Source organism: Schistocerca nitens, chromosome 3 (assembly GCF_023898315.1).
Source record: "Schistocerca nitens isolate TAMUIC-IGC-003100 chromosome 3, iqSchNite1.1, whole genome shotgun sequence".
Taxonomy (NCBI): Eukaryota; Metazoa; Arthropoda; class Insecta; order Orthoptera; family Acrididae; genus Schistocerca; species Schistocerca nitens.
The window spans coordinates 121948025-122092203 of NC_064616.1; positions in this window are offsets into that span (position 1 = coordinate 121948025).

Below are 144179 nucleotides of genomic sequence, written 5' to 3' on the forward strand. Positions count from 1 at the left end.
TGAGTGTCATAGTAATTCCTGCTAGTTGCTCACCCAAATACACATTTTTTTGATACTTTGGCCAGTCTGCCTCAAGTGACACCCCACTAGCTGTGTATCTTATGAGAAGCTTCGTTACCTTTGCAAGCGGTTTCCTGAAGTTGGTGATGGGATTATGTTGGTGACGAGGCATTGGCTACCTTAAGAGAGTCATAGTGCTTCCTGCCAGTTGCTCACCCAAATACACATTTTTTAGATACTGTTTCCAGTGTGCCTGAAGCGATACGCCACTAGTTGTGTGTCTTAAGAGAAACATCGTTACTTTTGAAAGGGGTTTCTAGAAGTTGCTGATTTGATTCTGCTGGTGACGAAGCATTGGCTACCTCAAGAAAGTCATAGAGATTCCTGCCAGTTCTTCACCCAAATACACATTTTTTAGATACTCTTTCCAGTCTGCCTGATAGCTACGCCACTAGTTGTGTATCTTAAGAGTCATTGTAACTTTTGCCAGGGGTTTCTTGAAATTGCTGATGTGATTATGCTGGTGACGAGTCATTGGCTACCCTATGAGTGTCATAGTGATTCCTGCTAGTTGCTCACCCAAATACACATTTTTTTGTTACTTTGGCCAGTCTGCCTCAAGTTACACCCCACTAGCTGTGTATCTTATGAGAAGCTTCGTTACCTTTGCAAGCGGTTTCTTGAAGTTGGTGATGGGATTATGTTGGTGACGAGGCATTGGCTACCTTAAGAGAGTCATAGTGCTTCCTGCCAGTTGCTCACCCAAATACACATTTTGAGATACTGTGGCCAGTCTGCCTGAAGCGATACGCCACTAGTTGTGTATCTTAAGAGAAACATCGTTACTTTTGCCAGGGGTTTCTAGAAGTTGCTGATTTGATTCTGCTGGTGACGAGGCATTGGCTACCTCAAGAGAGTCATAGAGATTCCTGCCAGTTCTTCACCCAAATACACATTTTTTAGATACTCTTTCCAGTCTGCCTGATAGCTACGCCTCTAGTTGTGTATCTTAAGAGTCATTGTAACTTTTGCCAGGGGTTTCTTGAAGTTGCTGATGTGATTATGCTGGTGACGAGGCATTGGCTACCCTATGAGTGTCATAGTGATTCCTGCTAGTTGCTCACCCAAATACACATTTTTTTGATACTTTGGCCAGTCTGCCTCAAGTGACACCCCACTAGCTGTGTATCTTATGAGAAGCTTCGTTACCTTTGCAAGCGGTTTCTTGAAGTTGGTGATGGGATTATGTTGGTGACGAGGCATTGGCTACCTTAAGAGAGTCATAGTGCTTCCTGCCTGTTGCTCACCCAAATACACATTTTGAGATACTGTGGCCAGTCTGCCTGAAGCGATACGCCACTAGTTGTGTATCTTAAGAGAAACATCGTTACTCTTGCCAGCGGTTTCTTGACTTTGAAGCTGTGATTATACTGGTGACGAGATATTGGCTACCCTAAGAGAGTCACAGTGTTTCGTGCCAGTTGCTCACCCAAATACACATTTTTTAGATACTGTTTCCAGTGTGCCTGAAGCGATACGCCACTAGTTGTGTGTGTTAAGAGAAACATCGTTACTTTTGAAAGGGGTTTCTAGAAGTTGCTGATTTGATTCTGCTGGTGACGAAGCATTGGCTACCTCAAGAAAGTCATAGAGATTCCTGACAGTTCTTCACCCAAATACACATTTTTTAGATACTCTTTCCAGTTTGCCTGATAGCTACGCCACTAGTTGTGTATCTTAAGAGTCATTGTAACTTTTGCCAGGGGTTTCTTGAAGTTGCTGATGTGATTATGCTGGTGACGAGGCATTGGCTACCCTATGAGTGTCATAGTGATTCCTGCTAGTTGCTCACCCAAATACACATTTTTTTGTTACTTTGGCCAGTCTGCCTCAAGTGACACCCCACTAGCTGTGTATCTTATGAGAAGCTTCGTTACCTTTGCAAGCGGTTTCTTGAAGTTGGTGATGGGATTATGTTGGTGACGAGGCATTGGCTACCTTAAGAGAGTCATAGTGCTTCCTGCCAGTTGCTCACCCAAATACACATTTTGAGATACTGTGGCCAGTCTGCCTGTAGCGATACGCCACTAGTTGTGTATCTTAAGAGAAACATCGTTACTCTTGCCAGCGGTTTCTTGACTTTGAAGCTGTGATTATACTGGTGACGAGATATTGGCTACCTTAAGAGAGTCACAGAGTTTCGTGCCAGTTGCTCACCCAAATACACATTTTTTAGATACTGTTTCCAGTGTGCCTCAAGCGATACGCCACTAGTAGTGTATCTTAAGAGAAACATCGTAACTTTTGCCAGGGGTTTCTAGAAGTTGCTGATTTGATTCTGCTGGTGACGAGGCATTGGCTACCTCAAGAGAGTCATAGAGATTCCTGCCAGTTCTTCACCCAAATACACATATTTTAGATACTCTTTCCAGTCTGCCTGATAGCTACGCCACTAGTTGTGTATCTTAAGAGTCATTGTAACTTTTGCCAGGGGTTTCTTGAAGTTGCTGATGTGATTATGCTGGTGACGAGGCATTGGCTACCCTATGAGTGTCATAGTGATTCCTGCTAGTTGCTCACCCAAATACACATTTTTTTGATACTTTGGCCAGTCTGCCTCAAGTGACACCCCACTAGCTGTGTATCTTATGAGAAGCTTCGTTACCTTTGCAAGCGGTTTCTTGAAGTTGGTGATGGGATTATGTTGGTGACGAGGCATTGGCTACCTTAAGAGAGTCATAGTGCTTCCTGCCTGTTGCTCACCCAAATACACATTTTGAGATACTGTGGCCAGTCTGCCTGAAGCGATACGCCACTAGTTGTGTATCTTAAGAGAAACATCGTTACTCTTGCCAGCGGTTTCTTGACTTTGAAGCTGTGATTATACTGGTGACGAGATATTGGCTACCCTAAGAGAGTCACAGTGTTTCGTGCCAGTTGCTCACCCAAATACACATTTTTTAAATACTGTTTCCAGTGTGCCTGAAGCGATACGCCACTAGTTGTGTGTCTTAAGAGAAACATCGTCACTTTTGAAAGGGGTTTCTAGAAGTTGCTGATTTGATTCTGCTGGTGACGAAGCATTGGCTACCTCAAGAAAGTCATAAAGATTCCTGACAGTTCTTCACCCAAATACACATTTTTTAGATACTCTTTCCAGTTTGCCTGATAGCTACGCCACTAGTTGTGTATCTTAAGAGTCATTGTAACTTTTGCCAGGGGTTTCTTGAAGTTGCTGATGTGATTATGCTGGTGACGAGGCATTGGCTACCCTATGAGTGTCATAGTGATTCCTGCTAGTTGCTCACCCAAATACACATTTTTTTGTTACTTTGGCCAGTCTGCCTCAAGTGACACCCCACTAGCTGTGTATCTTATGAGAAGCTTCGTTACCTTTGCAAGCGGTTTCTTGAAGTTGGTGATGGGATTATGTTGGTGACGAGGCATTGGCTACCTTAAGAGAGTCATAGTGCTTCCTGCCAGTTGCTCACCCAAATACACATTTTGAGATACTGTGGCCAGTCTGCCTGTAGCGATACGCCACTAGTTGTGTATCTTAAGAGAAACATCGTTACTCTTGCCAGCGGTTTCTTGACTTTGAAGCTGTGATTATACTGTTGACGAGATATTGGCTACCCTAAGAGAGTCACAGTGTTTCGTGCCAATTGCTCACCCAAATACACATGTTTTAGATACTGTTTCCAGTGTACCTGAGGCGATACGCCACTAGTTGTGTATCTTAAGAGAAACATCGTTACTTTTGCCAGGGGTTTCTAGAAGTTGCTGATTTGATTCTGCTGGTGACGAAGCATTGGCTACCTCAAGAGAGTCATAGAGATTCCTGCCAGTTCTTCACCCAAATACACATTTTTTAGATACACTTTCCAGTCTGCCTGATAGCTACGCCACTAGTTGTGTATCTTAAGAGTCATCGTAACTTTTGCCAGGGGTTTCTTGAAGTTGCTGATGTGATTATGCTGGTGACGAGGCATTGGCTACCCTATGAGTGTCATAGTGATTCCTGCTAGTTGCTCACCCAAATACACATATTTTTGATACTTTGGCCAGTCTGCCTCAAGTGACACCCCACTAGCTGTGTATCTTATGAGAAGCTTCGTTACCTTTGCAAGCGGTTTCTTGAAGTTGGTGATGGGATTATGTTGGTGACGAGGCATTGGCTACCTTAAGAGAGTCATAGTGCTTCCTGCCAGTTGCTCACCCAAATACACATTTTGAGATACTGTGGCGTCTGCCTGAAGCGATACGCCACTAGTTGTGTATCTTAAGAGAAACATCGTTACTCTTGCTAGCGGTTTCTTGACTTTGAAGCTGTGATTATACTGGTGACGAGATATTGGCTACCCTAAGAGAGTCACAGTGTTTCGTGCCAGTTGCTCACCCAAATACACATTTTTTAGATACTGTTTCCAGTGTGCCTGAAGCGATACGCCACTAGTTGTGTATCTTAAGAGAAACATCGTTACTTTTGCCAGGGGTTTCTAGAAGTTGCTGATTTGATTCTGCTGGTGACGAGGCATTGGCTACCTCAAGAGAGTCATAGAGATTCCTGCCAGTTCTTCACCCAAATACACATTTTTTAGATACACTTTCCAGTCTGCCTGATAGCTACGCCACTAGTTGTGTATCTTAAGAGTCATTGTAACTTTTGCCAGGGGTTTCTTGAAGTTGCTGATGTGATTATGCTGGTGACGAGGCATTGGCTACCCTATGAGTGTCATAGTGATTCCTGCTAGTTGCTCACCCAAATACACATTTTTTTGTTACTTTGGCCAGTCTGCCTCAAGTGACACCCCACTAGCTGTGTATCTTATGAGAAGCTTCGTTACCTTTGCAAGCGGTTTCTTGAAGTTGGTGATGGGATTATGTTGGTGACGAGGCATTGGCTACCTTAAGAGAGTCATAGTGCTTCCTGCCAGTTGCTCACCCAAATACACATTTTGAGATACTGTGGTCAGTCTACCTGAAGCGATACGCCACTAGTTGTGTATCTTAAGAGAAACATCGTTACTCTTGCCAGCGGTTTCTTGACTTTGAAGCTGTGATTATACTGGTGACGAGATATTTGCTACCCTAAGAGAGTCACAGTGTTTCGTGCCAGTTGCTCACCCACATACACATTTTTTAGATACTGTTTCCAGTGTGCCTGAAGCGATACGCCACTAGTTGTGTATCTTAAGAGAAACATCGTTACTTTTGCCAGGGGTTTCTAGAAGTTGCTGATTTGATTCTGCTGGTGACGAGGCATTGGCTACCTCAAGAGAGTCATAGAGATTCCTGCCAGTTCTTCACCCAAATACACATTTTTTAGATACTCTTTCCAGTCTGCCTGATAGCTACGCCACTAGTTGTGTATCTTAAGAGTCATTGTAACTTTTGCCAGGGGTTTCTTGAAGTTGCTGATGTGATTATGCTGGTGACGAGGCATTGGCTACCCTATGAGTGTCATAGTGATTCCTGCTAGTTGCTCACCCAAATACACATTTTTTTGATACTTTGGCCAGTCTGCCTCAAGTGACACCCCACTAGCTGTGTATCTTATGAGAAGCTTCGTTACCTTTGCAAGCGGTTTCCTGAAGTTGGTGATGGGATTATGTTGGTGACGAGGCATTGGCTACCTTAAGAGAGTCATAGTGCTTCCTGCCAGTTGCTCACCCAAATACACATTTTGAGATACTGTGGCCAGTCTGCCTGAAGCGATACGCCACTAGTTGTGTATCTTAAGAGAAACATCGTTACTCTTGCCAGCGGTTTCTTGACTTCGAAGCTGTGATTATACTGGTGACGAGATATTAGCTACCCTAAGAGAGTCACAGCGTTTCGTGCCAGTTGCTCACCCAAATACACATTTATTAGATACTGTTTCCAGTGTGCCTGAAGCGATACGCCACTAGTGGTGTATCTTAAGAGAAACATCGTTACTTTTGCCAGGGGTTTCTAGAAGTTGCTGATTTGATTCTGCTGGTGACGAGGCATTGGCTACCTCAAGAGAGTCATAGAGATTCCTGCTAGTTCTTCACCCAAATACACATTTTTTAGATACACTTTCCAGTCTGCCTGATAGCTACGCCACTAGTTGTGTATCTTAAGAGTCATTGTAACTTTTGCCAGGGGTTTCTTGAAGTTGCTGATGTGATTATGCTGGTGACGAGGCATTGGCTACCCTATGAGTGTCATAGTGATTCCTGCTAGTTGCTCACCCAAATACACATTTTTTTGATACTTTGGCCAGTCTGCCTCAAATGACACCCCACTAGCTGTGTATCTTATGAGAAGCTTCGTTACCTTTGCAAGCGGTTTCTTGAAGTTGGTGATGGGATTATGTTGGTGACGAGGCATTGGCTACCTTAAGAGAGTCATAGTGCTTCCTGCCAGTTGCTCACCCAAATACACATTTTGAGATACTGTGGTCAGTCTACCTGAAGCGATACGCCACTAGTTGTGTATCTTAAGAGAAACATCGTTACTCTTGCCAGCGGTTTCTTGACTTTGAAGCTGTGATTATACTGGTGACGAGATATTGGCTACCCTAAGAGAGTCACAGTGTTTCGTGCCAGTTGCTCACCCAAATACACATTTTTTAGATACTGTTTCCAGTGTGCCTGAGGCGATACGCCACTAGTTGTGTGTCTTAATAGAAACATCGTTACTTTTGAAAGGGGTTTCTAGAAGTTGCTGATTTGATTCTGCTGGTGACGAAGCATTGGCTACCTCAAGAGAGTCATAGAGATTCCTGCCAGTTCTTCACCCAAATACACATTTTTTAGATACTCTTTCCAGTTTGCCTGATAGCTACGCCACAAGTTGTGAATCTTAAGAGTCATTGTAACTTTTGCCAGGGGTTTCTTGAAGTTGCTGATGTGATTATGCTGGTGACGAGGCATTGGCTACCCTATGAGTGTCATAGTGATTCCTGCTAGTTGCTCACCCAAATACACATTTTTTTGTTACTTTGGCCAGTCTGCCTCAAGTGACACCCCACTAGCTGTGTATCTTATGAGAAGCTTCGTTACCTTTGCAAGCGGTTTCTTGAAGTTGGTGATGGGATTATGTTGGTGACGAGGCATTGGCTACCTTAAGAGAGTCATAGTGCTTCCTGCCAGTTGCTCACCCAAATACACATTTTGAGATACTGTGGCCAGTCTGCCTGTAGCGATACGCCACTAGTTGTGTATCTTAAGAGAAACATCGTTACTCTTGCCAGCGGTTTCTTGACTTTGAAGCTGTGATTATACTGTTGACGAGATATTGGCTACCCTAAGAGAGTCACAGTGTTTCGTGCCAATTGCTCACCCAAATACACATGTTTTAGATACTGTTTCCAGTGTACCTGAGGCGATACGCCACTAGTTGTGTATCTTAAGAGAAACATCGTTACTTTTGCCAGGGGTTTCTAGAAGTTGCTGATTTGATTCTGCTGGTGACGAAGCATTGGCTACCTCAAGAGAGTCATAGAGATTCCTGCCAGTTCTTCACCCAAATACACATTTTTTAGATACACTTTCCAGTCTGCCTGATAGCTACGCCACTAGTTGTGTATCTTAAGAGTCATCGTAACTTTTGCCAGGGGTTTCTTGAAGTTGCTGATGTGATTATGCTGGTGACGAGGCATTGGCTACCCTATGAGTGTCATAGTGATTCCTGCTAGTTGCTCACCCAAATACACATATTTTTGATACTTTGGCCAGTCTGCCTCAAGTGACACCCCACTAGCTGTGTATCTTATGAGAAGCTTCGTTACCTTTGCAAGCGGTTTCTTGAAGTTGGTGATGGGATTATGTTGGTGACGAGGCATTGGCTACCTTAAGAGAGTCATAGTGCTTCCTGCCAGTTGCTCACCCAAATACACATTTTGAGATACTGTGGCCAGTCTGCCTGAAGCGATACGCCACTAGTTGTGTATCTTAAGAGAAACATCGTTACTCTTGCTAGCGGTTTCTTGACTTTGAAGCTGTGATTATACTGGTGACGAGATATTGGCTACCCTAAGAGAGTCACAGTGTTTCGTGCCAGTTGCTCACCCAAATACACATTTTTTAGATACTGTTTCCAGTGTGCCTGAAGCGATACGCCACTAGTTGTGTATCTTAAGAGAAACATCGTTACTTTTGCCAGGGGTTTCTAGAAGTTGCTGATTTGATTCTGCTGGTGACGAGGCATTGGCTACCTCAAGAGAGTCATAGAGATTCCTGCCAGTTCTTCACCCAAATACACATTTTTTAGATACACTTTCCAGTCTGCCTGATAGCTACGCCACTAGTTGTGTATCTTAAGAGTCATTGTAACTTTTGCCAGGGGTTTCTTGAAGTTGCTGATGTGATTATGCTGGTGACGAGGCATTGGCTACCCTATGAGTGTCATAGTGATTCCTGCTAGTTGCTCACCCAAATACACATTTTTTTGTTACTTTGGCCAGTCTGCCTCAAGTGACACCCCACTAGCTGTGTATCTTATGAGAAGCTTCGTTACCTTTGCAAGCGGTTTCTTGAAGTTGGTGATGGGATTATGTTGGTGACGAGGCATTGGCTACCTTAAGAGAGTCATAGTGCTTCCTGCCAGTTGCTCACCCAAATACACATTTTGAGATACTGTGGTCAGTCTACCTGAAGCGATACGCCACTAGTTGTGTATCTTAAGAGAAACATCGTTACTCTTGCCAGCGGTTTCTTGACTTTGAAGCTGTGATTATACTGGTGACGAGATATTTGCTACCCTAAGAGAGTCACAGTGTTTCGTGCCAGTTGCTCACCCAAATACACATTTTTTAGATACTGTTTCCAGTGTGCCTGAAGCGATACGCCACTAGTTGTGTATCTTAAGAGAAACATCGTTACTTTTGCCAGGGGTTTCTAGAAGTTGCTGATTTGATTCTGCTGGTGACGAGGCATTGGCTACCTCAAGAGAGTCATAGAGATTCCTGCCAGTTCTTCACCCAAATACACATTTTTTAGATACTCTTTCCAGTCTGCCTGATAGCTACGCCACTAGTTGTGTATCTTAAGAGTCATTGTAACTTTTGCCAGGGGTTTCTTGAAGTTGCTGATGTGATTATGCTGGTGACGAGGCATTGGCTACCCTATGAGTGTCATAGTGATTCCTGCTAGTTGCTCACCCAAATACACATTTTTTTGATACTTTGGCCAGTCTGCCTCAAGTGACACCCCACTAGCTGTGTATCTTATGAGAAGCTTCGTTACCTTTGCAAGCGGTTTCCTGAAGTTGGTGATGGGATTATGTTGGTGACGAGGCATTGGCTACCTTAAGAGAGTCATAGTGCTTCCTGCCAGTTGCTCACCCAAATACACATTTTGAGATACTGTGGCCAGTCTGCCTGAAGCGATACGCCACTAGTTGTGTATCTTAAGAGAAACATCGTTACTCTTGCCAGCGGTTTCTTGACTTCGAAGCTGTGATTATACTGGTGACGAGATATTAGCTACCCTAAGAGAGTCACAGCGTTTCGTGCCAGTTGCTCACCCAAATACACATTTATTAGATACTGTTTCCAGTGTGCCTGAAGCGATACGCCACTAGTGGTGTATCTTAAGAGAAACATCGTTACTTTTGCCAGGGGTTTCTAGAAGTTGCTGATTTGATTCTGCTGGTGACGAGGCATTGGCTACCTCAAGAGAGTCATAGAGATTCCTGCTAGTTCTTCACCCAAATACACATTTTTTAGATACACTTTCCAGTCTGCCTGATAGCTACGCCACTAGTTGTGTATCTTAAGAGTCATTGTAACTTTTGCCAGGGGTTTCTTGAAGTTGCTGATGTGATTATGCTGGTGACGAGGCATTGGCTACCCTATGAGTGTCATAGTGATTCCTGCTAGTTGCTCACCCAAATACACATTTTTTTGATACTTTGGCCAGTCTGCCTCAAATGACACCCCACTAGCTGTGTATCTTATGAGAAGCTTCGTTACCTTTGCAAGCGGTTTCTTGAAGTTGGTGATGGGATTATGTTGGTGACGAGGCATTGGCTACCTTAAGAGAGTCATAGTGCTTCCTGCCAGTTGCTCACCCAAATACACATTTTGAGATACTGTGGTCAGTCTACCTGAAGCGATACGCCACTAGTTGTGTATCTTAAGAGAAACATCGTTACTCTTGCCAGCGGTTTCTTGACTTTGAAGCTGTGATTATACTGGTGACGAGATATTGGCTACCCTAAGAGAGTCACAGTGTTTCGTGCCAGTTGCTCACCCAAATACACATTTTTTAGATACTGTTTCCATTGTGCCTGAGGCGATACGCCACTAGTTGTGTGTCTTAATAGAAACATCGTTACTTTTGAAAGGGGTTTCTAGAAGTTGCTGATTTGATTCTGCTGGTGACGAAGCATTGGCTACCTCAAGAGAGTCATAGAGATTCCTGCCAGTTCTTCACCCAAATACACATTTTTTAGATACTCTTTCCAGTTTGCCTGATAGCTACGCCACAAGTTGTGAATCTTAAGAGTCATTGTAACTTTTGCCAGGGGTTTCTTGAAGTTGCTGATGTGATTATGCTGGTGACGAGGCATTGGCTACCCTATGAGTGTCATAGTGATTCCTGCTAGTTGCTCACCCAAATACACATTTTTTTGTTACTTTGGCCAGTCTGCCTCAAGTGACACCCCACTAGCTGTGTATCTTATGAGAAGCATCGTTACCTTTGCAAGCGGTTTCTTGAAGTTGGTGATGGGATTATGTTGGTGACGAGGCATTGGCTACCTTAAGAGAGTCATAGTGCTTCCTGCCAGTTGCTCACCCAAATACACATTTTGAGATACTGTGGCGTCTGCCTGAAGCGATACGCCACTAGTTGTGTATCTTAAGAGAAACATCGTTACTCTTGCCAGCGGTTTCTTGACTTTGAAGCTGTGATTATACTGGTGACGAGATATTGGCTACCCTAAGAGAGTCACAGTGTTTCGTGCCAGTTGCTCACCCAAATACACATTTTTTAGATACTGTTTACAGTGTGCCTGAAGCTTTACGCCACTAGTTGTGTATCTTAAGAGAAACATCGTTACTTTTGCCAGGGGTTTCTAGAAGTTGCTGATTTGATTCTGCTGGTGACGAGGCATTGGCTACCTCAAGAGAGTCATAGAGATTCCTGCCAGTTCTTCACCCAAATACACATTTTTTAGATACACTTTCCAGTCTGCCTGATAGCTACGCCACTAGTTGTGTATCTTAAGAGTCATTGTAACTTTTGCCAGGGGTTTCTTGAAGTTGCTGATGTGATTATGCTGGTGACGAGGCATTGGCTACCCTATGAGTGTCATAGTGATTCCTGCTAGTTGCTCACCCAAATACACATTTTTTTGATACTTTGCCCAGTCTGCCTCAAGTGACACCCCACTAGCTGTGTATCTTATGAGAAGCTTCGTTACCTTTGCAAGCGGTTTCTTGAAGTTGGTGATGGGATTATGTTGGTGACGAGGCATTGGCTTCTTAAGAGAGTCATAGTGCTTCCTGCCAGTTGCTCACCCAAATACACATTTTGAGATACTGTGGTCAGTCTACCTGAAGCGATACGCCACTAGTTGTGTATCTTAAGAGAAACATCGTTACTCTTGCCAGCGGTTTCTTGACTTTGAAGCTGTGATTATACTGGTGACGAGATATTGGCTACCCTAAGAGAGTCACAGTGTTTCGTGCCAGTTGCTCACCCAAATACACATTTCTTAGATACTGTTTCCAGTGTGCCTGAAGCGATACGCCACTAGTTGTGTGTCTTTAGAGAAACATCGTTACTTTTGAAAGGGGTTTCTAGAAGTTGCTGATTTGATTCTGCTGGTGACGAGGCATTGGCTACCTCAAGAGAGTCATAGAGATTCCTGCCAGTTCTTCACCCAAATACACATTTTTTAGATACTCTTTCCAGTCTGCCTGATAGCTACGCCACTAGTTGTGTATCTTAAGAGTCATTGTAACTTTTGCCAGGGGTTTCTTGAAGTTGCTGATGTGATTATGCTGGTGACGAGGCATTGGCTACCCTATGAGTGTCATAGTGATTCCTGCTAGTTGCTCACCCAAATACACATTTTTTTGTTACTTTGGCCAGTCTGCCTCAAGTGACACCCCACTAGCTGTGTATCTTATGAGAAGCTTCGTTACCTTTGCAAGCGGTTTCTTGAAGTTGGTGATGGGATTATGTTGGTGACGAGGCATTGGCTTCTTAAGAGAGTCATAGTGCTTCCTGCCAGTTGCTCACCCAAATACACGTTTTGAGATACTGTGGTCAGTCTACCTGAAGCGATACGCCACTAGTTGTGTATCTTAAGAGAAACATCGTTACTCTTGCCAGCGGTTTCTTGACTTTGAAGCTGTGATTATACTGGTGACGAGATATTGGCTACCCTAAGAGAGTCACAGTGTTTCGTGCCAGTTGCTCACCCAAATACACATTTTTTAGATACTGTTTCCAGTGTGCCTGAAGCGATACGCCACTAGTTGTGTGTCTTTAGAGAAACATCGTTACTTTTGAAAGGGGTTTCTAGAAGTTGCTGATTTGATTCTGCTGGTGACGAGGCATTGGCTACCTCAAGAGAGTCATAGAGATTCCTGCCAGTTCTTCACCCAAATACACATTTTTTAGATACTCTTTCCAGTCTGCCTGATAGCTACGCCACTAGTTGTGTATCTTAAGAGTCATTGTAACTTTTGCCAGGGGTTTCTTGAAGTTGCTGATGTGATTATGCTGGTGACGAGGCATTGGCTACCCTATGAGTGTCATAGTGATTCCTGCTAGTTGCTCACCCAAATACACATTTTTTTGATACTTTGCCCAGTCTGCCTCAAGTGACACCCCACTAGCTGTGTATCTTATGAGAAGCTTCGTTACCTTTGCAAGCGGTTTCTTGAAGTTGGTGATGGGATTATGTTGGTGACGAGGCATTGGCTTCTTAAGAGAGTCATAGTGCTTCCTGCCAGTTGCTCACCCAAATACACATTTTGAGATACTGTGGTCAGTCTACCTGAAGCGATACGCCACTAGTTGTGTATCTTAAGAGAAACATCGTTACTCTTGCCAGCGGTTTCTTGACTTTGAAGCTGTGATTATACTGGTGACGAGATATTGGCTACCCTAAGAGAGTCACAGTGTTTCGTGCCAGTTGCTCACCCAAATACACATTTCTTAGATACTGTTTCCAGTGTGCCTGAAGCGATACGCCACTAGTTGTGTGTCTTTAGAGAAACATCGTTACTTTTGAAAGGGGTTTCTAGAAGTTGCTGATTTGATTCTGCTGGTGACGAGGCATTGGCTACCTCAAGAGAGTCATAGAGATTCCTGCCAGTTCTTCACCCAAATACACATTTTTTAGATACTCTTTCCAGTCTGCCTGATAGCTACGCCACTAGTTGTGTATCTTAAGAGTCATTGTAACTTTTGCCAGGGGTTTCTTGAAGTTGCTGATGTGATTATGCTGGTGACGAGGCATTGGCTACCCTATGAGTGTCATAGTGATTCCTGCTAGTTGCTCACCCAAATACACATTTTTTTGTTACTTTGGCCAGTCTGCCTCAAGTGACACCCCACTAGCTGTGTATCTTATGAGAAGCTTCGTTACCTTTGCAAGCGGTTTCTTGAAGTTGGTGATGGGATTATGTTGGTGACGAGGCATTGGCTTCTTAAGAGAGTCATAGTGCTTCCTGCCAGTTGCTCACCCAAATACACATTTTGAGATACTGTGGTCAGTCTACCTGAAGCGATACGCCACTAGTTGTGTATCTTAAGAGAAACATCGTTACTCTTGCCAGCGGTTTCTTGACTTTGAAGCTGTGATTATACTGGTGACGAGATATTGGCTACCCTAAGAGAGTCACAGTGTTTCGTGCCAGTTGCTCACCCAAATACACATTTCTTAGATACTGTTTCCAGTGTGCCTGAAGCGATACGCCACTAGTTGTGTGTCTTTAGAGAAACATCGTTACTTTTGAAAGGGGTTTCTAGAAGTTGCTGATTTGATTCTGCTGGTGACGAGGCATTGGCTACCTCAAGAGAGTCATAGAGATTCCTGCCAGTTCTTCACCCAAATACACATTTTTTAGATACTCTTTCCAGTCTGCCTGATAGCTACGCCACTAGTTGTGTATCTTAAGAGTCATTGTAACTTTTGCCAGGGGTTTCTTGAAGTTGCTGATGTGATTATGCTGGTGACGAGGCATTGGCTACCCTATGAGTGTCATAGTGATTCCTGCTAGTTGCTCACCCAAATACACATTTTTTTGTTACTTTGGCCAGTCTGCCTCAAGTGACACCCCACTAGCTGTGTATCTTATGAGAAGCTTCGTTACCTTTGCAAGCGGTTTCTTGAAGTTGGTGATGGGATTATGTTGGTGACGAGGCATTGGCTTCTTAAGAGAGTCATAGTGCTTCCTGCCAGTTGCTCACCCAAATACACATTTTGAGATACTGTGGTCAGTCTACCTGAAGCGATACGCCACTAGTTGTGTATCTTAAGAGAAACATCGTTACTCTTGCCAGCGGTTTCTTGACTTTGAAGCTGTGATTATACTGGTGACGAGATATTGGCTACCCTAAGAGAGTCACAGTGTTTCGTGCCAGTTGCTCACCCAAATACACATTTTTTAGATACTGTTTCCAGTGTGCCTGAAGCGATACGCCACTAGTTGTGTGTCTTTAGAGAAACATCGTTACTTTTGAAAGGGGTTTCTAGAAGTTGCTGATTTGATTCTGCTGGTGACGAGGCATTGGCTACCTCAAGAGAGTCATAGAGATTCCTGCCAGTTCTTCACCCAAATACACATTTTTTAGATACTCTTTCCAGTCTGCCTGATAGCTACGCCACTAGTTGTGTATCTTAAGAGTCATTGTAACTTTTGCCAGGGGTTTCTTGAAGTTGCTGATGTGATTATGCTGGTGACGAGGCATTGGCTACCCTATGAGTGTCATAGTGATTCCTGCTAGTTGCTCACCCAAATACACATTTTTTTGATACTTTGCCCAGTCTGCCTCAAGTGACACCCCACTAGCTGTGTATCTTATGAGAAGCTTCGTTACCTTTGCAAGCGGTTTCTTGAAGTTGGTGATGGGATTATGTTGGTGACGAGGCATTGGCTTCTTAAGAGAGTCATAGTGCTTCCTGCCAGTTGCTCACCCAAATACACATTTTGAGATACTGTGGTCAGTCTACCTGAAGCGATACGCCACTAGTTGTGTATCTTAAGAGAAACATCGTTACTCTTGCCAGCGGTTTCTTGACTTTGAAGCTGTGATTATACTGGTGACGAGATATTGGCTACCCTAAGAGAGTCACAGTGTTTCGTGCCAGTTGCTCACCCAAATACACATTTCTTAGATACTGTTTCCAGTGTGCCTGAAGCGATACGCCACTAGTTGTGTGTCTTTAGAGAAACATCGTTACTTTTGAAAGGGGTTTCTAGAAGTTGCTGATTTGATTCTGCTGGTGACGAGGCATTGGCTACCTCAAGAGAGTCATAGAGATTCCTGCCAGTTCTTCACCCAAATACACATTTTTTAGATACTCTTTCCAGTCTGCCTGATAGCTACGCCACTAGTTGTGTATCTTAAGAGTCATTGTAACTTTTGCCAGGGGTTTCTTGAAGTTGCTGATGTGATTATGCTGGTGACGAGGCATTGGCTACCCTATGAGTGTCATAGTGATTCCTGCTAGTTGCTCACCCAAATACACATTTTTTTGTTACTTTGGCCAGTCTGCCTCAAGTGACACCCCACTAGCTGTGTATCTTATGAGAAGCTTCGTTACCTTTGCAAGCGGTTTCTTGAAGTTGGTGATGGGATTATGTTGGTGACGAGGCATTGGCTTCTTAAGAGAGTCATAGTGCTTCCTGCCAGTTGCTCACCCAAATACACATTTTGAGATACTGTGGTCAGTCTACCTGAAGCGATACGCCACTAGTTGTGTATCTTAAGAGAAACATCGTTACTCTTGCCAGCGGTTTCTTGACTTTGAAGCTGTGATTATACTGGTGACGAGATATTGGCTACCCTAAGAGAGTCACAGTGTTTCGTGCCAGTTGCTCACCCAAATACACATTTCTTAGATACTGTTTCCAGTGTGCCTGAAGCGATACGCCACTAGTTGTGTGTCTTTAGAGAAACATCGTTACTTTTGAAAGGGGTTTCTAGAAGTTGCTGATTTGATTCTGCTGGTGACGAGGCATTGGCTACCTCAAGAGAGTCATAGAGATTCCTGCCAGTTCTTCACCCAAATACACATTTTTTAGATACTCTTTCCAGTCTGCCTGATAGCTACGCCACTAGTTGTGTATCTTAAGAGTCATTGTAACTTTTGCCAGGGGTTTCTTGAAGTTGCTGATGTGATTATGCTGGTGACGAGGCATTGGCTACCCTATGAGTGTCATAGTGATTCCTGCTAGTTGCTCACCCAAATACACATTTTTTTGTTACTTTGGCCAGTCTGCCTCAAGTGACACCCCACTAGCTGTGTATCTTATGAGAAGCTTCGTTACCTTTGCAAGCGGTTTCTTGAAGTTGGTGATGGGATTATGTTGGTGACGAGGCATTGGCTTCTTAAGAGAGTCATAGTGCTTCCTGCCAGTTGCTCACCCAAATACACATTTTGAGATACTGTGGTCAGTCTACCTGAAGCGATACGCCACTAGTTGTGTATCTTAAGAGAAACATCGTTACTCTTGCCAGCGGTTTCTTGACTTTGAAGCTGTGATTATACTGGTGACGAGATATTGGCTACCCTAAGAGAGTCACAGTGTTTCGTGCCAGTTGCTCACCCAAATACACATTTTTTAGATACTGTTTCCAGTGTGCCTGAAGCGATACGCCACTAGTTGTGTGTCTTTAGAGAAACATCGTTACTTTTGAAAGGGGTTTCTAGAAGTTGCTGATTTGATTCTGCTGGTGACGAGGCATTGGCTACCTCAAGAGAGTCATAGAGATTCCTGCCAGTTCTTCACCCAAATACACATTTTTTAGATACTCTTTCCAGTCTGCCTGATAGCTACGCCACTAGTTGTGTATCTTAAGAGTCATTGTAACTTTTGCCAGGGGTTTCTTGAAGTTGCTGATGTGATTATGCTGGTGACGAGGCATTGGCTACCCTATGAGTGTCATAGTGATTCCTGCTAGTTGCTCACCCAAATACACATTTTTTTGATACTTTGCCCAGTCTGCCTCAAGTGACACCCCACTAGCTGTGTATCTTATGAGAAGCTTCGTTACCTTTGCAAGCGGTTTCTTGAAGTTGGTGATGGGATTATGTTGGTGACGAGGCATTGGCTTCTTAAGAGAGTCATAGTGCTTCCTGCCAGTTGCTCACCCAAATACACATTTTGAGATACTGTGGTCAGTCTACCTGAAGCGATACGCCACTAGTTGTGTATCTTAAGAGAAACATCGTTACTCTTGCCAGCGGTTTCTTGACTTTGAAGCTGTGATTATACTGGTGACGAGATATTGGCTACCCTAAGAGAGTCACAGTGTTTCGTGCCAGTTGCTCACCCAAATACACATTTCTTAGATACTGTTTCCAGTGTGCCTGAAGCGATACGCCACTAGTTGTGTGTCTTTAGAGAAACATCGTTACTTTTGAAAGGGGTTTCTAGAAGTTGCTGATTTGATTCTGCTGGTGACGAGGCATTGGCTACCTCAAGAGAGTCATAGAGATTCCTGCCAGTTCTTCACCCAAATACACATTTTTTAGATACTCTTTCCAGTCTGCCTGATAGCTACGCCACTAGTTGTGTATCTTAAGAGTCATTGTAACTTTTGCCAGGGGTTTCTTGAAGTTGCTGATGTGATTATGCTGGTGACGAGGCATTGGCTACCCTATGAGTGTCATAGTGATTCCTGCTAGTTGCTCACCCAAATACACATTTTTTTGTTACTTTGGCCAGTCTGCCTCAAGTGACACCCCACTAGCTGTGTATCTTATGAGAAGCTTCGTTACCTTTGCAAGCGGTTTCTTGAAGTTGGTGATGGGATTATGTTGGTGACGAGGCATTGGCTTCTTAAGAGAGTCATAGTGCTTCCTGCCAGTTGCTCACCCAAATACACATTTTGAGATACTGTGGTCAGTCTACCTGAAGCGATACGCCACTAGTTGTGTATCTTAAGAGAAACATCGTTACTCTTGCCAGCGGTTTCTTGACTTTGAAGCTGTGATTATACTGGTGACGAGATATTGGCTACCCTAAGAGAGTCACAGTGTTTCGTGCCAGTTGCTCACCCAAATACACATTTCTTAGATACTGTTTCCAGTGTGCCTGAAGCGATACGCCACTAGTTGTGTGTCTTTAGAGAAACATCGTTACTTTTGAAAGGGGTTTCTAGAAGTTGCTGATTTGATTCTGCTGGTGACGAGGCATTGGCTACCTCAAGAGAGTCATAGAGATTCCTGCCAGTTCTTCACCCAAATACACATTTTTTAGATACTCTTTCCAGTCTGCCTGATAGCTACGCCACTAGTTGTGTATCTTAAGAGTCATTGTAACTTTTGCCAGGGGTTTCTTGAAGTTGCTGATGTGATTATGCTGGTGACGAGGCATTGGCTACCCTATGAGTGTCATAGTGATTCCTGCTAGTTGCTCACCCAAATACACATTTTTTTGTTACTTTGGCCAGTCTGCCTCAAGTGACACCCCACTAGCTGTGTATCTTATGAGAAGCTTCGTTACCTTTGCAAGCGGTTTCTTGAAGTTGGTGATGGGATTATGTTGGTGACGAGGCATTGGCTTCTTAAGAGAGTCATAGTGCTTCCTGCCAGTTGCTCACCCAAATACACATTTTGAGATACTGTGGTCAGTCTACCTGAAGCGATACGCCACTAGTTGTGTATCTTAAGAGAAACATCGTTACTCTTGCCAGCGGTTTCTTGACTTTGAAGCTGTGATTATACTGGTGACGAGATATTGGCTACCCTAAGAGAGTCACAGTGTTTCGTGCCAGTTGCTCACCCAAATACACATTTTTTAGATACTCTTTCCAGTCTGCCTGATAGCTACGCCACTAGTTGTGTATCTTAAGAGTCATTGTAACTTTTGCCAGGGGTTTCTTGAAGTTGCTGATGTGATTATGCTGGTGACGAGGCATTGGCTACCCTATGAGTGTCATAGTGATTCCTGCTAGTTGCTCACCCAAATACACATTTTTTTGTTACTTTGGCCAGTCTGCCTCAAGTGACACCCCACTAGCTGTGTATCTTATGAGAAGCTTCGTTACCTTTGCAAGCGGTTTCTTGAAGTTGGTGATGGGATTATGTTGGTGACGAGGCATTGGCTACCTTAAGAGAGTCATAGTGCTTCCTGCCAGTTGCTCACCCAAATACACATTTTGAGATACTGTGGCCAGTCTGCCTGAAGCGATACGCCACTAGTTGTGTATCTTAAGAGAAACATCGTTACTCTTGCCAGCGGTTTCTTGACTTCGAAGCTGTGATTATACTGGTGACGAGATATTGGCTACCCTAAGAGAGTCACAGTGTTTCGTGCCAGTTGCTCACCCAAATACACATTTTTTAGATACTGTTTCCAGTGTGCCTGAGGCGATACGCCACTAGTTGTGTGTCTTAAGAGAAACATCGTTACTTTTGAAAGGGGTTTCTAGAAGTTGCTGATTTGATTCTGCTGGTGACGAAGCATTGGCTACCTCAAGAGAGTCATAGAGATTCCTGCCAGTTCTTCACCCAAATACACATTTTTTAGATACTCTTTCCAGTTTGCCTGATAGCTACGCCACTAGTTGTGTATCTTAAGAGTCATTGTAACTTTTGCCAGGGGTTTCTTGAAGTTGCTGATGTGATTATGCTGGTGACGAGGCATTGGCTACCCTATGAGTGTCATAGTGATTCCTGCTAGTTGCTCACCCAAATACACATTTTTTTGTTACTTTGGCCAGTCTGCCTCAAGTGACACCCCACTAGCTGTGTATCTTATGAGAAGCTTCGTTACCTTTGCAAGCGGTTTCTTGAAGTTGGTGATGGGATTATGTTGGTGACGAGGCATTGGCTACCTTAAGAGAGTCATAGTGCTTCCTGCCAGTTGCTCACCCAAATACACATTTTGAGATACTGTGGTCAGTCTACCTGAAGCGATACGCCACTAGTTGTGTATCTTAAGAGAAACATCGTTACTCTTGCCAGCGGTTTCTTGACTTTGAAGCTGTGATTATACTGGTGACGAGATATTGGCTACCCTAAGAGAGTCACAGTGTTTCGTGCCAGTTGCTGACCCAAATACACATTTTTTAGATACTGTTTCCAGTGTGCCTGAAGCGATACGCCACTAGTTGTGTATCTTAAGAGAAACATCGTTACTTTTGCCAGGGGTTTCTAGAAGTTGCTGATTTGATTCTGCTGGTGACGAGGCATTGGCTACCTCAAGAGAGTCATAGAGATTCCTGCCAGTTCTTCACCCAAATACACATTTTTTAGATACTCTTTCCAGTCTGCCTGATAGCTACGCCACTAGTTGTGTATCTTAAGAGTCATTGTAACTTTTGCCAGGGGTTTCTTGAAGTTGCTGATGTGATTATGCTGGTGACGAGGCATTGGCTACCCTATGAGTGTCATAGTGATTCCTGCTAGTTGCTCACCCAAATACACATTTTTTTGATACTTTGGCCAGTCTGCCTCAAGTGACACCCCACTAGCTGTGTATCTTATGAGAAGCTTCGTTACCTTTGCAAGCGGTTTCCTGAAGTTGGTGATGGGATTATGTTGGTGACGAGGCATTAGGTACCTTAAGAGAGTCATAGTGCTTCCTGCCAGTTGCTCACCCAAATACACATTTTGAGATACTGTGGCCAGGCTGCCTGAAGCGATACGCCACTAGTTGTGTATCTTAAGAGAAACATCGTTACTCTTGCCAGCGGTTTCTTGACTTTGAAGCTGTGATTATACTGGTGACGAGATATTGGCTACCCTAAGAGAGTCACAGTGTTTCGTGCCAGTTGCTCACCCAAATACACATTTTTTAGATACTGTTTCCAGTGTGCCTGAAGCGATACGCCACTAGTTGTGTATCTTAAGAGAAACATCGTTACTTTTGCCAGGGGTTTCTAGAAGTTGCTGATTTGATTCTGCTGGTGACGAGGCATTGGCTACCTCAAGAGAGTCATAGAGATTCCTGCCAGTTCTTCACCCAAATACACATTTTTTAGATACTCTTTCCAGTCTGCCTGATAGCTACGCCACTAGTTGTGTATCTTAAGAGTCATTGTAACTTTTGCCAGGGGTTTCTTGAAGTTGCTGATGTGATTATGCTGGTGACGAGGCATTGGCTACCCTATGAGTGTCATAGTGCTTCCTGCCAGTTGCTCACCCAAATACACATTTTGAGATACTGTGGCCAGTCTGCCTGAAGCGATACGCCACTAGTTGTGTATCTTAAGAGAAACATCGTTACTCTTGCCAGCGGTTTCTTGATTTTGAAGCTGTGATTATACTGGTGACGAGATATTGGCTACCCTAAGAGAGTCACAGTGTTTCGTGCCAGTTGCTCACCCAAATACACATTTTTTAGATACTGTTTCCAGTGTGCCTGAAGCGATACGCCACTAGTTGTGTATCTTAAGAGAAACATCGTTACTTTTGCCAGGGGTTTCTAGAAGTTGCTGATTTGATTCTGCTGGTGACGAGGCATTGGCTACCTCAAGAGAGTCATAGAGATTCCTGCCAGTTCTTCACCCAAATACACATATTTTAGATACTCTTTCCAGTCTGCCTGATAGCTACGCCACTAGTTGTGTATCTTAAGAGTCATTGTAACTTTTGCCAGGGGTTTCTTGAAGTTGCTGATGTGATTATGCTGGTGACGAGGCATTGGCTACCCTATGAGTGTCATAGTGATTCCTGCTAGTTGCTCACCCAAATACACATTTTTTGATACTTTGGCCAGTCTGCCTCAAGTGACACCCCACTAGCTGTGTATCTTATGAGAAGCTTCGTTACCTTTGCAAGCGGTTTCCTGAAATTGGTGATGGGATTATGTTGGTGACGAGGCATTGGCTACATTAAGAGAGTCATAGTGCTTCCTGCCAGTTGCTCACCCAAATACACATTTTGAGATACTGTGGCCAGTCTGCCTGAAGCGATACGCCACTAGTTGTGTATCTTAAGAGAAACATCGTTACTCTTGCCAGCGGTTTCTTGACTTTGAAGCTGTGATTATACTGGTGACGAGATATTGGCTACCCTAAGAGAGTCACAGTGTTTCGTGCCAGTTGCTCACCCAAATACACATTTTTTAGATACTGTTTCCAGTGTGCCTGAAGCGATACGCCACTAGTTGTGTATCTTAAGAGAAACATCGTTACTTTTACCAGGGGTTTCTAGAAGTTGCTGATTTGATTCTGCTGGTGACGAGGCATTGGCTACCTCAAGAGAGTCATAGAGATTCCTGCCAGTTCTTCACCCAAATACACATTTTTTAGATACACTTTCCAGTCTGCCTGATAGCTACGCCACTAGTTGTGTATCTTAAGAGTCATTGTAACTTTTGCCAGGGGTTTCTTGAAGTTGCTGATGTGATTATGCTGGTGACGAGGCATTGGCTACCCTATGAGTGTCATAGTGATTCCTGCTAGTTGCTCACCCAAATACACATTTTTTTGATACTTTGGCCAGTCTGCCTCAAGTGACACCCCACTAGCTGTGTATCTTATGAGAAGCTTCGTTACCTTTGCAAGCGGTTTCCTGAAGTTGGTGATGGGATTATGTTGGTGACGAGGCATTGGCTACCTTAAGAGAGTCATAGTGCTTCCTGGCAGTTGCTCACCCAAATACACATTTTGAGATACTGTGGCCAGTCTGCCTGAAGCGATACGCCACTAGTTGTGTATCTTAAGAGAAACATCGTTACTCTTGCCAGCGGTTTCTTGACTTCGAAGCTGTGATTATACTGGTGACGAGATATTGGCTACCCTAAGAGAGTCACAGCGTTTCGTCCCAGTTGCTCACCCAAATACACATTTTTTAGATACTGTTTCCAGTGTGCCTGAAGCGATACGCCACTAGTTGTGTATCTTAAGAGAAACATCGTTACTTTTGCCAGGGGTTTCTAGAAGTTGCTGATTTGATTCTGCTGGTGACGAGGCATTGGCTACCTCAAGAGAGTCATAGAGATTCCTGCCAGTTCTTCACCCAAATACACATTTTTTAGATACACTTTCCCGTCTGCCTGATAGCTACGCCACTAGTTGTGTATCTTAAGAGTCATTGTAACTTTTGCCAGGGGTTTCTTGAAGTTGCTGATGTGATTATGCTGGTGACGAGGCATTGGCTACCCTATGAGTGTCATAGTGATTCCTGCTAGTTGCTCACCCAAATACACATTTTTTTGATACTTTGGCCAGTCTGCCTCAAGTGACACCCCACTAGCTGTGTATCTTATGGGAAGCTTCGTTACCTTTGCAAGCGGTTTCTTGAAGTAGGTGATGGGATTATGTTGGTGACGAGGCATTGGCTACCTTAAGAGAGTCATAGTGCTTCCTGCCAGTTGCTCACCCAAATACACATTTTGAGATACTGTGGTCAGTCTACCTGAAGCGATACGCCACTAGTTGTGTATCTTAAGAGAAACATCGTTACTCTTGCCAGCGGTTTCTTGACTTTGAAGCTGTGATTATACTGGTGACGAGATATTGGCTACCCTAAGAGAGTCACAGTGTTTCGTGCCAGTTGCTCACCCAAATACACATTTTTTAGATACTGTTTCCAGTGTGCCTGAAGCGATACGCCACTAGTTGTGTATCTTAAGAGAAACATCGTTACTTTTGCCAGGGGTTTCTAGAAGTTGCTGATTTGATTCTGCTGGTGACGAGGCATTGGCTACCTCAAGAGAGTCATAGAGATTCCTGCCAGTTCTTCACCCAAATACACATTTTTTAGATACTCTTTCCAGTCTGCCTGATAGCTACGCCACTAGTTGTGTATCTTAAGAGTCATTGTAACTTTTGCCAGGGGTTTCTTGAAGTTGCTGATGTGATTATGCTGGTGACGAGGCATTGGCTACCCTATGAGTGTCATAGTGATTCCTCCTAGTTGCTCACCCAAATACACATTTTTTTGATACTTTGGCCAGTCTGCCTCAAGTGACACCCCACTAGCTGTGTATCTTATGAGAAGCTTCGTTACCTTTGCAAGCGGTTTCCTGAAGTTGGTGATGGGATTATGTTGGTGACGAGGCATTGGGTACCTTAAGAGAGTCATAGTGCTTCCTGCCAGTTGCTCACCCAAATACACATTTTGAGATACTGTGGCCAGTCTGCCTGAAGCGATACGCCACTAGTTGTGTATCTTAAGAGAAACGTCGTTACTCTTGCCAGCGGTTTCTTGACTTTGAAGCTGTGATTATACTGGTGACGAGATATTGGCTACCCTAAGAGAGTCACAGTGTTTCGTGCCAGTTGCTCACCCAAATACACATTTTTTAGATACTGTTTCCAGTGTGCCTGAAGCGATACGCCACTAGTTGTGTATCTTAAGAGAAACATCGTTACTTTTGCCAGGGGTTTCTAGAAGTTGCTGATTTGATTCTGCTGGTGACGAGGCATTGGCTACCTCAAGAGAGTCATAGAGATTCCTGCCAGTTCTTCACCCAAATACACATATTTTAGATACTCTTTCCAGTCTGCCTGATAGCTACGCCACTAGTTGTGTATCTTAAGAGTCATTGTAACTTTTGCCAGGGGTTTCTTGAAGTTGCTGATGTGATTATGCTGGTGACGAGGCATTGGCTACCCTATGAGTGTCATAGTGATTCCTGCTAGTTGCTCACCCAAATACACATTTTTTTGATACTTTGGCCAGTCTGCCTCAAGTGACACCCCACTAGCTGTGTATCTTATGAGAAGCTTCGTTACCTTTGCAAGCGGTTTCTTGAAGTTGGTGATGGGATTATGTTGGTGACGAGGCATTGGCTACCTTAAGAGAGTCATAGTGCTTCCTGCCTGTTGCTCACCCAAATACACATTTTGAAATACTGTGGCCAGTCTGCCTGAAGCGATACGCCACTAGTTGTGTATCTTAAGAGAAACATCGTTACTCTTGCCAGCGGTTTCTTGACTTTGAAGCTGTGATTATACTGGTGACGAGATATTGGCTACCCTAAGAGAGTCACAGTGTTTCGTGCCAGTTTCTCACCCAAATACACATTTTTTAGATACTGTTTACAGTGTGCCTGAAGCGATACGCCACTAGTTGTGTATCTTAAGAGAAACATCGTTACTTTTGCCAGGGGTTTCTAGAAGTTGCTGATTTGATTCTGCTGGTGACGAGGCATTGGCTACCTCAAGAGAGTCATAGTGATTCCTGCCAGTTCTTCACCCAAATACACATTTTTAGATACTCTTTCCAGTCTGCCTGATAGCTACGCCACTAGTTGTGTATCTTAAGAGTCATTGTAACTTTTGCCAGGGGTTTCTTGAAGTTGCTGATGTGATTATGCTGGTGACGAGGCATTGGCTACCCTATGAGTGTCATAGTGATTCCTGCTAGTTGCTCACCCAAATACACATTTTTTTGATACTTTGGCCAGTCTGCCTCAAGTGACACCCCACTAGCTGTGTATCTTATGAGAAGCTTCGTTACCTTTGCGAGCGGTTTCCTGAAGTTGGTGATGGGATTATGTTGGTGACGAGGCATTGGCTACCTTAAGAGAGTCATAGTGCTTCCTGCCAGTTGCTCACCCAAATACACATTTTGAGATACTGTGGCCAGTCTGCCTGAAGCGATACGCCACTAGTTGTGTATCTTAAGAGAAACATCGTTACTCTTGCCAGCGGTTTCTTGACTTCGAAGCTGTGATTATACTGGTGACGAGATATTGGCTACCCTAAGAGAGTCACAGCGTTTCGTGCCAGTTGCTCACCCAAATACACATTTTTTAGATACTGTTTCCAGTGTGCCTGAAGCGATACGCCACTAGTTGTGTATCTTAAGAGAAACATCGTTACTTTTGCCAGGGGTTTCTAGAAGTTGCTGATTTGATTCTGCTGGTGACGAGGCATTGGCTACCTCAAGAGAGTCATAGAGATTCCTGCCAGTTCTTCACCCAAATACACATTTTTTAGATACACTTTCCCGTCTGCCTGATAGCTACGCCACTAGTTGTGTATCTTAAGAGTCATTGTAACTTTTGCCAGGGGTTTCTTGAAGTTGCTGATGTGAATATGCTGGTGACGAGGCATTGGCTACCCTATGAGTGTCATAGTGATTCCTGCTAGTTGCTCACCCAAATACACATTTTTTTGATACTTTGGCCAGTCTGCCTCAAGTGACACCCCACTAGCTGTGTATCTTATGGGAAGCTTCGTTACCTTTGCAAGCGGTTTCTTGAAGTTGGTGATGGGATTATGTTGGTGACGAGGCATTGGCTACCTTAAGAGAGTCATAGTGCTTCCTGCCAGTTGCTCACCCAAATACACATTTTGAGATACTGTGGTCAGTCTACATGAAGCGATACGCCACTAGTTGTGTATCTTAAGAGAAACATCGTTACTCTTGCCAGCGGTTTCTTGACTTTGAAGCTGTGATTATACTGGTGACGAGATATTGGCTACCCTAAGAGACTCACAGTGTTTCGTGCCAGTTGCTCACCCAAATACACATTTTTTAGATACTGTTTCCAGTGTGCCTGAAGCGATACGCCACTAGTTGTGTATCTTAAGAGAAACATCGTTACTTTTGCCAGGGGTTTCTAGAAGTTGCTGATTTGATTCTGCTGGTGACGAGGCATTGGCTACCTCAAGAGAGTCATAGAGATTCCTGCCAGTTCTTCACCCAAATACACATTTTTTAGATACACTTTCCCGTCTGCCTGATAGCTACGCCACTAGTTGTGTATCTTAAGAGTCATTGTAACTTTTGCCAGGGGTTTCTTGAAGTTGCTGATGTGATTATGCTGGTGACGAGGCATTGGCTACCCTATGAGTGTCATAGTGATTCCTGCTAGTTGCTCACCCAAATACACATTTTTTTGATACTTTGGCCAGTCTGCCTCAAGTGACACCCCACTAGCTGTGTATCTTATGGGAAGCTTCGTTACCTTTGCAAGCGGTTTCTTGAAGTTGGTGATGGGATTATGTTGGTGACGAGGCATTGGCTACCTTAAGAGAGTCATAGTGCTTCCTGCCAGTTGCTCACCCAAATACACATTTTGAGATACTGTGGTCAGTCTACCTGAAGCGATACGCCACTAGTTGTGTATCTTAAGAGAAACATCGTTACTCTTGCCAGCGGTTTCTTGACTTTGAAGCTGTGATTATACTGGTGACGAGATATTGGCTACCCTAAGAGAGTCACAGTGTTTCGTGCCAGTTGCTCACCCAAATACACATTTTTTAGATACTGTTTCCAGTGTGCCTGAAGCGATACGCCACTAGTTGTGTATCTTAAGAGAAACATCGTTACTTTTGCCAGGGGTTTCTAGAAGTTGCTGATTTGATTCTGCTGGTGACGAGGCATTGGCTACCTCAAGAGAGTCATAGAGATTCCTGCCAGTTCTTCACCCAAATACACATTTTTTAGATACACTTTCCCGTCTGCCTGATAGCTACGCCACTAGTTGTGTATCTTAAGAGTCATTGTAACTTTTGCCAGGGGTTTCTTGAAGTTGCTGATGTGATTATGCTGGTGACGAGGCATTGGCTACCCTATGAGTGTCATAGTGATTCCTGCTAGTTGCTCACCCAAATACACATTTTTTTGATACTTTGGCCAGTCTGCCTCAAGTGACACCCCACTAGCTGTGTATCTTATGGGAAGCTTCGTTACCTTTGCAAGCGGTTTCTTGAAGTTGGTGATGGGATTATGTTGGTGACGAGGCATTGGCTACCTTAAGAGAGTCATAGTGCTTCCTGCCAGTTGCTCACCCAAATACACATTTTGAGATACTGTGGTCAGTCTACCTGAAGCGATACGCCACTAGTTGTGTATCTTAAGAGAAACATCGTTACTCTTGCCAGCGGTTTCTTGACTTTGAAGCTGTGATTATACTGGTGACGAGATATTGGCTACCCTAAGAGAGTCACAGTGTTTCGTGCCAGTTGCTCACCCAAATACACATTTTTTAGATACTGTTTCCAGTGTGCCTGAAGCGATACGCCACTAGTTGTGTATCTTAAGAGAAACATCGTTACTTTTGCCAGGGGTTTCTAGAAGTTGCTGATTTGATTCTGCTGGTGACGAGGCATTGGCTACCTCAAGAGAGTCATAGAGATTCCTGCCAGTTCTTCACCCAAATACACATATTTTAGATACTCTTTCCAGTCTGCCTGATAGCTACGCCACTAGTTGTGTATCTTAAGAGTCATTGTAACTTTTGCCAGGGGTTTCTTGAAGTTGCTGATGTGATTATGCTGGTGACGAGGCATTGGCTACCCTATGAGTGTCATAGTGATTCCTGCTAGTTGCTCACCCAAATACACATTTTTTTGATACTTTGGCCAGTCTGCCTCAAGTGACACCCCACTAGCTGTGTATCTTATGAGAAGCTTCGTTACCTTTGCAAGCGGTTTCTTGAAGTTGGTGATGGGATTATGTTGGTGACGAGGCATTGGCTACCTTAAGAGAGTCATAGTGCTTCCTGCCTGTTGCTCACCCAAATACACATTTTGAGATACTGTGGCCAGTCTGCCTGAAGCGATACGCCACTAGTTGTGTATCTTAAGAGAAACATCGTTACTCTTGCCAGCGGTTTCTTGACTTTGAAGCTGTGATTATACTGGTGACGAGATATTGGCTACCCTAAGAGAGTCACAGTGTTTCGTGCCAGTTTCTCACCCAAATACACATTTTTTAGATACTGTTTACAGTGTGCCTGAAGCGATACGCCACTAGTTGTGTATCTTAAGAGAAACATCGTTACTTTTGCCAGGGGTTTCTAGAAGTTGCTGATTTGATTCTGCTGGTGACGAGGCATTGGCTACCTCAAGAGAGTCATAGTGATTCCTGCCAGTTCTTCACCCAAATACACATTTTTAGATACTCTTTCCAGTCTGCCTGATAGCTACGCCACTAGTTGTGTATCTTAAGAGTCATTGTAACTTTTGCCAGGGGTTTCTTGAAGTTGCTGATGTGATTATGCTGGTGACGAGGCATTGGCTACCCTATGAGTGTCATAGTGATTCCTGCTAGTTGCTCACCCAAATACACATTTTTTTGTTACTTTGGCCAGTCTGCCTCAAGTGACACCCCACTAGCTGTGTATCTTATGAGAAGCTTCGTTACCTTTGCAAGCGGTTTCTTGAAGTTGGTGATGGGATTATGTTGGTGACGAGGCATTGGCTACCTTAAGAGAGTCATAGTGCTTCCTGCCAGTTGCTCACCCAAATACACATTTTGAGATACTGTGGCCAGTCTGCCTGAAGCGATACGCCACTAGTTGTGTATCTTAAGAGAAACATCGTTACTCTTGCCAGCGGTTTCTTGACTTTGAAGCTGTGATTATACTGGTGACGAGATATTGGCTACCCTAAGAGAGTCACAGTGTTTCGTGCCAGTTGCTCACCCAAATACACATTTTTTAGATACTGTTTCCAGTGTGCCTGAAGCGATACGCCACTAGTTGTGTATCTTAAGAGAAACATCGTTACTTTTGCCAGGGGTTTCTAGAAGTTGCTGATTTGATTCTGCTGGTGACGAGGCATTGGCTACCTCAAGAGAGTCATAGAGATTCCTGCCAGTTCTTCACCCAAATACACATTTTTTAGATACACTTTCCAGTCTGCCTGATAGCTACGCCACTAGTTGTGTATCTTAAGAGTCATTGTAACTTTTGCCAGGGGTTTCTTGAAGTTGCTGATGTGATTATGCTGGTGACGAGGCATTGGCTACCCTATGAGTGTCATAGTGATTCCTGCTAGTTGCTCACCCAAATACACATTTTTTTGATACTTTGGCCAGTCTGCCTCAAGTGACACCCCACTAGCTGTGTATCTTATGAGAAGCTTCGTTACCTTTGCAAGCGGTTTCCTGAAGTTGGTTATGGGATTTTGTTGGTGACGAGGCATTGGCTACCTTAAGAGAGTCATAGTGCTTCCTGCCAGTTGCTCACCCAAATACACATTTTGAGATACTGTGGCCAGTCTGCCTGAAGCGATACGCCACTAGTTGTGTATCTTAAGAGAAACATCGTTACTCTTGCCAGCGGTTTCTTGACTTCGAAGCTGTGATTATACTGGTGACGAGATATTGGCTACCCTAAGAGAGTCACAGCGTTTAGTGCCAGTTGCTCACCCAAATACACATTTTTTAGATACTGTTTCCAGTGTGCCTGAAGCGATACGCCACTAGTTGTGTATCTTAAGAGAAACATCGTTACTTTTGCCAGGGGTTTCTAGAAGTTGCTGATTTGATTCTGCTGGTGACGAGGCATTGGCTACCTCAAGAGAGTCATAGAGATTCCTGCCAGTTCTTCACCCAAATACACATTTTTTAGATACACTTTCCCGTCTGCCTGATAGCTACGCCACTAGTTGTGTATCTTAAGAGTCATTGTAACTTTTGCCAGGGGTTTCTTGAAGTTGCTGATGTGAATATGCTGGTGACGAGGCATTGGCTACCCTATGAGTGTCATAGTGATTCCTGCTAGTTGCTCACCCAAATACACATTTTTTTGATACTTTGGCCAGTCTGCCTCAAGTGACACCCCACTAGCTGTGTATCTTATGGGAAGCTTCGTAACCTTTGCAAGCGGTTTCTTGAAGTTGGTGATGGGATTATGTTGGTGACGAGGCATTGGCTACCTTAAGAGAGTCATAGTGCTTCCTGCCAGTTGCTCACCCAAATACACATTTTGAGATACTGTGGTCAGTCTACCTGAAGCGATACGCCACTAGTTGTGTATCTTAAGAGAAACATCGTTACTCTTGCCAGCGGTTTCTTGACTTTGAAGCTGTGATTATACTGGTGACGAGATATTGGCTACCCTAAGAGAGTCACAGTGTTTCGTGCCAGTTGCTCACCCAAATACACATTTTTTAGATACTGTTTCCAGTGTGCCTGAAGCGATACGCCACTAGTTGTGTATCTTAAGAGAAACATCGTTACTTTTGCCAGGGGTTTCTAGAAGTTGCTGATTTGATTCTGCTGGTGACGAGGCATTGGCTACCTCAAGAGAGTCATAGAGATTCCTGCCAGTTCTTCACCCAAATACACATTTTTTAGATACTTTTTGCAGTCTGCCTGATAGCTACGCCACTAGTTGTGTATCTTAAGAGTCATTGTAACTTTTGCCAGGGGTTTCTTGAAGTTGCTGATGTGATTATGCTGGTGACGAGGCATTGGCTACCCTATGAGTGTCATAGTGATTCCTGCTAGTTGCTCACCCAAATACACATTTTTTTGATACTTTGGCCAGTCTGCCTCAAGTGACACCCCACTAGCTGTGTATCTTATGAGAAGCTTCGTTACCTTTGCAAGCGGTTTCCTGAAGTTGGTGATGGGATTATGTTGGTGACGAGGCATTGGCTACCTTAAGAGAGTCATAGTGCTTCCTGCCAGTTGCTCACCCAAATACACATTTTGAGATACTGTGGCCAGTCTGCCTGAAGCGATACGCCACTAGTTGTGTATCTTAAGAGAAACATCGTTACTCTTGCCAGCGGTTTCTTGACTTTGAAGCTGTGATTATACTGGTGACGAGATATTGGCTACCCTAAGAGAGTCACAGTGTTTTGTGCCAGTTGCTCACCCAAATACACATTTTTTAGATACTGTTTCCAATGTGCCTAAAGCGATACGCCACTAGTTGTGTATCTTAAGAGAAACATCGTTACTTTTGCCAGGGATTTCTAGAAGTTGCTGATTTGATTCTGCTGGTGACGAGGCATTGGCTACCTCAAGAGAGTCATAGAGATTCCTGCCAGTTCTTCACCCAAATACACATTTTTTAGATACTCTTTCCAGTCTGCCTGATAGCTACGCCACTAGTTGTGTATCTTAAGAGTCATTGTAACTTTTGCCAGGGGTTTCTTGAAGTTGCTGATGTGATTATGCTGGTGACGAGGCATTGGCTACCCTATGAGTGTCATAGTGATTCCTGCTAGTTGCTCACCCAAATACACATTTTTTTGATACTTTCGCCAGTCTGCCTCAAGTGACACCCCACTAGCTGTGTATCTTATGAGAAGCTTCGTTACCTTTGGAAACGGTTTCCTGAAGTTGGTGATGGGATTATGTTGGTGACGAGGCATTGGCTACCTTAAGAGAGTCATAGTGCTTCCTGCCAGTTGCTCACCCAAATACACATTTTGAGATACTGTGGCCAGTCTGCCTGAAGCGATACGCCACTAGTTGTGTATCTTAAGAGAAACATCGTTACTCTTGCCAGCGGTTTCTTGACTTTGAAGCTGTGATTATACTGGTGACGAGATATTGGCTACCCTAAGAGAGTCACAGTGTTTCGTGCCAGTTGCTCACCCAAATACACATTTTTTAGATACTGTTTCCAGTGTGCCTGAAGCGATACGCCACTAGTTGTGTATCTTAAGAGAAACATCGTTACTTTTGCCAGGGGTTTCTAGAAGTTGCTGATTTGATTCTGCTGGTGACGAGGCATTGGCTACCTCAAGAGAGTCATAGAGATTCCTGCCAGTTCTTCACCCAAATACACATTTTTTAGATACACTTTCCAGTCTGCCTGATAGCTACGCCACTAGTTGTGTATCTTAAGAGTCATTGTAACTTTTGCCAGGGGTTTCTTGAAGTTGCTGATGTGATTATGCTGGTGACGAGGCATTGGCTACCCTATGAGTGTCATAGTGATTCCTGCTAGTTGCTCACCCAAATACACATTTTTTTGATACTTTGGCCAGTCTGCCTCAAGTGACACCCCACTAGCTGTGTATCTTATGAGAAGCTTCGTTACCTTTGCAAGCGGTTTCCTGAAGTTGGTTATGGGATTTTGTTGGTGACGAGGCATTGGCTACCTTAAGAGAGTCATAGTGCTTCCTGCCAGTTGCTCACCCAAATACACATTTTGAGATACTGTGGCCAGTCTGCCTGAAGCGATACGCCACTAGTTGTGTATCTTAAGAGAAACATCGTTACTCTTGCCAGCGGTTTCTTGACTTCGAAGCTGTGATTATACTGGTGACGAGATATTGGCTACCCTAAGAGAGTCACAGCGTTTAGTGCCAGTTGCTCACCCAAATACACATTTTTTAGATACTGTTTCCAGTGTGCCTGAAGCGATACGCCACTAGTTGTGTATCTTAAGAGAAACATCGTTACTTTTGCCAGGGGTTTCTAGAAGTTGCTGATTTGATTCTGCTGGTGACGAGGCATTGGCTACCTCAAGAGAGTCATAGAGATTCCTGCCAGTTCTTCACCCAAATACACATTTTTTAGATACACTTTCCCGTCTGCCTGATAGCTACGCCACTAGTTGTGTATCTTAAGAGTCATTGTAACTTTTGCCAGGGGTTTCTTGAAGTTGCTGATGTGAATATGCTGGTGACGAGGCATTGGCTACCCTATGAGTGTCATAGTGATTCCTGCTAGTTGCTCACCCAAATACACATTTTTTTGATACTTTGGCCAGTCTGCCTCAAGTGACACCCCACTAGCTGTGTATCTTATGGGAAGCTTCGTAACCTTTGCAAGCGGTTTCTTGAAGTTGGTGATGGGATTATGTTGGTGACGAGGCATTGGCTACCTTAAGAGAGTCATAGTGCTTCCTGCCAGTTGCTCACCCAAATACACATTTTGAGATACTGTGGTCAGTCTACCTGAAGCGATACGCCACTAGTTGTGTATCTTAAGAGAAACATCGTTACTCTTGCCAGCGGTTTCTTGACTTTGAAGCTGTGATTATACTGGTGACGAGATATTGGCTACCCTAAGAGAGTCACAGTGTTTCGTGCCAGTTGCTCACCCAAATACACATTTTTTAGATACTGTTTCCAGTGTGCCTGAAGCGATACGCCACTAGTTGTGTATCTTAAGAGAAACATCGTTACTTTTGCCAGGGGTTTCTAGAAGTTGCTGATTTGATTCTGCTGGTGACGAGGCATTGGCTACCTCAAGAGAGTCATAGAGATTCCTGCCAGTTCTTCACCCAAATACACATTTTTTAGATACTTTTTGCAGTCTGCCTGATAGCTACGCCACTAGTTGTGTATCTTAAGAGTCATTGTAACTTTTGCCAGGGGTTTCTTGAAGTTGCTGATGTGATTATGCTGGTGACGAGGCATTGGCTACCCTATGAGTGTCATAGTGATTCCTGCTAGTTGCTCACCCAAATACACATTTTTTTGATACTTTGGCCAGTCTGCCTCAAGTGACACCCCACTAGCTGTGTATCTTATGAGAAGCTTCGTTACCTTTGCAAGCGGTTTCCTGAAGTTGGTGATGGGATTATGTTGGTGACGAGGCATTGGCTACCTTAAGAGAGTCATAGTGCTTCCTGCCAGTTGCTCACCCAAATACACATTTTGAGATACTGTGGCCAGTCTGCCTGAAGCGATACGCCACTAGTTGTGTATCTTAAGAGAAACATCGTTACTCTTGCCAGCGGTTTCTTGACTTTGAAGCTGTGATTATACTGGTGACGAGATATTGGCTACCCTAAGAGAGTCACAGTGTTTTGTGCCAGTTGCTCACCCAAATACACATTTTTTAGATACTGTTTCCAATGTGCCTAAAGCGATACGCCACTAGTTGTGTATCTTAAGAGAAACATCGTTACTTTTGCCAGGGATTTCTAGAAGTTGCTGATTTGATTCTGCTGGTGACGAGGCATTGGCTACCTCAAGAGAGTCATAGAGATTCCTGCCAGTTCTTCACCCAAATACACATTTTTTAGATACTCTTTCCAGTCTGCCTGATAGCTACGCCACTAGTTGTGTATCTTAAGAGTCATTGTAACTTTTGCCAGGGGTTTCTTGAAGTTGCTGATGTGATTATGCTGGTGACGAGGCATTGGCTACCCTATGAGTGTCATAGTGATTCCTGCTAGTTGCTCACCCAAATACACATTTTTTTGATACTTTCGCCAGTCTGCCTCAAGTGACACCCCACTAGCTGTGTATCTTATGAGAAGCTTCGTTACCTTTGGAAACGGTTTCCTGAAGTTGGTGATGGGATTATGTTGGTGACGAGGCATTGGCTACCTTAAGAGAGTCATAGTGCTTCCTGCCAGTTGCTCACCCAAATACACATTTTGAGATACTGTGGCCAGTCTGCCTGAAGCGATACGCCACTAGTTGTGTATCTTAAGAGAAACATCGTTACTCTTGCCAGCGGTTTCTTGACTTTGAAGCTGTGATTATACTGGTGACGAGATATTGGCTACCCTAAGAGAGTCACAGTGTTTCGTGCCAGTTGCTCAGCCGAATACACATTTTTTAGATACTGTTTCCAGTGTGCCTGAAGCGATACGCCACTAGTTGTGTATCTTAAGAGAAACATCGTTACTTTTGCCAGGGGTTTCTAGAAGTTGCTGATTTGATTGTGCTGGTGACGAGGCATTGGCTACCTCAAGAGAGTCTTAGAGATTCCTGCCAGTTCTTCACCCAAATACACATTTATTAGATACTCTTTCCAGTCTGCCTGATAGCTACGCCACTAGTTGTGTATCTTAAGAGTCATTGTAACTTTTGCCAGGGGTTTCTTGAAGTTGCTGATGTGATTATGCTGGTGACGAGGCATTGGCTACCCTATGAGTGTCATAGTGATTCCTGCTAGTTGCTCACCCAAATACACATTTTTTTGATACTTTGGCCAGTCTGCCTCAAGTGACACCCCACTAGCTGTGTTTCTTATGAGAAGCTTCGTTACCTTTGCAAGCGGTTTCCTGAAGTTGGTGATGGGATTATGTTGGTGACGAGGCATTGGCTACCTTAAGAGAGTCATAGTGCTTCCTGCCAGTTGCTCACCCAAATACACATTTTGAGATACTGTGGCCAGTCTGCCTGAAGCGATACGCCACTAGTTGTGTATCTTAAGAGAAACATCGTTACTCTTGCCAGCGGTTTCTTGACTTTGAAGCTGTGATTATACTGGTGACGAGATATTGGCTACCCTAAGAGAGTCACAGTGTTTTGTGCCAGTTGCTCAGCCGAATACACATTTTTTAGATACTGTTTCCAGTGTGCCTGAAGCGATACGCCACTAGTTGTGTATCTTAAGAGAAACATCGTTACTTTTGCCAGGGATTTCTAGAAGTTGCTGATTTGATTCTGCTGGTGACGAGGCATTGGCTACCTCAAGAGAGTCATAGAGATTCCTGCCAGTTCTTCACCCAAATACACATTTTTTAGATACTCTTTCCAGTCTGCCTGATAGCTACGCCACTAGTTGTGTATCTTAAGAGTCATTGTAACTTTTGCCAGGGGTTTCTTGAAGTTGCTGATGTGATTATGCTGGTGACGAGGCATTGGCTACCCTATGAGTGTCATAGTGATTCCTGCTAGTTGCTCACCCAAATACACATTTTTTTGATACTTTCGCCAGTCTGCCTCAAGTGACACCCCACTAGCTGTGTATCTTATGAGAAGCTTCGTTACCTTTGGAAACGGTTTCCTGAAGTTGGTGATGGGATTATGTTGGTGACGAGGCATTGGCTACCTAATGAGAGTCATAGGGCTTCCTGCCAGTTGCTCACCCAAATACACATTTTGAGATACTGTGGCCAGTCTGCCTGAAGCGATACGCCACTAGTTGTGTATCTTAAGAGAAACATCGTTACTCTTACCAGCGGTTTCTTGACTTTGAAGCTGTGATTATACTGGTGACGAGATATTGGCTACCCTAAGAGAGTCACAGTGTTTCGTGCCAGTTGCTCAGCCGAATACACATTTTTTAGATACTGTTTCCAGTGTGCCTGAAGCGATACGCCACTAGTTGTGTATCTTAAGAGAAACATCGTTACTTTTGCCAGGGGTTTCTAGAAGTTGCTGATTTGATTCTGCTGGTGACGAGGCATTGGCTACCTCAAGAGAGTCATAGAGATTCCTGCCAGTTCTTCACCCAAATTCATATTTTTTAGACACACTTTCCAGTCTGCCTGATAGCTACGCCACTAGTTGTGTATCTTAAGAGTCATTGTAACTTTTGCCAGGGGTTTCTTGAAGTTGCTGATGTGATTATGCTGGTGACGAGGCATTGGCTACCCTATGAGTGTCATAGTGATTCCTGCTAGTTGCTCACCCAAATACACATTTTTTTGATACTTTGGCCAGTCTGCCTCAAGTGACACCCCACTAGCTGTGTATCTTATGAGAAGCTTCGTTACCTTTGCAAGCGGTTTCTTGAAGTTGGTGATGGGATTATGTTGGTGACGACTCATTGGCTACCTTAAGAGAGTCATAGTGCTTCCTGCCAGTTGCTCACCCAAATACACATTTTGAGATACTGTGGCCAGTCTGCCGGAAGCGATACGCCACTACTTGTGTATCTTAAGAGAAACATCGTTACTCTTGCCAGCCGTTTCTTCACTTTGAAGCTGTGATTATACTGGTGACGAGATATTGGCTACCCTAAGAGAGTCACAGTGTTTCGTGCCAGTTGCTCACCCAAATACACATTTTTTAGATACTGTTTCCAGTGTGCCTGAAGCGATACGCAACTAGTTGTGTATTTTAAGAGAAACATCGTTACTTTTGAAAGGGGTTTCTAGAAGTTGCTGATTTGATTCTGCTGGTGACGAAGCATTGGCTACCTCAAGAGAGTCATAGAGATTCCTGCCAGTTCTTCACCCAAATACACATTTTTTAGATACTCTTTCCAGTCTGCCTGATAGCTACGCCACTAGTTGTGTATCTTAAGAGTCATTGTAACTTTTGCCAGGGGTTTCTTGAAGTTGCTGATGTGATTATGCTGGTGACGAGACATTGGCTACCCTATGAGTGTCATAGTGATACCTGCTAGTTGCTCACCCAAATACACATTTTTTTGATACTTTGGCCAGTCTGCCTCAAGTGACACCCCACTAGCTGTGTATCTTATGAGAATCTTCGTTACCTTTGCAAGCGGTTTCCTGAAGTTGGTGATGGGATTATGTTGGTGACGAGGCATTGGCTACCTTAAGAGAGTCATAGTGCTTCCTGCCAGTTGCTCACACAAATACACATTTTGAGATACTGTGGCCAGTCTGCCTGAAGCGATACGCCACTAGTTGTGTATCTTAAGAGAAACATCGTTACTCTTACCAGCGGTTTCTTGACTTTGAAGCTGTGATTATACTGGTGACGAGATATTGGCTACCCTAAGAGAGTCACAGTGTTTCGTGCCAGTTGCTCACCCAAATACACATTTTTTAGATACTGTTTCCAGTGTGCCTGAAGCGATACGCAACTAGTTGTGTATCTTAAGAGAAACATCGTTAGTTTTGAAAGGGGTTTCTAGAAGTTGCTGATTTGATTCTGCTGGTGACGAAGCATTGGCTACCTCAAGAGAGTCATAGAGATTCCTGCCAGTTCTTCACCCAAATACACATTTTTTAGATACTCTTTCCAGTCTGCCTGATAGCTACGCCACTAGTTGTGTATCTTAAGAGTCATTGTAACTTTTGCCAGGGGTTTCTTGAAGTTGCTGATGTGATTATGCTGGTGACGAGACATTGGCTACCCTATGAGTGTCATAGTGATTCCTGCTAGTTGCTCACCCAAATACACATTTTTTTGATACTTTGGCCAGTCTGCCTCAAGTGACACCCCACTAGCTGTGTATCTTATGAGAAGCTTCGTTACCTTTGCAAGCGGTTTCCTGAAGTTGGTGATGGGATTATGTTGGTGACGAGGCATTGGCTACCTTAAGAGAGTCATAGTGCTTCCTGCCAGTTGCTCACCCAAATACACATTTTGAGATACTGTGGCCAGTCTGCCTGAAGCGATACGCCACTAGTTGTGTATCTTAAGAGAAACATCGTTACTCTTACCAGCGGTTTCTTGACTTTGAAGCTGTGATTATACTGGTGACGAGATATTGGCTACCCTAAGAGAGTCACAGTGTTTCGTGCCAGTTGCTCACCCAAATACACATTTTTTAGATAATGTTTCCAGTGTGCCTGAAGCGATACGCAACTAGTTGTGTATCTTAAGAGAAACATCGTTACTTTTGAAAGGGGTTTCTAGAAGTTGCTGATTTGATTCTGCTGGTGACGAAGCATTGGCTACCTCAAGAGAGTCATAGAGATTCCTGCCAGTTCTTCACCCAAATACACATTTTTTAGATACTCTTTCCAGTCTGCCTGATAGCTACGCCACTAGTTGTGTATCTTAAGAGTCATTGTAACTTTTGCCAGGGGTTTCTTGAAGTTGCTGATGTGATTATGCTGGTGACGAGGCGTTGGCTACCCTATGAGTGTCATAGTGATTCCTGCTAGTTGCTCACCCAAATACACATTTTTTTGATACTTTGGCCAGTCTGCCTCAAGTGACACCCCACTAGCTGTGTATCTTATGAGAAGCTTCGTTACCTTTGCAAGCGGTTTCCTGAAGTTGGTGATGGGATTATGTTGGTGACGAGGCATTGGCTACCTTAAGAGAGTCATAGTGCTTCCTGCCAGTTGCTCACCCAAATACACATTTTGAGATACTGTGGCCAGTCTGCCTGAAGCGATACGCCACTAGTTGTGTATCTTAAGAGAAACATCGTTACTCTTGCCAGCGGTTTCTTGACTTTGAAGATGTGATTATACTGGTGACGAGATATTGGCTACCCTAAGAGAGTCACAGTGTTTCGTGCCAGTTGCTCACCCAAATACACATTTTTTAGATACTGATTCCAGTGTGCCTGAAGCGATACGCCACTAGTTGTGTATCTTAAGAGTAACATCGTTACTTTTGAAAGGGGTTTCTAGAAGTTGCTGATTTGATTCTGCTGGTGACGGGGCATTGGCTACCTCAAGAGAGTCATAGAGATTCCTGCCAGTTCTTCACCCAAATACACATTTTTTAGATACTCTTTCCAGTCTGCCTGATAGCTACGCCACTAGTTGTGTATCTTAAGAGTCATTGTAACTTTTGCCAGGGGTTTCTTGAAGTTGCTGATGTGATTATGCTGGTGACGAGGCATTGGCTACCCTATGAGTGTCATAGTGATTCCTGCTAGTTGCTCACCCAAATACACATTTTTTTGATACTTTGGCCAGTCTGCCTCAAGTGACACCCCACTAGCTGTGTATCTTATGAGAAGCTTCGTTACCTTTGCAAGCGGTTTCTTGAAGTTGGTGATGGGATTATGTTGGTGACGAGGCATTAGCTACCTTAAGAGAGTCATAGTGCTTCCTGCCAGTTGCTCACCCAAATACACATTTTGAGATACTGTGGCCAGTCTGCCTGAAGCGATACGCCACTAGTTGTGTATCTTAAGAGAAACATCGTTACTCTTGCCAGCGGTTTCTTGACTTTGAAGATGTGATTATACTGGTGACGAGATATTGGCTACCCTAAGAGAGTCACAGTGTTTCGTGCCAGTTGCTCACCCAAATACACATTTTTTAGATACTGATTCCAGTGTGCCTGAAGCGATACGCCACTAGTTGTGTATCTTAAGAGAAACATCGTTACTTTTGAAAGGGGTTTCTAGAAGTTGCTGATTTGATTCTGCTGGTGACGAGGCATTGGCTACCTCAAGAGAGTCATAGAGATACCTGCCAGTTCTTCACCCAAATACACATTTTTTAGATACTCTTTCCAGTCTGCCTGATAGCTACGCCACTAGTTGTGTATCTTAAGAGTCATTGTAACTTTTGCCAGGGGTTTCTTGAAGTTGCTGATGTGATTATGCTGGTGACGAGGCATTGGCTACCCTATGAGTGTCATAGTGATTCCTGCTAGTTGCTCACCCAAATACACATTTTTTTGATACTTTGGCCAGTCTGGCTCAAGGGACACCCCACTAGCTGTGTATCTTATGAGAAGCTTCGTTACCTTTGCAAGCGGTTTCTTGAAGTTGGTGATGGGATTATGTTGGTGACGAGGCATTTGCTACCATAAGAGAGTCATAGAGCTTCCTGCCAGTTGCTCACCCAAATACACATTTTGAGATACTGTGGCCAGTCTGCCTGAAGCGATGCGCCACTAGTTGTGTATCTTAAGAGAAACATCGTTACTCTTGCCAGCGGTTTCTTGACTTTGAAGATGTGATTATACTGGTGACGAGATATTGGCTACCCTAAGAGAGTCACAGTGTTTCGTGCCAGTTGCTCACCCAAATACACATTTTTTAGATACTGTTTCCAGTGTGCCTGAAGCGATACGCCACTAGTTGTGTATCTTAAGAGAAACATCGTTACTTTTGAAAGGGGTTTCTAGAAGTTGCTGATTTGATTCTGCTGGTGACGAGGCATTGGCTACCTCAAGAGAGTCATAGAGATTCCTGCCAGTTCTTCACCCAAATACACATTTTTTAGATACACTTTCCAGTCTGCCTGATAGCTACGCCACTAGTTGTGTATCTTAAGAGTCATTGTAACTTTTGCCAGGGGTTTCTTGAAGTTGCTGATGTGATTATGCTGGTGACGAGGCATTGGCTACCCTATGAGTGTCATAGTGATTCCTGCTAGTTGCTCACCCAAATACACATTTGTTTGATACTTTGGCCAGTCTGCCTCAAGTGACACCCCACTAGCTGTGTATCTTATGAGAAGCTTCGTTACCTTTGCAAGCGGTTTCTTGAAGTTGGTGATGGGATTATGTTGGTGACGAGGCATTAGCTACCTTAAGAGAGTCATAGTGCTTCCTGCCAGTTGCTCACCCAAATACACATTTTGAGATACTGTGGCCAGTCTGCCTGAAGCGATACGCCACTAGTTGTGTAACTTAAGAGAAACATCGTTACTCTTGCCAGCGGTTTCTTGACTTTGAAGATGTGATTATACTGGTGACGAGATATTGGCTACCCTAAGAGAGTCACAGTGTTTCGTGCCAGTTGCTCACCCAAATACACATTTTTTAGATACTGTTTCCAGTGTGCCTGAAGCGATACGCCACTAGTTGTGTATCTTAAGAGAAACATCGTTACTTTTGAAAGGGGTTTCTAGAAGTTGCTGATTTGATTCTGCTGGTGACGAGGCATTGGCTACCTCAAGAGTGTCATAGAGATTCCTGCCAGTTCTTCACCCAAATACAAATTTTTTAGATACTCTTTCCAGTCTGCCTGATAGCTACGCCACTAGTTGTGTATCTTAAGAGTCATTGTAACTTTTGCCAGGGGTTTCTTGAAGTTGCTGATGTGATTATGCTGGTGACGAGGCATTGGCTACCCTATGAGTGTCATAGTGATTCCTGCTAGTTGCTCACCCAAATACACATTTTGAGATACTTTGGCCAGTCTGCCTCAAGTGACACCCCACTAGCTGTGTATCTTATGAGAAGCTTCGTTACCTTTGCAAGCGGTTTCTTGAAGTTGGTGATGGGATTATGTTGGTGACGAGGCATTGGCTACCTTAAGAGAGTCATAGTGCTTCCTGCCAGTTGCTCACCCAAATAAACATTTTGAGATACTGTGGCCAGTCTGCCTGAAGCGATACGCCACTAGTTGTGTATCTTAAGAGAAACATCGTTACTTTTGAAAGGGGTTTCTAGAAGTTGCTGATTTGATTCTGCTGGTGACGAGGCATTGGCTACCTCAAGAGAGTCATAGAGATACCTGCCAGTTCTTCACCCAAATACACATTTTTTAGATACTCTTTCCAGTCTGCCTGATAGCTACGCCACTAGTTGTGTATCTTAAGAGTCATTGTAACTTTTGCCAGGGGTTTCTTGAAGTTGCTGATGTGATTATGCTGGTGACGAGGCATTGGCTACCCTATGAGTGTCATAGTGATTCCTGCTAGTTGCTCACCCAAATACACATTTTTTTGATACTTTGGCCAGTCTGGCTCAAGGGACACCCCACTAGCTGTGTATCTTATGAGAAGCTTCGTTACCTTTGCAAGCGGTTTCTTGAAGTTGGTGATGGGATTATGTTGGTGACGAGGCATTTGCTACCATAAGAGAGTCATAGAGCTTCTTGCCAGTTGCTCACCCAAATACACATTTTGAGATACTGTGGCCAGTCTGCCTGAAGCGATGCGCCACTAGTTGTGTATCTTAAGAGAAACATCGTTACTCTTGCCAGCGGTTTCTTGACTTTGAAGATGTGATTATACTGGTGACGAGATATTGGCTACCCTAAGAGAGTCACAGTGTTTCGTGCCAGTTGCTCACCCAAATACACATTTTTTAGATACTGTTTCCAGTGTGCCTGAAGCGATACGCCACTAGTTGTGTATCTTAAGAGAAACATCGTTACTTTTGAAAGGGGTTTCTAGAAGTTGCTGATTTGATTCTGCTGGTGACGAGGCATTGGCTACCTCAAGAGAGTCATAGAGATTCCTGCCAGTTCTTCACCCAAATACACACTTTTTAGATACTCTTTCCAGTCTGCCTGATAGCTACGCCACTAGTTGTGTATCTTAAGAGTCATTGTAACTTTTGCCAGGGGTTTCTTGATGTTGCTGATGTGATTATGCTGGTGACGAGGCATTGGCTACCCTATGAGTGTCATAGTGATTCCTGCTAGTTGCTCACCCAAATACACATTTTTTTGATACTTTGTCCAGTCTGCCTCAAGTGACACCCCACTAGCTGTGTATCTTATGAGAAGCTTCGTTACCTTTGCAAGCGGTTTCTTGAAGTTGGTGATGGGATTATGTTGGTGACGAGGCATTGGCTACCTTAAGAGAATCATAGTGCTTCCTGCCAGTTGCTCACTGAAATACACATTTTGAGATACTGTGGCCAGTCTGCCTGAAGCGATACGCCACTAGTTGTGTATCTTAAGAGAAACATCGTTACTCTTGCCAGCGGTTTCTTGACTTTGAAGATGTGAATATACTGGTGACGAGATATTGGCTACCACAAGAGAGTCACAGTGTTTCGTGCCAGTTGCTCACCCAAATACACATTTTTAGATACTGTTTCCAGTGTGCCTGAAGCGATATGCCACTAGTTGTGTATCTTAAGAGAAACATCGTTACTTTTGAAAGGGGTTTCTAGAAGTTGCTGATTTGATTCTGCTGGTGACGAGGCATTGGCTACCTCAAGAGAGTCATAGAGATTCCTGCCAGTTCTTCACTCAAATACACATTTATTAGATACTCTTTCCAGTCTGCCTGATAGCTACGCCACTAGTTGTGTATCTTAAGAGTCATTGTAACTTTTGCCAGGGGTTTCTTGAAGTTGCTGATGTGATTATGCTGGTGACGAGGCATTGGCTACCCTATGAGTGTCATAGTGATTCCTGCTAGTTGCTCACCCAAATACACATTAGTTTGATACTTTGGCCAGTCTGCCTCAAGTGACACCCCACTAGCTGTGTATCTTATGAGAAGCTTCGTTACCTTTGCAAGCGGTTTCTTGAAGTTGGTGATGGGATTATGTTGGTGACGAGGCATTAGCTACCTTAAGAGAGTCATAGTGCTTCCTGCCAGTTGCTCACCCAAATACACATTTTGAGATACTGTGGCCAGTCTGCCTGAAGCGATACGCCACTAGTTGTGTAACTTAAGAGAAACATCGTTACTCTTGCCAGCGGTTTCTTGACTTTGAAGATGTGATTATACTGGTGACGAGATATTGGCTACCCTAAGACAGTCACAGTGTTTCGTGCCAGTTGCTCACCCAAATACACATTTTTTAGATACTGTTTCCAGTGTGCCTGAAGCGATACGCCACTAGTTGTGTATCTTAAGGGAAACATCGTTACTTTTGAAAGGGGTTTCTAGAAGTTGCTGATTTGATTCTGCTGGTGACGAGGCATTGGCTACCTCAAGAGAGTCATAGAGATTCCTGCCAGTTCTTCACCCAAATACACATTTTTTAGATACTCTTTCCAGTCTGCCTGATAGCTACGCCACTAGTTGTGTATCTTAAGAGTCATTGTAACTTTTGCCAGGGGTTTCTTGAAGTTGCTGATGTGATTATGCTGGTGACGAGGCATTGGCTACCCTATGAGTGTCATAGTGATTCCTGCTAGTTGCTCACCCAAATACACATTTTTTTGATACTTTGGCCAGTCTGCCTCAAGTGACACCCCACTAGCTGTGTATCTTATGAGAAGCTTCGTTACCTTTGCAAGCGGTTTCTTGAAGTTGGTGATGGGATTATGTTGGTGACGAGGCATTGGCTACCTTAAGAGAGTCATAGTGCTTCCTGCCAGTTGCTCACCCAAATACACATTTTGAGATACTGTGGCCAGTCTGCCTGAAGCGATACGCCACTAGTTGTGTATCTTAAGAGAAACATCGTTACTCTTGCCAGCGGTTTCTTGACTTTGAAGCTGTGATTATACTGGTGACGAGATATTGGCTACCCTAAGAGAGTCACAGTGTTTCGTGCCAGTTGCTCACCCAAATACACATTTTTTAGATACTGTTTCCAGTGTGCCTGAAGCGATACGCCACTAGTTGTGTATTTTAAGAGAAACATCGTTACTTTTGCCAGGGGTTTCTAGAAGTTGCTGATTTGATTCTGCTGGTGACGAGGCATTGGCTACCTCAAGAGAGTCATAGAGATTCCTGCCAGTTCTTCACCCAAATACACATCTTTTAGATACTCTTTCCAGTCTGCCTGATAGCTACGCCACTAGTTGTGTATCTTAAGAGTCATTGTAACTTTTGCCAGGGGTTTCTTGAAGTTGCTGATGTGATTATGCTGGTGACGAGGCATTGGCTACCCTATGAGTGTCATAGTGATTCCTGCTAGTTGCTCACCCAAATACACATTTTTTTGATACTTTGGCCAGTCTGCCTCAAGGGACACCCCACTAGCTGTGTATCTTATGAGAAGCTTCGTTACCTTTGCAAGCGGTTTCTTGAAGTTGGTGATGGGATTATGTTGGTGACGAGGCATTGGCTACCTTAAGAGAGTCATAGTGCTTCCTGCCAGTTGCTCACTGAAATACACATTTTGAGATACTGTGGCCAGTCTGCCTGAAGCGATACGCCACTAGTTGTGTATCTTAAGAGAAACATCGTTACTCTTGCCAGCGGTTTCTTGACTTTGAAGATGTGATTATACTGGTGACGAGATATTGGCTAACCTAAGAGAGTCACAGTGTTTCGTTCCAGTTGCTCACCCAAATACACATTTTTTAGATACTGTTTCCAGTGTGCCTGAAGCGATACGCCACTAGTTGTGTATCTTAAGAGAAACATCGTTACTTTTGAAAGGGGTTTCTAGAAGTTGCTGATTTGATTCTGCTGGTGACGAGGCATTGGCTACCTCAAGAGAGTCATAGAGATTCCTGCCAGTTCTTCACCCAAATACACATTTTTTAGATACTGTTTCCAGTCTGCCTGATAGCATATCCACTAGTTGTGTATCTTAAGAGTCATTGTAACTTTTGCCAGGGGTTTCTTGAAGTTGCTGATGTGATTATGCTGGTGACGAGGCATTGGCTACCCTATGAGTGTCATAGTGATTCCTGCTAGATGCTCACCCAAATACACATTTTTTTGATACTTTCGCCAGTCTGCCTCAAGTGACACCCCACTAGCTGTGTATCTTATGAGAAGCTTCGTTACCTTTGCAAGCGGTTTCTTGAAGTTGGTGATGGGATTATGTTGGTGACGAGGCATTAGCTACCTTAAGAGAGTCATAGTGCTTCCTGCCAGTTGCTCACCCAAATACACATTTTGAGATACTGTGGCCAGTCTGCCTGAGGCGATACGCCACTAGTTGTGTATCTTAGGAGAAACATCGTTACTCTTGCCAGCGGTTTCTTCACTTTGAAGATGTGATTATACTGGTGACGAGATATTGGCTACCCTAAGAGAGTCACAGTGTTTCGTGCCAGTTGCTCACCCAAATACACATTTTTTAGATACTGTTTCCAGTGTGCCTGAAGCGATACGCCACTAGTTGTGTATCTTAAGAGAACCATCGTTACTTTTGAAAGGGGTTTCTAGAAGTTGCTGATTTGATTCTGCTGGTGACGAGGCATTGGCTACCTCAAGAGAGTCATAGAGATTCCTGCCAGTTCTTCACCCAAATACACATTTTTTAGATACTCTTTCCAGTCTGCCTGATAGCTACGCCACTAGTTGTGTATCTTAAGAGTCATTGTAACTTTTGCCAGGGGTTTCTTGAAGTTGCTGATGTGATTATGCTGGTGACGAGGCATTGGCTACCCTATGAGTGTCATAGTGATTCCTGCTAGTTGCTCACCCAAATACACATTTTATTGATACTTTGGCCAGTCTGCCTCAAGTGACACCCCACTAGCTGTGTATCTTATGAGAAGCTTCGTTACCTTTGCAAGCGGTTTCTTGAAGTTGGTGATGGGATTATGTTGGTGACGAGGCATTGGCTACCATAAGAGAGTCATAGTGCTTCCTGCCAGTTGCTCACCCAAATACACATTTTGAGATACTGTGGCCAGTCTGCCTGAAGCGATACGCCACTAGTTGTGTATCTTAAGAGAAACATCGTTACTCTTGCCAGCGGTTTCTTGACTTTGAAGATGTGATTATACTGGTGACGAGATATTGGCTACCCTAAGAGAGTCACAGTGTTTCGTGCCAGTTGCTCACCCAAATACACATTTTTTAGATACTGATTCCAGTGTGCCTGAAGCGATACGCCACTAGTTGTGTATCTTAAGAGAAACATCGTTACTTTTGAAAGTGGTTTCTAGAAGTTGCTGATTTGATTCTGCTGGTGACGAGGCATTGGCTACCTCAAGAGAGTCATAGAGATTCCTGCCAGTTCTTCACCCAAATACACATTTTTTAGATACTCTTTCCAGTCTGCCTGATAGCTACGCCACTAGTTGTGTATCTTAAGAGTCATTGTAACTTTTGCCAGGGGTTTCTTGAAGTTGCTGATGTGATTATGCTGGTGACGAGGCATTGGCTACCCTATGAGTGTCATAGTGATTCCTGCTAGTTGCTCACCCAAATACACATTTTATTGATACTTAGGCCAGTCTGCCTCAAGTGACACCCCACTAGCTGTGTATCTTATGAGAAGCTTCGTTACCTTTGCAAGCGGTTTCTTGAAGTTGGTGATGGGATTATGTTGGTGACGAGGCATTAGCTACCTTAAGAGAGTCATAGTGCTTCCTGCCAGTTGCTCACCCAAATACACATTTTGAGATACTGTGGCCAGTCTGCCTGAAGCGATACGCCACTAGTTGTGTATCTTAAGAGAAACATCGTTACTCTTGCCAGCGGTTTCTTGACTTTGAAGATGTGATTATACTGGTGACGAGATATTGGCTACCCTAAGAGAGTCACAGTGTTTCGTGCCAGTTGCTCACCCAAATACACATTTTTTAGATACTGTTTCCAGTGTGCCTGAAGCGATACGCCACTAGTTGTGTATCTTAAGAGAAACATCGTTACTTTTGAAAGGGGTTTCTAGAAGTTGCTGATTTGATTCTGCTGGTGACGAGGCATTGGCTACCTCAAGAGAGTCATAGAGATTCCTGCCAGTTCTTCACCCAAATACACATTTTTTAGATACTCTTTCCAGTCTGCCTGATAGCTACGCCACTAGTTGTGTATCTTAAGAGTCATTGTAACTTTTGCCAGGGGTTTCTTGAAGTTGCTGATGTGATTATGCTGGTGACGAGGCATTGGCTACCCTATGAGTGTCATAGTGATACCTGCTAGTTGCTCACCCAAATACACATTTTTTTGATACTTTGGCCAGTCTGCCTCAAGGGACACCCCACTAGCTGTGTATCTTATGAGAAGCTTCGTTACCTTTGCAAGCGGTTTCTTGAAGTTGGTGATGGGATTATGTTGGTGACGAGGCATTGGCTACCATAAGAGAGTCATAGTGCTTCCTGCCAGTTGCTCACCCAAATACACATTTTGAGATACTGTGGCCAGTCTGCCTGAAGCGATACGCCACTAGTTGTGTATCTTAAGAGAAACATCGTTACTCTTGCCAGCGGTTTCTTGACTTTGAAGATGTGATTATACTGGTGACGAGATATTGGCTACCCTAAGAGAGTCACAGTGTTTCGTGCCAGTTGCTCACCCAAATACACATTTTTTAGATACTGTTTCCAGTGTGCCTGAAGCGATACGCCACTAGTTGTGTATCTTAAGAGAAACATCGTTACTTTTTAAAGGGGTTTCTAGAAGTTGCTGATTTGATTCTGCTGGTGACGAGGCATTGGCTACCTCAAGAGAGTCATAGAGATTCCTGCCAGTTCTTCACCCAAATACACATTTTTTAGATACTGTTTCCAGTCTGCCTGATAGCATATCCACTAGTTGTGTATCTTAAGAGTCATTGTAACTTTTGCCAGGGGTTTCTTGAAGTTGCTGATGTGATTATGCTGGTGACGAGGCATTGGCTACCCTATGAGTGTCATAGTGATTCCTGCTAGATGCTCACCCAAATACACATTTTTTTGATACTTTCGCCAGTCTGCCTCAAGTGACACCCCACTAGCTGTGTATCTTATGAGAAGCTTCGTTACCTTTGCAAGCGGTTTCTTGAAGTTGGTGATGGGATTATGTTGGTGACGAGGCATTAGCTACCTTAAGAGAGTCATAGTGCTTCCTGCCAGTTGCTCACCCAAATACACATTTTGAGATACTGTGGCCAGTCTGCCTGAAGCGATACGCCACTAGTTGTGTATCTTAAGAGAAACATCGTTACTCTTGCCAGCGGTTTCTTGACTTTGAAGATGTGATTATACTGGTGACGAGATATTGGCTACCCTAAGAGAGTCACAGTGTTTCGTGCCAGTTGCTCACCCAAATACACATTTTTTAGATACTGTTTCCAGTGTGCCTGAAGCGATACGCCACTAGTTGTGTATCTTAAGAGAACCATCGTTACTTTTGAAAGGGGTTTCTAGAAGTTGCTGATTTGATTCTGCTGGTGACGAGGCATTGGCTACCTCAAGAGAGTCATAGAGATTCCTGCCAGTTCTTCACCGAAATACACATTTTTTAGATACTCTTTCCAGTCTGCCTGATAGCTACGCCACTAGTTGTGTATCTTAAGAGTCATTGTAACTTTTGCCAGGGGTTTCTTGAAGTTGCTGATGTGATTATGCTGGTGACGAGGCATTGGCTACCCTATGAGTGTCATAGTGATTCCTGCTAGTTGCTCACCCAAATACACATTTTATTGATACTTTGGCCAGTCTGCCTCAAGTGACACCCCACTAGCTGTGTATCTTATGAGAAGCTTCGTTACCTTTGCAAGCGGTTTCTTGAAGTTGGTGATGGGATTATGTTGGTGACGAGGCATTGGCTACCTTAAGAGAGTCATTGTGCTTCCTGCCAGTTGCTCACCCAAATACACATTTTGAGATACTGTGGCCAGTCTGCCTGAAGCGATACGCCACTAGTTGTGTATCTTAAGAGAAACATCGTTACTCTTGCCAGCGGTTTCTTGACTTTGAAGATGTGATTATACTGGTGACGAGATATTGGCTACCCTAAGAGAGTCACAGTGTTTCGTGCCAGTTGCTCACCCAAATACACATTTTTTAGATACTGATTCCAGTGTGCCTGAAGCGATACGCCACTAGTTGTGTATCTTAAGAGAAACATCGTTGCTTTTGAAAGTGGTTTCTAGAAGTTGCTGATTTGATTCTGCTGGTGACGAGGCATTGGCTACCTCAAGAGAGTCATAGAGATTCCTGCCAGTTCTTCACCCAAATACACATTTCTTAGATACTCTTTCCAGTCTGCCTGATAGCTACGCCACTAGTTGTGTATCTTAAGAGTCATTGTAACTTTTGCCAGGGGTTTCTTGAAGTTGCTTATGTGATTATGCTGGTGACGAGACATTGGCTACCCTATGAGTGTCATAGTGATTCCTGCTAGTTGCTCACCCAAATACACATTTTATTGATACTTAGGCCAGTCTGCCTCAAGTGACACCCCACTAGCTGTGTATCTTATGAGAAGCTTCGTTACCTTTGCAAGCGGTTTCTTGAAGTTGGTGATGGGATTATGTTGGTGACGAGGCATTAGCTACCTTAAGAGAGTCATAGTGCTTCCTGCCAGTTGCTCACCCAAATACACATTTTGAGATACTGTGGCCAGTCTGCCTGAAGCGATACGCCACTAGTTGTGTATCTTAAGAGAAACATCGTTACTCTTGCCAGCGGTTTCTTGACTTTGAAGATGTGATTATACTGGTGACGAGATATTGGCTACCCTAAGAGAGTCACAGTGTTTCGTGCCAGTTGCTCACCCAAATACACATTTTTTAGATACTGTTTCCAGTGTGCCTGAAGCGATACGCCACTAGTTGTGTATCTTAAGAGAAACATCGTTACTTTTGAAAGGGGTTTCTAGAAGTTGCTGATTTGATTCTGCTGGTGACGAGGCATTGGCTACCTCAAGAGAGTCATAGAGATTCCTGTCAGTTCTTCACCCAAATACACATTTTTTAGATACTCTTTCCAGTCTGCCTGATAGCTACGCCACTAGTTGTGTATCTTAAGAGTCATTGTAACTTTTGCCAGGGGTTTCTTGAAGTTGCTGATGTGATTATGCTGGTGACGAGGCATTGGCTACCCTATGAGTGTCATAGTGATTCCTGCTAGTTGCTCACCCAAATACACATTTTGAGATACTTTGGCCAGTCTGCCTCAAGTGACACCCCACTAGCTGTGTATCTTATGAGAAGCTTCGTTACCTTTGCAAGCGGTTTCTTGAAGTTGGTGATGGGATTATGTTGGTGACGAGGCATTGGCTACCTTAAGAGAGTCATAGTGCTTCCTGCCAGTTGCTCACCCAAATACACATTTTGAGATACTGTGGCCAGTCTGCCTGAAGCGATACGCCACTAGTTGTGTATCTTAAGAGAAACATCGTTACTTTTGAAAGGGGTTTCTAGAAGTTGCTGATTTGATTCTGCTGGTGACGAGGCATTGGCTACCTCAAGAGAGTCATAGAGATTCCTGCCAGTTCTTCACCCAAATACACATTTTTTAGATACTCTTTCCAGTCTGCCTGATAGCTACGCCACTAGTTGTGTATCTTAAGAGTCATTGTAACTTTTGCCAGGGGTTTCTTGAAGTTGCTGATGTGATTATGCTGGTGACGAGGCATTGGCTACCCTATGAGTGTCATAGTGATTCCTGCTAGTTGCTCACCGAAATACACATTTTTTTGATACTTTGGCCAGTCTGCCTCAAGGGACACCCCACTAGCTGTGTATCTTATGAGAAGCTTCGTTACCTTTGCAAGCGGTTTCTTGAAGTTGGTGATGGGATTATGTTGGTGACGAGGCATTGGCTACCATAAGAGAGTCATAGTGCTTCCTGCCAGTTGCTCACCCAAATACACATTTTGAGATACTGTGGCCAGTCTGCCTGAAGCGATACGCCACTAGTTGTGTATCTTAAGAGAAACATCGTTACTCTTGCCAGCGGTTTCTTGACTTTGAAGATGTGATTATACTGGTGACGAGATATTGGCTACCCTAAGAGAGTCACAGTGTTTCGTGCCAGTTGCTCACCCAAATACACATTTTTTAGATACTGTTTCCAGTGTGCCTGAAGCGATACGCCACTAGTTGTGTATCTTAAGAGAAACATCGTTACTTTTGAAAGGGGTTTCTAGAAGTTGCTGATTTGATTCTGCTGGTGACGAGGCATTGGCTCCCTCAAGAGAGTCATAGAGATTCCTGCCAGTTCTTCACCCAAATACACATTTTTTAGATACTCCTTCCAGTCTGCCTGATAGCTACGCCACTAGTTGTGTATCTTAAGAGTCATTGTAACTTTTGCCAGGGGTTTCTTGATGTTGCTGATGTGATTATGCTGGTGACGAGGCATTGGCTACCCTATGAGTGTCATAGTGATTCCTGCTAGTTGCTCACCCAAATACACATTTTTTTGATACTTTGTCCTGTCTGCCTCAAGTGACACCCCACTAGCTGTGTATCTTATGAGAAGCTTCGTTACCTTTGCAAGCGGTTTCTTGAAGTTGGTGATGGGATTATGTTGGTGACGAGGCATTGGCTACCTTAAGAGAGTCATAGTGCTTCCTGCCAGTTGCTCACTGATATACACATTTTGAGATACTGTGGCCAGTCTGCCTGATGCGATACGCCACTAGTTGTGTATCTTAAGAGAAACATCGTTACTCTTGCCAGCGGTTTCTTGAATATGAAGATGTGATTATACTGGTGACGAGATATTGGCTACCCTAAGAGAGTCACAGTGTTTCGTGCCAGTTGCTCACCCAAATACACATTTTTTAGATACTGTTTCCAGTGTGCCTGAAGCGATACGCCACTAGTTGTGTATCTTAAGAGAAACATCGTTACTTTTGAAAGGGGTTTCTAGAAGTTGCTGATTTGATTCTGCTGGTGACGAGGCATTGGCTACCTCAAGAGAGTCATAGAGATTCCTGCCAGTTCTTCACCCAAATACAAATTTTTTAGATACTCTTTCCAGTCTGCCTGATAGCTACGCCACTAGTTGTGTATCTTAAGAGTCATTGTAACTTTTGCCAGGGGTTTCTTGAAGTTGCTGATGTGATTATGCTGGTGACGAGGCATTGGCTACCCTATGAGTGTCATAGTCATTCCTGCTAGTTGCTCACCCAAATACACAATTTATTGATACTTGGGCCAGTCTGCCTCAAGTGACACCCCACTAGCTGTGTATCTTATGAGAAGCTTCGTTACCTTTGCAAGCGGTTTCTTGAAGTTGGTGATGGGATTATGTTGGTGACGAGGCATTGGCTACCTTAAGAGAGTCATAGTGCTTCCTGCCAGTTGCTCACCCAAATACACATTTTGAGATACTGTGGCCAGTCTGCCTGAGGCGATACGCCACTAGTTGTGTATCTTAAGAGACACATCGTTACTCTTGCCAGCGGTTTCTTGACTTTGAAGATGTGATTATACTGGTGACGAGATATTGGCTACCCTAAGAGAGTCACAGTGTTTCGTGCCAGTTGCTCACCCAAATACACATTTTTTAGATACTGTTTCCAGTGTGCCTGAAGCGATACGCCACTAGTTGTGTATCTTAAGAGAAACATCGTTACTTTTGAAAGGGGTTTCTAGAAGTTGCTGATTTGATTCTGCTGGTGACGAGGCATTGGCTACCTCAAGAGAGTCATAGAGATTCCTGCCAGTTCTTCACCCAAATACACATTTTTTAGATACTCTTTCCAGTCTGCCTGATAGCTACGCCACTAGTTGTGTATCTTAAGAGTCATTGTAACTTTTGCCAGGGGTTTCTTGAAGTTGCTGATGTGATTATGCTGGTGACGAGGCATTGGCTACCCTATGAGTGTCATAGTGATTCCTGCTAGTTGCTCACCCAAATACACATTTTTTTTGATACTTTGGCCAGTCTGCCTCAAGTGACACCCCACTAGCTGTGTATCTTATGAGAAGTTTCGTTACCTTTGCAAGCGGTTTCTTGAAGTTGGTGATGGGATTATGTTGGTGACGAGGCATTGGCTACCTTAAGAGAGTCATAGTGCTTCCTGCCAGTTGCTCACCAAAATACACATTCTGAGATACTGTGGCCAGTCTGCCTGTGGCGATACGCCACTAGTTGTGTATCTTAAGAGAAACATCGTTACTCTTGCCAGCGGTTTCTTGACTTTGAAGATGTGATTATACTGGTGACGAGATATTGGCTACCCTAAGAGAGTCACAGTGTTTCGTGCCAGTTGCTCACCCAAATACACATTTTTTAGATACTGTTTCCAGTGTGCCTGAAGCGATACGCCACTAGTTGTGTATCTTAAGAGAAACATCGTTACTTTTGAAAGGGGTTTCTAGAAGTTGCTGATTTGATTCTGCTGGTGACGAGGCATTGGCTACCTCAAGAGAGTCATAGAGATTCATGCCAGTTCTTCACCCAAATACACATTTTTTAGATACTCTTTCCAGTCTGCCTGATAGCTACGCCACTAGTTGTGTATCTTAAGAGTCATTGTAACTTTTGCCAGGGGTTTCTTGAAGTTGCTGATGTGATTATGCTGGTGACGAGGCATTGGCTACCCTATGAGTGTCATAGTGATTCCTGCTAGTTGCTCACCCAAATACACATTTTTTTGATACTTTGGCCAGTCTGCCTCAAGTGACACCCCACTAGCTGTGTATCTTATGAGAAGCTTCGTTACCTTTGCAAGCGGTTTCTTGAAGTTGGTGATGGGATTATGTTGGTGACGAGGCATTGGCTACCTTAAGAGAGTCATAGTGCTTCCTGCCAGTTGCTCACCCAAATACACATTTTGAGATACTGTGGCCAGTCTGCCTGAAGCGATACGCCAAAAGTTGTGTGTCTTAAGAGAAACATCGTTACTCTTGCCAGCGGTTTCTTGAATATGAAGATGTGATTATACTGGTGACGAGATATTGGCTACCCTAAGAGAGTCACAGTGTTTCGTGCCAGTTGCTCACCCAAATACACATTTTTTAGATACTGTTTCCAGTGTGCCTGAAGCGATACGTCACTAGTTGTGTATCTTAAGAGAAACATCGTTACTTTTGAAAGGGGTTTCTAGAAGTTGCTGATTTGATTCTGCTGTTGACGAGGCATTGGCTACCTCAAGAGAGTCATAGAGATTCCTGCCAGTTCTTCACCCAAATACACATTTTTTAGATACTCTTTCCAGTCTGCCTGATAGCTACGCCACTAGTTGTGTATCTTAAGAGTCATTGTAACTTTTGCCAGGGGTTTCTTGAAGTTGCTGATGTGATTATGCTGGTGACGAGGCATTGGCTACCCTATGAGTGTCATAGTGATTCCTGCTAGTTGCTCACCCAAATACACATTTTATTGATACTTGGGCCAGTCTGCCTCAAGTGACACCCCACTAGCTGTTTATCTTATGAGAAGCTTCGTTACCTTTGCAAGCGGTTTCTTGAAGTTGGTGATGGGATTATGTTGGTGACGAGGCATTGGCTACCTTAAGAGAGTCATAGTGCTTCCTGCCAGTTGCTCACCCAAATACACATTTTGAGATACTGTGGCCAGTCTGCCTGAAGCGATACGCCACTAGTTGTGTATCTTAAGAGAAACATCGTTACTCTTGCCAGCGGTTTCTTGACTTTGAAGATGTGATTATACTGGTGACGAGATATTGGCTACCCTAAGAGAGTCACAGTGTTTCGTGCCAGTTGCTCACCCAAATACACATTTTTTAGATACTGTTTCCAGTGTGCCTGAAGCGATACGCCACTAGTTGTGTATCTTAAGAGAAACATCGTTACTTTTGAAAGGGGTTTCTAGAAGTTGCTGATTTGATTCTGCTGGTGACGAGGCATTGGCTACCTCAAGAGAGTCATAGAGATTCCTGCCAGTTCTTCACCCAAATACACATTTTTTAGATACTCTTTCCAGTCTGCCTGATAGCTACGCCACTAGTTGTGTATCTTAATAGTCATTGTAACTTTTGCCAGGGGTTTCTTGAAGTTGCTGATGTGATTATGCTGGTGACGAGGCATTGGCTACCCTATGAGTGTCATAGTGATTCCTGCTAGTTGCTCACCCAAATACACATTTTTTTGATACTTTGGCCAGTCTGCCTCAAGTGACACCCCACCAGCTGTGTATCTTATGAGAAGCTTCGTTACCTTTGCAAGGGGTTTCTTGAAGTTGGTGATGGGATTATGTTGGTGACGAGGCATTGGCTACCATAAGAGAGTCATAGTGCTTCCTGCCAGTTGCTCACCCAAATACACATTTTGAGATACTGTGGCCAGTCTGCCTGAAGCGATACGCCACTAGTTGTGTATCTTAAGAGAAACATCGTTACTCTTGCCAGCGGTTTCTTGACTTTGAAGATGTGATTATACTGGTGACGAGATATTGGCTACCCTAAGAGAGTCACAGTGTTTCGTGCCAGTTGCTCACCCAAATACACATTTTTTAGATACTGTTTCCAGTGTGCCTGAAGCGATACGCATCTAGTTGTGTATCTTAAGAGAAACATCGTTACTTTTGCCAGGGGTTTCTAGAAGTTGCTGATTTGATTCTGCTGGTGACGAGGCATTGGCTACCTCAAGAGAGTCATAGAGATTCCTGCCAGTTCTTCACCGAAATACACATTTTTTAGTTACTTTTTCCAGTCTGCCTGATAGCTACGCCACTAGTTGTGTATCTTAAGAGTCATTGTAACTTTTGCCAGGGGTTTCTTGAAGTTGCTGATGTGATTATGCTGGTGACGAGGCATTGGCTACCCTATGAGTGTCATAGTGATTCCTGCTAGTTGCTCACCCAAATACACATTTTTTTGATACTTTGGCCAGTCTGCCTCAAGTGACACCCCACTAGCTGTGTATCTTATGAGAAGCTTCGTTACCTTTGCAAGCGGTTTCTTGAAGTTGGTGATGGGATTATGTTGGTGACGAGGCATTGACTACCTTAAGAGAGTCATAGTGCTTCCTGCCAGTTGCTCACCCAAATACACATTCTGAGATACTGTGGCCAGTCTGCCTGTGGCGATACGCCACTAGTTGTGTATCTTAAGAGAAACATCGTTACTCTTGCCAGCGGTTTCTTGACTTTGAAGATGTGATTATACTGGTGACGAGATATTGGCTACCCTAAGAGAGTCACAGTGTTTCGTGCCAGTTGCTCACCCAAATACACATTTTTTAGATACTGTTTCCAGTGTGCCTGAAGCGATACGCCACTAGTTGTGTATCTTAAGAGAAACATCGTTACTTTTGAAAGGGGTTTCTAGAAGTTGCTGATTTGATTCTGCTGGTGACGAGGCATTGGCTACCTCAAGAGAGTCATAGAGATTCCTGCCAGTTCTTCACCCAAATACACATTTTTTAGATACTCTTTCCAGTCTGCCTGATAGCTACGCCACTAGTTGTGTATCTTAAGAGTCATTGTAACTTTTGCCAGGGGTTTCTTGAAGTTGCTGATGTGATTATGCTGGTGACGAGGCATTGGCTACCCTATGAGTGTCATAGTGATACCTGCTAGTTGCTCACCCAAATACACATTTTTTTGATACTTTGGCCAGTCTGCCTCAAGTGACACCACACTAGCTGTGTATCTTATGAGAAGCTTCGTTACCTTTGCAAGCGGTTTCTTGAAGTTGGTGATGGGATTATGTTGGTGACGAGGCATTGGCTACCTTAAGAGAGTCATAGTGCTTCCTGCCAGTTGCTCACCCAAATACACATTCTGAGATACTGTGGCCAGTCTGCCTGTGGCGACACGCCACTAGTTGTGTATCTTAAGAGAAACATCGTTACTCTTGCCAGCGGTTTCTTGACTTTGAAGATGTGATTATACTGGTGACGAGATATTGGCTACCCTAAGAGAGTCACAGTGTTTCGTGCCAGTTGCTCACCCAAATACACATTTTTTAGATACTGTTTCCAGTGTGCCTGAAGCGATACGCCACTAGTTGTGTATCTTAAGAGAAACATCGTTACTTTTGAAAGGGGTTTCTAGAAGTTGCTGATTTGATTCTGCTGGTGACGAGGCATTGGCTACCTCAAGAGAGTCATAGAGATTCCTGCCAGTTCTTCACCCAAATACACATTTTTTAGATACTCTTTCCAGTCTGCCAGATAGCTACGCCACTAGTTGTGTATCTTAAGAGTCATTGTAACTTTTGCCAGGGGTTTCTTGAAGTTGCTGATGTGATTATGCTGGTGACGAGGCATTGGCTACCCTATGAGTGTCATAGTGATTCCTGCTAGTTGCTCACCCAAATACACATTTTTTTGATACTTTGGCCAGTCTGCCTCAAGTGACACCCCACTAGCTGTGTATCTTATGAGAAGCTTCGTTACCTTTGCAAGCGGTTTCTTGAAGTTGGTGATGGGATTATGTTGGTGACGAGGCATTGGCTACCATAAGAGAGTCATAGTGCTTCCTGCCAGTTGCTCACCCAAATACACATTTTGAGATACTGTGGCCAGTCTGCCTGAAGCGATACGCCACTAGTTGTGTTTCTTAAGAGAAACATCGTTACCCTTGCCAGCGGTTTCTTGACTTTGAAGATGTGATTATACTGGTGACGAGATATTGGCTACCCTAAGAGAGTCACAGTGTTTCGTGCCAGTTGCTCACGCAAATACACATTTTTTAGATACTGTATCCAGTGTGCCTGAAGCGATACGCCACTTGTTGTGTATCTTAAGAGAAACATCGTTACTTTTGCCAGGGGTTTCTAGAAGTTGCTGATTTGATTCTGCTGGTGACGAGGCATTGGCTACCTCAAGAGAGTCATAGAGATTCCTGCCAGTTCTTCACCGAAATACACATTTTTTAGATACTTTTTCAGTCTGCCTGATAGCTACGCCACTAGTTGTGTATCTTAAGAGTCATTGTAACTTTTGCCAGGGGTTTCTTGAAGTTGCTGATGTGATTATGCTGGTGACGAGGCATTGGCTACCCTATGAGTGTCATAGTGATTCCTGCTAGTTGCTCACCAAAATACACATTTTTTTGGTACTTTGGCCAGTCCGCCTCAAGTGACACCCCACTAGCTGTGTATCTTATGAGAAGCTTCGTTACCTTTGCATGCGGTTTCGTGAAGTTGGTGATGGGATTATGTTGGTGACGAGGCATTGGCTACCATAAGAGAGTCATAGTGCTTCCTGCCAGTTGCTCACCCAAATACACATTTTGAGATACTGTGGCCAGTCTGCCTGAAGCGATACGCCAAAAGTTGTGTGTCTTAAGAGAAACATCGTTACTCTTGCCAGCGGTTTCTTGACTTTGAAGATGTGATTATACTGGTGACGAGATATTGGCTACCCTAAGAGAGTCACAGTGTTTCGTGCCAGTTGCTCACCCAAATACACATTTTTTAGATACTGTTTCCAGTGTGCCTGAAGCGATACGCCACTAGTTGTGTATCTTAAGAGAAACATCGTTACTTTTGAAAGGGGTTTCTAGAAGTTGCTGATTTGATTCTGCTGGTGACGAGGCATTGGCTACCTCAAGAGAGTCATAGAGATTCCCGCCAGTTCTTCACCCAAATACACATTTTTTAGATACTCTTTCCAGTCTGCCTGATAGCTACGCCACTAGTTGTGTATCTTAAGAGTCATTGTAACTTTTGCCAGGGGTTCCTTGAAGTTGCTGATGTGATTATGCTGGTGACGAGGCATTGGCTACCCTATGAGTGTCATAGTGATTCATGCTAGTTGCTCACCCAAATACACATTTTTTTGATACTTTGGCCAGTCTGCCTCAAGTGACACCCCACTAGCTGTGTATCTTATGAGAAGCTTCGTTACCTTTGCAAGCGGTTTCTTGAAGTTGGTGATGGGATTATGTTGGTGACGAGGCATTGGCTACAATAAGAGAGTCATAGTGCTTCCTGCCAGTTGCTCACCCAAATACACATTTTGAGATACTGTGGCGTCTGCCTGAAGCGATACGCCAAAAGTTGTGTGTCTTAAGAGAAACATCGTTACTCTTGCCAGCGGTTTCTTGACTTTGAAGATGTGATTATACTGGTGACGAGATATTGGCTACCCTAAGAGAGTCACAGTGTTTCGTGCCAGTTGCTCACCCAAATACACATTTTTTAGATACTGTTTCCAGTGTGCCTGAAGCGATACGCCACTAGTTGTGTATCTTAAGAGAAACATCGTTACTTTTGAAAGGGGATTCTAGAAGTTGCTGATTTGATTCTGCTGGTGACGAGGCATTGGCTACCTCAAGAGAGTCATAGAGATTCCTGCCAGTTCTTCACCCAAATACACATTTTTTAGATACCCTTTCCAGTCTGCCTGATAGCGACGCCACTAGTTGTGTATCTTAAGAGTCATTGTAACTTTTGCCAGGGGTTTCTTGAAGTTGCTGATGTGATTATGCTGGTGACGAGGCATTGGCTACCCTATGAGTGTCATAGTGATTCCTGCTAGTTGCTCACCCAAATACACATTTTTTTGATACTTTGGCCAGTCTGCCTCAAGTGACACCCCACTAGCTGTGTATCTTATGAGAAGCTTCGTTACCTTTGCAAGCGGTTTCTTGAAGTTGGTGATGGGATTATGTTGGTGACGAGGCATTGGCTACCTTAAGAGAGTCATAGTGCTTCCTGCCAGTTGCTCACCCAAATACACATTTTGAGATACTGTGGCCAGTCTGCCTGAAGCGATACGCCAAAAGTTGTATGTCTTAAGAGAAACATCGTTACTCTTGCCAGCGGTTTCTTGACTTTGAAGATGTGATTATACTGGTGACGAGATATTGGCTACCCTAAGAGAGTCACAGTGTTTCGTGCCAGTTGCTCACCAAAATACACAGTTTTTAGATACTGTTTCCAGTGTGCCTGAAGCGATACGCCACTAGTTGTGTATCTTAAGAGAAACATCGTTACTTTTGAAAGGGGTTTCTAGAAGTTGCTGATTTGATTCTGCTGGTGACGAGGCATTGGCTACCTCAAGAGAGTCATAGAGATTCCTGCCAGTTCTTCACCCAAATACACATTTCTTAGATACTCTTTCCAGTCTGCCTGATAGCGACGCCACTAGTTGTGTATCTTAAGAGTCATTGTAACTTTTGCCAGGGGTTTCTTGAAGTTGCTGATGTGATTATGCTGGTGACGAGGCATTGGCTACCCTATGAGTGTCATAGTGATTCCTGCTAGTTGCTCACCCAAATACACATTTTTTTGATACTTTGGCCAGTCTGCCTCAAGTGACACCCCACTAGCTGTGTATCTTATGAGAAGCTTCGTTACCTTTGCAAGCGGTTTCTTGAAGTTGGTGATGGGATTATGTTGGTGACGAGGCATTGGCTACCTTAAGAGAGTCATAGTGCTTCCTGCCAGTTGCTCACCCAAATACACATTTTGAGATACTGTGGCCAGTCTGCCTGAAGCGAAACGCCACTAGTTGTGTATCTGAAGAGAAACATCGTTACTCTTGCCAGCGGTTTCTTGACTTTGAAGATGTGATTATACTGGTGACGAGATATTGGCTACCCTAAGAGAGTCACAGTGTTTCGTGCCAGTTGCTCACCCAAATACACATTTTTTAGATACTGTTTCCAGTGTGCTTGAAGCGATACGCCACTAGTTGTGTATCTTAAGAGAAACATCGTTACTTTTGAAAGGGGTTTCTAGAAGTTGCTGATTTGATTCTGCTGGTGACGAGGCATTGGCTACCTCAAGAGAGTCATAGAGATTCCTGCCAGATCTTCACCCAAATACATATTTTTAGGTTCTCTTTCCAGTCTGCCTGATAGCTACGCCACTAGTTGTGTATCTTAAGAGTCATTGTAACTTTTGCCAGGGGTTTCTTGAAGTTACTGATGTGATTAAGCTGGTGACGAGGCATTGGCTACCCTATGAGTGTCATAGTGATTCCTGCTAGTTGCTCACCCAAATACACATTTTTTTGATACTTTGGCCAGTCTGCCTCAAGTGACACCCCACTAGCTGTGTATCTTATGAGAAGCTTCGTTACCTTTGCAAGCGGTTTCTTGAAGTTGGTGATGGGATTATGTTGGTGACGAGGCATTGGCTACCATAAGAGTGTCATAGTGCTTCCTGCCAGTTGCTCACCCAAATACACATTTTGAGATACTGTGGCCAGTCTGCCTGAAGCGATACGCCACTAGTTGTGTTTCTTAAGAGAAACATCGTTACTCTTGCCAGCGGTTTCTTGACTTTGAAGATGTGATTATACTGGTGACGAGATATTGGCTACCCTAAGAGAGTCACAGTGTTTTGTGCCAGTTGCTCACCCAAATACACATTTTTTAGATACTGTTTCCAGTGTGCCTGAAGCGATACGCCACTAGTTGTGTGTCTTAAGAGAAACATCGATACTTTTAAAAGGGGTTTCTAGAAGTTGCTGATTTGATTCTGCTGGTGACGAAGCATTGGCTACCTCAAGAGAGTCATAGAGATTCCTGCCAGTTCTTCACCCAAATACACATTTTTAGATACTCTTTCCAGTCTGCCTGATAGCTACGCCACTAGTTGTGTATCTTAAGAGTCATTGTAACTTTTGCCAGGGGTTTCTTGAAGTTGCTGATGTGATTATGCTGGTGACGAGGCATTGGCTACCCTATGAGTGTCATAGTGATTCCTGCTAGTTGCTCACCAAAATACACATTTTTTTGGTACTTTGGCCAGTCCGCCTCAAGTGACACCCCACTAGCTGTGTATCTTATGAGAAGCTTCGTTACCTTTGCAAGCGGTTTCTTGAAGTTGGTGATGGGATTATGTTGGTGACGAGGCATTGGCTACCATAAGAGCGTCATAGTGCTTCCTGCCAGTTGCTCACCCAAATACACATTTTGAGATACTGTGGCCAGTCTGCCTGAAGCGATACGCCAAAAGTTGTGTGTCTTAAGAGAAACATCGTTACTCTTGCCAGCGGTTTCTTGACTTTGAAGATGTGATTATACTGGTGACGAGATATTGGCTACCCTAAGAGAGTCACAGTGTTTCGTGCCAGTTGCTCACCCAAATACACATTTTTTAGATACTGTTTCCAGTGTGCCTGAAGCGATACGCCACTAGTTGTGTATCTTAAGAGAAACATCGTTACTTTTGAAAGGGGTTTCTAGAAGTTGCTGATTTGATTCTGCTGGTGACGAGGCATTGGCTACCTCAAGAGAGTCATAGAGATTCCTGCCAGTTCTTCACCCAAATACACATTTTTTAGATACTCTTTCCAGTCTGTCTGATAGCGACGCCACTAGTTGTGTATCTTAAGAGTCATTGTAACTTTTGCCAGGGGTTTCTTGAAGTTGCTGATGTGATTATGCTGGTGACGAGGCATTGGCTACCCTATGAGTGTCATAGTGATTCCTGCTAGTTGCTCACCCAAATACACATTTTTTTGATACTTTGGCCAGTCTGCCTCAAGTGACACCCCACTAGCTGTGTATCTTATGAGAAGCTTCGTTACCTTTGCAAGCGGTTTCTTGAAGTTGGTGATGGGATTATGTTGGTGACGAGGCATTGGCTACCATAAGAGAGTCATAGTGCTTCCTGCCAGTTGCTCACCCAAATACACATTTTGAGATACTGTGGCCAGTCTGCCTGAAGCGATACGCCACTAGTTGTGTTTCTTAAGAGAAACATCGTTACTCTTGCCAGCGGTTTCTTGACTTTGAAGCTGTGATTATACTGGTGACGAGATATTGGCTACCCTAAGAGAGTCACAGTGTTTCGTGCCAGTTGCTCACCCAAATACACATTTTTTAGATACTGTTTCCAGTGTGCCTGAAGCGATACGCCACTAGTTGTGTATCTTAAGAGAAACATCGTTACTTTTGCCAGGGGTTTCTAGAAGTTGCTGATTTGATTCTGCTGGTGACGAGGCATTGGCTACCTCAAGAGAGTCATAGAGATTCCTGCCAGTTCTTCACCCAAATACACATTTTTTAGATACTTTTTCAGTCTGCCTGATAGCTACGCCACTAGTTGTGTATCTTAAGATTCATTGTAACTTTTGCCAGGGGTTTCTTGAAGTTGCTGATGTGATTATGCTGGTGACGAGGCATTGGCTACCCTATGAGTGTCATAGTGATTCCTGCTAGTTGCTCACCAAAATACACATTTTTTTGGTACTTTGGCCAGTCCGCCTCAAGTGACACCCCACTAGCTGTGTATCTTATGAGAAGCTTCGTTACCTTTGCAAGCGGTTTCTTGAAGTTGGTGATGGGATTATGTTGGTGACGAGGCATTGGCTACCATAAGAGAGTCATAGTGCTTCCTGCCAGTTGCTCACCCAAATACACATTTTGAGATACTGTGGCCAGTCTGCCTGAAGCGATACGCCAAAAGTTGTGTGTCTTAAGAGAAACATCGTTACTCTTGCCAGCGGTTTCTTGACTTTGAAGATGTGATTATACTGGTGACGAGATATTGGCTACCCTAAGAGAGTCACAGTGTTTCGTGCCAGTTGCTCACCCAAATACACATTTTTTAGATACTGTTTCCAGTGTGCCTGAAGCGATACGCCACTAGTTGTGTATCTTAAGAGAAACATCGTTACTTTTGAAAGGGGTTTCTAGAAGTTGCTGATCTGATTCTGCTGGTGACGAGGCATTGGCTACCTCAAGAGAGTCATAGAGATTCCCGCCAGTTCTTCACCCAAATACACATTTTTTAGATACTCTTTCCAGTCTGCCTGATAGCTACGCCACTAGTTGTGTATCTTAAGAGTCATTGTAACTTTTGCCAGGGGTTTCTTGAAGTTGCTGATGTGATTATGCTGGTGACGAGGCATTGGCTACCCTATGAGTGTCATAGTGATTCCTGCTAGTTGCTCACCCAAATACACATTTTTTTGATACTTTGGCCAGTCTGCCTCAAGTGACACCCCACTAGCTGTGTATCTTATGAGAAGCTTCGTTACCTTTGCAAGCGGTTTCTTGAAGTTGGTGATGGGATTATGTTGGTGACGAGGCATTGGCTACAATAAGAGAGTCATAGTGCTTCCTGCCAGTTGCTCACCCAAATACACATTTTGAGATACTGTGGCCAGTCTGCCTGAAGCGATACGCCAAAAGTTGTGTGTCTTAAGAGAAACATCGTTACTCTTGCCAGCGGTTTCTTGACTTTGAAGATGTGATTATACTGGTGACGAGATATTGGCTACCCTAAGAGAGTCACAGTGTTTCGTGCCAGTTGCTCACCCAAATACACATTTTTTAGATACTGTTTCCAGTGTGCCTGAAGCGATACGCCACTAGTTGTGTATCTTAAGAGAAACATCGTTACTTTTGAAAGGGGTTTCTAGAAGTTGCTGATTTGATTCTGCTGGTGACGAGGCATTGGCTACCTCAAGAGAGTCATAGAGATTCCTGCCAGTTCTTCACCCAAATACACATTTTTTAGATACTCTTTCCAGTCTGCCTGATAGCGACGCCACTAGTTGTGTATCTTAAGAGACATTGTAACTTTTGCCAGGGGTTTCTTGAAATTGCTGATGTGATTATGCTGGTGACGAGGCATTGGCTACCCTATGAGTGTCATAGTGATTCCTGCTAGTTGCTCACCCAAATACACATTTTTTTGATACTTTGGCCAGTCTGCCTCAAGTGACACCCCACTAGCTGTGTATCTTATGAGAAGCTTCGTTACCTTTGCAAGCGGTTTCTTGAAGTTGGTGATGGGATTATGTTGGTGACGAGGCATTGGCTACCTTAAGAGAGTCATAGTGCTTCCTGCCAGTTGCTCACCCAAATACACATTTTGAGATACTGTGGCCAGTCTGCCTGAAGCGATACGCCAAAAGTTGTGTGTCTTAAGAGAAACATCGTTACTCTTGCCAGCGGTTTCTTGACTTTGAAGATGTGATTATACTGGTGACGAGATATTGGCTACCCTAAGAGAGTCACAGTGTTTCGTGCCAGTTGCTCACCCAAATACACATTTTTTAGATACTGTTTCCAGTGTGCCTGAAGCGATACGCCACTAGTTGTGTATCTTAAGAGAAACATCGTTACTTTTGAAAGGGGTTTCTAGAAGTTGCTGATTTGATTCTGCTGGTGACGAGGCATTGGCTACCTCAAGAGAGTCATAGAGATTCCTGCCAGTTCTTCACCCAAATACACATTTTTTAGATACTCTTTCCAGTCTGCCTGATAGCGACGCCACTAGTTGTGTATCTTAAGAGTCATTGTAACTTTTGCCAGGGGTTTCTTGAAGTTGCTGATGTGATTATGCTGGTGACGAGGCATTGGCTACCCTATGAGTGTCATAGTGATTCCTGCTAGTTGCTCACCCAAATACACATTTTTTGATACTTTGGCCAGTCTGCCTCAAGTGACACCCCACTAGCTGTGTATCTTATGAGAAGCTTCGTTACCTTTGCAAGCGGTTTCTTGAAGTTGGTGATGGGATTATGTTGGTGACGAGGCATTGGCTACCATAAGAGAGTCATAGTGCTTCCTGCCAGTTGCTCACCCAAATACACATTTTGAGATACTGTGGCCAGTCTGCGTGAAGCGATACGCCACTAGTTGTGTATCTTAAGAGAAACATCGTTACTCTTGCCAGCGGTTTCTTGACTTTGAAGATGTGATTATACTGGTGTCGAGATATTGGCTACCCTAAGAGAGTCACAGTGTTTCGTGCCAGTTGCTCACCCAAATACACATTTTTTAGATACTGTTTCCAGTGTGCCTGAAGCGATACGCCACTAGTTGTGTATCTTAAGAGAAACATCGTTACTTTTGAAAGGGGTTTCTAGAAGTTGCTGATCTGATTCTGCTGGTGACGAGGCATTGGCTACCTCAAGAGAGTCATAGAGATTCCCGCCAGTTCTTCACCCAAATACACATTTTTTAGATACTCTTTCCAGTCTGCCTGATAGCTACGCCACTAGTTGTGTATCTTAAGAGTCATTGTAACTTTTGCCAGGGGTTTCTTGAAGTTGCTGATGTGATTATGCTGGTGACGAGGCATTGGCTACCCTATGAGTGTCATAGTGATTCCTGCTAGTTGCTCACCCAAATACACATTTTTTTGATACTTTGGCCAGTCTGCCTCAAGTGACACCCCACTAGCTGTGTATCTTATGAGAAGCTTCGTTACCTTTGCAAGCGGTTTCTTGAAGTTGGTGATGGGATTATGTTGGTGACGAGGCATTGGCTACAATAAGAGAGTCATAGTGCTTCCTGCCAGTTGCTCACCCAAATACACATTTTGAGATACTGTGGCCAGTCTGCCTGAAGCGATACGCCAAAAGTTGTGTGTCTTAAGAGAAACATCGTTACTCTTGCCAGCGGTTTCTTGACTTTGAAGATGTGATTATACTGGTGACGAGATATTGGCTACCCTAAGAGAGTCACAGTGTTTCGTGCCAGTTGCTCACCCAAGTACACATTTTTTAGATACTGTTTCCAGTGTGCCTGAAGCGATACGCCACTAGTTGTGTATCTTAAGAGAAACATCGTTACTTTTGAAAGGGGTTTCTAGAAGTTGCTGATCTGATTCTGCTGGTGACGAGGCATTGGCTACCTCAAGAGAGTCATAGAGATTCCCGCCAGTTCTTCACCCAAATACACATTTTTTAGATACTCTTTCCAGTCTGCCTGATAGCTACGCCACTAGTTGTGTATCTTAAGAGTCATTGTAACTTTTGCCAGGGGTTTCTTGAAGTTGCTGATGTGATTATGCTGGTGACGAGGCATTGGCTACCCTATGAGTGTCATAGTGATTCCTGCTAGTTGCTCACCCAAATACACATTTTTTTGATACTTTGGCCAGTCTGCCTCAAGTGACACCCCACTAGCTGTGTATCTTATGAGAAGCTTCGTTACCTTTGCAAGCGGTTTCTTGAAGTTGGTGATGGGATTATGTTGGTGACGAGGCATTGGCTACAATAAGAGAGTCATAGTGCTTCCTGCCAGTTGCTCACCCAAATACACATTTTGAGATACTGTGGCCAGTCTGCCTGAAGCGATACGCCAAAAGTTGTGTGTCTTAAGAGAAACATCGTTACTCTTGCCAGCGGTTTCTTGACTTTGAAGATGTGATTATACTGGTGACGAGATATTGGCTACCCTAAGAGAGTCACAGTGTTTCGTGCCAGTTGCTCACCCAAATACACATTTTTTAGATACTGTTTCCAGTGTGCCTGAAGCGATACGCCACTAGTTGTGTATCTTAAGAGAAACATCGTTACTTTTGAAAGGGGTTTCTAGAAGTTGCTGATTTGATTCTGCTGGTGACGAGGCATTGGCTACCTCAAGAGAGTCATAGAGATTCCTGCCAGATCTTCACCCAAATACATATTTTTAGGTTCTCTTTCCAGTCTGCCTGATAGCTACGCCACTAGTTGTGTATCTTAAGAGTCATTGTAACTTTTGCCAGGGGTTTCTTGAAGTTACTGATGTGATTAAGCTGGTGACGAGGCATTGGCTACCCTATGAGTGTCATAGTGATTCCTGCTAGTTGCTCACCCAAATACACATTTTTTTGATACTTTGGCCAGTCTGCCTCAAGTGACACCCCACTAGCTGTGTATCTTATGAGAAGCTTCGTTACCTTTGCAAGCGGTTTCTTGAAGTTGGTGATGGGATTATGTTGGTGACGAGGCATTGGCTACCATAAGAGTGTCATAGTGCTTCCTGCCAGTTGCTCACCCAAATACACATTTTGAGATACTGTGGCCAGTCTGCCTGAAGCGATACGCCACTAGTTGTGTTTCTTAAGAGAAACATCGTTACTCTTGCCAGCGGTTTCTTGACTTTGAAGATGTGATTATACTGGTGACGAGATATTGGCTACCCTAAGAGAGTCACAGTGTTTCGTGCCAGTTGCTCATCCAAATACACAATTTTTAGATACTGTTTCCAGTGTGCCTGAAGCGATACGCCACTAGTTGTGTATCTTAAGAGAAACATCGTTACTTTTGCCAGGGGTTTCTAGAAGTTGCTGATTTGATTCTGCTGGTGACGAGGCATTGGCTACCTCAAGAGAGTCATAGAGATTCCTGCCAGTTCTTCACCGAAATACACATGTTTTAGATACTTTTTCAGTCTGCCTGATAGCTACGCCACTAGTTGTGTATCTTAAGAGTCATTGTAACTTTTGCCAGGGGTTTCTTGAAGTTGCTGATGTGATTATGCTGGTGACGAGGCATTGGCTACCCTATGAGTGTCATAGTGATTCCTGCTAGTTGCTCACCAAAATACACATTTTTTTGGTACTTTGGCCAGTCCGCCTCAAGTGACACCCCACTAGCTGTGTATCTTATGAGAAGCTTCGTTACCTTTGCAAGCGGTTTCTTGAAGTTGGTGATGGGATTATGTTGGTGACGAGGCATTGGCTACCATAAGAGCGTCATAGTGCTTCCTGCCAGTTGCTCACCCAAATACACATTTTGAGATACTGTGGCCAGTCTGCCTGAAGCGATACGCCAAAAGTTGTGTGTCTTAAGAGAAACATCGTTACTCTTGCCAGCGGTTTCTTGACTTTGAAGATGTGATTATACTGGTGACGAGATATTGGCTACCCTAAGAGAGTCACAGTGTTTCGTGCCAGTTGCTCACCCAAATACACATTTTTTAGATACTGTTTCCAGTGTGCCTGAAGCGATACGCCACTAGTTGTGTATCTTAAGAGAAACATCGTTACTTTTGAAAGGGGTTTCTAGAAGTTGCTGATTTGATTCTGCTGGTGACGAGGCATTGGCTACCTCAAGAGTGTCATAGAGATTCCCGCCAGTTCTTCACCCAAATACACCTTTTTTAGATACTCTTTCCAGTCTGCCTGATAGCTACGCCACTAGTCGTGTATCTTAAGAGTCATTGTAACTTTTGCCAGGGGTTTCTTGAAGTTGCTGATGTGATTATGCTGGTGACGAGGCATTGGCTACCCTATGAGTGTCATAGTGATTCCTGCTAGTTGCTCACCCAAATACACATTTTTTTGATACTTTGGCCAGTCTGCCTCAAGTGACACCCCACTAGCTGTGTATCTTATGAGAAGCTTCGTTACCTTTGCAAGCGGTTTCTTGAAGTTGGTGATGGGATTATGTTGGTGACGAGGCATTGGCTACAATAAGAGAGTCATAGTGCTTCCTGCCAGTTGCTCACCCAAATATACATTTTGAGATACTGTGGCGTCTGCCTGAAGCGATACGCCAAAAGTTGTGTGTCTTAAGAGAAACATCGTTACTCTTGCCAGCGGTTTCTTGACTTTGAAGATGTGATTATACTGGTGACGAGATATTGGCTACCCTAAGAGAGTCACAGTGTTTCGTGCCAGTTGCTCACCCAAATACACATTTTTTAGATACTGTTTCCAGTGTGCCTGAAGCGATACGCCACTAGTTGTGTATCTTAAGAGAAACATCGTTACTTTTGAAAGGGGTTTCTAGAAGTTGCTGATTTGATTCTGCTGGTGACGAGGCATTGGCTACCTCAAGAGAGTCATAGAGATTCCTGCCAGTTCTTCACCCAAATACACATTTTTTAGATACTCTTTCCAGTCTGTCTGATAGCGACGCCACTAGTTGTGTATCTTAAGAGTCATTGTAACTTTTGCCAGGGGTTTCTTGAAGTTGCTGATGTGATTATGCTGGTGACGAGGCATTGGCTACCCTATGAGTGTCATAGTGATTCCTGCTAGTTGCTCACCCAAATACACATTTTTTTGATACTTTGGCCAGTCTGCCTCAAGTGACACCCCACTAGCTGTGTATCTTATGAGAAGCTTCGTTACCTTTGCAAGCGGTTTCTTGAAGTTGGTGATGGGATTATGTTGGTGACGAGGCATTGGCTACCATAAGAGAGTCATAGTGCTTCCTGCCAGTTGCTCACCCAAATACACATTTTGAGATACTGTGGCCAGTCTGCCTGAAGCGATACGCCACTAGTTGTGTTTCTTAAGAGAAACATCGTTACTCTTGCCAGCGGTTTCTTGACTTTGAAGATGTGATTATACTGGTGACGAGATATTGGCTACCCTAAGAGAGTCACAGTGTTTCGTGCCAGTTGCTCACCCAAATACACATTTTTTAGATACTGTTTCCAGTGTGCCTGAAGCGATACGCCACTAGTTGTGTATCTTAAGAGAAACATCGTTACTTTTGCCAGGGGTTTCTAGAAGTTGCTGATTTGATTCTGCTGGTGACGAGGCATTGGCTACCTCAAGAGAGTCATAGAGATTCCTGCCAGTTCTTCACCCAAATACACATTTTTTAGATACTTTTTCAGTCTGCCTGATAGCTACGCCACTAGTTGTGTATCTTAAGATTCATTGTAACTTTTGCCAGGGGTTTCTTGAAGTTGCTGATGTGATTATGCTGGTGACGAGGCATTGGCTACCCTATGAGTGTCATAGTGATTCCTGCTAGTTGCTCACCAAAATACACATTTTTTTGGTACTTTGGCCAGTCCGCCTCAAGTGACACCCCACTAGCTGTGTATCTTATGAGAAGCTTCGTTACCTTTGCAAGCGGTTTCTTGAAGTTGGTGATGGGATTATGTTGGTGACGAGGCATTGGCTACCATAAGAGAGTCATAGTGCTTCCTGCCAGTTGCTCACCCAAATACACATTTTGAGATACTGTGGCCAGTCTGCCTGAAGCGATACGCCAAAAGTTGTGTGTCTTAAGAGAAACATCGTTACTCTTGCCAGCGGTTTCTTGACTTTGAAGATGTGATTATACTGGTGACGAGATATTGGCTACCCTAAGAGAGTCACAGTGTTTCGTGCCAGTTGCTCACCCAAATACACATTTTTTAGATACTGTTTCCAGTGTGCCTGAAGCGATACGCCACTAGTTGTGTATCTTAAGAGAAACATCGTTACTTTTGAAAGGGGTTTCTAGAAGTTGCTGATTTGATTCTGCTGGTGACGAGGCATTGGCTACCTCAAGAGAGTCATAGAGATTCCCGCCAGTTCTTCACCCAAATACACATTTTTTAGATACTCTTTCCAGTCTGCCTGATAGCTACGCCACTAGTTGTGTATCTTAAGAGTCATTGTAACTTTTGCCAGGGGTTTCTTGAAGTTGCTGATGTGATTATGCTGGTGACGAGGCATTGGCTACCCTATGAGTGTCATAGTGATTCCTGCTAGTTGCTCACCCAAATACACATTTTTTTGATACTTTGGCCAGTCTGCCTCAAGTGACACCCCACTAGCTGTGTATCTTATGAGAAGCTTCGTTACCTTTGCAAGCGGTTTCTTGAAGTTGGTGATGGGATTATGTTGGTGACGAGGCATTGGCTACCTTAAGAGAGTCATAGTGCTTCCTGCCAGTTGCTCACCCAAATACACATTTTGAGATACTGTGGCCAGTCTGCCTGAAGCGATACGCCAAAAGTTGTGTGTCTTAAGAGAAACATCGTTACTCTTGCCAGCGGTTTCTTGACTTTGAAGATGTGATTATACTGGTGACGAGATATTGGCTACCCTAAGAGAGTCACAGTGTTTCGTGCCAGTTGCTCACCCAAATACACATTTTTTAGATACTGTTTCCAGTGTGCCTGAAGCGATACGCCACTAGTTGTGTATCTTAAGAGAAACATCGTTACTTTTGAAAGGGGTTTCTAGAAGTTGCTGATTTGATTCTGCTGGTGACGAGGCATTGGCTACCTCAAGAGAGTCATAGAGATTCCTGCCAGTTCTTCACCCAAATACAGATTTTTAGGTTCTCTTTCCAGTCTGCCTGATAGCTACGCCACTAGTTGTGTATCTTAAGAGTCATTGTAACTTTTGCCAGGGGTTTCTTGAAGTTGCTGATGTGATTACGCTGGTGACGAGGCATTGGCTACCCTATGAGTGTCATAGTGATTCCTGCTAGTTGCTCACCCAAATACACATTTTTTTGATACTTTGGCCAGTCTGCCTCAAGTGACACCCCACTAGCTGTGTATCTTATGAGAAGCTTCGTTACCTTTGCAAGCGGTTTCTTGAAGTTGGTGATGGGATTATGTTGGTGACGAGGCATTGGCTACCATAAGAGAGTCATAGTGCTTCCTGCCAGTTGCTCACCCAAATACACATTTTGAGATACTGTGGCCAGTCTGCCTGAAGCGATACGCCACTAGTTGTGTTTCTTAAGAGAAACATCGTTACTCTTGCCAGCGGTTTCTTGACTTTGAAGATGTGATTATACTGGTGACGAGATATTGGCTACCCTAAGAGAGTCACAGTGTTTCGTGCCAGTTGCTCACCCAAATACACATTTTTTAGATACTGTTTCCAGTGTGCCTGAAGCGATACGCCACTAGTTGTGTATCTTAAGAGAAACATCGTTACTTTTGCCAGGGGTTTCTAGAAGTTGCTGATTTGATTCTGCTGGTGACGAGGCATTGGCTACCTCAAGAGAGTCATAGAGATTCCTGCCAGTTCTTCACCGAAATACACATTTTTTAGATACTTTTTCAGTCTGCCTGATAGCTACGCCACTAGTTGTGTATCTTAAGAGTCATTGTAACTTTTGCCAGGGGTTTCTTGAAGTTGCTGATGTGATTATGCTGGTGACGAGGCATTGGCTACCCTATGAGTGTCATAGTGATTCCTGCTAGTTGCTCACCAAAATACACATTTTTTTGGTACTTTGGCCAGTCCGCCTCAAGTGACACCCCACTAGCTGTGTATCTTATGAGAAGCTTCGTTACCTTTGCAAGCGGTTTCTTGAAGTTGGTGATGGGATTATGTTGGTGACGAGGCATTGGCTACCATAAGAGAGTCATAGTGCTTCCTGCCAGTTGCTCACCCAAATACACATTTTGAGATACTGTGGCCAGTCTGCCTGAAGCGATACGCCAAAAGTTGTGTGTCTTAAGAGAAACATCGTTACTCTTGCCAGCGGTTTCTTGACTTTGAAGATGTGATTATACTGGTGACGAGATATTGGCTACCCTAAGAGAGTCACAGTGTTTCGTGCCAGTTGCTCACCCAAATACACATTTTTTAGATACTGTTTCCAGTGTGCCTGAAGCGATACGCCACTAGTTGTGTATCTTAAGAGAAACATCGTTACTTTTGAAAGGGGTTTCTAGAAGTTGCTGATCTGATTCTGCTGGTGACGAGGCATTGGCTACCTCAAGAGAGTCATAGAGATTCCCGCCAGTTCTTCACCCAAATACACATTTTTTAGATACTCTTTCCAGTCTGCCTGATAGCTACGCCACTAGTTGTGTATCTTAAGAGTCATTGTAACTTTTGCCAGGGGTTTCTTGAAGTTGCTGATGTGATTATGCTGGTGACGAGGCATTGGCTACCCTATGAGTGTCATAGTGATTCCTGCTAGTTGCTCACCCAAATACACATTTTTTTGATACTTTGGCCAGTCTGCCTCAAGTGACACCCCACTAGCTGTGTATCTTATGAGAAGCTTCGTTACCTTTGCAAGCGGTTTCTTGAAGTTGGTGATGGGATTATGTTGGTGACGAGGCATTGGCTACAATAAGAGAGTCATAGTGCTTCCTGCCAGTTGCTCACCCAAATACACATTTTGAGATACTGTGGCCAGTCTGCCTGAAGCGATACGCCAAAAGTTGTGTGTCTTAAGAGAAACATCGTTACTCTTGCCAGCGGTTTCTTGACTTTGAAGATGTGATTATACTGGTGACGAGATATTGGCTACCCTAAGAGAGTCACAGTGTTTCGTGCCAGTTGCTCACCCAAATACACATTTTTTAGATACTGTTTCCAGTGTGCCTGAAGCGATACGCCACTAGTTGTGTATCTTAAGAGAAACATCGTTACTTTTGAAAGGGGTTTCTAGAAGTTGCTGATTTGATTCTGCTGGTGACGAGGCATTGGCTACCTCAAGAGAGTCATAGAGATTCCTGCCAGTTCTTCACGCAAATACACATTTTTTAGATACTCTTTCCAGTCTGCCTGATAGCGACGCCACTAGTTGTGTATCTTAAGAGACATTGTAACTTTTGCCAGGGGTTTCTTGAAATTGCTGATGTGATTATGCTGGTGACGAGGCATTGGCTACCCTATGAGTGTCATAGTGATTCCTGCTAGTTGCTCACCCAAATACACATTTTTTTGATACTTTGGCCAGTCTGCCTCAAGTGACACCCCACTAGCTGTGTATCTTATGAGAAGCTTCGTTACCTTTGCAAGCGGTTTCTTGAAGTTGGTGATGGGATTATGTTGGTGACGAGGCATTGGCTACCTTAAGAGAGTCATAGTGCTTCCTGCCAGTTGCTCACCCAAATACACATTTTGAGATACTGTGGCCAGTCTGCCTGAAGCGATACGCCAAAAGTTGTGTGTCTTAAGAGAAACATCGTTACTCTTGCCAGCGGTTTCTTGACTTTGAAGATGTGATTATACTGGTGACGAGATATTGGCTACCCTAAGAGAGTCACAGTGTTTCGTGCCAGTTGCTCACCCAAATACACATTTTTTAGATACTGTTTCCAGTGTGCCTGAAGCGATACGCCACTAGTTGTGTATCTTAAGAGAAACATCGTTACTTTTGAAAGGGGTTTCTAGAAGTTGCTGATCTGATTCTGCTGGTGACGAGGCATTGGCTACCTCAAGAGAGTCATAGAGTTTCCCGCCAGTTCTTCACCCAAATACACATTTTTTAGATACTCTTTCCAGTCTGCCTGATAGCTACGCCACTAGTTGTGTATCTTAAGAGTCATTGTAACTTTTGCCAGGGGTTTCTTGAAGTTGCTGATGTGATTATGCTGGTGACGAGGCATTGGCTACCCTATGAGTGTCATAGTGATTCCTGCTAGTTGCTCACCCAAATACACATTTTTTTGATACTTTGGCCAGTCTGCCTCAAGTGACACCCCACTAGCTGTGTATCTTATGAGAAGCTTCGTTACCTTTGCAAGCGGTTTCTTGAAGTTGGTGATGGGATTATGTTGGTGACGAGGCATTGGCTACAATAAGAGAGTCATAGTGCTTCCTGCCAGTTGCTCACCCAAATACACATTTTGAGATACTGTGGCCAGTCTGCCTGAAGCGATACGCCAAAAGTTGTGTGTCTTAAGAGAAACATCGTTACTCTTGCCAGCGGTTTCTTGACTTTGAAGATGTGATTATACTGGTGACGAGATATTGGCTACCCTAAGAGAGTCACAGTGTTTCGTGCCAGTTGCTCACCCAAATACACATTTTTTAGATACTGTTTCCAGTGTGCCTGAAGCGATACGCCACTAGTTGTGTATCTTAAGAGAAACATCGTTACTTTTGAAAGGGGTTTCTAGAAGTTGCTGATTTGATTCTGCTGGTGACGAGGCATTGGCTACCTCAAGAGAGTCATAGAGATTCCTGCCAGTTCTTCACCCAAATACACATTTTTTAGATACTCTTTCCAGTCTGCCTGATAGCGACGCCACTAGTTGTGTATCTTAAGAGACATTGTAACTTTTGCCAGGGGTTTCTTGAAATTGCTGATGTGATTATGCTGGTGACGAGGCATTGGCTACCCTATGAGTGTCATAGTGATTCCTGCTAGTTGCTCACCCAAATACACATTTTTTTGATACTTTGGCCAGTCTGCCTCAAGTGACACCCCACTAGCTGTGTATCTTATGAGAAGCTTCGTTACCTTTGCAAGCGGTTTCTTGAAGTTGGTGATGGGATTATGTTGGTGACGAGGCATTGGCTACCTTAAGAGAGTCATAGTGCTTCCTGCCAGTTGCTCACCCAAATACACATTTTGAGATACTGTGGCCAGTCTGCCTGAAGCGATACGCCAAAAGTTGTGTGTCTTAAGAGAAACATCGTTACTCTTGCCAGCGGTTTCTTGACTTTGAAGATGTGATTATACTGGTGACGAGATATTGGCTACCCTAAGAGAGTCACAGTGTTTCGTGCCAGTTGCTCACCCAAATACACATTTTTTAGATACTGTTTCCAGTGTGCCTGAAGCGATACGCCACTAGTTGTGTATCTTAAGAGAAACATCGTTACTTTTGAAAGGGGTTTCTAGAAGTTGCTGATTTGATTCTGCTGGTGACGAGGCATTGGCTACCTCAAGAGAGTCATAGAGATTCCTGCCCGTTCTTCACCCAAATACACATTTTTTAGATACTCTTTCCAGTCTGCCTGATAGCGACGCCACTAGTTGTGTATCTTAAGAGTCATTGTAACTTTTGCCAGGGGTTTCTTGAAGTTGCTGATGTGATTATGCTGGTGACGAGGCATTGGCTACCCTATGAGTGTCATAGTGATTCCTGCTAGTTGCTCACCCAAATACACATTTTTTGATACTTTGGCCAGTCTGCCTCAAGTGACACCCCACTAGCTGTGTATCTTATGAGAAGCTTCGTTACCTTTGCAAGCGGTTTCTTGAAGTTGGTGATGGGATTATGTTGGTGACGAGGCATTGGCTACCATAAGAGAGTCATAGTGCTTCCTGCCAGTTGCTCACCCAAATACACATTTTGAGATACTGTGGCCAGTCTGCGTGAAGCGATACGCCACTAGTTGTGTATCTTAAGAGAAACATCGTTACTCTTGCCAGCGGTTTCTTGACTTTGAAGATGTGATTATACTGGTGTCGAGATATTGGCTACCCTAAGAGAGTCACAGTGTTTCGTGCCAGTTGCTCACCCAAATACACATTTTTTAGATACTGTTTCCAGTGTGCCTGAAGCGATACGCCACTAGTTGTGTATCTTAAGAGAAACATCGTTACTTTTGAAAGGGGTTTCTAGAAGTTGCTGATTTGATTCTGCTGGTGACGAGGCATTGGCTACCTCAAGAGAGTCATAGAGATTCCTGCCAGTTCTTCACCCAAATACACATTTTTTAGATACTCTTTCCAGTCTGCCTGATAGCTACGCCACTAGTTGTGTATCTTAAGAGTCATTGTAACTTTTGCCAGGGGTTTCTTGAAGTTGCTGATGTGATTATGCTGGTGACGAGGCATTGGCTACCCTATGAGTGTCATAGTGATTCCTGCTAGTTGCTCACCCAAATACACATTTTTTTGATACTTTGGCCAGTCTGCCTCAAGTGACACCCCACTAGCTGTGTATCTTATGAGAAGCTTCGTTACCTTTGCAAGCGGTTTCTTGAAGTTGGTGATGGGATTATGTTGGTGACGAGGCATTGGCTACCTTAAGAGAGTCATAATGCTTCCTGCCAGTTGCTCACCCAAATACACATTTTGAGATACTGTGGCCAGTCTGCCTGAAGCGATACGCCACTAGTTGTGTATCTGAAGAGAAACATCGTTACTCTTGCCAGCGGTTTCTTGACTTTGAAGATGTGATTATACTGGTGATTAGATATTGGCTACCCTAAGAGAGTCACAGTGTTTCCTGCCAGTTGCTCACCCAAATACACATTTTTTAGATACTGTTTCCAGTGTGCCTGAAGCGATACGCCACTAGTTGTGTATCTTAAGAGAAACATCGTTACTTTTGAAAGGGGTATCTAGAAGTTGCTGATTTGATTCTGCTGGTGACGAGGCATTGGCTACCTCAAGAGAGTCATAGAGATTCCTGCCAGTTCTTCACCCAAATACACATTTTTTAGATACTCTTTCCAGTCTGCCTGATATCTACGCCACTAGTTTTGTATCTTAAGAGTCATGTAACTTTTGCCAGGGGTTTCTTGAAGTTGCTGATGTGATTATGCTGGTGACGAGGCATTGGCTACCCTATGAGTGTCATAGTGATTCCTGCTAGTTGCTCACCCAAATACACATTTTTTTGATACTTTGGCCAGTCTGCCTCAAGTGACACCCCACTAGCTGTGTATCTTATGAGAAGCTTCGTTACCTTTGCAAGCGGTTTCTTGAAGTTGGTGATGGGATTATGTTGGTGACGAGGCATTGGCTACCATAAGAGAGTCATAGTGCTTCCTGCCAGTTGCTCACCCAAATACACATTTTGAGATACTGTGGCCAGTCTGCCTGAAGCGATACGCCACTAGTTGTGTATCTTAAGAGAAACATCGTTACTCTTGCCAGCGGTTTCTTGACTTTGAAGATGTGATTATACTGGTGACGAGATATTGGCTACCCTAAGAGAGTGACAGTGTTTCCTGCCAGTTGCTCACCCAAATACACATTCCTTAGATACTGTTTCCAGTGTGCCTGAAGCGATACGCCACTAGTTGTGTATCTTAAGAGAAACATCGTTACTTTTGAAAGGGGTTTCTAGAAGTTGCTGATTTGATTCTGCTGGTGACGAGGCATTGGCTACCTCAAGAGAGTCATAGAGATTCCTGCCAGTTCTTCACCCAAATACACATTTTTTAGATACTCTTTCCAGTCTGCCTGATAGCTACGCCACTAGTTGTGTATCTTAAGAGTCATTGTAACTTTTGCCAGGGGTTTCTTGAAGTTGCTGATGTGATTATGCTGGTGACGAGGCATATGCTACCCTATGAGTGTCATAGTGATTCCTGCTAGTTGCTCACCCAAATACACATTTTTTTGATACTTTGGCCAGTCTGCCTCAAGTGACACCCCACTAGCTGTGTATCTTATGAGAAGCTTCGTTACCTTTGCAAGCGGTTTCTTGAAGTTGGTGATGGGATTATGTTGGTGACGAGGCATTGGCTACCTTAAGAGAGTCATAATGCTTCCTGCCAGTTGCTCACCCAAATACACATTTTGAGATACTGTGGCCAGTCTGCCTGAAGCGATACGCCACTAGTTGTGTATCTGAAGAGAAACATCGTTACTCTTGCCAGCGGTTTCTTGACTTTGAAGATGTGATTATACTGGTGATTAGATATTGGCTACCCTAAGAGAGTCACAGTGTTTCCTGCCAGTTGCTCACCCAAATACACATTTTTTAGATACTGTTTCCAGTGTGCCTGAAGCGATACGCCACTAGTTGTGTATCTTAAGAGAAACATCGTTACTTTTGAAAGGGGTTTCTAGAAGTTGCTGATTTGATTCTGCCGGTGACGAGGCATTGGCTACCTCAAGAGAGTCATAGAGATTCCTGCCAGTTCTTCACCCAAATACACATTTTTTAGATACTCTTTCCAGTCTGCCTGATATCTACGCCACTAGTTGTGTATCTTAAGAGTCATTGTAACTTTTGCCAGGGGTTTCTTGAAGTTGCTGATGTGATTATGCTGGTGACGAGGCATTGGCTACCCTATGAGTGTCATAGTGATTCCTGCTAGTTGCTCACCCAAATACACATTTTTTTGATACTTTGGCCAGTCTGCCTCAAGTGACACCCCACTAGCTGTGTATCTTATGAGAAGCTTCGTTACCTTTGCAAGCGGTTTCTTGAAGCTGGTGATCGGATTTAGTTGGTGACGAGGCATTGGCTACCTTAAGAGAGTCATAGTGCTTCCTGCCAGTTGCTCACCCAAATACACATTTTGAGATACTGTGGCGTCTGCCTGAAGCGATACGCCACTAGTTGTGTATCTTAAGAGAAACATCGTTACTCTTGCCAGCGGTTTCTTGACTTTGAAGCTGTGATTATACTGGTGACGAGATATTGGCTACCCTAAGAGAGTCACAGTGTTTCGTGCCAGTTGCTCACCCAAATACACATTTTTTAGATACTGTTTCCAGTGTGCCTGAAGCGATACGCCACTAGTTGTGTATCTTAAGAGAAACATCGTTACTTTTGAAAGGGGTTTCTAGAAGTTGCTGATTTGATTCTGCTGGTGACGAGGCATTGGCTACCTCAAGAGAGTCATAGAGATTCCTGCCAGTTCTTCACCCAAATACACATTTTTTAGATACTCTTTCCAGTCTGCCTGATATCTACGCCACTAGTTGTGTATCTTAAGAGTCATTGTAACTTTTGCCAGGGGTTTCTTGAAGTTGCTGATGTGATTATGCTGGTGACGAGGCATTGGCTACCCTATGAGTGTCATAGTGATTCCTGCTAGTTGCTCACCCAAATACACATTTTTTTGATACTTTGGCCAGTCTGCCTCAAGTGACACCCCACTAGCTGTGTATCTTATGAGAAGCTTCGTTACCTTTGCAAGCGGTTTCTTGAAGTTGGTGATGGTATTATGTTGGCGACGAGGCATTGGCTACCTTAAGAGAGTCATAGTGCTTCCTGCCAGTTGCTCACCCAAATACACATTTTGAGATACTGTGGCCAGTCTGCGTGAGACGATACGCCACTAGTTGTGTATCTTAAGAGAAACATCGTTACTCTTGCCAGCGGTTTCTTGACTTTGAAGATGTGATTATACTGGTGACGAGATATTGGCTACCCTAAGAGAGTGACAGTGTTTCCTGCCAGTTGCTCACCCAAATACACATTTTTTAGATACTGTTGCCAGTGTGCCTGAAGCGATACGCCACTAGTTGTGTATCTTAAGAGAAACATCGTTACTTTTGAAAGGGGTTTCTAGAAGTTGCTGATGTGATTATACTGTTGACGAGGCATTGGCTACCTCAAGAGAGTCATAGAGATTCCTGCCAGTTCTTCACCCAAATACACATTTTTTAGATACTATTTCCAGTCTGCCTGACAGCTACGCCACTAGTCGTGTATCTTAAGAGTCATTGCAACTTTTGCCAGGGGTTTCTTGAAGTTGCTGATGTGATTATGTTGGTGACGAGGCACTGGCTACCCTATGAGTGTCATAGTGATTCCTGCTAGTTGCTCACCCAAATACACATTTTTTTGATACTTTGGCCAGTGTGCCTCAAGTGACACCCCACTAGCTGTGTATCTTATGAGAAGCTTCGTTACCTTTGCAAGCAGTTTCTTGAAGTTGGTGATGGGATTATGTTGGTGACGAGGCATTGGCTATCTTAAGAGAGTCATAATGCTTCCTGCCACTTGCTCACCCAAATACACATTTTGAGATACTGTGGCCAGTCTGCCTGAAGCGATACGCCACTAGTTGTGTATCTGAAGAGAAACATCGTTACTCTTGCCAGCGGTTTCTTGACTTTGAAGATGTGATTATACTGGTGACGAGATATTGGCTACCCTAAGAGAGTCACAGTGTTTCCTGCCAGTTGCTCACCCAAATACACATTTTTTAGATACTGTTTCCAGTGTGCCTGAAGCGATACGCCACTAGTTGTGTATCTTAAGAGAAACATCGTTACTTTTGAAAGGGGTTTCTAGAAGTTGCTGATTTGATTCTGCTGGTGACGAGGCATTGGCTACCTCAAGAGAGTCATAGAGATTCCTGCCAGTTCTTCACCCAAATACACATTTTTTAGATACTCTTTCCAGTCTGCCTGATAGCTACGCCACTAGTTGTGTATCTTAAGAGTCATTGTAACTTTTGCCAGGGGTTTCTTGAAGTTGCTGATGTGATTATGCTGGTGACGAGGCATTGGCTACCCTATGAGTGTCATAGTGATTCCTGCTAGTTGCTCACCCAAATACACATTTTTTTGATACTTTGGCCAGTCTGCCTCAAGTGACACCCCACTAGCTGTGTATCTTATGAGAAGCTTCGTTACCTTTGCAAGCGGTTTCTTGAAGTTGGTGATGGGATTTAGTTGGTGACGAGGCATTGGCTTCCTTAAGAGAGTCATAGTGCTTCCTGCCAGTTGCTCACCCAAATACACATTTTGAGATACTGTGGCGTCTGCCTGAAGCGATACGCCACTAGTTGTGTATCTTAAGAGAAACATCGTTACTCTTGCCAGCGGTTTCTTGACTTTGAAGCTGTGATTATACTGGTGACGAGATATTGGCTACCCTAAGAGAGTCACAGTGTTTCGTGCCAGTTGCTCACCCAAATACACATTTTTAGATACTGTTTCCAGTGTGCCTGAAGCGATACGCCACTAGTTGTGTATCTTAAGAGAAACATCGTTACTTTTGAAAGGGGTTTCTAGAAGTTGCTGATTTGATTCTGCTGGTGCCGAGGCAGTGGCTACCTCAAGAGAGTCATAGAGATTCCTGCCAGTTCTTCACCCAAATACACATTTTTTAGATACTCTTTCCAGTCTGCCTGATAGCTACGCCACTAGTTGTGTATCTTAAGAGTCATTGTAACTTTTGCCAGGGGTTTCTTGAAGTTGCTGATGTGATTATGCTGGTGACGAGGCATTGGCTACCCTATGAGTGTCATAGTGATTCCTGCTAGTTGCTCACCCAAATACACATTTTTTTGATACTTTGGCCAGTCTGCCTCAAGTGACACCCCACTAGCTGTGTATCTTATGAGAAGCTTCGTTACCTTTGCAAGCAGTTTCTTGAAATTGGTGATGGGATTATGTTGGTGACGAGGCATTGGCTACCTTAAGAGAGTCATAATGTTTCCTGCCAGTTGCTCACCCAAATACACATTTTGAGATACTGTGGCCAGTCTGCCTGAAGCGATACGCCACTAGTTGTGTATCTTAAGAGAAACATCGTTACTCTTGCCAGCGGTTTCTTGACTTTGAAGATGTGATTAAACTGGTGATAAGATATTGGCTACCCTAAGAGAGTCACAATGTTTCCTGCCAGTTGCTCACCCAAATACACATACTTTAGATACTGTTTCCAGTGTGCCTGAAGCGATACGCCACTAGTTGTGTATCTTAAGAGAAACATCATTACTTTTGAAAGGGGTTTCTAGAAGTTGCTGATTTGATTCTGCTGGTGACGAGGCATTGGTTACCTCAAGAGAGTCATAGAGATTCCTGCCAGTTCTTCACCCAAATACACATTTTTTAGATACTCTTTCCAGTCTGCCTGATAGCTACGCCACTAGTTGTGTATCTTAAGAGTCATTGTAACTTTTGCCAGGGGTTTCTTGAAGTTGCTGATGTGATTATGCTGGTGACGAGGCATTGGCTACCCTACGATTGTCATAGTGATTCCTGCTAGTTGCTCACCCAAATACACATTTTTTTGATACTTTCGCCAGTCTGCCTCAAGTGACACCCCACTAGCTGTGTATCTTATGAGAAGCTTCGTTACCTTTGCAAGCGGTTTCTTGAATTTGGTGATGGGATTATGTTGGTGACGAGGCATTGGCTACCTTAAGAGAGTCATAGTGCTTCCTGCCAGTTGCTCACCCAAATACACATTTTGAGATACTGTGGCCAGTCTGCCTGAAGCGATACGCCACTAGTTGTGTATCTTAAGAGAAACATCGTTACTCTTGCCAGCGGTTTCTTGACTTTGAAGATGTGATTATACTGGTGACGAGATATTGGCTACCCTAAGAGAGTGACAGTGTTTCCTGCCAGTTGCTCACCCAAATACACATTTTTTAGATACTGTTTCCAGTGTGCCTGAAGCGATACGCCACTAGTTGTGTATCTTAAGAGAAACATCGTTACTTTTGAAAGGGGTTTCTAGAAGTTGCTGATTTGATTCTGCTGGTGACGAGGCATTGGCTACCTCAAGAGAGTCATAGAGATTCCTGCCAGTTCTTCACCCAAATACACATTTTTTAGATACTCTTTCCAGTCTGCCTGATAGCTACGCCACTGGTTGTGTATCTTAAGAGTCATTGTAACTTTTGCCAGGGGTTTCTTGAAGTTGCTGATGTGATTATGCTGGTGACGAGGCAATGGCTACCCTATGAGTGTCATAGTGATTCCTGCTAGTTGCTCACCCAAATACACATTTTTTTGATACTTTGGCCAGTCTGCCTCAAGTGACACCACACTAGCTGTGTATCTTATGAGAAGCTTCGTTACCTTTGCAAGCGGTTTCTTGAAGTTGGTGATGGGATTATGTTGGTGACGAGGCATTGGCTACCTTAAGAGAGTCATAATGCTTCCTGCCAGTTGCTCACCCAAATACACATTTTGAGATACTGTGGCCAGTCTGCCTGAAGCGATACGCCACTAGTTGTGTATCTGAAGAGAAACATCGTTAGTCTTGCCAGCGGTTTCTTGACTTTGAAGATGTGATTATACTGGTGACGAGATATTGGCTACCCTAAGAGAGTCACAGTGTTTCCTGCCAGTTGCTCACCCAAATACACATTTTTTAGATACTGTTTCCTGTGTGCCTGATGCGATACGCCACTAGTTGTGTATCTTAAGAGAAACATCGTTACTTTTGAAAGGGGTTTCTAGAAGTTGCTGATTTGATTCTGCTGGTGACGAGGCAGTGGCTACCTCAAGAGAGTCATAGAGATTCCTGCCAGTTCTTCACCCAAATACACATTTTTTAGATACTCTTTCCAGTCTGCCTGATAGCTACGCCACTAGTTGTGTATCTTAAGAGTCATTGTAACTTTTGCCAGGGGTTTCTTGAAGTTGCTGATGTGATTATGCTGGTGACGAGGCATTGGCTACCCTATGAGTGTCATAGTGATTCCTGCTAGTTGCTCACCCAAATACACATTTTTTTGATACTTTGGCCAGTCTGCCTCAAGTGACACCCCACTAGCTGTGTATCTTATGAGAAGCTTCGTTACCTTTGCAAGCAGTTTCTTGAAATTGGTGTTGGGATTATGTTGGTGACGAGGCATTGGCTACCTTAAGAGAGTCATAATGTTTCCTGCCAGTTGCTCACCCAAATACACATTTTGAGATACTGTGGCCAGTCTGCCTGAAGCGATACGCCACTAGTTGTGTATCTTAAGAGAAACATCGTTACTCTTGCCAGCGGTTTCTTGACTTTGAAGATGTGATTAAACTGGTGATAAGATATTGGCTACCCTAAGAGAGTCACAATGTTTCCTGCCAGTTGCTCACCCAAATACACATACTTTAGATACTGTTTCCAGTGTGCCTGAAGCGATACGCCACTAGTTGTGTATCTTAAGAGAAACATCATTACTTTTGAAAGGGGTTTCTAGAAGTTGCTGATTTGATTCTGCTGGTGACGAGGCATTGGTTACCTCAAGAGAGTCATAGAGATTCCTGCCAGTTCTTCACCCAAATACACATTTTTTAGATACTCTTTCCAGTCTGCCTGATAGCTACGCCACTAGTTGTGTATCTTAAGAGTCATTGTAACTTTTGCCAGGGGTTTCTTGAAGTTGCTGATGTGATTATGCTGGTGACGAGGCATTGGCTACCCTACGATTGTCATAGTGATTCCTGCTAGTTGCTCACCCAAATACACATTTTTTTGATACTTTCGCCAGTCTGCCTCAAGTGACACCCCACTAGCTGTGTATCTTATGAGAAGCTTCGTTACCTTTGCAAGCGGTTTCTTGAATTTGGTGATGGGATTATGTTGGTGACGAGGCATTGGCTACCTTAAGAGAGTCATAGTGCTTCCTGCCAGTTGCTCACCCAAATACACATTTTGAGATACTGTGGCCAGTCTGCCTGAAGCGATACGCCACTAGTTGTGTATCTTAAGAGAAACATCGTTACTCTTGCCAGCGGTTTCTTGACTTTGAAGATGTGATTATACTGGTGACGAGATATTGGCTACCCTAAGAGAGTGACAGTGTTTCCTGCCAGTTGCTCACCCAAATACACATTTTTTAGATACTGTTTCCAGTGTGCCTGAAGCGATACGCCACTAGTTGTGTATCTTAAGAGAAACATCGTTACTTTTGAAAGGGGTTTCTAGAAGTTGCTGATTTGATTCTGCTGGTGACGAGGCATTGGCTACCTCAAGAGAGTCATAGAGATTCCTGCCAGTTCTTCACCCAAATACACATTTTTTAGATACTCTTTCCAGTCTGCCTGATAGCTACGCCACTAGTTGTGTATCTTAAGAGTCATTGTAACTTTTGCCAGGGGTTTCTTGAAGTTGCTGATGTGATTATGCTGGTGACGAGGCAATGGCTACCCTATGAGTGTCATAGTGATTCCTGCTAGTTGCTCACCCAAATACACATTTTTTTGATACTTTGGCCAGTCTGCCTCAAGTGACACCACACTAGCTGTGTATCTTATGAGAAGCTTCGTTACCTTTGCAAGCGGTTTCTTGAAGTTGGTGATGGGATTATGTTGGTGACGAGGCATTGGCTACCTTAAGAGAGTCATAATGCTTCCTGCCAGTTGCTCACCCAAATACACATTTTGAGATACTGTGGCCAGTCTGCCTGAAGCGATACGCCACTAGTTGTGTATCTGAAGAGAAACATCGTTAGTCTTGCCAGCGGTTTCTTGACTTTGAAGATGTGATTATACTGGTGACGAGATATTGGCTACCCTAAGAGAGTCACAGTGTTTCCTGCCAGTTGCTCACCCAAATACACATTTTTTAGATACTGTTTCCAGTGTGCCTGATGCGATACGCCACTAGTTGTGTATCTTAAGAGAAACATCGTTAATTTTGAAAGGGGTATCTAGAAGTTGCTGATTTGATTCTGCTGGTGACGAGGCATTGGCTACCTCAAGAGAGTCATAGAGATTCCTGCCAGTTCTTCACCCAAATACACATTTTGTAGATACTCTTTCCAGTCTGCCTGATATCTACGCCACTAGTTGTGTATCTTAAGAGTCATTGTAACTTTTGCCAGGGGTTTCTTGAAGTTGCTGATGTGATTATGCTGGTGACGAGGCATTGGCTACCCTATGAGTGTCATAGTGATTCCTGCTAGTTGCTCACCCAAATACAAATTTTTTTGATACTTTGGCCAGTCTGCCTCAAGTGACACCCCACTAGCTGTGTATCTTATGAGAAGCTTCGTTACCTTTGCAAGCGGTTTCTTGAAGTTGGTGATGGGATTATGTTGGTGACGAGGCATTGGCTAACTTAAGAGATTCATAGTGCTTCCTGCCAGTTGCTCACCCAAATACACATTTTGAGATACTGTGGCCAGTCTGCCTGAAGCGATACGCCACTAGTTGTGTATCTTAAGAGAAACATCGTTACTCTTGCCAGCGGTTTCTTGACTTTGAAGCTGTGATTATACTGGTGACGAGATATTGGCTACCCTAAGAGAGTCACAGTGTTTCCTGCCAGTTGCTCACCCAAATACACATTTTTTAGATACTGTTTCCAGTGTGCCTGAAGCGATACGCCACTAGTTGTGTATCTTAAGAGAAACATCGTTACTTTTGAAAGGGGTTTCTAGAAGTTGCTGATTTGATTCTACTGGTGACGAGGCATTGGCTACCTCAAGAGAGTCATAGAGATTCCTGCCAGTTCTTCACCCAAATACAGATTTTTAGGTTCTCTTTCCAGTCTGCCTGATAGCTACGCCACTAGTTGTGTATCTTAAGAGTCATTGTAACTTTTGCCAGGGGTTTCTTGAAGTTGCTGATGTGATTATGCTGGTGACGAGGCAATGGCTACCCTATGAGTGTCATAGTGATTCCTGCTAGTTGCTCACCCAAATACACATTTTTTTGATACTTTGGCCAGTCTGCCTCAAGTGACACCACACTAGCTGTGTATCTTATGAGAAGCTTCGTTACCTTTGCAAGCGGTTTCTTGAAGTTGGTGATGGGATTATGTTGGTGACGAGGCATTGGCTACCTTAAGAGAGTCATAATGCTTCCTGCCAGTTGCTCACCCAAATACACATTTTGAGATACTGTGGCCAGTCTGCCTGAAGCGATACGCCACTAGTTGTGTATCTGAAGAGAAACATCGTTACTCTTGCCAGCGGTTTCTTGACTTTGAAGATGTGATTATACTGGTGACGAGATATTGGCTACCCTAAGAGAGTCACAGTGTTTCCTGCCAGTTGCTCACCCAAATACACATTTTTTAGATACTGTTTCCAGTGTGCCTGAAGCGATACGCCACTAGTTGTGTATCTTAAGAGAAACATCGTTACTTTTGAAAGGGGTATCTAGAAGTTGCTGATTTGATTCTGCTGGTGACGAGGCATTGGCTACCTCAAGAGAGTCATAGAGATTCCTGCCAGTTCTTCACCCAAATACACATTTTTTTGATACTCTTTCCAGTCTGCCTGATATCTACGCCACTAGTTGTGTATCTTAAGAGTCATTGTAACTTTTGCCAGGGGTTTCTTGAAGTTGCTGATGTGATTATGCTGGTGACGAGGCATTGGCTACCCTATGAGTGTCATAGTGATTCCTGCTAGTTGCTCACCCAAATACAAATTTTTTTGATACTTTGGCCAGTCTGCCTCAAGTGACACCCCACTAGCTTTGTATCTTATGAGAAGCTTCGTTACCTTTGCAAGCGGTTTCTTGAAGTTGGTGATGGGATTATGTTGGTGACGAGGCATTGGCTACCTTAAGAGAGTCATAGTGTTTCCTGCCAGTTGCTCACCCAAATACACATTTTGAGATACTGTGGCCAGTCTGCCTGAAGCGATACGCCACTAGTTGTGTATCTTAAGAGAAACATCGTTACTCTTGCCAGCGGTTTCTTGACTTTGAAGATGTGATTATACTGGTGACGAGATATTGGCTACCCTAAGAGAGTCACAGTGTTTCGTGCCAGTTGCTCACCCAAATACACATTTTTTAGATACTGTTTCCAGTGTGCCTGAAGCGATACGCCACTAGTTGTGTATCTTAAGAGAAACATCGTTACTTTGGAAAGGGGTTTCTAGAAGTTGCTGATTTGATTCTACTGGTGACGAGGCATTGGCTACCTCAAGAGAGTCATAGAGATTCCTGCCAGTTCTTCACCCAAATACAGATTTTTAAGTTCTCTTTCCAGTCTGCCTGATAGCTACGCCACTAGTTGTGTATCTTAAGAGTCATTGTAACTTTTGCCAGGGGTTTCTTGAAGTTGCTGATGTGATTATGCTGGTGACGAGGCAATGGCTACCCTATGAGTGTCATAGTGATTCCTGCTAGTTGCTCACCCAAATACACATTTTTTTGATACTTTGGCCAGTCTGCCTCAAGTGACACCACACTAGCTGTGTATCTTATGAGAAGCTTCGTTACCTTTGCAAGCGGTTTCTTGAAGTTGGTGATGGGATTATGTTGGTGACGAGGCATTGGCTACCTTAAGAGAGTCATAATGCTTCCTGCCAGTTGCTCACCCAAATACACATTTTGAGATACTGTGGCCAGTCTGCCTGAAGCGATACGCCACTAGTTGTGTATCTGAAGAGAAACATCGTTAGTCTTGCCAGCGGTTTCTTGACTTTGAAGATGTGATTATACTGGTGACGAGATATTGGCTACCCTAAGAGAGTCACAGTGTTTCCTGCCAGTTGCTCACCCAAATACACATTTTTTAGATACTGTTTCCAGTGTGCCTGATGCGATACGCCACTAGTTGTGTATCTTAAGAGAAACATCGTTAATTTTGAAAGGGGTATCTAGAAGTTGCTGATTTGATTCTGCTGGTGACGAGGCATTGGCTACCTCAAGAGAGTCATAGAGATTCCTGCCAGTTCTTCACCCAAATACACATTTTGTAGATACTCTTTCCAGTCTGCCTGATATCTACGCCACTAGTTGTGTATCTTAAGAGTCATTGTAACTTTTGCCAGGGGTTTCTTGAAGTTGCTGATGTGATTATGCTGGTGACGAGGCATTGGCTACCCTATGAGTGTCATAGTGATTCCTGCTAGTTGCTCACCCAAATACAAATTTTTTTGATACTTTGGCCAGTCTGCCTCAAGTGACACCCCACTAGCTGTGTATCTTATGAGAAGCTTCGTTACCTTTGCAAGCGGTTTCTTGAAGTTGGTGATGGGATTATGTTGGTGACGAGGCATTGGCTAACTTAAGAGATTCATAGTGCTTCCTGCCAGTTGCTCACCCAAATACACATTTTGAGATACTGTGGCCAGTCTGCCTGAAGCGATACGCCACTAGTTGTGTATCTTAAGAGAAACATCGTTACTCTTGCCAGCGGTTTCTTGACTTTGAAGCTGTGATTATACTGGTGACGAGATATTGGCTACCCTAAGAGAGTCACAGTGTTTCCTGCCAGTTGCTCACCCAAATACACATTTTTTAGATACTGTTTCCAGTGTGCCTGAAGCGATACGCCACTAGTTGTGTATCTTAAGAGAAACATCGTTACTTTTGAAAGGGGTTTCTAGAAGTTGCTGATTTGATTCTACTGGTGACGAGGCATTGGCTACCTCAAGAGAGTCATAGAGATTCCTGCCAGTTCTTCACCCAAATACAGATTTTTAGGTTCTCTTTCCAGTCTGCCTGATAGCTACGCCACTAGTTGTGTATCTTAAGAGTCATTGTAACTTTTGCCAGGGGTTTCTTGAAGTTGCTGATGTGATTATGCTGGTGACGAGGCAATGGCTACCCTATGAGTGTCATAGTGATTCCTGCTAGTTGCTCACCCAAATACACATTTTTTTGATACTTTGGCCAGTCTGCCTCAAGTGACACCACACTAGCTGTGTATCTTATGAGAAGCTTCGTTACCTTTGCAAGCGGTTTCTTGAAGTTGGTGATGGGATTATGTTGGTGACGAGGCATTGGCTACCTTAAGAGAGTCATAATGCTTCCTGCCAGTTGCTCACCCAAATACACATTTTGAGATACTGTGGCCAGTCTGCCTGAAGCGATACGCCACTAGTTGTGTATCTGAAGAGAAACATCGTTACTCTTGCCAGCGGTTTCTTGACTTTGAAGATGTGATTATACTGGTGACGAGATATTGGCTACCCTAAGAGAGTCACAGTGTTTCCTGCCAGTTGCTCACCCAAATACACATTTTTTAGATACTGTTTCCAGTGTGCCTGAAGCGATACGCCACTAGTTGTGTATCTTAAGAGAAACATCGTTACTTTTGAAAGGGGTATCTAGAAGTTGCTGATTTGATTCTGCTGGTGACGAGGCATTGGCTACCTCAAGAGAGTCATAGAGATTCCTGCCAGTTCTTCACCCAAATACACATTTTTTTGATACTCTTTCCAGTCTGCCTGATATCTACGCCACTAGTTGTGTATCTTAAGAGTCATTGTAACTTTTGCCAGGGGTTTCTTGAAGTTGCTGATGTGATTATGCTGGTGACGAGGCATTGGCTACCCTATGAGTGTCATAGTGATTCCTGCTAGTTGCTCACCCAAATACAAATTTTTTTGATACTTTGGCCAGTCTGCCTCAAGTGACACCCCACTAGCTTTGTATCTTATGAGAAGCTTCGTTACCTTTGCAAGCGGTTTCTTGAAGTTGGTGATGGGATTATGTTGGTGACGAGGCATTGGCTACCTTAAGAGAGTCATAGTGTTTCCTGCCAGTTGCTCACCCAAATACACATTTTGAGATACTGTGGCCAGTCTGCCTGAAGCGATACGCCACTAGTTGTGTATCTTAAGAGAAACATCGTTACTCTTGCCAGCGGTTTCTTGACTTTGAAGATGTGATTATACTGGTGACGAGATATTGGCTACCCTAAGAGAGTCACAGTGTTTCGTGCCAGTTGCTCACCCAAATACACATTTTTTAGATACTGTTTCCAGTGTGCCTGAAGCGATACGCCACTAGTTGTGTATCTTAAGAGAAACATCGTTACTTTGGAAAGGGGTTTCTAGAAGTTGCTGATTTGATTCTACTGGTGACGAGGCATTGGCTACCTCAAGAGAGTCATAGAGATTCCTGCCAGTTCTTCACCCAAATACAGATTTTTAAGTTCTCTTTCCAGTCTGCCTGATAGCTACGCCACTAGTTGTGTATCTTAAGAGTCATTGTAACTTTTGCCAGGGGTTTCTTGAAGTTGCTGATGTGATTATGCTGGTGACGAGGCATTGGCTACCCTACGAGTGTCATAGTGATTCCTGCTAGTTGCTCACCCAAATACACATCTTTTTGATACTTTCGCCAGTCTGCCTCAAGTGACACCCCACTAGCTGTGTATCTTATGAGAAGCTTCGTTACCTTTGCAAGCGGTTTCTTGAAGTTGGTGATGGGATTTAGTTGGTGACGAGGCATTGGCTACCTTAAGAGAGTCATAGTGCTTCCTGCCAGTTGCTCACCCAAATACACATTTTGAGATACTGTGGCGTCTGCCTGAAGCGATACGCCACTAGTTGTGTATCTTAAGAGAAACATCGTTACTCTTGCCAGCGGTTTCTTGACTTTGAAGCTGTGATTATACTGGTGACGAGATATTGGCTACCCTAAGAGAGTGACAGTGTTTCGTGCCAGTTGCTCACCCAAATACACATTTTTTAGATACTGTTTCCAGTGTGCCTGAAGCGATACGCCACTAGTTGTGTATCTTAAGAGAAACATCGTTACTTTTGAAAGGGGTTTCTAGAAGTTGCTGATTTGATTCTGCTGGTGACGAGGCATTGGCTACCTCAAGAGAGTCATAGAGATTCCTGCCAGTTCTTCACCCAAATACACATTTTTAGATACTCTTTCCAGTCTGCCCGATAGCTGCGCCACTAGTTGTGTATCTTAAGAGTCATTGTAACTTTTGCCAGGGGTTTCTTGAAGTTGCTGATGTGATTATGCTGGTGACGAGGCATTGGCTACCCATGAGTGTCATAGTGATTCCTGCTAGTTGCTCACCTAAATACACATTTTTTTGATACTTTGGCCAGTCTGCCTCAAGTGACACCCCACTAGCTGTGTATCTTATGAGAAGCTTCGTTACCTTTGCAAGCGGTTTCTTGAAGTTGGTGATGGGATTATGTTGGTGACGAGGCATTGGCTACCTTAAGAGAGTCATAGTGCTTCCTGCCAGTTGCTCACCCAAATAAACATTTTGAGATACTGTGGCCAGTCTGCCTGAAGCGATACGCCACTAGTTGTGTATCTTAAGAGAAACATCGTTACTCTTGCCAGCGGTTTCTTGACTTTGAAGCTGTGATTATACTGGTGACGAGATATTGGCTACCCTAAGAGAGTCACAGTGTTTCGTGCCAGTTGCTCACCCAAATACACATTTTTAGATACTGTTTCCAGTGTGCCTGAAGCGATACGCCACTAGTTGTGTATCTTAAGAGAAACATCGTTACTTTTGCCAGGGGTTTCTAGAAGTTGCTGATTTGATTCTGCTGGTGACGAGGCATTGGCTACCTCAAGAGAGTCATAGAGATTCCTGCCAGTTCTTCATCCAAATACACATTTTTTAGATACTCTTTCCAGTCTGCCTGATAGCTACGCCACTAGTTGTGTATCTTAAGAGTCATTGTAACTTTTGCCAGGGGTTTCTTGAAGTTGCTGATGTGATTATGCTGGTGACGAGGCATTGGCTACCCTATGAGTGTCATAGTGATTCCTGCTAGTTGCTCACCCAAATACACAATTTTTTGATACTTTGGCCAGTCTGCCTCAAGTGACACCCCACTAGCTGTGTATCTTATGAGAAGCTTCGTTACCTTTGCAAGCGGTTTCTTGAAGTTGGTGATGGGATTATGTTGGTGACGAGGCATTGGCTACCTTAAGAGAGTCATAAGGCTTCCTGCCAGTTGCTCACCCAAATACACATTTTGAGATACTGTGGCCAGTCTGCCTGAAGCGATACGCCACTAGTTGTGTATCTTAAGAGAAACATCGTTACTCTTGCCAGCGGATTCTTGACTTTGAAGCTGTGATTATACTGGTGACGAGATATTGGCTACCCTAAGAGAGTCACAGTGTTTCGTGCCAGTTGCTCACCAAAATACACATTTTTTAGATACTGTTTCCAGTGTGCCTGAAGCGATACGCCACTAGTGGTGTATCTTAAGAGAAACATCGTTACTTTTGCCAGGGGTTTCTAGAAGTTGCTGATTTGATTCTGCTGGTGACGAGGCATTGGCTACCTCAAGAGAGTCATAGAGATTCCTGCCAGTTCTTCACCCAAATACACATTTTTTAGATACTCTTTCCAGTCTGCCTGATAGCTACGCCACTAGTTGTGTATCTTAAGAGTCATTGTAACTTTTGCCAGGGGTTTCTTGAAGTTGCTGATGTGATTATGCTGGTGACGAGGCATTGGCTACCCTATGAGAGTCATAGTGATTCCTGCTAGTTGCTCACCCAAATACACATTTTTTTGATACTTTGGCCAGTCTGCCTCAAGGGACACCCCACTAGCTGTGTATCTTATGAGAAGCTTCGTTACCTTTGCAAGCGGTTTCTTGAAGTTGGTGATGGGATTATGTTGGTGACGAGGCATTGGCTACCTTAAGAGAGTCATAGTGCTTCCTGGCAGTTGCTCACCCAAATACACATTTTGAGATACTGTGGCCAGTCTGCCTGAAGCGATACGCCACTAGTTGTGTATCTTAAGAGAAACATCGTTACTCTTGCCGGCGGTTTCTTGACTTTGAAGATGTGATTATACTGGTGACGAGATATTGGCTACCCTAAGAGAGTCACAGTGTTTCGTGCCAGTTGCTCACCCAAATACACATTTTTTAGATACTGTTTCCAGTGTGCCTGAAGCGATACGCCACTAGTTGTGTATCTTAAGAGAAACATCGTTAGTTTTGAAAGGGGTTTCTAGAAGTTGCTGATTTGATTCTGCTGGTGACGAGGCATTGGCTACCTCAAGAGAGTCATAGAGATTCCTGCCAGTTCTTCACCCAAATACACATTTTTAGATACTCTTTCCAGTCAGCCCGATAGCTGCGCCACTAGTTGTGTATCTTAAGAGTCATTGTAACTTTTGCCAGGGGTTTCTTGAAGTTGCTGATGTGATTATGCTGGTGACGAGGCATTGGCTACCCATGAGTGTCATAGTGATTCCTGCTAGTTGCTCACCTAAATACACATTTTTTTGATACTTTGGCCAGTCTGCCTCAAGTGACACCCCACTAGCTGCGTATCTTATGAGAAGCTTCGTTACCTTTGCAAGCGGTTTCTTGAAGTTGGTGATGGGATTATGTTGGTGACGAGGCATTGGCTACCTTAAGAGAGTCATAGTGCTTCCTGCCAGTTGCTCACCCAAATACACATTTTGAGATACTGTGGCCAGTCTGCCTGAAGCGATACGCCACTAGTTGTGTATCTGAAGAGAAACATCGTTACTCTTGCCAGCGGTTTCTTGACTTTGAAGATGTGATTATACTGGTGACGAGATATTGGCTACCCTAAGAGAGTCACAGTGTTTCGTGCCAGTTGCTCACCCAAATACACATTTTTAGATACTGTTTCCAGTGTGCCTGAAGCGATACGCCACTAGTTGTGTATCTTAAGAGAAACATCGTTACTTTTGCCAGGGGTTTCTAGAAGTTGCTGATTTGATTCTGCTGGTGACGAGGCATTGGCTACCTCAAGAGAGTCATAGAGATTCCTGCCAGTTCTTCATCCAAATACACATTTTTTAGATACTCTTTCCAGTCTGCCTGATAGCTACGCCACTAGTTGTGTATCTTAAGAGTCATTGAAACTTTTGCCAGGGGTTTCTTGAAGTTGCTGATGTGATTATGCTGGTGACGAGGCATTGGCTACCCTATGAGTGTCATAGTGATTCCTGCTAGTTGCTCACCCAAATACACAATTTTTTGATACTTTGGCCAGTCTGCCTCAAGTGACACCCCACTAGCTGTGTATCTTATGAGAAGCTTCGTTACCTTTGCAAGCGGTATCTTGAAGTTTGTGATGGGATTATGTTGGTGACGAGGCATTGGCTACCATAAGAGAGTCATAGTGCTTCCTGCCAGTTGCTCACCCAAATACACATTTTGAGATACTGTGGCCAGTCTGCCTGAAGCGATACGCCACTAGTTGTGTATCTTAAGAGAAACATCGTTACTCTTGCCAGCGGATTCTTGACTTTGAAGCTGTGATTATACTGGTGACGAGATATTGGCTACCCTAAGAGAGTCACAGTGTTTCGTGCCAGTTGCTCACCAAAATACACATTTTTTAGATACTGTTTCCAGTGTGCCTGAAGCGATACGCCACTACTTGTGTATCTTAAGAGAAACATCGTTACTTTTGCCAGGGGTTTCTAGAAGTTGCTGATTTGATTCTGCTGGTGACGAGGCATTGGCTACCTCAAGAGAGTCATAGAGATTCCTGCCAGTTCTTCACCCAAATACACATTTTTAGATACTCTTTCCAGTCTGCCTGATAGCTACGCCACTAGTTGTGTATCTTAAGAGTCATTGTAACTTTTGCCAGGGGTTTCTTGAAGTTGCTGATGTGATTATGCTGGTGACGAGGCATTGGCTACCCTATGAGTGTCATAGTGATTCCTGCTAGTTGCTCACCCAAATACACATTTTTTTGATACTTTGGCCAGTCTGCCTCAAGTGACACCCCACTAGCTGTGTATCTTATGAGAAGCTTCGTTACCTTTGCAAGCGGTTTCTTGAAGTTGGTGATGGGATTATGTTGGTGACGAGGCATTGGCTACCTTAAGAGAGTCATAGTGCTTCCTGCCAGTTGCTCACCCAAATACACATTTTGAGATACTGTGGCCAGTCTGCCTGAAGCGATATGCCACTAGTTGTGTATCTTAAGAGAAACATCGTTACTCTTGCCAGCGGTTTCTTGACTTTGAAGCTGTGATTATACTGGTGACGAGATATTGGCTACCCTAAGAGAGTCACAGTGTTTCGTGCCAGTTGCTCACCCAAATACACATTTTTTAGATACTGTTTCCAGTGTGCCTGAAGCTATACGCCACTAGTTGTGTATCTTAAGAGAAACATCGTTACTTTTGCCAGGGGTTTCTAGAAGCTGCTGATTTGATTCTGCTGGTGACGAGGCATTGGCTACCTCAAGAGAGTCTTAGAGATTCCTGCCAGTTCTTCATCCAAATACACATTTTTTAGATACTCTTTCCAGTCTGCCTGATAGCTACGCCACTAGTTGTGTATCTTAAGAGTCATTGAAACTTTTGCCAGGGGTTTCTTGAAGTTGCTGATGTGATTATGCTGGTGACGAGGCATTGGCTACCCTATGAGTGTCATAGTGATTCCTGCTAGTTGCTCACCCAAATACACAATTTTTTGATACTTTGGCCAGTCTGCCTCAAGTGACACCCCACTAGCTGTGTATCTTATGAGAAGCTTCGTTACCTTTGCAAGCGGTATCTTGAAGTTGGTGATGGGATTATGTTGGTGACGAGGCATTGGCTACCATAAGAGAGTCATAGTGCTTCCTGCCAGTTGCTCACCCAAATACACATTTTGAGAAACTGTGGCCAGTCTGCCTGAAGCGATACGCCACTAGTTGTGTATCTTAAGAGAAACATCGTTACTCTTGCCAGCGGTTTCTTGACTTTGAAGCTGTGATTATACTGGTGACGAGATATTGGCTACCCTAAGAGAGTCACAGTGTTTCGTGCCAGTTGCTCACCCAAATACACATTTTTTAGATACTGTTTCCAGTGTGCCTGAAGCGATACGCCACTAGTTGTGTATCTTAAGAGAAACATCGTTACTTTTGAAAGGGGTTTCTAGAAGTTGCTGATTTGATTCTGCTGGTGACAAGGCATTGGCTACTTCAAGAGAGTCATAGAGATTCCTGCCAGTTCTTCACCCAAATACACATTTTTAGATAATCTTTCCAGTCTGCCTGATAGCTACGCCACTAGTTGTGTATCTTAGGAGTCATTGTAACTTTTGCCAGGGGTTTCTTGAAGTTGCTGATGTGATTATGCTGGTGACGAGGCATTGGCTACCCTATGAGTGTCATAGTGATTCCTGCTACTTGCTCACCCAAATACACGTTTTTTTGATACTTTGGCCAGTCTGCCTCAAGTGACACCCCACTAGCTGTGTATCTTATGAGAAGCTTCGTTACCTTTGCAAGCGGTTTCTTGAAGTTGGTGATGGGATTATGTTGGTGACGAGGCATTGGCTACCTTAAGAGAGTCATAAGGCTTCCTGCCAGTTGCTCACCCAAATACACATTTTGAGATACTGTGGCCAGTCTGCCTGAAGCGATACGCCACTAGTTGTGTATCTTAAGAGAAACATCGTTACTCTTGCCAGCGGATTCTTGACTTTGAAGCTGTGATTATACTGGTGACGAGATATTGGCTACCCTAAGAGAGTCACAGTGTTTCGTGCCAGTTGCTCACCAAAATACACATTTTTTAGATACTGTTTCCAGTGTGCCTGAAGCGATACGCCACTACTTGTGTATCTTAAGAGAAACATCGTTACTTTTGCCAGGGGTTTCTAGAAGTTGCTGATTTGATTCTGCTGGTGACGAGGCATTGGCTACCTCAAGAGAGTCATAGAGATTCCTGCCAGTTCTTCACCCAAATACACATTTTTAGATACTCTTTCCAGTCTGCCTGATAGCTACGCCACTAGTTGTGTATCTTAAGAGTCATTGTAACTTTTGCCAGGGGTTTCTTGAAGTTGCTGATGTGATTATGCTGGTGACGAGGCATTGGCTACCCTATGAGTGTCATAGTGATTCCTGCTAGTTGCTCACCCAAATACACATTTTTTTGATACTTTGGCCAGTCTGCCTCAAGTGACACCCCACTAGCTGTGTATCTTATGAGAAGCTTCGTTACCTTTGCAAGCGGTTTCTTGAAGTTGGTGATGGGATTATGTTGGTGACGAGGCATTGGCTACCGTAAGAGAGTCATAGTGCTTCCTGCCAGTTGCTCACCCAAATACACATTTTGAGATACTGTGGCCAGTCTGCCTGAAGCGATACGCCACTAGTTGTGTATCTTAAGAGAAACATCGTTACTCTTGCCAGCGGTTTCTTGACTTTGAAGCTGTGATTATACTGGTGACGAGATATTGGCTACCCTAAGAGAGTCACAGTGTTTCGTGCCAGTTGCTCACCCAAATACACATTTTTTAGATACTGTTTCCAGTGTGCCTGAAGCGATACGCCACTAGTTGTGTATCTTAAGAGAAACATCGTTACTTTTGCCAGGGGTTTCTAGAAGTTGCTGATTTGATTCTGCTGGTGACGAGGCATTGGCTACCTCAAGAGAGTCATAGAGATTGCTGCCAGTTCTTCACATAAATACACATTTTTAGATACTCTTTCCAGTCTGCCTGATAGCTACGCCACTAGTTGTGTATCTTAAGAGTCATTGTAACTTTTGCCAGGGGTTTCTTGAAGTTGCTGATGTGATTATGCTGGTGACGAGGCATTGGCTACCCTATGAGTGTCATAGTGATTCCTGCTAGTTGCTCACCCAAATACACATTTTTTTGATACTTTGGCCAGTCTGCCTCAAGTGACACCCCACTAGCTGTGTATCTTATGAGAAGCTTCGTTACCTTTGCAAGCGGTCTCTTGAAGTTGGTGATGGAATTATGTTGGTGACGAGGCATTGGCTACCGTAAGAGAGTCATAGTGCTTCCTGCCAGTTGCTCACCCAAATACACATTTTGAGATACTGTGGCCAGTCTGCCTGAAGCGATACGCCACTAGTTGTGTATCTTAAGAGAAACATCGTTACTCTTGCCAGCGGTTTCTTGACTTTGAAGATGTGATTATACTGGTGACGAGATATTGGCTACCCTAAGAGAGCCACAGTGTTTCGTGCCAGTTGCTCACCCAAATACATATTTTTTAGATACTGTTTCCAGTGTGCCTGAAGCGATACGCCACTAGTTGTGTATCTTAAGAGAAACATCGTTACTTTTGCCAGGGGTTTCTAGAAGTTGCTGATTTGATTCTGCTGGTGACGAGGCATTGGCTACCTCAAGAGAGTCATAGAGATTCCTGCCAGTTCTTCACACAAATACACATTTTTAGATACTCTTTCCAGTCTGCCTGATAGCTACGCCACTAGTTGTGTATCTTAAGAATCATTGTAACTTTTGCCAGGGGTTTCTTGAAGTTGCTGATGTGATTATGCTGGTGACGAGGCATTGGCTACCCTATGAGTGTCATAGTGATTCCTGCTAGTTGCTCACCCAAATACAAATTTTTTTGATACTTTGGCCAGTCTGCCTCAAGTGACACCCCACTAGCTGTGTATCTTATGAGAAGCTTCGTTACCTTTGCAAGCGGTTTCTTGAAGTTGGTGATGGGATTATGTTGGTGACGAGGCATTGGCTACCGTAAGAGAGTCATAGTGCTTCCTGCCAGTTGCTCACCCAAATACACATTTTGAGATACTGTGGCCAGTCTGCCTGAAGCGATACGCCACTAGTTGTGTATCTTAAGAGAAACATCGTTACTCTTGCCAGCGGTTTCTTGACATTGAAGCTGTGGTTATACTGGTGACGAGATATTGGCTACCCTAAGAGAGTCACAGTGTTTCGTGCCAGTTGCTCACCCAAATACACATTTTTTAGATACTGTTTCTAGTGTGCCTGAAGCGATACGCCACTAGTTGTGTATCTTAAGAGAAACATCGTTACTTTTGCCAGGGGTTTCTAGAAGTTGCTGATTTGATTCTGCTGGTGACGAGGCATTGGCTACTTCAAGAGAGTCATAGAGATTCCTGCCAGTTCTTCACCCAAATACACATTTTTAGATAATCTTTCCAGTCTGCCTGATAGCTACGCCACTAGTTGTGTATCTTAGGAGTCATTGTAACTTTTGCCAGGGGTTTCTTGAAGTTGCTGATGTGATTATGCTGGTGACGAGGCATTGGCTACCCTATGAGTGTCATAGTGATTCCTGCTAGTTGCTCACCCAAATACACATTTTTTTGATACTTTGGCCAGTCTGCCTCAAGTGACACCCCACTAGCTGTGTATCTTATGAGAAGCTTCGTTACCTTTGCAAGCGGTTTCTTGAAGTTGGTGATGGGATTATGTTGGTGACGAGGCATTGGCTACCGTAAGAGAGTCATAGTGCTTCCTGCCAGTTGCTCACCCAAATACACATTTTGAGATACTGTGGCCAGTCTGCCTGAAGCGATACGCCACTAGTTGTGTATCTTAAGAGAAACATCATTACTCTTGCCAGCGGTTTCTTGACTTTGAAGATGTGATTATACTGGTGACGAGATATTGGCTACCCTAAGAGAGCCACAGTGTTTCGTGCCAGTTGCACACCCAAATACACATTTTTTAGATACTGTTTCCAGTGTGCCTGACGCGATACGCCACTAGTTGTGTATCTTAAGAGAAACATCGTTACTTTTGCCAGGGGATTCTAGAAGTTGCTGATTTGATTCTGCTGGTGACGAGGCATTGGCTACCTCAAGAGAGTCATAGAGATTCCTGCCAGTTCTTCACACAAATACACATTTTTAGATACTCTTTCCAGTCTGCCTGATAGCTACGCCACTAGTTGTGTATCTTAAGAATCATTGTAACTTTTGCCAGGGGTTTCTTGAAGTTGCTGATGTGATTATGCTGGTGACGAGGCATTGGCTACCCTATGAGTGTCATAGTGATTCCTGCTAGTTGCTCACCCAAATACACGTTTTTTTGATACTTTGGCCAGTCTGCCTCAAGTGACACCCCACTAGCTGTGTATCTTATGAGAAGCTTCGTTACCTTTGCAAGCGGTTTCTTGAAGTTGGTGATGGGATTATGTTGGTGACGAGGCATTGGCTACCGTAAGAGAGTCATAGTGCTTCCTGCCAGTTGCTCACCCAAATACACATTTTGAGATACTGTGGCCAGTCTGCCTGAAGCGATACGCCACTAGTTGTGTATCTTAAGAGAAACATCGTTACTCTTGCCAGCGGTTTCTTGACATTGAAGCTGTGGTTATACTGGTGACGAGAAATTGGCTACCCTAAGAGAGTCACAGTGTTTCGTGCCAGTTGCTCACCCAAATACACATTTTTTAGATACTGTTTCTAGTGTGCCTGAAGCGATACGCCACTAGTTGTGTATCTTAAGAGAAACATCGTTACTTTTGCCAGGGGTTTCTAGAAGTTGCTGATTTGATTCTGCTGGTGACGAGGCATTGGCTACTTCAAGAGAGTCATAGAGATTCCTGCCAGTTCTTCACCCAAATACACATTTTTAGATAATCTTTCCAGTCTGCCTGATAGCTACGCCACTAGTTGTGTATCTTAGGAGTCATTGTAACTTTTGCCAGGGGTTTCTTGAAGTTGCTGATGTGATTATGCTGGTGACGAGGCATTGGCTACCCTATGAGTGTCATAGTGATTCCTGCTAGTTGCTCACCCAAATACACATTTTTTTGATACTTTGGCCAGTCTGCCTCAAGTGACACCCCACTAGCTGTGTATCTTATGAGAAGCTTCGTTACCTTTGCAAGCGGTTTCTTGAAGTTGGTGATGTGATTATGTTGGTGACGAGGCATTGGCTACCTTAAGAGAGTCATAAGGCTTCCTGCCAGTTGCTCACCCAAATACACATTTTGAGATACTGTGACCAGTCTGCCTGTAGCGATACGCCACTAGTTGTGTATCTTAAGAGAAACATCGTTACTCTTGCCAGCGGATTCTTGACTTTGAAGCTGTGGTTATACTGGTGACGAGATATTGGCTACCCTAAGAGAGTCACAGTGTTTCGTGCCAGTTGCTCACCCAAATACACATTTTTTAGATACTGTTTCTAGTGTGCCTGAAGCGATACGCCACTAGTTGTGTATCTTAAGAGAAACATCGTTACTTTTGCCAGGGGTTTCTAGAAGTTGCTGATTTGATTCTGCTGGTGACGGGGCATTGGCTACTTCAAGAGAGTCATAGAGATTCCTGACAGTTCTTCACCCAAATACACATTTTTAGATAATCTTTCCAGTCTGCCTGATACCTACGCCACTAGTTGTGTATCTTAGGAGTCATTGTAACTTTTGCCAGGGGTTTCTTGAAGTTGCTGATGTGATTATGCTGGTGACGAGGCATTGGCTACCCTATGAGTGTCATAGTGATTCCTGCTAGTTGCTCACCCAAATACACATTTTTTTGATACTTTGGCCAGTCTGCCTCAAGTGACACCCCACTAGCTGTGTATCTTATGAGAAGCTTCGTTACCTTTGCAAGCGGTTTCTTGAAGTTGGTGATGTGATTATGTTGGTGACGAGGCATTGGCTACCTTAAGAGAGTCATAAGGCTTCCTGCCAGTTGCTCACCCAAATACACATTTTGAGATACTGTGGCCAGTCTGCCTGAAGCGATACGCCACTAGTTGTGTATCTTAAGAGAAACATCGTTACTCTTGCCAGCGGATTCTTGACTTTGATGCTGTGATTATACTGGTGACGAGATATTGGCTACCCTAAGAGAGTCACAGTGTTTCGTGCCAGTTGCTCACCAAAATACACATTTTTTCGATACTGTTTCCAGTGTGCCTGAAGCGATACGCCACTAGTTGTGTATCTTAAGAGAAACATCGTTACTTTTGCCAGGGGTTTCTAGAAGTTGCTGATTTGATTCTGCTGGTGACGAGGCATTGGCTACCTCAAGAGAGTTATAGAGATTCCTGCCAGTTCTTCACCCAAATACACATTTTTAGATACTCTTTCCAGTCTGCCTGATAGCTACGCCACTAGTTGTGTATCTTAAGAGTCATTGTAACTTTTGCCAGGGGTTTCTTGAAGTTGCTGATGTGATTATGCTGGTGACGAGGCATTGGCTACCCTATGAGTGTCATAGTGATTCCTGCTAGTTGCTCACCCAAATACACATTTCTTTGATACTTTGGCCAGTCTGCCTCAAGTGACACCCCACTAGCTGTGTATCTTATGAGAAGCTTCGTTACCTTTGCAAGCGGTTTCTTGAAGTTGGTGATGGGATTATGTTGGTGACGAGGCATTGGCTACCGTATGAGAGTCATAGTGCTTCCTGCCAGTTGCTCACCCAAATACACATTTTGAGATACTGTGGCGTCTGCCTGAAGCGATACGCCACTAGTTGTGTATCTTAAGAGAAACATCGTTACTTTTGCCAGGGGTTTCTAGAAGTTGCTGATTTGATTCTGCTGGTGACGAGGCATTGGCTACCTCAAGAGAGTCATAGAGATTCCTGAGAGTTCTTCACCCAAATACACATTTTTTAGATACTCTTTCCAGTCTGCCTGATAGCTACGCCACTAGTTGTGTATCTTAAGAGTCATTGTAACCTTTGCCAGGGGTTTCTTGAAGTTGCTGATGTGATTATGCTGGTGACGAGGCATTGGCTACCCTATGAGTGTCATAGTGATTCCTGCTAGTTGCTCACCCAAATACACAATTTTTTGATACTTTTGCCAGTCTGCCTCAAGTGACACCCCACTAGCTGTGTATCTTATGAGAAGCTTCGTTACCTTTGCAAGCGGTTTCTTGAAGTTGGTGATGGGATTATGTTGGTGACGAGGCATTGGCTACCATAAGAGAGTCATAGTGCTTCCTGCCAGTTGCTCACCCAAATACACATTTTGAGATACTGTGGCGTCTGCCTGAAGCGATACGCCACTAGTTGTGTATCTTAAGAGAAACATCGTTACTCTTGCCAGCGGATTCTTGACTTTGAAGCTGTGATAATACTGGTGACGAGATATTGGCTACCCTAAGAGAGTCACAGTGTTTCGTGCCAGTTGCTCACCCAAATACACATTTTTTAGATACTGTTTCCAGTGTGCCTGAAGCGATACGCCACTAGTTGTGTATCTTAAGAGAAACATCGTTACTTTTGCCAGGGGTTTCTAGAAGTTGCTGATTTGATTCTGCTGGTGACGAGGCATTGGCTACTTCAAGAGAGTCATAGAGATTCCTGCCAGTTCTTCACCCAAATACACATTTTTAGATAATCTTTCCAGTCTGCCTGATAGCTACGCCACTAGTCGTGTATCTTAGGAGTCATTGTAACTTTTGCCAGGGGTTTCTTGAAGTTGCTGATGTGATTATGCTGGTGACGAGGCATTGGCTACCCTATGAGTGTCATAGTGATTCCTGCTAGTTGCTCACCCAAATACACATTTTTTTGATACTTTGGCCAGTCTGCCTCAAGTGACACCCCACTAGCTGTGTATCTTATGAGAAGCTTCGTTACCTTTGCAAGCGGTTTCTTGAAGTTGGTGATGTGATTATGTTGGTGACGAGGCATTGGCTACCTTAAGAGAGTCGTAAGGCTTCCTGCCAGTTGCTCACCCAAATACACATTTTGAGATACTGTGGCCAGTCTGCCTGAAGCGATACGCCACTAGTTGTGTATCTTAAGATAAACATCGTTACTCTTGCCAGCGGATTCTTGACTTTGAAGCTGTGATTATACTGGTGACGAGATATTGGCTACCCTAAGAGAGTCACAGTGTTTCGTGCCAGTTGCTCACCCAAATACACATTTTTTAGATACTGTTTCCAGTGTGCCTGAAGCGATACGCCACTAGTTGTGTATCTTAGGAGAAACATCGTTACTTTTGCCAGGGGTTTCTAGAAGTTGCTGATTTGATTCTGCTGTTGACGAGGCATTGGCTACCTCAAGAGAGTCATAGAGATTCCTGCCAGTTCTTCACCCAAATACACATTTTTAGATACTCTTTCCTGTCTGCCTGATAGCTACGCCACTAGTTGTGTATCTTAAGAGTCATTGTAACTTTTGCCAGGGGTTTCTTGAAGTTGCTGATGTGATTATGCTGGTGACGAGGCATTGGCTACCCTATGAGTGTCATAGTGATTCCTGCTAGTTGCTCACCCAAATACACATTTTTTTGATACTTTGGCCAGTCTGCCTCAAGTGACACCCCACTAGCTGTGTATCTTATGAGAAGCTTCGTTACCTTTGCAAGCGGTTTCTTGAAGTTGGTGATGGGATTATGTTGGTGACGAGGCATAGGCTACCGTAAGGGAGTCATAGTGCTTCCTGCCAGTTGCTCACCCAAATACACATTTTGAGATACTGTGGCCAGTCTGCCTGAAGCGATACGCCACTAGTTGTGTATCTTAAGAGAAACATCGTTACTTTTGCCAGGGGTTTCTAGAAGTTGCTGATTTGATTCTGCTGGTGACGAGGCATTGGCTACCTCAAGAGAGTCATAGAGATTCCTGCCAGTTCTTCACCCAAATACACATTTTTTAGATACTCTTTCCAGTCTGCCTGATAGCTACGCCACTAGTTGTGTATCTTAAGAGTCATTGTAACTTTTGCCAGGGGTTTCTAGAAGTTGCTGATGTGATTATGCTGGTGACGAGGCATTGGCTACCCTATGAGTGTCATAGTGATTCCTCCTAGTTGCTCACCCAAATACACATTTCTTTGATACTTTGGCCAGTCTGCCTCAAGTGACACCCCACTAGCTGTGTATCTTATGAGAAGCTTCGTTACCTTTGCAAGCGGTTTCTTGAAGTTGGTGATGGGATTATGTTGGTGACGAGGCATTGGCTACCGTAAGAGAGTCATAGTGCTTCCTGCCAGTTGCTCACCCAAATACACATTTTGAGATACTGTGGCGTCTGCCTGAAGCGATACGCCACTAGTTGTGTATCTTAAGAGAAACATCGTTACTTTTGCCAGGGGTTTCTAGAAGTTGCTGATTTGATTCTGCTGGTGACGAGGCATTGGCTACCTCAAGAGAGTCATAGAGATTCCTGCCAGTTCTTCACCCAAATACACATTTTTTAGATACTCTTTCCAGTCTGCCTGATAGCTACGCCACTAGTTGTGTATCTTAAGAGTCATTGTAACCTTTGCCAGGGGTTTCTTGAAGTTGCTGATGTGATTATGCTGGTGACGAGGCATTGGCTACCCTATGAGTGTCATAGTGATTCCTGCTAGTTGCTCACCCAAATACACAATTTTTTGATACTTTGGCCAGTCTGCCTCAAGTGACACCCCACTAGCTGTGTATCTTATGAGAAGCTTCGTTACCTTTGCAAGCGGTTTCTTGAAGTTGGTGATGGGATTATGTTGGTGACGAGGCATTGGCTACCATAAGAGAGTCATAGTGCTTCCTGCCAGTTGCTCACCCAAATACACATTTTGAGATACTGTGGCGTCTGCCTGAAGCGATACGCCACTAGTTGTGTATCTTAAGAGAAACATCGTTACTCTTGCCAGCGGATTCTTGACTTTGAAGCTGTGATAATACTGGTGACGAGATATTGGCTACCCTAAGAGAGTCACAGTGTTTCGTGCCAGTTGCTCACCCAAATACACATTTTTTAGATACTGTTTCCAGTGTGCCTGAAGCGATACGCCACTAGTTGTGTATCTTAAGAGAAACATCGTTACTTTTGCCAGGGGTTTCTAGAAGTTGCTGATTTGATTCTGCTGGTGACGAGGCATTGGCTACTTCAAGAGAGTCATAGAGATTCCTGCCAGTTCTTCACCCAAATACACATTTTTAGATAATCTTTCCAGTCTGCCTGATAGCTACGCCACTAGTCGTGTATCTTAGGAGTCATTGTAACTTTTGCCAGGGGTTTCTTGAAGTTGCTGATGTGATTATGCTGGTGACGAGGCATTGGCTACCCTATGAGTGTCATAGTGATTCCTGCTAGTTGCTCACCCAAATACACATTTTTTTGATACTTTGGCCAGTCTGCCTCAAGTGACACCCCACTAGCTGTGTATCTTATGAGAAGCTTCGTTACCTTTGCAAGCGGTTTCTTGAAGTTGGTGATCTGATTATGTTGGTGACGAGGCATTGGCTACCTTAAGAGAGTCATAAGGCTTCCTGCCAGTTGCTCACCCAAATACACATTTTGAGATACTGTGGCCAGTCTGCCTGAAGCGATACGCCACTAGTTGTGTATCTTAAGATAAACATCGTTACTCTTTCCAGCGGATTCTTGACTTTGAAGCTGTGATTATACTGGTGACGAGATATTGGCTACCCTAAGAGAGTCACAGTGTTTCGTGCCAGTTGCTCACCAAAATACACATTTTTTATATACTGTTTCCAGTGTGCCTGAAGCGATACGCCACTAGTGTTGTATCTTAAGAGAAACATCGTTACTTTTGCCAGGGGTTTCTAGAAGTTGCTGATTTGATTCTGCTGGTGACGAGGCATTGGCTACCTCAAGAGAGTCATAGAGATTCCTGCCAGTTCTTCACCCAAATACACATTTTTAGATACTCTTTCCAGTCTGCCTGATAGCTACGCCACTAGTTGTGTATCTTAAGAGTCATTGTAACTTTTGCCAGGGGTTTCTTGAAGTTGCTGATGTGATTATGCTGGTGACGAGGCATTGGCTACCCTATGAGTGTCATAGTGATTCCTGCTAGTTGCTCACCCAAATACACATTTTTTTGATACTTTGGCCAGTCTGCCTCAAGTGACACCCCACTAGCTGTGTATCTTATGAGAAGCTTCGTTACCTTTGCAAGCGGTTTCTTGAAGTTGGTGATGGGATTATGTTGGTGACGAGGCATTGGCTACCTTAAGAGAGTCCTAGTGCTTCCTGCCAGTTGCTCACCCAAATACACATTTTGAGATACTGTGGCCAGTCTGCCTGAAGCGATACGCCACTAGTTGTGTATCTTAAGAGAAACATCGTTACTCTTGCCAGCGGTTTCTTGACTTTGAAGATGTGATTATACTGGTGACGAGATATTGGCTACCCTAAGAGAGTCACAGTGTTTCGTGCCAGTTGCTCACCCAAATACACATTTTTTAGATACTGTTTCCAGTGTGCCTGAAGCGATACGCCACTAGTTGTGTATCTTAAGAGAAACATCGTTACTTTTGCCAGGGGTTTCTAGAAGTTGCTGATTTGATTCTGCTGTTGACGAGGCATTGGCTACCTCAAGAGAGTCATAGAGATTCCTGCCAGTTCTTCACCCAAATACACATTTTAGATACTCTTTCCTGTCTGCCTGATAGCTACGCCACTAGTTGTGTATCTTAAGAGTCATTGTAACTTTTGCCAGGGGTTTCTTGAAGTTGCTGATGTGATTATGCTGGTGACGAGGCATTGGCTACCCTATGAGTGTCATAGAGATTCCTGCTAGTTGCTCACCCAAATACACATTTTTTTGATACTTTGGCCAGTCTGCCTCAAGTGACACCCCACTAGCTGTGTATCTTATGAGAAACTTCGTTACCTTTGCAAGCGGTTTCTTGAAGTTGGTGATGGGATTATGTTGGTGACGAGGCATAGGCTACCGTAAGAGAGTCATAGTGCTTCCTGCCAGTTGCTCACCCAAATACACATTTTGAGATACTGTGGCCAGTCTGCCTGAAGCGATACGCCACTAGTTGTGTATCTTAAGAGAAACATCGTTACTTTTGCCAGGGGTTTCTAGAAGTTGCTGATTTGATTCTGCTGGTGACGAGGCATTGGCTACCTCAAGAGAGTCATAGAGATTCCTGCCAGTTCTTCACCCAAATACACATTTTTTAGATACTCTTTCCAGTCTGCCTGATAGCTACGCCACTAGTTGTGTATCTTAAGAGTCATTGTAACTTTTGCCAGGGGTTTCTTGAAGTTGCTGATGTGATTATGCTGGTGACGAGGCATTGGCTACCCTATGAGTGTCATAGTGATTCCTGCTAGTTGCTCACCCAAATACACAATTTTTTGATACTTTGGCCAGTCTGCCTCAAGTGACACCCCACTAGCTGTGTATCTTATGAGAAGCTTCGTTACCTTTGCAAGCGGTTTCTTGAAGTTGGTGATGGGATTATGTTGGTGACGAGGCATTGGCTACCATAAGAGAGTCATAGTGCTTCCGGCCAGTTGCTCACCCAAATACACATTTTGAGATACTGTGGCGTCTGCCTGAAGCGATACGCCACTAGTTGTGTATCTTAAGAGAAACATCGTTACTCTTGCCAGCGGATTCTTGACATTGAAGCTGTGGTTATACTGGTGACGAGATATTGGCTACCCTAAGAGAGTCACAGTGTTTCGTGCCAGTTGCTCACCCAAATACACATTTTTTAGATACTGTTTCCAGTGTGCCTGAAGCGATACGCCACTAGTTGTGTATCTTAAGAGAAACATCGTTACTTTTGCCAGGGGTTTCTAGAAGTTGCTGATTTGATTCTGCTGGTGACGAGGCATTGGCTACTTCAAGAGAGTCATAGAGATTCCTGCCAGTTCTTCACCCAAATACACATTTTTAGATAATCTTTCCAGTCTGCCTGATAGCTACGCCACTAGTCGTGTATCTTAGGAGTCATTGTAACTTTTGCCAGGGGTTTCTTGAAGTTGCTGATGTGATTATGCTGGTGACGAGGCATTGGCTACCCTATGAGTGTCATAGTGATTCCTGCTAGTTGCTCACCCAAATACACATTTTTTTGATACTTTGGCCAGTCTGCCTCAAGTGACACCCCACTAGCTGTGTATCTTATGAGAAGCTTCGTTACCTTTGCAAGCGGTTTCTTGAAGTTGGTGATGTGATTATGTTGGTGACGAGGCATTGGCTACCTTAAGAGAGTCATAAGGCTTCCTGCCAGTTGCTCACCCAAATACACATTTTGAGATACTGTGGCCAGTCTGCCTGAAGCGATACGCCACTAGTTGTGTATCTTAAGATAAACATCGTTACTCTTGCCAGCGGATTCTTGACTTTGAAGCTGTGATTATACTGGTGACGAGATATTGGCTACCCTAAGAGAGTCACAGTGTTTCGTGCCAGTTGCTCACCAAAATACACATTTTTTATATACTGTTTCCAGTGTGCCTGAAGCGATACGCCACTAGTTGTGTATCTTAAGAGAAACATCGTTACTTTTGCCAGGGGTTTCTAGAAGTTGCTGATTTGATTCTGCTGGTGACGAGGCATTGGCTACCTCAAGAGAGTCATAGAGATTCCTGCCAGTTCTTCACCCAAATACACATTTTTTGATACTCTTTCCAGTCTGCCTGATAGCTACGCCACTAGTTGTGTATCTTAAGAGTCATTGTAACTTTTGCCAGGGGTTTCTTGAAGTTGCTGATGTGATTATGCTGGTGACGAGGCATTGGCTACCCTATGAGTGTCATAGTGATTCCTGCTAGTTGCTCACCCAAATACACATTTCTTTGATACTTTGGCCAGTCTGCCTCAAGTGACACCCCACTAGCTGTGTATCTTATGAGAAGCTTCGTTACCTTTGCAAGCGGTTTCTTGAAGTTGGTGATGGGATTATGTTGGTGACGAGGCATTGGCTACCTTAAGAGAGTCATAGTGCTTCCTGCCAGTTGCTCACCCAAATACACATTTTGAGATACTGTGGCCAGTCTGCCTGAAGCGATACGCCACTAGTTGTGTATCTTAAGAGAAACATCGTTACTCTTGCCAGCGGTTTCTTGACTTTGAAGCTGTGATTATACTGGTGACGAGATATTGGCTACCCTAAGAGAGTCACAGTGTTTCGTGCCAGTTGCTCACCCAAATACACATATTTTAGATACTGTTTCCAGTGTGCCTGAAGCGATACGCCACTAATTGTGTATCTTAAGAGAAACATCGTTACTTTTGCCAGGGGTTTCTAGAAGTTGCTGATTTGATTCTGCTGGTGACGAGGCATTGGCTACCTCAAGAGAGTCATAGAGATTCCTGCCAGTTCTTCACATAAATACACATTTTTAGATACTCTTTCCAGTCTGCCTGATAGCTACGCCACTAGTTGTGTATCTTAAGAGTCATTGTAACTTTTGCCAGGGGTTTCTTGAAGTTGCTGATGTGATTATGCTGGTGACGAGGCATTGGCTACCCTATGAGTGTCATAGTGATTCCTGCTAGTTGCTCACCCAAATACACATCTTTTTGATACTTTCGCCAGTCTGCCTCAAGTGACACCCCACTAGCTGTGTATCTTATGAGAAGCTTCGTTACCTTTGCAAGCGGTCTCTTGAAGTTGGTGATGGGATTATGTTGGTGACGAGGCATTGGCTACCGTAAGAGAGTCATAGTGCTTCCTGCCAGTTGCTCACCCAAATACACATTTTGAGATACTGTGGCCAGTCTGCCTGAAGCGATACGCCACTAGTTGTGTATCTTAAGAGAAACATCGTTACTCTTGCCAGCGGTTTCTTGACTTTGAAGATGTGATTATACTGGTGACGAGATATTGGCTACCCTAAGAGAGCCACAGTGTTTCGTGCCAGTTGCTCACCCAAATACACATATTTTAGATACTGTTTCCAGTGTGCCTGAAGCGATACGCCACTAGTTGTGTATCTTAAGAGAAACATCGTTACTTTTGCCAGGGGTTTCTAGAAGTTGCTGATTTGATTCTGCTGGTGACGAGGCATTGGCTACCTCAAGAGAGTCATAGAGATTCCTGCCAGTTCTTCACCCAAATACACATTTTTAGATACTCTTTCCAGTCTGCCTGATAGCTACGCCACTAGTTGTGTATCTTAAGAATCATTGTAACTTTTGCCAGGGGTTTCTTGAAGTTGCTGATGTGATTATGCTGGTGACGAGGCATTGGCTACCCTATGAGTGTCATAGTGATTCCTGCTAGTTGCTCACCCAAATACAAATTTTTTTGATACTTTGGCCAGTCTGCCTCAAGTGACACCCCACTAGCTGTGTATCTTATGAGAAGCTTCGTTACCTTTGCAAGCGGTTTCTTGAAGTTGGTGATGGGATTATGTTGGTGACGAGGCATTGGCTACCGTAAGAGAGTCATAGTGCTTCCTGCCAGTTGCTCACCCAAATACACATTTTGAGATACTCTTGACATTGAAGCTGTGATTATACTGGTGACGAGATATTGGCTACCCTAAGAGAGTCACAGTGTTTCGTGCCAGTTGCTCACCCAAATACACATTTTTTAGATACTGTTTCCAGTGTGCCTGAAGCGATACGCTACTAGTTGTGTATCTTAAGAGAAACATCGTTACTTTTGCCAGGGGTTTCTAGAAGTTGCTGATTTGATTCTGCTGGTAACGAGGCATTGGCTACTTCAAGAGAGTCATAGAGATTCCTGCCAGTTCTTCACCCAAATACACATTTTTAGATAATCTTTCCAGTCTGCCTGATAGGTACGCCACTACTTGTGTATCTTAGGAGTCATTGTAACTTTTGCCAGGGGTTTCTTGAAGTTGCTGATGTGATTATGCTGGTGACGAGGCATTGGCTACCCTATGAGTGTCATAGTGATTCCTGCTAGTTGCTCACCCAAATACACATTTTTTTGATACTTTGGCCAGTCTGCCTCAAGTGACACCCCACTAGCTGTGTATCTTATGAGAAAATTCGTTACCTTTGCAAGCGGTTTCTTGAAGTTGGTGATGGGATTATGTTGGTGACGAGGCATTGGCTACCTTAAGAGAGTCCTAGTGCTTCCTGCCAGTTGCTCACCCAAATACACATTTTGAGATACTGTGGCCAGTCTGCCTGAAGCGATACGCCACTAGTTGTGTATCTTAAGAGAAACATCGTTACTCTTGCCAGCGGTTTCTTGACTTTGAAGATGTGATTATACTGGTGACGAGATATTGGCTACCCTAAGAGAGTCACAGTGTTTCCTGCCAGTTGCTCACCCAAATACACAATTTTTAGATACTGTTTCCAGTGTGCCTGAAGCGATACGCCACTAGTGGTGTATCTTAAGAGAAACATCGTTACTTTTGCCAGGGGTTTCTAGAAGTTGCTGATTTGATTCTGCTGGTGACGAGGCATTGGCTACCTCAAGAGAGTCATAGAGATTCCTGCCAGTTCTTCACCAAATACACATTTTTAGATACTCTTTCCAGTCTGCCTGATAGCTACGCCACTAGTTGTGTATCTTAAGAGTCATTGTAACTTTGGACAGGGGTCTCTTGAAGTTGCTGATGTGATTATGCTGGTGACGAGGCATTGGCTACCCTATGAGTGTCATAGTGATTCCTGCTAGTTGCTCACCCAAATACACATTTTTTTGATACTTTGGCCAGTCTGCCTCAAGTGACGCCCCACTAGCTGTGTATCTTATGAGAAGCTTCGTTACCTTTGCAAGCGGTCTCTTGAAGTTGGTGATGGGATTATGTTGGTGACGAGGCATTGGCTACCGTAAGAGAGTCATAGTGCTTCCTGCCAGTTGCTCACCCAAATACACATTTTGAGATACTGTGGCCAGTCTGCCTGAAGCGATACGCCACTAGTTGTGTATCTTAAGAGAAACATCGTTACTCTTGCCAGCGGTTTCTTGACTTTGAAGATGTGATTATACTGGTGACGAGATATTGGCTACCCTAAGAGAGCCACAGTGTTTCGTGCCAGTTGCTCACCCAAATACACATTTTTTAGATACTGTTTCCAGTGTGCCTGAAGCGATACGCCACTAGTTGTGTATCTTAAGAGAAACATCGTTACTTTTGCCAGGGGTTTCTAGAAGTTGCTGATTTGATTCTGCTGGTGACGAGGCATTGGCTACCTCAAGAGAGTCATAGAGATTCCTGCCAGTTCTTCACCCAAATACACATTTTTGGATACTCTTTCCAGTCTGCCTGATAGCTACGCCACTAGTTGTGTATCTTAAGAATCATTGTAACTTTTGCCAGGGGTTTCTTGAAGTTGCTGATGTGATTATGCTGGTGACGAGGCATTGGCTACCCTATGAGTGTCATAGTGATTCCTGCTAGTTGCTCACCCAAATACACATTTTTTTGATACTTTGGCCAGTCTGCCTCAAGTGACACCCCACTAGCTGTGTATCTTATGAGAAGCTTCGTTACCTTTGCAAGCGGTTTCTTGAAGTTGGTGATGGGATTATGTTGGTGACGAGGCATTGGCTACCTTAAGAGAGTCCTAGTGCTTCCTGCCAGTTGCTCACCCAAATACACATTTTGAGATACTGTGGCCAGTCTGCCTGAAGCGATACGCCACTAGTTGTGTATCTTAAGAGAAACTTCGTTACTCTTGCCAGCGGTTTCTTGACTTTGAAGATGTGATTATACTGGTGACGAGATATTGGCTACCCTAAGAGAGTCACAGTGTTTCCTGCCAGTTGCTCACCCAAATACACATTTTTTAGATACTGTTTCCAGTGTGCCTGAAGCGATACGCCACTAGTGGTGTATCTTAAGAGAAACATCGTTACTTTTGCCAGGGGTTTCTAGAAGTTGCTGATTTGATTCTGCTGGTGACGAGGCATTGGCTACCTCAAGAGAGTCATAGAGATTCCTGCCAGTTCTTCACCCAAATACACATTTTTAGATACTCTTTCCAGTCTGCCTGATAGCTACGCCACTAGTTGTGTATCTTAAGAGTCATTGTAACTTTTGCCAGGGGTTTCTTGAAGTTGCTGATGTGATTATGCTGGTGACTAGGCATTGGCTACCCTATGAGTGTCATAGTGATTCCTGCTAGTTGCTCACCCAAATACACATTTTTTTGATACTTTGGCCAGTCTGCCTCAAGTGACACCCCACTAGCTGTGTATCTTATGAGAAGCTTCGTTACCTTTGCAAGCGGTCTCTTGAAGTTGGTGATGGGATTATGTTGGTGACGAGGCATTGGCTACCGTAAGAGAGTCATAGTGCTTCCTGCCAGTTGCTCACCCAAATACACATTTTGAGATACTGTGGCCAGTCTGCCTGAAGCGATACGCCACTAGTTGTGTATCTTAAGAGAAACATCGTTACTCTTGCCAGCGGTTTCTTGACTTTGAAGCTGTGATTATACTGGTGACGAGATATTGGCTACCCTAAGAGAGTCACAGTGTTTCGTGCCAGTTGCTCACCCAAATACACATTTTTTAGATACTGTTTCCAGTGTGCCTGAAGCGATACGCCACTAGTTGTGTATCTTAAGAGAAACATCGTTACTTTTGCCAGGGGTTTCTAGAAGTTGCTGATTTGATTCTGCTGGTGACGAGGCATTGGCTACTTCAAGAGAGTCATAGAGATTCCTGCCAGTTCTTCACCCAAATACACATATTTAGATAATCTTTCCAGTCTGCCTGATAGCTACGCCACTAGTTGTGTATCTTAGGAGTCATTGTAACTTTTGCCAGGGGTTTCTTGAAGTTGCTGATGTGATTATGCTGGTGACGAGGCATTGGCTACCCTATGAGTGTCATAGTGATTCCTGCTAGTTGCTCACCCAAATACACATTTTTTTGATACTTTGGCCAGTCTGCCTCAAGTGACACCCCACTAGCTGTGTATCTTATGAAAGCTTCGTTACCTTTGCAAGCGGTTTCTTGAAGTTGGTGATGGGATTATGTTGGTGACGAGGCATTGGCTACCTTAAGAGAGTCATAGTGCTTCCTGCCAGTTGCTCACCCAAATACACATTTTGAGATACTGTGGCCAGTCTGCCTGAAGCGATACGCCACTAGTTGTGTATCTTAAGAGAAACATCGTTACTCTTGCCAGCGGTTTCTTGACTTTGAAGCTGTGATTATACTGGTGACGAGATATAGGCTACCCTAAGAGAGTCACAGTGTTTCGTGCCAGTTGCTCACCCAAATACACATTTTTTAGATACTGTTTCCAGTGTGCCTGAAGCGATACGCCACTAGTTGTGTATCTTAAGAGAAACATCGTTACTTTTGAAAGGGGTTTCTAGAAGTTGCTGATTTGATTCTGCTGGTGACGAGGCATTGGCTACCTCAAGAGAGTCACAGAGATTCCTGCCAGTTCTTCACCCAAATACACATTTTTAGATACTCTTTCCAGTCTGCCTGATAGCTACGCCACTAGTTGTGTATCTTAAGAGTCATTGTAACTTTTGCCAGGGGTTTCTTGAAGTTGCTGATGTGATTATGCTGGTGACGAGACATTGGCTACCCTATGAGTGTCATAGTGATTCCTGCTAGTTGCTCACCCAAATACACATTACTTTGATACTTTGGCCAGTCTGCCTCAAGTGACACCCTACTAGCAGTGTATCTTATGAGAAGCTTCGTTACCTTTGCAAGCGGTTTCTTGAAGTTGGTGATGGGATTATGTTGGTCACGAGGCATTCGCTACCTTAAGAGAGTCATAGTGCTTCCTGCCAGTTGCTCACCCAAATACACATTTTGAGATACTGTGGCCAGTCTGCCTGAAGCGATACGCCACTAGTTGTGTATCTTAAGAGAAACATCGTTACTCTTGCCAGCGGTTTCTTGACTTTGAAGCTGTGATTATACTGGTGACGAGATATTGGCTACCCTAAGAGAGTCACAGTGTTTCGTGCCAGTTGCTCACCAAAATACACATTTTTTAGATACTGTTTCCAGTGTGCCTGAAGCGATACGCCACTAGTTGTGTATCTTAAGAGAAACATCGTTACTTTTGCCAGGGGTTTCTAGAAGTTGCTGATTTGATTCTGCTGGTGACGAGGCATTGGCTACCTCAAGAGAGTCATAGAGATTCCTGCCAGTTCTTCACATAAATACACATTTTTAGATACTCTTTCCAGTCTGCCTGATAGCTACGCCACTAGTTGTGTATCTTAAGAGTCATTGTAACTTTTGCCAGGGGTTTCTTGAAGTTGCTGATGTGATTATGCTGGTGACGAGGCATTGGCTACCCTATGAGTGTCATAGTGATTCCTGCTAGTTGCTCACCCAAATACACATTTTTTTGATACTTTGGCCAGTCTCCCTCAAGTGACACCCCACTAGCTGTGTATCTTATGAGAAGCTTCGTTACCTTTGCAAGCGGTTTCTTGAAGTTGGTGATGGGATTATGTTGGTGACGAGGCATTGGCTACCGTAAGAGAGTCATAGTGCTTCCTGCCAGTTGCTCACCCAAATACACATTTTGAGATACTGTGGCCAGTCTGCCTGAAGCGATACGCCACTAGTTGTGTATCTTAAGAGAAACATCGTTACTCTTGCCAGCGGTTTCTTGACTTTGAAGCTGTGATTATACTGGTGACGAGATATTGGCTACCCTAAGAGAGTCACAGTGTTTCGTGCCAGTTGCTCACCCAAATACACATTTTTTAGATACTGTTTCCAGTGTGCCTGAAGCGATACGCCACTAGTTGTATATCTTAAGAGAAACATCGTTACTTTTGCCAGGGGTTTCTAGAAATTGCTGATTTGATTCTGCAGGTGACGAGGCATTGGCTACCTCAAGAGAGTCATAGAGATTCCTGCCAGTTCTTCACCCAAATACACATTTTTTAGATACTCTTTCCAGTCTGCCTGATAGCTACGCCACTAGTTGTGTATCTTAAGAGTCATTGTAACTTTTGCCAGGGGTTTCTTGAAGTTGCTGATGTGATTATGCTGGTGACGAGGCATTGGCTACCCTATGAGTGTCATAGTGATTCCTGCTAGTTGCTCACCCAAATACATATTTTTTTGATACTTGGGCCAGTCTGCCTCAAGTGACACCCCACTAGCTGTGTATCTTATGAGAAGCTTCGTTACCTTTGCAAGCGGTTTCTTGAAGTTGGTGATGGGATTATGTTGGTCACGAGGCATTCGCTACCTTAAGAGAGTCATAGTGCTTCCTGCCAGTTGCTCACCCAAATACACATTTTGAGATACTGTGGCCAGTCTGCCTGAAGCGATACGCCACTAGTTGTGTATCTTAAGAGAAACATCGTTACTCTTGCCAGCGGTTTCTTGACTTTGAAGCTGTGATTATACTGGTGACGAGATATTGGCTACCCTAAGAGAGTCACAGTGTTTCGTGCCAGTTGCTCACCCAAATACACATTTTTTAGATACTGTTTCCAGTGTGCCTGAAGCGATACGCCACTAGTTGTGTATCTTAAGAGAAACATCGTTACTTTTGCCAGGGGTTTCTAGAAGTTGCTGATTTGATTCTGCTGGTGACGAGGCATTGGCTACCTCAAGAGAGTCATAGAGATTCCTGCCAGTTCTTCACATAAATACACATTTTTAGATACTCTTTCCAGTCTGCCTGATAGCTACGCCACTAGTTGTGTATCTTAAGAGTCATTGTAACTTTTGCCAGGGGTTTCTTGAAGTTGCTGATGTGATTATGCTGGTGACGAGGCATTGGCTACCCTATGAGTGTCATAGTGATTCCTGCTAGTTGCTCACCCAAATACACATTTTTTTGATACTTTGGCCAGTCTCCCTCAAGTGACACCCCACTAGCTGTGTATCTTATGAGAAGCTTCGTTACCTTTGCAAGCGGTTTCTTGAAGTTGGTGATGGGATTATGTTGGTGACGAGGCATTGGCTACCGTAAGAGAGTCATAGTGCTTCCTGCCAGTTGCTCACCCAAATACACATTTTGAGATACTGTGGCCAGTCTGCCTGAAGCGATACGCCACTAGTTGTGTATCTTAAGAGAAACATCGTTACTCTTGCCAGCGGTTTCTTGACTTTGGAGCTGTGATTATACTGGTGACGAGATATTGGCTACCCTAAGAGAGTCACAGTGTTTCGTGCCAGTTTCTCACCCAAATACACATTTTTTAGATACTGTTTCCAGTGTGCCTGAAGCGATACGCCACTAGTTGTGTATCTTAAGAGAAACATCGTTACTTTTGCCAGGGGTTTCTAGAAGTTGCTGATTTGATTCTGCTGGTGACGAGGCATTGGCTACCTCAAGAGAGTCACAGAGATTCCTGCCAGTTCTTCACCCAAATACACATTTTTAGATACTCTTTCCAGTCTGCCTGATAGCTACGCCACTAGTTGTGTATCTTAAGAGTCATTGTAACTTTTGCCAGGGGTTTCTTGAAGTTGCTGATGTGATTATGCTGGTGACGAGGCATTGGCTACCCTATGAGTGTCATAGTGATTCCTGCTAGTTGCTCACCCAAATACACATTACTTTGATACTTTGGCCAGTCTGCCTCAAGTGACACCCTACTAGCAGTGTATCTTATGAGAAGCTTCGTTACCTTTGCAAGCGGTTTCTTGAAGTTGGTGATGGGATTATGTTGGTCACGAGGCATTCGCTACCTTAAGAGAGTCATAGTGCTTCCTGCCAGTTGCTCACCCAAATACACATTTTGAGATACTGTGGCCAGTCTGCCTGAAGCGATACGCCACTAGTTGTGTATCTTAAGAGAAACATCGTTACTCTTGCCAGCGGTTTCTTGACTTTGAAGCTGTGATTATACTGGTGACGAGATATTGGCTACCCTAAGAGAGTCACAGTGTTTCGTGCCAGTTGCTCACCCAAATACACATTTTTTAGATACTGTTTCCAGTGTGCCTGAAGCGATACGCCACTAGTTGTGTATCTTAAGAGAAACATCGTTACTTTTGCCAGGGGTTTCTAGAAGTTGCTGATTTGATTCTGCTGGTGACGAGGCATTGGCTACCTCAAGAGAGTCATAGAGATTCCTGCCAGTTCTTCACATAAATACACATTTTTAGATACTCTTTCCAGTCTGCCTGATAGCTACGCCACTAGTTGTGTATCTTAAGAGTCATTGTAACTTTTGCCAGGGGTTTCTTGAAGTTGCTGATGTGATTATGCTGGTGACGAGGCATTGGCTACCCTATGAGTGTCATAGTGATTCCTGCTAGTTGCTCACCCAAATACACATTTTTTTGATACTTTGGCCAGTCTCCCTCAAGTGACACCCCACTAGCTGTGTATCTTATGAGAAGCTTCGTTACCTTTGCAAGCGGTTTCTTGAAGTTGGTGATGGGATTATGTTGGTGACGAGGCATTGGCTACCGTAAGAGAGTCATAGTGCTTCCTGCCAGTTGCTCACCCAAATACACATTTTGAGATACTGTGGCCAGTCTGCCTGAAGCGATACGCCACTAGTTGTGTATCTTAAGAGAAACATCGTTACTCTTGCCAGCGGTTTCTTGACTTTGAAGCTGTGATTATACTGGTGACGAGATATTGGCTACCCTAAGAGAGTCACAGTGTTTCGTGCCAGTTGCTCACCCAAATACACATTTTTTAGATACTGTTTCCAGTGTGCCTGAAGCGATACGCCACTAGTTGTATATCTTAAGAGAAACATCGTTACTTTTGCCAGGGGTTTCTAGAAATTGCTGATTTGATTCTGCAGGTGACGAGGCATTGGCTACCTCAAGAGAGTCATAGAGATTCCTGCCAGTTCTTCACCCAAATACACATTTTTTAGATACTCTTTCCAGTCTGCCTGATAGCTACGCCACTAGTTGTGTATCTTAAGAGTCATTGTAACTTTTGCCAGGGGTTTCTTGAAGTTGCTGATGTGATTATGCTGGTGACGAGGCATTGGCTACCCTATGAGTGTCATAGTGATTCCTGCTAGTTGCTCACCCAAATACATATTTTTTTGATACTTGGGCCAGTCTGCCTCAAGTGACACCCCACTAGCTGTGTATCTTATGAGAAGCTTCGTTACCTTTGCAAGCGGTTTCTTGAAGTTGGTGATGGGATTATGTTGGTGACGAGGCATTGGCTACCTTAAGAGAGTCATAGTGCTTCCTGCCAGTTGCTCACCCAAATACACATTTTGAGATACTGTGGCCAGTCTGCCTGAAGCGATACGCCACTAGTTGTGTATCTTAAGAGAAACATCGTTACTCTTGCCAGCGGTTTCTTGACTTTGGAGCTGTGATTATACTGGTGACGAGATATTGGCTACCCTAAGAGAGTCACAGTGTTTCGTGCCAGTTGCTCACCCAAATACACATTTTTTAGATACTGTTTCCAGTGTGCCTGAAGCGATACGCCACTAGTTGTGTATCTTAAGAGAAACATCGTTACTTTTGCCAGGGGTTTCTAGAAGTTGCTGATTTGATTCTGCTGGTGACGAGGCATTGGCTACCTCAAGAGAGTCATAGAGATTCCTGCCAGTTCTTCACATAAATACACATTTTTAGATACTCTTTCCAGTCTGCCTGATAGCTACGCCACTAGTTGTGTATCTTAAGAGTCATTGTAACTTTTGCCAGGGGTTTCTTGAAGTTGCTGATGTGATTATGCTGGTGACGAGGCATTGGCTACCCTATGAGTGTCATAGTGATTCCTGCTAGTTGCTCACCCAAATACACATTTTTTTGATACTTTGGCCAGTCTCCCTCAAGTGACACCCCACTAGCTGTGTATCTTATGAGAAGCTTCGTTACCTTTGCAAGCGGTTTCTTGAAGTTGGTGATGGGATTATGTTGGTGACGAGGCATTGGCTACCGTAAGAGAGTCATAGTGCTTCCTGCCAGTTGCTCACCCAAATACACATTTTGAGATACTGTGGCCAGTCTGCCTGAAGCGATACGCCACTAGTTGTGTATCTTAAGAGAAACATCGTTACTCTTGCCAGCGGTTTCTTGACTTTGGAGCTGTGATTATACTGGTGACGAGATATTGGCTACCCTAAGAGAGTCACAGTGTTTCGTGCCAGTTTCTCACCCAAATACACATTTTTTAGATACTGTTTCCAGTGTGCCTGAAGCGATACGCCACTAGTTGTGTATCTTAAGAGAAACATCGTTACTTTTGCGAGGGGTTTCTAGAAGTTGCTGATTTGATTCTGCTGGTGACGAGGCATTGGCTACCTCAAGAGAGTCATAGAGATTCCTGCCAGTTCTTCACATAAATACACATTTTTAGATACTCTTTCCAGTCTGCCTGATAGCTACGCCACTAGTTGTGTATCTTAAGAGTCATTGTAACTTTTGCCAGGGGTTTCTTGAAGTTGCTGATGTGATTATGCTGGTGACGAGGCATTGGCTACCCTATGAGTGTCATAGTGATTCCTGCTAGTTGCTCACCCAAATACACAATTTTTTGATAGTTTGTCCAGTCTCCCTCAAGTGACACCCCACTAGCTGTGTATCTTATGAGAAGCTTCGTTACCTTTGCAAGCGGTTTCTTGAAGTTGGTGATGGGATTATGTTGGTGACGAGGCATTGGCTACCGTAAGAGAGTCATAGTGCTTCCTGCCAGTTGCTCACCCAAATACACATTTTGAGATACTGTGGCCAGTCTGCCTGAAGCGATACCCCACTAGTTGTGTATCTTAAGAGAAACATCGTTACTCTTGCCAGCGGTTTCTTGACTTTGGAGCTGTGATTATACTGGTGACGAGATATTGGCTACCCTAAGAGAGTCACAGTGTTTCGTGCCAGTTTCTCACCCAAATACACATTTTTTAGATACTGTTTCCAGTGTGCCTGAAGCGATACGCCACTAGTTGTGTATCTTAAGAGAAACATCGTTACTTTTGCCAGGGGTTTCTAGAAGTTGCTGATTTGATTCTGCTGGTGACGAGGCATTGGCTACCTCAAGAGAGTCATAGAGATTCCTGCCAGTTCTTCACATAAATACACATTTTTAGATACTCTTTCCAGTCTGCCTGATAGCTACGCCACTAGTTGTGTATCTTAAGAGTCATTGTAACTTTTGCCAGGGGTTTCTTGAAGTTGCTGATGTGATTACGCTGGTGACGAGGCATTGGCTACCCTATGAGTGTCATAGTGATTCCTGCTAGTTGCTCACCCAAATACACATTTTTTTGATACTTTGGCCAGTCTCCCTCAAGTGACACCCCACTAGCTGTGTATCTTATGAGAAGCTTCGTTACCTTTGCAAGCGGTTTCTTGAAGTTGGTGATGGGATTATGTTGGTGACGAGGCATTGGCTACCGTAAGAGAGTCATAGTGCTTCCTGCCAGTTGCTCACCCAAATACACATTTTGAGATACTGTGGCCAGTCTGCCTGAAGCGATACGCCACTAGTTGTGTATCTTAAGAGAAACATCGTTACTCTTGCCAGCGGTTTCTTGACTTTGAAGCTGTGATTATACTGGTGACGAGATATTGGCTACCCTAAGAGAGTCACAGTGTTTCGTGCCAGTTGCTCACCCAAATACACATTTTTTAGATACTGTTTCCAGTGTGCCTGAAGCGATACGCCACTAGTTGTATATCTTAAGAGAAACATCGTTACTTTTGCCAGGGGTTTCTAGAAGTTGCTGATTTGATTCTGCAGGTGACGAGGCATTGGCTACCTCAAGAGAGTCATAGAGATTCCTGCCAGTTCTTCACCCAAATACACATTTTTTAGATACATTTTCCAGTCTGCCTGATAGCTACGCCACTAGTTGTGTATCTTAAGAGTCATTGTAACTTTTGCCAGGGGTTTCTTGAAGTTGCTGATGTGATTATGCTGGTGACGAGGCATTGGCTACCCTATGAGTGTCATAGTGATTCCTGCTAGTTGCTCACCCAAATACACATTTTTTTGATACTTGGGCCAGTCTGCCTCAAGTGACACCCCACTAGCTGTGTATCTTATGAGAAGCTTCGTTACCTTTGCAAGCGGTTTCTTGAAGTTGGTGATGGGATTATGTTGGTGACGAGGCATTCGCTACCTTAAGAGAGTCATAGTGCTTCCTGCCAGTTGCTCACCCAAATACACATTTTGAGATACTGTGGCCAGTCTGCCTGAAGCGATACGCCACTAGTTGTGTATCTTAAGAGAAACATCGTTACTCTTGCCAGCGGTTTCTTGACTTTGAAGCTGTGATTATACTGGTGACGAGATATTGGCTACCCTAAGAGAGTCACAGTGTTTCGTGCCAGTTGCTCACCCAAATACACATTTTTTAGATACTGTTTCCAGTGTGCCTGAAGCGATACGCCACTAGTTGTGTATCTTAAGAGAAACATCGTTACTTTTGCCAGGGGTTTCTAGAAGTTGCTGATTTGATTCTGCTGGTGACGAGGCATTGGCTACCTCAAGAGAGTCATAGAGATTCCTGCCAGTTCTTCACATAAATACACATTTTTAGATACTCTTTCCAGTCTGCCTGATAGCTACGCCACTAGTTGTGTATCTTAAGAGTCATTGTAACTTTTGCCAGGGGTTTCTTGAAGTTGCTGATGTGATTATGCTGGTGACGAGGCATTGGCTACCCTATGAGTGTCATAGTGATTCCTGCTAGTTGCTCACCCAAATACACATTTTTTTGATACTTTGGCCAGTCTCCCTCAAGTGACACCCCACTAGCTGTGTATCTTATGAGAAGCTTCGTTACCTTTGCAAGCGGTTTCTTGAAGTTGGTGATGGGATTATGTTGGTGACGAGGCATTGGCTACCGTAAGAGAGTCATAGTGCTTCCTGCCAGTTGCTCACCCAAATACACATTTTGAGATACTGTGGCCAGTCTGCCTGAAGCGATACCCCACTAGTTGTGTATCTTAAGAGAAACATCGTTACTCTTGCCAGCGGTTTCTTGACTTTGGAGCTGTGATTATACTGGTGACGAGATATTGGCTACCCTAAGAGAGTCACAGTGTTTCGTGCCAGTTTCTCACCCAAATACACATTTTTTAGATACTGTTTCCAGTGTGCCTGAAGCGATACGCCACTAGTTGTGTATCTTAAGAGAAACATCGTTACTTTTGCGAGGGGTTTCTAGAAGTTGCTGATTTGATTCTGCTGGTGACGAGGCATTGGCTACCTCAAGAGAGTCATAGAGATTCCTGCCAGTTCTTCACATAAATACACATTTTTAGATACTCTTTCCAGTCTGCCTGATAGCTACGCCACTAGTTGTGTATCTTAAGAGTCATTGTAACTTTTGCCAGGGGTTTCTTGAAGTTGCTGATGTGATTATGCTGGTGACGAGGCATTGGCTACCCTATGAGTGTCATAGTGATTCCTGCTAGTTGCTCACCCAAATACACAATTTTTTGATACTTTGTCCAGTCTCCCTCAAGTGACACCCCACTAGCTGTGTATCTTATGAGAAGCTTCGTTACCTTTGCAAGCGGTTTCTTGAAGTTGGTGATGGGATTATGTTGGTGACGAGGCATTGGCTACCGTAAGAGAGTCATAGTGCTTCCTGCCAGTTGCTCACCCAAATACACATTTTGAGATACTGTGGCCAGTCTGCCTGAAGCGATACGCCACTAGTTGTGTATCTTAAGAGAAACATCGTTACTCTTGCCAGCGGTTTCTTGACTTTGAAGCTGTGATTATACTGGTGACGAGATATTGGCTACCCTAAGAGAGTCACAGTGTTTCGTGCCAGTTGCTCACCCAAATACACATTTTTTAGATACTGTTTCCAGTGTGCCTGAAGCGATACGCCACTAGTTGTGTATCTTAAGAGAAACATCGTTACTTTTGCCAGGGGTTTCTAGAAGTTGCTGATTTGATTCTGCTGGTGACGAGGCATTGGCTACCTCAAGAGAGTCATAGAGATTCCTGCCAGTTCTTCACCCAAATACACATTTTTTAGATACATTTTCCAGTCTGCCTGATAGCTACGCCACTAGTTGTGTATCTTAAGAGTCATTGTAACTTTTGCCAGGGGTTTCTTGAAGTTGCTGATGTGATTATGCTGGTGACGAGGCATTGGCTACCCTATGAGTGTCATAGTGATTCCTGCTAGTTGCTCACCCAAATACACATTTTTTTGATACTTGGGCCAGTCTGCCTCAAGTGACACCCCACTAGTTGTGTATCTTATGAGAAGCTTCGTTACCTTTGCAAGCGGTTTCTTGAAGTTGGTGATGGGAATATGTTGGTGACGAGGCATTGGCTACCTTAAGAGAGTCATAGTGCTTCCTGCCAGTTGCTCACCCAAATACACATTTTGAGATACTGTGGCCAGTCTGCCTGAAGCGATACCCCACTAGTTGTGTATCTTAAGAGAAACATCGTTACTCTTGCCAGCGGTTTCTTGACTTTGGAGCTGTGATTATACTGGTGACGAGATATTGGCTACCCTAAGAGAGTCACAGTGTTTCGTGCCAGTTTCTCACCCAAATACACATTTTTTAGATACTGTTTCCAGTGTGCCTGAAGCGATACGCCACTAGTTGTGTATCTTAAGAGAAACATCGTTACTTTTGCGAGGGGTTTCTAGAAGTTGCTGATTTGATTCTGCTGGTGACGAGGCATTGGCTACCTCAAGAGAGTCATAGAGATTCCTGCCAGTTCTTCACATAAATACACATTTTTAGATACTCTTTCCAGTCTGCCTGATAGCTACGCCACTAGTTGTGTATCTTAAGAGTCATTGTAACTTTTGCCAGGGGTTTCTTGAAGTTGCTGATGTGATTATGCTGGTGACGAGGCATTGGCTACCCTATGAGTGTCATAGTGATTCCTGCTAGTTGCTCACCCAAATACACAATTTTTTGATACTTTGGCCAGTCTCCCTCAAGTGACACCCCACTAGCTGTGTATCTTATGAGAAGCTTCGTTACCTTTGCAAGCGGTTTCTTGAAGTTGGTGATGGGATTATGTTGGTGACGAGGCATTGGCTACCGTAAGAGAGTCATAGTGCTTCCTGCCAGTTGCTCACCCAAATACACATTTTGAGATACTGTGGCCAGTCTGCCTGAAGCGATACGCCACTAGTTGTGTATCTTAAGAGAAACATCGTTACTCTTGCCAGCGGTTTCTTGACTTTGAAGCTGTGATTATACTGGTGACGAGATATTGGCTACCCTAAGAGAGTCACAGTGTTTCGTGCCAGTTGCTCACCCAAATACACATTTTTTAGATACTGTTTCCAGTGTGCCTGAAGCGATACGCCACTAGTTGTGTATCTTAAGAGAAACATCGTTACTTTTGCCAGGGGTTTCTAGAAGTTGCTGATTTGATTCTGCTGGTGACGAGGCATTGGCTACCTCAAGAGAGTCATAGAGATTCCTGCCAGTTCTTCACCCAAATACACATTTTTTAGATACATTTTCCAGTCTGCCTGATAGCTACGCCACTAGTTGTGTATCTTAAGAGTCATTGTAACTTTTGCCAGGGGTTTCTTGAAGTTGCTGATGTGATTATGCTGGTGACGAGGCATTGGCTACCCTATGAGTGTCATAGTGATTCCTGCTAGTTGCTCACCCAAATACACATTTTTTTGATACTTGGGCCAGTCTGCCTCAAGTGACACCCCACTAGTTGTGTATCTTATGAGAAGCTTCGTTACCTTTGCAAGCGGTTTCTTGAAGTTGGTGATGGGAATATGTTGGTGACGAGGCATTGGCTACCTTAAGAGAGTCATAGTGCTTCCTGCCAGTTGCTCACCCAAATACACATTTTGAGATACTGTGGCCAGTCTGCCTGAAGCGATACCCCACTAGTTGTGTATCTTAAGAGAAACATCGTTACTCTTGCCAGCGGTTTCTTGACTTTGGAGCTGTGATTATACTGGTGACGAGATATTGGCTACCCTAAGAGAGTCACAGTGTTTCGTGCCAGTTTCTCACCCAAATACACATTTTTTAGATACTGTTTCCAGTGTGCCTGAAGCGATACGCCACTAGTTGTGTATCTTAAGAGAAACATCGTTACTTTTGCGAGGGGTTTCTAGAAGTTGCTGATTTGATTCTGCTGGTGACGAGGCATTGGCTACCTCAAGAGAGTCATAGAGATTCCTGCCAGTTCTTCACATAAATACACATTTTTAGATACTCTTTCCAGTCTGCCTGATAGCTACGCCACTAGTTGTGTATCTTAAGAGTCATTGTAACTTTTGCCAGGGGTTTCTTGAAGTTGCTGATGTGATTATGCTGGTGACGAGGCATTGGCTACCCTATGAGTGTCATAGTGATTCCTGCTAGTTGCTCACCCAAATACACAATTTTTTGATACTTTGGCCAGTCTCCCTCAAGTGACACCCCACTAGCTGTGTATCTTATGAGAAGCTTCGTTACCTTTGCAAGCGGTTTCTTGAAGTTGGTGATGGGATTATGTTGGTGACGAGGCATTGGCTACCGTAAGAGAGTCATAGTGCTTCCTGCCAGTTGCTCACCCAAATACACATTTTGAGATACTGTGGCCAGTCTGCCTGAAGCGATACGCCACTAGTTGTGTATCTTAAGAGAAACATCGTTACTCTTGCCAGCGGTTTCTTGACTTTGAAGCTGTGATTATACTGGTGACGAGATATTGGCTACCCTAAGAGAGTCACAGTGTTTCGTGCCAGTTGCTCACCCAAATACACATTTTTTAGATACAGTTTCCAGTGTGCCTGAAGCGATACGCCACTAGTTGTGTATCTTAAGAGAAACATCGTTACTTTTGCCAGGGGTTTCTAGAAGTTGCTGATTTGATTCTGCTGGTGACGAGGCATTGGCTACCTCAAGAGAGTCATAGAGATTCCTGCCAGTTCTTCACCCAAATACACATTTTTTAGATACATTTTCCAGTCTGCCTGATAGCTACGCCACTAGTTGTGTATCTTAAGAGTCATTGTAACTTTTGCCAGGGGTTTCTTGAAGTTGCTGATGTGATTATGCTGGTGACGAGGCATTGGCTACCCTATGAGTGTCATAGTGATTCCTGCTAGTTGCTCACCCAAATACACATTTTTTTGATACTTGGGCCAGTCTGCCTCAAGTGACACCCCACTAGTTGTGTATCTTATGAGAAGCTTCGTTACCTTTGCAAGCGGTTTCTTGAAGTTGGTGATGGGATTATGTTGGTGACGAGGCATTGGCTACCTTAAGAGAGTCATAGTGCTTCCTGCCAGTTGCTCACCCAAATACACATTTTGAGATACTGTGGCCAGTCTGCCTGAAGCGATACCCCACTAGTTGTGTATCTTAAGAGAAACATCGTTACTCTTGCCAGCGGTTTCTTGACTTTGGAGCTGTGATTATACTGGTGACGAGATATTGGCTACCCTAAGAGAGTCACAGTGTTTCGTGCCAGTTTCTCACCCAAATACACATTTTTTAGATACTGTTTCCAGTGTGCCTGAAGCGATACGCCACTAGTTGTGTATCTTAAGAGAAACATCGTTACTTTTGCGAGGGGTTTCTAGAAGTTGCTGATTTGATTCTGCTGGTGACGAGGCATTGGCTACCTCAAGAGAGTCATAGAGATTCCTGCCAGTTCTTCACATAAATACACATTTTTAGATACTCTTTCCAGTCTGCCTGATAGCTACGCCACTAGTTGTGTATCTTAAGAGTCATTGTAACTTTTGCCAGGGGTTTCTTGAAGTTGCTGATGTGATTATGCTGGTGACGAGGCATTGGCTACCCTATGAGTGTCATAGTGATTCCTGCTAGTTGCTCACCCAAATACACAATTTTTTGATACTTTGGCCAGTCTCCCTCAAGTGACACCCCACTAGCTGTGTATCTTATGAGAAGCTTCGTTACCTTTGCAAGCGGTTTCTTGAAGTTGGTGATGGGATTATGTTGGTGACGAGGCATTGGCTACCGTAAGAGAGTCATAGTGCTTCCTGCCAGTTGCTCACCCAAATACACATTTTGAGATACTGTGGCCAGTCTGCCTGAAGCGATACGCCACTAGTTGTGTATCTTAAGAGAAACATCGTTACTCTTGCCAGCGGTTTCTTGACTTTGAAGCTGTGATTATACTGGTGACGAGATATTGGCTACCCTAAGAGAGTCACAGTGTTTCGTGCCAGTTGCTCACCCAAATACACATTTTTTAGATACTGTTTCCAGTGTGCCTGAAGCGATACGCCACTAGTTGTGTATCTTAAGAGAAACATCGTTACTTTTGCCAGGGGTTTCTAGAAGTTGCTGATTTGATTCTGCTGGTGACGAGGCATTGGCTACCTCAAGAGAGTCATAGAGATTCCTGCCAGTTCTTCACCCAAATACACATTTTTTAGATACTCTTTCCAGTCTGCCTGATAGCTACGCCACTAGTTGTGTATCTTAAGAGTCATTGTAACTTTTGCCAGGGGTTTCTTGAAGTTGCTGATGTGATTATGCTGGTGACGAGGCATTGGCTACCCTATGAGTGTCATAGTGATTCCTGCTAGTTGCTCACCCAAATACACATTTTTTTGATACTTTGGCCAGTCTGCCTCAAGTGACACCCCACTAGCTGTGTATCTTATGAGAAGCTTAGTTACCTTTGCAAGCGGTTTCTTGAAGTTGGTGATGGGATTATGTTGGTGACGAGGCATTCGCTACCTTAAGAGAGTCATAGTGCTTCCTGCCAGTTGCTCACCCAAATACACATTTTGAGATACTGTGGCCAGTCTGCCTGAAGCGATACGCCACTAGTTGTGTATCTTAAGAGAAACATCGTTACTCTTGCCAGCGGTTTCTTGACTTTGAAGCTGTGATTATATTGGTGACGAGATATTGGCTACCCTAAGAGAGTCACAGTGTTTCGTGCCAGTTGCTCACCCAAATACACATTTTTTAGATACTGTTTCCAGTGTGCCTGAAGCGATACGCCACTAGTTGTGTATCTTAAGAGAAACATCGTTACTTTTGCCAGGGGTTTCTAGAAGTTGCTGATTTGATTCTGCTGGTGACGAGGCATTGGCTACCTCAAGAGAGTCATAGAGATTCCTGCCAGTTCTTCACATAAATACACATTTTTAGATACTCTTTCCAGTCTGCCTGATAGCTACGCCACTAGTTGTGTATCTTAAGAGTCATTGTAACTTTTGCCAGGGGTTTCTTGAAGTTGCTGATGTGATTATGCTGGTGACGAGGCATTGGCTACCCTATGAGTGTCATAGTGATTCCTGCTAGTTGCTCACCCAAATACACATTTTTTTGATACTTTGGCCAGTCTCCCTCAAGTGACACCCCACTAGCTGTGTATCTTATGAGAAGCTTCGTTACCTTTGCAAGCGGTTTCTTGAAGTTGGTGATGGGATTATGTTGGTGACGAGGCATTGGCTACCGTAAGAGAGTCATAGTGCTTCCTGCCAGTTGCTCACCCAAATACACATTTTGAGATACTGTGGCCAGTCTGCCTGAAGCGATACGCCACTAGTTGTGTATCTTAAGAGAAACATCGTTACTCTTGCCAGCGGTTTCTTGACTTTGAAGCTGTGATTATACTGGTGACGAGATATTGGCTACCCTAAGAGAGTCACAGTGTTTCGTGCCAGTTGCTCACCCAAATACACATTTTTTAGATACTGTTTCCAGTGTGCCTGAAGCGATACGCCACTAGTTGTGTATCTTAAGAGAAACATCGTTACTTTTGAAAGGGGTTTCTAGAAATTGCTGATTTGATTCTGCTGGTGACGAGGCATTGGCTACCTCAAGAGAGTCATAGAGATTCCTGCCAGTTCTTCACCCAAATACACATTTTTTAGATACTCTTTCCAGTCTGCCTGATAGCTACGCCACTAGTTGTGTATCTTAAGAGTCATTGTAACTTTTGCCAGGGGTTTCTTGAAGTTGCTGATGTGATTATGCTGGTGACGAGGCATTGGCTACCCTATGAGTGTCATAGTGATTCCTGCTAGTTGCTCACCCAAATACACATTTTTTTGATACTTAGGCCAGTCTGCCTCAAGTGACACCCCACTAGTTGTGTATCTTATGAGAAGCTTCGTTACCTTTGCAAGCGGTTTCTTGAAGTTGGTGATGGGATTTAGTTGGTGACGAGGCATTGGCTACCTTAAGAGAGTCATAGTGCTTCCTGCCAGTTGCTCACCCAAATACACATTTTGAGATACTGTGGCCAGTCTGCCTGAAGCGATACGCCACTAGTTGTGTATCTTAAGAGAAACATCGTTACTCTTGCCAGCGGTTTCTTGACTTTGAAGCTGTGATTATACTGGTGACGAGATATTGGCTACCCTAAGAGAGTCACAGTGTTTCGTGCCAGTTGCTCACCCAAATACACATTTTTTAGATACTGTTTCCAGTGTGGCTGAAGCGATACGCCACTAGTTGTGTATCTTAAGAGAAACATCGTTACTTTTGAAAGGGGTTTCTAGAAATTACTGATTTGATTCTGCTGGTGACGAGGCATTGGCTACCTCTAGAGAGTCATAGAGATTTCTGCCAGTTCTTCACCCAAATACACATTTTTTAGATACTCTTTCCAGTCTGCCTGATAGCTACGCCACTAGTTGTGTATCTTAAGAGTCATTGTAACTTTTGCCAGGGGTTTCTTGAAGTTGCTGATGTGATTATGCTGGTGACGAGGCATTGGCTACCCTATGAGTGTCATAGTGATTCCTGCTAGTTGCTCACCCAAATACACATTTTTTTGATACTTAGGCCAGTCTGCCTCAAGTGACACCCCACTAGTTGTGTATCTTATGAGAAGCTTCGTTACCTTTGCAAGCGGTTTCTTGAAGTTGGTGATGGGATTATGTTGGTGACGAGGCATTCGCTACCTTAAGAGAGTCATAGTGCTTCCTGCCAGTTGCTCACCCAAATACACATTTTGAGATACTGTGGCCAGTCTGCCTGAAGCGATACGCCACTAGTTGTGTATCTTAAGAGAAACATCGTTACTCTTGCCAGCGGTTTCTTGACTTTGAAGCTGTGATTATACTGGTGACGAGATATTGGCTACCCTAAGAGAGTCACAGTGTTTCGTGCCGGTTGCTCACCCAAATACACATTTTTTAGATACTGTTTCCAGTGTGCCTGAAGCGATACGCCACTAGTTGTGTATCTTAAGAGAAACATCGTTACTTTTGCCAGGGGTTTCTAGAAGTTGCTGATTTGATTCTGCTGGTGACGAGGCATTGGCTACCTCAAGAGAGTCATAGAGAATCCTGCCAGTTCTTCACCCAAATACACATTTTTTAGATACTCTTTCCAGTCTGCCTGATAGCTACGCCACTAGTTGTGTATCTTAAGAGTCATTGTAACTTTTGCCAGGGGTTTATTGAAGTTGCTGATGTGATTATGCTGGTGACGAGGCATTGGCTACCCTATGAGTGTCATAGTGATTCCTGCTAGTTGCTCACCCAAATACACATTTTTTTGATACTTTGGCCAGTCTTCCTCAAGTGACACCCCACTAGCTGTGTATCTTATGAGAAGCTTCGTTACCTTTGCAAGCGGTTTCTTGAAGTTGGTGATGGGATTATGTTGGTGACGAGGCATTGGCTATCTTAAGGGAGTCATAGTGCTTCCTGCTAGTTGCTCACCCAAATACACATTTTGAGATACTGTGGCCAGTCTGCCTGAAGCGATACCCCACTAGTTGTGTATCTTAAGAGAAACATCGTTACTCTTGCCAGCGGTTTCTTGACTTTGGAGCTGTGATTATACTGGTGACGAGATATTGGCTACCCTAAGAGAGTCACAGTGTTTCGTGCCAGTTTCTCACCCAAATACACATTTTTTAGATACTGTTTCCAGTGTGCCTGAAGCGATACGCCACTAGTTGTGTATCTTAAGAGAAACATCGTTACTTTTGCCAGGGGTTTCTAGAAGTTGCTGATTTGATTCTGCTGGTGACGAGGCATTGGCTACCTCAAGAGAGTCATAGAGATTCCTGCCAGTTCTTCAACCAAATACACATTTTTTAGATACTCTTTCCAGTCTGCCTGATAGCTACGCCACTAGTTGTGTATCTTAAGAGTCATTGTAACTTTTGCCAGGGGTTTCTTGAAGTTGCTGATGTGATTATGCTGGTGACGAGGCATTGGCTACCCTATGAGTGTCATAGTGATTCCTGCTAGTTGCTCACCCAAATACACATTTTTTTAATACTTTGGCCAGTCTGCCTCAAGTGACACCCCACTAGCTGTGTATCTTATGAGAAGCTTCGTTACCTTTGCAAGCGGTTTCTTGAAGTTGGTGATGGGATTATGTTGGTGACGAGGCATTGGCTACCTTAAGAGAGTCATAGTGCTTCCTGCCAGTTGCTCACCCAAACACACATTTTGAGATTCTGTGCCAGTCTGCCTGAAGCGATACGCCACTAGTTGTGTATCTTAAGAGAAACATCGTTACTCTTGCCAGCGGTTTCTTGACTTTGAACCTGTGATTATACTGGTGACGAGATATTGGCTACCCTAAGAGAGTCACAGTGTTTCGTGCCAGTTGCTCACCCAAATACACATTTTTTAGATACTGTTTCCAGTGTGCCTGAAGCGATACGCCACTAGTTGTGTATCTTAAGAGAAACATCGTTACTTTTGAAAGGGGTTTCTAGAAATTGCTGATTTGATTCTGCTGGTGACGAGGCATTGGCTACCTCAAGAGAGTCATAGAGATTCCTGACAGTTCTTCACCCAAATACACATTTTTTAGATACTCTTTCCAGTCTGCCTGATAGCTACCCCACTAGTTGTGTATCTTAAGAGTCATTGTAACTTTTGCCAGGGGTTTCTTGAAGTTGCTGATGTGATTATGCTGGTGACGAGGCATTGGCTACCCTATGAGTGTCATAGTGATTCCTGCTAGTTGCTCACCCAAATACACATTTTTTTGATACTTAGGCCAGTCTGCCTCAAGTGACACCCCACTAGTTGTGTATCTTATGAGAAGCTTCGTTACCTTTGCAAGCGGTTTCTTGAAGTTGGTGATGGGATTATGTTGGTGACGAGGCATTGGCTACCTTAAGAGAGTCATAGTGCTTCCTGCCAGTTGCTCACCCAAATACACATTTTGAGATACTGTGGCCAGTCTGCCTGAAGCGATACGCCACTAGTTGTGTATCTTAAGAGAAACATCGTTACTCTTGCCAGCGGTTTCTTGACTTTGAAGCTGTGATTATACTGGTGACGAGATATTGGCTACCCTAAGAGAGTCACAGTGTTTCGTGCCGGTTGCTCACCCAAATACACATTTTTTAGATACTGTTTCCAGTGTGCCTGAAGCGATACGCCACTAGTTGTGTATCTTAAGAGAAACATCGTTACTTTTGCCAGGGGTTTCTAGAAGTTGCTGATTTGATTCTGCTGGTGACGAGGCATTGGCTACCTCAAGAGAGTCATAGAGAATCCTGCCAGTTCTTCACCCAAATACACATTTTTTAGATACTCTTTCCAGTCTGCCTGATAGCTACGCCACTAGTTGTGTATCTTAAGAGTCATTGTAACTTTTGCCAGGGGTTTATTGAAGTTGCTGATGTGATTATGCTGGTGACGAGGCATTGGCTACCCTATGAGTGTCATAGTGATTCCTGCTAGTTGCTCACCCAAATACACATTTTTTTGATACTTTGGCCAGTCTTCCTCAAGTGACACCCCACTAGCTGTGTATCTTATGAGAAGCTTCGTTACCTTTGCAAGCGGTTTCTTGAAGTTGGTGATGGGATTATGTTGGTGACGAGGCATTGGCTATCTTAAGAGAGTCATAGTGCTTCCTGCCAGTTGCTCACCCAAATACACATTTTGAGATACTGTGGCCAGTCTGCCTGAAGCGATACCCCACTAGTTGTGTATCTTAAGAGAAACATCGTTACTCTTGCCAGCGGTTTCTTGACTTTGGAGCTGTGATTATACTGGTGACGAGATATTGGCTACCCTAAGAGAGTCACAGTGTTTCGTGCCAGTTTCTCACCCAAATACACATTTTTTAGATACTGTTTCCAGTGTGCCTGAAGCGATACGCCACTAGTTGTGTATCTTAAGAGAAACATCGTTACTTTTGCCAGGGGTTTCTAGAAGTTGCTGATTTGATTCTGCTGGTGACGAGGCATTGGCTACCTCAAGAGAGTCATAGAGATTCCTGCCAGTTCTTCAACCAAATACACATTTTTTAGATACTCTTTCCAGTCTGCCTGATAGCTACGCCACTAGTTGTGTATCTTAAGAGTCATTGTAACTTTTGCCAGGGGTTTCTTGAAGTTGCTGATGTGATTATGCTGGTGACGAGGCATTGGCTACCCTATGAGTGTCATAGTGATTCCTGCTAGTTGCTCACCCAAATACACATTTTTTTAATACTTTGGCCAGTCTGCCTCAAGTGACACCCCACTAGCTGTGTATCTTATGAGAAGCTTCGTTACCTTTGCAAGCGGTTTCTTGAAGTTGGTGATGGGATTATGTTGGTGACGAGGCATTGGCTACCTTAAGAGAGTCATAGTGCTTCCTGCCAGTTGCTCACCCAAACACACATTTTGAGATTCTGTGCCAGTCTGCCTGAAGCGATACGCCACTAGTTGTGTATCTTAAGAGAAACATCGTTACTCTTGCCAGCGGTTTCTTGACTTTGAAGCTGTGATTATACTGGTGACGAGATATTGGCTACCCTAAGAGAGTCACAGTGTTTCGTGCCAGTTGCTCACCCAAATACACATTTTTTAGATACTGTTTCCAGTGTGCCTGAAGCGATACGCCACTAGTTGTGTATCTTAAGAGAAACATCGTTACTTTTTCCAGGGGTTTCTAGAAGTTGCTGATTTGATTCTGCTGGTGACGAGGCATTGGCTACCTCAAGAGAGTCATAGAGATTCCTGACAGTTCTTCACCCAAATACACATTTTTTAGATACTCTTTCCAGTCTGCCTGATAGCTACCCCACTAGTTGTGTATCTTAAGAGTCATTGTAACTTTTGCCAGGGGTTTCTTGAAGTTGCTGATGTGATTATGCTGGTGACGAGGCATTGGCTACCCTATGAGTGTCATAGTGATTCCTGCTAGTTGCTCACCCAAATACACAATTTTTTGATACTTTGGCCAGTCTGCCTCAAGTGACACCCCACTAGCTGTGTATCTTATGAGAAGCTTCGTTACCTTTGCAAGCGGTTTCTTGAAGTTGGTGATGGGATTTAGTTGGTGACGAGGCAATGGCTACCTTAAGAGAGTCATAGTGCTTCCTGCCAGTTGCTCACCCAAATACACATTTTGAGATTCTGTGGCCAGTCTGCCTGAAGCGATACGCCACTAGTTGTGTATCTTAAGAGAAACATCGTTACTCTTGCCAGCGGTTTCTTGACTTTGAAGCTGTGATTATACTGGTGACGAGATATTGGCTACCCTAAGAGAGTCACATTGTTTCGTGCCAGTTGCTCACCCAAATACACAATTTTTAGATACTGTTTCCAGTGTGCCTGAAGCGATACGCCACTAGTTGTGTATCTTAAGAGAAACATCGTTACTTTTGAAAGGGGTTTCTAGAAATTGCTGATTTGATTCTGCTGGTGACGAGGCATTGGCTACCTCAAGAGAGTCATAGAGATTTCTGCCAGTTCTTCACCCAAATACACATTTTTTAGATACTCTTTCCAGTCTGCCTGATAGCTACGCCACTAGTTGTGTATCTTAAGAGTCATTGTAACTTTTGCCAGGGGTTTCTTGAAGTTGCTGATGTGATTATGCTGGTGACGAGGCATTGGCTACCCTATGAGTGTCATAGTGATTCCTGCTAGTTGCTCACCCAAATACACATTTTTTTGATACTTAGGCCAGTCTGCCTCAAGTGACACCCCACTAGTTGTGTATCTTATGAGAAGCTTCGTTACCTTTGCAAGCGGTTTCTTGAAGTTGGTGATGGGATTATGTTGGTGACGAGGCATTCGCTACCTTAAGAGAGTCATAGTGCTTCCTGCCAGTTGCTCACCCAAACACACATTTTGAGATTCTGTGCCAGTCTGCCTGAAGCGATACGCCACTAGTTGTGTATCTTAAGAGAAACATCGTTACTCTTGCCAGCGGTTTCTTGACTTTGAAGCTGTGATTATACTGGTGACGAGATATTGGCTACCCTAAGAGAGTCACAGTGTTTCGTGCCAGTTGCTCACCCAAATACACATTTTTTAGATACTGTTTCCAGTGTGCCTGAAGCGATACGCCACTAGTTGTGTATCTTAAGAGAAACATCGTTACTTTTTCCAGGGGTTTCTAGAAGTTGCTGATTTGATTCTGCTGGTGACGAGGCATTGGCTACCTCAAGAGAGTCATAGAGATTCCTGCCAGTTCTTCACCCAAATACACATTTTTTAGATACTCTTTCCAGTCTGCCTGATAGCTACGCCACTAGTTGTGTATCTTAAGAGTCATTGTAACTTTTGCCAGGGGTTTCTTGAAGTTGCTGATGTGATTATGCTGGTGACGAGGCATTGGCTACCCTATGAGTGTCATAGTGATTCCTGCTAGTTGCTCACCCAAATACACATTTTTTTGATACTTTGGCCAGTCTGCCTCAAGTGACACCCCACTAGCTGTGTATCTTATGAGAAGCTTCGTTACTTTTGCAAGCGGTTTCTTGAAGTTGGTGATGGGATTATGTTGGTGACGAGGCATTGGCTATCTTAAGAGAGTCATAGTGCTTCCTGCCAGTTGCTCACCCAAATACACATTTTGAGATACTGTGGCCAGTCTGCCTGAAGCGATACGCCACTAGTTGTGTATCTTGAGAGAAACATCGTTACTCTTGCCAGCGGTTTCTTGACTTTGAAGCTGTGATTATACTGGTGACGAGATATTGGCTACCCTAAGAGAGTCAAAGTGTTTCGTGCCAGTTGCTCACCCAAATACACATTTTTTAGATACTGTTTCCAGTGTGCCTGAAGCGATACGCCACTAGTTGTGTATCTTAAGAGAAACATCGTTACTTTTGCCAGGGGTTTCTAGAAGTTGCTGATTTGATTCTGCTGGTGACGAGGCATTGGATACCTCAAGAGAGTCATAGAGATTCCTGCCAGTTCTTCACCCAAATACACATTTTTTAGATACTCTTTCCAGTCTGCCTGATAGCTACCCCACTAGTTGTGTATCTTAAGAGTCATTGTAACTTTTGCCAGGGGTTTCTTGAAGTTGCTGATGCGATTATGCTGGTGACGAGGCATTGGCTACCCTATGAGTGTCATAGTGATTCCTGCTAGTTGCTCACCCAAATACACAATTTTTTGATACTTTGGCCAGTCTGCCTCAAGTGACACCCCACTAGCTGTGTATCTTATGAGAAGCTTCGTTACCTTTGCAAGCGGTTTCTTGAAGTTGGTGATGGGATTTAGTTGGTGACGAGGCAATGGCTACCTTAAGAGAGTCATAGTGCTTCCTGCCAGTTGCTCACCCAAATACACATTTTGAGATTCTGTGGCCAGTCTGCCTGAAGCGATACGCCACTAGTTGTGTATCTTAAGAGAAACATCGTTACTCTTGCCAGCGGTTTCTTGACTTTGAAGCTGTGATTATACTGGTGACGAGATATTGGCTACCCTAAGAGAGTCACAGTGTTTCGTGCCAGTTGCTCACCCAAATACACATTTTTTAGATACTGTTTCCAGTGTGCCTGAAGCGATACGCCACTAGTTGTGTATCTTAAGAGAAACATCGTTACTTTTGCCAGGGGTTTCTAGAAGTTGCTGATTTGATTCTGCTGGTGACGAGGCATTGGCTACCTCAAGAGAGTCATAGAGATTCCTGTCAGTTCTTCACCCAAATACACATTTTTTAGATACTCTTTCCAGTCTGCCTGATAGCTACGCCACTAGTTGTGTATCTTAAGAGTCATTGTAACTTTTGCCAGGGGTTTCTTGAAGTTGCTGATGTGATTATGCTGGTGACGAGGCATTGGCTACCCTATGAGTGTCATAGTGATTCCTGCTAGTTGCTCACCCAAATACACATTTTTTTGATACTTAGGCCAGTCTGCCTCAAGTGACACCACACTAGCTGTGTATCTTATGAGAAGCTTCGTTACCTTTGCAAGTGGTTTCTTGAAGTTGGTGATGGGATTATGTTGGTGACGAGGCATTGGCTACCTTAAGAGAGTCATAGTGCTTCCTGCCAGTTGCTCACCCAAATACACATTTTGAGATACTGCGGCCAGTCTGCCTGAAGCGATACGCCACTAGTTGTGTATCTTAAGAGAAACATCGTTACTTTTGCCAGGGGTTTCTAGAAGTTGCTGATTTGATTCTGCTGGTGACGAGGCAATGGCTACCTCAAGAGAGTCATAGAGATTCCTGTCAGTTCTTCACCCAAATACACATTTTTTAGATACTCTTTCCAGTCTGCCTGATAGCTACGCCACTAGTTGTGTATCTTAAGAGTCATTGTAACTTTTGCCAGGGGTTTCTTGAAGTTGCTAATGTGATTATGCTGGTGACGAGGCATTGGCTACCCTATGAGTGTCATAGTGATTCCTGCTAGTTGCTCACCCAAATACACATTTTTTTGATACTTAGGCCAGTCTGCCTCAAGTGACACCCCACTAGCTGTGTATCTTATGAGAAGCTTCGTTACCTTTGCAAGCGGTTTCTTGAAGTTGGTGATGGGATTATGTTGGTGATGATGCATTGGCTACCTTAAGAGAGTCATAGTGCTTCCTGCCAGTTGGTCACCCAAATACACATTTTGAGATACTGTGGCCAGTCTGCCTGAAGCGATACGCCACTAGTTGTGTATCTTAAGAGAAACATCGTTACTCTTGCCAGCGGTTTCTTGACTTTGAAGCTGTGATTATACTGGTGACGAGATATTGGCTACCCTAAGAGAGTCACAGTGTTTCGTGCCAGTTGCTCACCCAAATACACATTTTTTAGATACTGTTTCCAGTGTGCCTGAAGCGATACGCCACTAGTTGTGTATCTTAAGAGAAACATCGTTACTTTTGCCAGGGGTTTCTAGAAGTTGCTGATTTGATTCTGCTGGTGACGAGGCATTGGCTACCTCAAGAGAGTCATAGAGATTCCTGTCAGTTCTTCACCCAAATACACATTTTTTAGATACTCTTTCCAGTCTGCCTGATAGCTACGCCACTAGTTGTGTATCTTAAGAGTCATTGTAACTTTTGCCAGGGGTTTCTTGAAGTTGCTGATGTGATTATGCTGGTGACGAGGCATTGGCTACCCTATGAGTGTCATAGTGATTCCTGCTAGTTGCTCACCCAAATACACATTTTTTTGATACTTAGGCCAGTCTGCCTCAAGTGACACCACACTAGCTGTGTATCTTATGAGAAGCTTCGTTACCTTTGCAAGTGGTTTCTTGAAGTTGGTGATGGGATTATGTTGGTGACGAGGCATTGGCTACCTTAAGAGAGTCATAGTGCTTCCTGCCAGTTGCTCACCCAAATACACATTTTGAGATACTGCGGCCAGTCTGCCTGAAGCGATACGCCACTAGTTGTGTATCTTAAGAGAAACATCGTTACTTTTGCCAGGGGTTTCTAGAAGTTGCTGATTTGATTCTGCTGGTGACGAGGCAATGGCTACCTCAAGAGAGTCATAGAGATTCCTGTCAGTTCTTCACCCAAATACACATTTTTTAGATACTCTTTCCAGTCTGCCTGATAGCTACGCCACTAGTTGTGTATCTTAAGAGTCATTGTAACTTTTGCCAGGGGTTTCTTGAAGTTGCTGATGTGATTATGCTGGTGACGAGGCATTGGCTACCCTATGAGTGTCATAGTGATTCCTGCTAGTTGCTCACCCAAATACACATTTTTTTGATACTTAGGCCAGTCTGCCTCAAGTGACACCCCACTAGCTGTGTATCTTATGAGAAGCTTCGTTACCTTTGCAAGCGGTTTCTTGAAGTTGGTGATGGGATTATGTTGGTGATGATGCATTGGCTACCTTAAGAGAGTCATAGTGCTTCCTGCCAGTTGGTCACCCAAATACACATTTTGAGATACTGTGGCCAGTCTGCCTGAAGCGATACGCCACTAGTTGTGTATCTTAAGAGAAACATCGTTACTCTTGCCAGCGGTTTCTTGACTTTGAAGCTGTGATTATACTGGTGACGAGATATTGGCTACCCTAAGAGAGTCACAGTGTTTCGTGCCAGTTGCTCACCCAAATACACATTTTTTAGATACTGTTTCCAGTGTGCCTGAAGCGATACGCCACTAGTTGTGTATCTTAAGAGAAACATCGTTACTTTTGCCAGGGGTTTCTAGAAGTTGCTTATTTGATTCTGCTGGTGACGAGGCATTGGCTACCTCAAGAGAGTCATAGAGATTCCTGCCAGTTCTTCACCCAAATACACATTTTTTAGGTACTCTTTCCAGTCTGCCTGATAGCTACGCCACTAGTTGTGTATCTTAAGAGTCATTGTAACTTTTGCCAGGGGTTTCTTGAAGTTGCTGATGTGATTATGCTGGTGACGAGGCATTGGCTACCCTATGAGTGTCATAGTGATTCCTGCTAGTTGCTCACCCAAATACACATTTTTTTGATACTTTGGCCAGTCTGCCTCAAGTGACACCCCACGAGCTGTGTATCTTATGAGAAGCTTCGTTACTTTTGCAAGCGGTTTCTTGAAGTTGGTGATGGGATTATGTTGGTGACGAGGCATTGGCTACCTTAAGAGAGTCATAGTGCTTCCTGCCAGTTGCTCACCCAAATACACATTTTGAGATACTGTGGCCAGTCTGCCTGAAGCGATACGCCACTAGTTGTGTATCTTAAGAGAAACATCGTTACTCTTGCCAGCGGTTTCTTGACTTTGAAGCTGTGATTATACTGGTGACGAGATATTGGCTACCCTAAGAGAGTCACAGTGTTTCGTGCCAGTTGCTCACCCAAATACACATTTTTTAGATACTGTTTCCAGTGTGCCTGAAGCGATACGCCACTAGTTGTCTATCTTAAGAGAAACATCGTTACTTTTGAAAGGGGTTTCTAGAAATTGCTGATTTGATTCTGCTGGTGACGAGGCATTGGCTACCTCAAGAGAGTCATAGAGATTCCTGCCAGTTCTTCACCCAAATACACATTTTTTAGATACTCTTTCCAGTCTGCCTGATAGCTACGCCACTAGTTGTGTATCTTAAGAGTCATTGTAACTTTTGCCAGGGGTTTCTTGAAGTTGCTGATGTGATTATGCTGGTGACGAGGCATTGGCTACCCTATGAGTGTCATAGTGATTCCTGCTAGTTGCTCACCCAAATACACATTTTTTTGATACTTAGGCCAGTCTGCCTCAAGTGACACCCCACTAGTTGTGTATCTTATGAGAAGCTTCGTTACCTTTGCAAGCGGTTTCTTGAAGTTGGTGATGGGATTATGTTGGTGACGAGGCATTGGCTACCTTAAGAGAGTCATAGTGCTTCCTGCCAGTTGCTCACCCAAATACACATT